The sequence below is a fragment of the Euleptes europaea genome, chromosome 18, assembly GCF_029931775.1.
Source record: "Euleptes europaea isolate rEulEur1 chromosome 18, rEulEur1.hap1, whole genome shotgun sequence".
NCBI classification, from domain to species: domain Eukaryota; kingdom Metazoa; phylum Chordata; class Lepidosauria; order Squamata; family Sphaerodactylidae; genus Euleptes; species Euleptes europaea.
The window spans coordinates 19,971,723-20,093,618 of record NC_079329.1 but is presented as its reverse complement, the minus strand read 5'-3'; the positions used below and the strand labels follow the sequence as shown (position 1 = coordinate 20,093,618).

The 121,896-nt window shown below is 46.4% G+C and overlaps 3 protein-coding genes across 3 annotated transcripts; 2 read left to right on the top strand and 1 right to left on the bottom strand.

Annotated features, from left to right (window-relative positions):
• The first annotated feature begins 1,656 nt into the window (after window positions 1–1,656).
• CHMP2A (charged multivesicular body protein 2A) lies at window positions 1,657–5,303 on the top strand. Its single transcript, XM_056863239.1, has 5 exons — window positions 1,657–1,847; window positions 1,938–2,117; window positions 2,670–2,800; window positions 4,411–4,472; window positions 5,164–5,303. Exons 1-5 carry the CDS (start codon window positions 1,680–1,682, stop codon window positions 5,283–5,285), a joined length of 663 nt encoding a protein of 220 aa, XP_056719217.1. The 5' UTR covers window positions 1,657–1,679; the 3' UTR covers window positions 5,286–5,303.
• A 4,856-nt stretch (window positions 5,304–10,159) lies between these two features.
• LOC130490793 (natterin-3-like) lies at window positions 10,160–36,917 on the bottom strand. Its single transcript, XM_056864600.1, has 6 exons — window positions 36,906–36,917; window positions 35,094–35,169; window positions 31,874–32,909; window positions 26,306–26,524; window positions 11,352–11,457; window positions 10,160–10,174 (listed from the first exon to the last, which is right to left on the bottom strand). Exons 1-6 carry the CDS (start codon window positions 36,915–36,917, stop codon window positions 10,160–10,162), a joined length of 1,464 nt encoding a protein of 487 aa, XP_056720578.1.
• A 6,219-nt stretch (window positions 36,918–43,136) lies between these two features.
• LOC130490792 (uncharacterized) lies at window positions 43,137–68,470 on the top strand. The gene is made up of 8 exons (XM_056864599.1): window positions 43,137–43,367; window positions 47,516–47,740; window positions 49,082–49,208; window positions 58,879–59,025; window positions 59,747–59,911; window positions 61,220–61,381; window positions 67,686–67,850; window positions 68,379–68,470. The coding sequence occupies exons 1-8, from the start codon at window positions 43,209–43,211 to the stop codon at window positions 68,468–68,470; spliced, it is 1,242 nt and encodes a 413-aa protein (XP_056720577.1). The 5' UTR covers window positions 43,137–43,208.
• Window positions 68,471–121,896: the final 53,426 nt, after the last annotated feature.

The window sequence follows — 121,896 nt, the reverse complement described above, 5'->3', positions numbered from 1 at the left end:
CAGGAAGAATGCTTTCGGAGCTGCCTTCACTGCAGGAGGATGCGTGGCTGGTACCTCCCAATATTTTATCATTGCACTCAACCCCTATGACAGCCATTTGGTGGATGACTGTTGAGACTCAGTGATATCAACATTCCAAAAATGCTCCTAAGCTCAACAAGTTGGGGGATCCCTAGGTTAGAATAAAATAGAACCCAATATAGTAAAATGTCTCCTTAGTAACCTTGTATATATTAAAAGAGTGCTTCTTTGATTAATCTTGGTGCTCACGGGGTGGAGTTCGCTTTGGCATGTGAGCTGCATTAAATAACTTCTGCTTTCATGGGGATCACTTTGATACCACCGGCAAACAGTTGATTTAAAGATGCAAATACAGAGAATAATAGGTGATTTAAAGATGCAAATATAGAGAATAATAGAAGGGGTATTTGCTTTCAAACAACAAATGTTCTCCCTGCATTTGCTGGTGGTGGTTTCTAAATGTTTGCTTGTGCAGTACAGCCCTGCAGCTCTATTCTCCCTCCCCCAATCTCTTAGACCCCTCTCTTTGCAGGCATTGTGGTGCCACATAAACTGTGGCTTAATCCTGTCCCTGGTTGATGTTAGTGGCCCGTAATCTATGGCAGAGATGCCGTCTGTTCACAGGCATGCCTCTGCTCTATCCCCAAGGCTGCGGGTCGTTCACAAACCCACCTTTTAAAACGTTTCTGCTTTGCCAGTAATACTGACTGACCTGCTGTGGCCTTGGAGAATTTCCATTCTCTTCTCCCTCCTCCCCATTGCTTTAAAAGGTGCTCTTGTTACATTTGCTTCCATGGCTTTGCTCAGTTCATAAAGGCTGTTTAAAGCGGTCAGAGTGGCATTGAAGGTAGTGAGAGGGGGAAGGTAATAAGTATGGGTTGGATCTACCCAGTGTTTCTGCTGACGAGAGTAAGGGTCCCCTTTGACCTCCCGTAAAGGATGTGTTGGGGATTCTGGGATCTGCATGAACAAAAGTAGTGGGGCAGAGACTGTAGGTAGGGGGGGAGTTGGATGAGCTTGAGGGAAAAGGCTGGCTGAAACCAACCCAACATTTGCAGAATGTTATAGTAAGGAGGTTATTCACCACTGGCAGAACGGTGTGACTCTCGTCTCGACGCTTATACTTGCTTCAGTGTATAAGTCAGTGAGGACCTACTGTGTTAAGCTCTGCTGCAAAGTGACAGCAAAACCAAAAAAGGATCTCTTTGCTGTCTCCAGAAAGATGAGCGGGCCAATTGCTTTTGCGTTTGGCTTGGCAAGGCTTGAATAGTCATTTCAATTCCATCCCTGGTTGTCTTTGCTCATGTCTGCGCCAAGTCAGATTGTATTCATCACTAGGCCTAGATTGCTGCCGCCCTGGTCACTCGCTGTTCTGAGGATCAGTTTAGCGCTTACCCCTAAGGCACTTCCCTGTTATGGGGACAGGTACGGATGTCTATAGAAATTCTGCTCCAAGTTTTACACCGTTATGTTTGGTTTGATTAGTATTTTATCTGTATTGTGTCTTGTTAGCAATTCTTGATATGCAAGTTTTTAGGTTTTGGAAATGTAGCATAGAAATGTAATATATTTTATGGTCTATGACTGCAATAAATTATTATGATTATTATTTCTTTATTTTGTTGACTCAGTTGCAGGTTGACCCATATTCTGCCGCCATGGATCTGCTCTTTGGACGCCGGAAGACCCCGGAAGAGTTGCTCAGGCAAAATCAGCGGGCCTTGAACCGCGCCATGCGAGAGCTGGACCGCGAGCGCCAGAAGCTGGAAGGCCAGGAGAAAAAGATCATTGCTGACATCAAGAAGATGGCGAAGCAGGGGCAGATGGTAAAAAGAAAAGAAGGGCGGATCTGGGTACATGAAGACCACTGGAGGGCATTTGCATTTCCTTCTCTAAATCTGTTTCTTCCACTGCAGGATGCGGTAAAGATCATGGCTAAAGATCTGGTGCGGACGAGGCGTTACGTCAAAAAATTCATCATGATGAGGGCAAACATCCAGGCGGTGTCCCTCAAAATCCAGACCCTCAAGTCAAACAATTCCATGGCTCAGGCAATGAAAGGCGTCACTAAAGCCATGGCCACCATGAACCGACAGGTCAGTTGGCTAAAAGCCTGTTCAGCAAGGGTTGGGATGTGTGCGCTGTAGGGTCGCAAGGAAGACTTCCATCTCTTGGGGCTTAGTTCTGGTTATCCCAAGTTCCCTTTCTTGCAACACGGTGTGCGGGCTGCAGAGTTGGCTTCCTGACAGTTTTCGCAGAAGGGAGCACCTTGCCCTTTAGAGCAAGAGTCAGCAACCTTTTATCATCGGTTGGCCAAACTGCATCCAAATTCATGTCAAAGGTCCAGTGTAATAAAAGCCCATTTCTGCTGAGGGAAGACTTGACCCTTCTCTGTGTCCTGACCCTTAAAATCATGTTCAGCCCTGCTTTACACACTTAGCAGCCTCATATGGAGCCAGATCATTGGTGTCTTTGGCGCTGCAGCTGGCGGCAGCTCTCATAGGCAGAGACTGTGCCCTTCCTAATCATCCTGCAAATTCGTTGGCACACACGAAGCCAGGGTTTGAGCCTGGGACCTGCCACTATGGCCCTGGGCCGTTCTTGAACTCGGGGGGCCTGTGACAGCCTGCCGCTTTGGTCTCTTTCAGCTGAAGCTACCCCAGATCCAGAAGATCATGATGGAGTTCGAGAAGCAGTCGGAAATCATGGACATGAAGGAGGAGATGATGAATGATGCCATTGATGATGCCATGGGGGATGAGGAGGACGAGGAGGAAAGGTGAACGAGGGTGGAGGGGCAGCTACAGTGTAGATTACAGAGATTGGGCAAGGTGTACTCGGCAGTTTTCCCCAGATTGCAGATGGCATGATGCGGAATGATGCGCTATTCCTGAGACCTCTTTCTTATTTTCAGGGAGACGGCCGTTTCTTCACCAGTGTTTCTCTTCCCCTTCTGTGTAACTTGGACACACTGCACTCATGGGTCCAAACAGATTTCAGTCTGTCCATAAAGTGCAAATAGCAAGCGCCCGGAGCCTCAGTGTGCCTTGGTGCATCAAGACAGAGTCCCTTCCTTTTTACCAGTAGAATAACCAAACTGTTCTGGGTGAGGCCAGTGAACTCAAGCCAATGTAGTCATTGGTGGGGGTTCATCTATTTGTCCGGCCCACAGTGGCTACTACGTTTTTATTTTAATGCCATCTGGATTTATACTTATTACAATTGTTGGGTCTTAGTTGATGTTTTATGATTTTATGTTTTTTTAAGGTTGTTACCTGCCCTGAGCCTGGTCGGACTGGGAATGAGGGCGGGTCATAAATATGAATAAATAAATAAAAGCTTCGTTGATAAAAAAAAGTTCAAAAAAGATTAAAATACAAGTTACATAGTCAATAGGCAAGTGGCAATATAAAGCAATAAATCTAGCTGGCTACATGCTACATAATGGAGAGCCAGAGTGGTGTAGTGGTTAAGAGCGGTGGTTTGGAGCGGTGGACTCTAAGCTGGAGAACCAGGTTTGATTCCCCACTCCTCCACATGAGCGGCGGACACTAATCTGGTGAACTGGATTTGTTTCCCCACTGCTACACACATAAAGCTAGCTGGGTGACCTTGGGCTAGTCACTCTTTCAGCCCCACCTACCTCACAGGGTGTCTGTTGTGGGGAGGGGAAGGGAGGGAGATTGTAAGCCGGTTTGATTTTTCCTTAAGTGGTGGAGAAAGTCGGCATATGAAAACCAACTCTTCTTCTTACTAAATAGTTACATGACAGGTGGATCTTAAAAGCTGAAAAGTTGTTGTTCAAAGAGACAGAGTAACATGCTGAAATCAAGGCATAGAGAAAGAGGAAGGCGACTACTGTAAGGCACAGCCAAACTTAAGGAAAACTGAACCCAGGTCAGATGACCTCCAGCTCCCAATCAAAGTGGACTTTTGGGGACAGTCCCTAGATGGTGTTCTCAGAGGAGAAGTGTGATCTCACCTCTCCTATCTTCCCACAGCTGTGTTGGTTCAGCAGCAATGTGCAGGGGGTTGGACTAGATGACCCTGGTAGTTCCTTCCAACTCTATGATTCTATGATTAGAATGGTATGAGCTAGTGACCTCGATAACTTGGGCCATTAACGAAACAGGCTACAGGTGTTGTTTATGAGAATAAAATGAGCTAGGCCTGTGGGAAACCACTGAACGTTGAACTCCAGGTGCACAAAATGAAGAACAGTGAGGTTAGCAAAGAACGAAATGGTTCTTCTGTCTGGACAGAGCAAATGCAGAGAACCGAGAAGCAGGGGTAACCCTACCCAGCTCCCTTCGTTTTCACTTTTCAAAGCGAGTTTCCTCGTGCTGCTGTTAGACATGTCGGGCTCACACTCGCCTTTTCTGTTTGCAGCGATGCTGTGGTCTCTCAGGTGCTGGACGAACTGGGTCTGACGTTGACAGATGAGCTGTCTAGTGAGTATCAGGGAGCTTTAGAAGTGGGGAGATTAATATGGCAGGGCGAGCAGTTGCCTTTCGGGTGACCTTTGAAGCTGCCTTAAGGTCGGATCACTTGTCTGTTTAGCCGAGCGTTGGCTTCTCTGGCTGGTGGCAGCTCTGCAGCGTCTCTAGCAGGGACAAGATTTCCCCTGCTTCGAGAATCTTTAACTGGGAGTGGCAGGGTTGTGACCTGAGATTTTCTGTTTGCTCTGCCACTGATCCACAGCTGCCTATTTTAGGGCCATGGCTCAGTGGTAGAGCATTTTCTTGGCATGCAGAAGGTCCTAGGTTCAATCCCGCGCCTCTCCAGTTAAACAGGGTCATGTAACAGGCTGCCTTCTGCTGAATCAGACCCTTGGTCCATCAAAGTCAGTATTGTCTACTCAGACTGGCAGTGGCTCTCCGGGGTCTTAGGCAGAGGTCTTTCACATCACCTACTTGCCTGGTTCCTTTAACTAGAGATGCCGGGGATTGGACCTGGGACCTTCTGCATGCCAAGCAGATGCTCTATCACTGAGCTACAGCCCCTCCCCACACATGCCTTTGTCTCTCCATCTCTACGCTGGCCAGGTCTCTGCTCTTATGAAGTGTGGCTGATGGGGTTGGAGGAGAAACGAAACATCTCTCTCTTGTTCTCTCTCTTGAACTCGGTTCCTTTCCCTTGCAGACCTGCCTTCAACTGGCGGTTCCTTGAGCGTGGCCGGCGGCAAGAAGGCCGAGGCCTCGGCAGCTCTTGCCGATGCGGACGCCGACCTGGAGGAGCGGTTGAAGAACCTGCGGCGGGACTAGTGGGCACGGAGCTGGGCTCCCCCCTTCCTCCCCAAAGCTGTGGTGTAGCTCTTAAACCCCCCCAAATGTCACACCTGCTTCTACGGCAGGTTGTAGAGCCCCACCGGCTTCTGGGTTGGCCGTGAGCACTGTAGAGGGAGGCAAAGGTGCCAGGACCTCCGTAGCGCTTTTACATCCCCTCTTTCCTTTTTCAAAAGGACTTTTAATGCCCCCTGCTGGACGAGGCTGTGGGGCAACGGGTTTTTCTTTCGTGTAGCTTGCTAAATGTCTCTGTGCCACGTGCCTGAGTGGTTCAGAGGCTCGGAGACGCTCTCTTTTTTGAACCAGAGGGTGTGGGTGACAGAACCCGTTACGATCCCCTGTCCGGTTCTTGGTGTTCTTTTTTTTGGGTGGCGGAGAAGGGGAGCCACAGGCAGCACCTTGGCTGATACCTCCTGCCTCTGGGAAGGTGGCAAGAGGTTTTCCAGCACTTTTCCTGGGCTGAAGCTTTATGTACACTATCCCCCACCCCACCCCCAGGGAGACAGACGGGACTTGCTGTTGGTCTCCCTTGTAATAAAGGTTGTAGATTTGTACTGAAAGTTCCGGGTTCCAGTTTGTCGTCTCCGCCCCCCCCCATCCATTACCCCCCCCACACACACCCGTTGCCCTCCCCACCCATTACCCCCCCCCCCAGAGTTGGGCGATGCAGTCTGCCCTCAGTCTCTGCCTCTCCAGTTGTGTCTTCGATTCAGGATGCGCGCGGTTACGCCAAGCGTGGAGTGCTGGTGATTCCGGCAAGCGAGCTGAACACACGAGGCTGCTGTCTGCTGAGACCAGTGGCTCATCAAGGCCAGTCTTGCCTACTCTGACTGTCAGCGGCACTCCAGGGTCTCAGGCAGAGGGTTTTCCCATCGCTTGCTACCTGATCATTTCAACTGGGGATGCCAGGATCGAACCTGGGACCTTCTGCACGCCAAGCGGATGCTCTACCACTGGGCCACAGCCCTTATTGCTGTCATTCTGCTTGCTGGGCTTATAAAACGTGTGAAGGAGTACATACGGTGATTGCTGTACAAGTGCTAGGTTTGCAGCTAGCCACCCTTCCCCTCTGAGCTGGAAGTCAGTTTCTGCTTAAGCCAGGCTGAAATGCAGTGTTTCAGGCTTATCTCATATGTAAGCCTTTTAGCTGCGGTGTGAGGAGAACATCTAGGACACTAATCTCTCTGCTGCCTGGGCATCACCTGTCATTCTTTGGCTATTGGCAAAGGGTACAGTTGCCAGAAGAGCCAGCATGGTGTAGTTGTTAAGAGCAACACTCTTATCTGGAGAACCAGGTTTGATTCCCCACTCCTCCACATGAAGCCTGGTGGGTGACCTTGGGCTAGTCAAAGTTGTTTCGAAACACTCTCAGCCCCACCTACCTCACAAGGTGCTGTTGTGGGGAGAGGAAGGGAAGGTGATTGTAAGTTGGTTTCAGACTCCTTAAAGCAGGGGTGGGGAACCTTTTTTCCTCCAAGGGCCATTTGGATATTTATAACATCCGCTGGCCATACAAAATTATCAACTTAAAAATTAGCTGACCAAGCCCCAAGCAGGCTGTTCCCCCAGATGACCTACCCGCCCCATGTGCAGGCAGGCAGGCATCCAACTGGTGGCGCACTCATCCACCTGGTGGCACAGGATGGTCTGTTGCACCAGCCGGGCGTAGCGTCCAGCTGCATGCCAGAGTTGCTCCTGCTCCGCATGGTCGGGGCTGGATTCTACAGCCGGCTCCTGCTACCTCCGTCTGCAGGGATGAAATGACACACTGGCTAAAACTCCCCCCCCCGTACATCCTGCCCCCTTCAACCCCCTCATTGTCACCACTTCTGCCCCCAGCCCTCTTGTAGTACAGAGGGAATATGTTTCTCCATGGCCCGGGTGGGAAATGGTCAGCACAGTTTCATGGGCGGTCCTAGCAGCTCCATAGCTAATGACTCTTCAAGGGGGAAAAAAGGTTCCTTTTCTCGGCAAAACAAACTCACATCCGCCTTGAATAGAGGCTATTCCTCTCCACGGAAGGGGGTGGATTGCCTGTCTTAGATCCTTCTGAGCTAGAGATCTGCCAGGACCCACAAAGGGCCAGACCAAATGATTCCACGGGCCTTAAACGCCCCCCGGGCCTGACGTTCCCCACCTTTGCCTTAAAGGTAGAGAAAAGCGGGGTATAAAAACCAACTCTTCGTCTTCTACTGTTCTGCAAGGCATGAGAATTAGGAAGAGGGGAAGGCAGATCTTGACGGTCCTGGAAAGCTTTCTGGAATAGCCTCTGGGGCACAGCCTGCAGCTGGGCCCTGGATCAGACTCACGCCCCTGGACAGCCAGCATGGTGTGGTGGTTAAGAGTGGTGGACACTAATCTGGAGAACCGGGTTTGATTCTTCACTCCTCCACATTAGCGGTGGGCGCTAATCTGGTGAACCGGGTTGATTTCCCTACTCCTGCACATCAAGCCTGCTGGGAGACCTTGGGTCAGTCACAGTTCTCTCAGAACTCTCCGTCTCACCTCACAGGGTGTCTCTTGTGGGGAGGGGAAGGGAAGGTGATAGTAAGCCGGTTTGATTCTCCCTTAAGTGGTAGAGAAAGTCGGCATATAAAAACCAACTCTTCTTCTGTGCACATTCTGTCTGGTGGTGCTGTGGCTGACCTACTAGTACTGGGCTGCATCTAATCAGTTTTACCCCTGGTGAGAAAGGCAGGAAAGCCTTTGGCCACCACTGAAGGCTAACTTGGGGCTCTTGAGACCTGCACAGACTAAAGCCATGTCGAATGGGCACTGGAATCAAGAGTATTGGGTGAAGTTGAGCAAGAAAGCTGGCTGGATCCAGACACAGTCTAGTTTTCTCTCATGCTTGAGAGCTGGCGTGGTGTGGTGGTTAAAAGTATTGGACTGGGACCTGGGACAATTGGGGTTGAATACCTGCTCTGCCGTGGAAACTCACCTGGTGTCCCTGGGCCCCTCACAGTCTCACTCTAACCACCTTCACATGATGGTTGTTGAGAGGATAAGGTAGAGGAAGGGAGAGTGGTGTGATAAGCCGCTTTGGGTTTCAATTAGGGAGAAAAGCAGGATATAAATTAAATTGTCATTTATCCAGATCCTTTGCTAGCCAAATATCAGCATTCTTCCGGGCTGTGGGATGAGAGACACTCTGCAGCTGAATATGAATGCAATTTTAGAAATCTTTTGGCTGCTTTTGAGCAAGAATCTTTCAGTGTTTTGGGTGAGAAACAAGAATCCTCATCCTTTCGTTCTACTGCACGAGGCCCATTGCCAGGTATGCAATCTTGAGATAGTAGTTGTTGGAGAGGTTTTCTCCCCTCTTCTTTTTCATGTGTGTGGGGTGTGTGATGGCGGCGCAAGGTTACATTAGCGAACCAGCTTTTCTTTCTGAGAGCGGGTGTCTAAAAAAAAGAAATCACTCCTAAACCATCTTTGTGATGGTGGTTGGAAAATTAACACTTAAAGGCGCACATTATTTCGAGAAGGGCTCCTTGGCTCACGGCATGCAGTCTGTATTTGCAGTAATTGTCTGCGCTATTGCCTCTTTGAACCCATGGGAGAAGGAATGGATCCCCTCAGGTAAAAGATTTTGGAACTGACAAACCTCAAAATTCTGTTTGTAGTAGATCCAGGTGTGAAAGGACTTGGGCTGCATCCAGACATCGTTGGATATTGTGCTACTTGGATTGTCCTTATGGGAATCCAATTCTGTTTGTAGTAGATCCAGGTGTGAAAGGACTTGGGCTGCATCCAGACATCGTTGGATATTGTGCTACTGGGATTGTCCACATGGGAATCTAGTTGCAGATGGCTACCAGTAGCACAATGCTGCGGTAGTAGCCAGTGATATGCAGCTGCCATCTTGGACAAAGATTTCGGCTGAGCATGTCAGCTTTCCTGGTCTTTACAATGCTTCCGGATTATTGAAAACTCTTAACTATACCAACCTTTCAGAGACTTTTCTTGGCTAAACATAATGCCTCGCCCCTCAACAAATTATTTGGCAGATTCTTAGCCCAATCGAACAGGGAGTCTGCTCATGTGGAAAGGCAAAGACAGAAACACTCATTTTCTATTCAGTTGTGATATGTTCCTCCATAAGATCTTTTATTTCTCCATTGAGTTTCTTTACGTTCACGTGATTATCATCTAATTTATCTACTTTTCTGGTAAAGATAAGGTTGTTACTCTGTCCATAGTTTATTATCTAACAGCTGCCTTGAAGATACGCAGAAAGTTATGACCAAGTTACGCCTAAATGCTCCTATGCGTACAGTCGCTCTTTTTGCACTGGAACTTTACTGGCCTGTTGCTTTTAAGCCCAGTGTTCAGGTTTGCGAGTTGTAATGCGAGTTACCCCTTGTGAGTGCTGGGATTCTGGAAGAGATATGGGGCTGCTGGGAAACCCCCACCCCACCCCAGCGGGACTGGAGCATTAGCCTGGAAATTTTGACAGGGCCGTTCAGGGGGTGGCCCCCAACAGCCAGTTTATTTACGCAACAGTCATAAAGCACTTTGGGAACATTTTAAGGTGCTATAAAATGTTACAGAAGGGAAATGAGTACAGCACAGATGGGATAGGAAGGTCCCGGGGAGTGGGGAGGGTGAAATCGGGCGTGGGGGTGGGATGTTGGAGGCACTGCAATGGGGGGGGGGAGTCAAGGAGCAGCCGCTCAGTAACTGACGCAGGCCCAGCCTGAGTAAAATGCAAGGGCTTTATTGCACTGGGGAGCTCTTGCAACGGGGGCCCTTGGGCGTGTGGCATCCAGCTCTGGGGTATGCCTCCGTTGGTACGGTCACTCTTCGAGGGCCATAAGGTTGTCGTGGGAAGCTTTGGCAGGACGAGACCTTTAGCGACTCGGCGGCTGGAAGAACAAGAACAGAAGTCATCTGAGGATCGGAAGGTGATGGAAACACGGTAGCGTCACCCTTAGAGTTGCCAACTCTGTGTTGAGAAATCCCTGGAGATTTGGGGGTGGAGCCTGGGTAAAGTTTGGGGGAGGGGAGAGACCTCAGTGGGGTACAATGGCATAGAACCCACCCTCCAAAGCAGCCGTTTTCTCCAGGAGTACCAATCACTGTCGTCTGGAGAACAGTAGCAACCCTGGAAGTTGGCAACCCTAAACCTTTTCTGGCTTAATAAGGAGTTAGCCGTGTTTGGCCCATGGCAAAGCTGAAAAACAAAAGCCGTGTAATACCTCTTACTGAGACCAGGCAAAATCAGACACAACACACCACGCAAGCTTTTGAGTTCTCCAAAAATCTATGTCAGATTTAGGGTTGCCAGCTCCAGGTGTGGAATACCTGGAGATTTTGGGGGTGGAGTCTGAGGAGGGCGGGGTTTGGGGAGGGGAGGGACTTCAATGCCATCAAGTCCAATTGCCAAAGCGGCCGTTCTCTCCAGGGGAACTGATTTCTATCGGCTGGAGGTCAGTTGCAATAGCAGGAGATCTCCAGCTAGTACCTGGAGGTTGGCAACCCTAGTCTAAGGGCGCTTTCACACATGCAGAATAATGCACTTTCAATCCACTTTCAAGCTGGATTGTACTGTGTGAAACGGCAAAATCCACTCACAAATGATTGTTAAAGTGCATTGAAAGTGCGTTATTTGTAGGGTTGCCAGGTCCCTTTTCGCAACTGGCGAGAGGTTTTTGGGGCGGAGCCTGAGGAGGGCAGGGTTTGAGGAGGGGGAGGGACTTCAATGCCATAGAGTGCAATGGCCAAAGCGGCCATTTCCTCCAGGTGAACTGATCTCTATCGGCTGGAGATCAGTTATAATAGCAGGAGATCTCCAGCTATTACCTGGTAGTTGGCAACCCTAATTATTCGGCATGTGTGAAAGCGCCCCTTAGCCAAACTCCAGCGGTCATCTTGCTTGAATGACCACCCACTTGCTGACCCTTGTTTGTATTCTGATCGGAGTAACCAGCAATTGTCTACACTGACGCAACCCTGAGGATTGTGACCCAGTGCCCTGCCGACCCAGCCATTCCTTTTATTCTGGTCCTTGCCCTCCCCGAGTTCCCGTAGAGGTCGTCTTACCGTGGCGCTGTTTGCTACCTCTCGGGGGTTGATGCCCAGTGCCCGCAGACATGAGTGATATGCTTCCAATAGCTCCTTGCAGGCCTCTTCCCCGTTCTCTTTAACGCTGCAGAGGTAAATGGAAACAGGGGCAGGATATTACAAAGCCTGGCTTGATCTGGGAGGTTAAGACCTGAAAGAAGTAAGTGCACAAAAAGGGAACCTGCACCCTGTTTAATAGGTATCTTTTCTAAAGATATAAAAAATGCAGATAGAGTCATCTGTCACTATAGTTTTGCTGCAGCCAGAGTAACAATTGCTAAATCTTGGAAAGGAGAAATTAGGCTAAAATTAAAAAACTGGAGAGAAAAACTATGGCATTATATACAGATGGCCAAATTAACCAATAGCCTACAGGGCAAAGATATTGAAGAGTTTAAAAATGTCTGGCAGAAGGCCTTTGTATATTGGAAGAATACAGCAAAGATGGATTTAACTAAGACCGTGAAGGAGCTGTAAAAATGGTTTTTTTCTTTTTTTGTTATTTATAGCAATATAATTGTTAGAAAATATATGATAATTTGAGTGATACTTTTTCTGGAAGTCACACGGGGTGGAGGGTGGGCACTAAATAAGGGGAAGGGAAGTGGGGTCTTTTATTGTTGTAATATATTAAGAAAATTTCCTTAATAAATAATAAATTAAAAAAGAAAAGAAATAGGTGCATGTGATGACAAATAATGGCCAACAACCATAAACCCATTGTTTGTATCTTGCCGAAAAGAACAGTTTAAACATAGGGGTGATATTCCTAGTTGATATGAGTCATATCCATCTTAAATTGGACTGTATTAGAATTACAAGATACAGAGAGCCAGTGTGGTAAAACAGTCAAAGTGTCACAGCCAGCGTGGTGTAGTGGTTAAGAGCAGTGGGCATGCAGCCTTGGGTGACCTTGGGCTAGTCACAGTTCTCTCAGAACTCTCTCAGCCCCACCTACCTCACAAGGTGCCTGTTGTGGGGAGGGGGGAAGGGGAGGTGATTGTAAGCCGCTTCGAGACTCCTTTTGGCAGAGAAAAGCGGGGTATAAAAACCAACTCTTCTTCTTCTACTTACCTAAGCCCAACCATGACTTTTCAACAAGTTTTCCAATATTTAATGGCACCGGTGATGATGCAACCCTGACTGCTCTTATTGCAATGTGACTTCATGTCAAACACAGCAGAGGGTCCCATGCTCAGTGGTGCAGAGTGGTAAGCTGCAGCACTGCAAACCAAGGTCTGCTCACAACTTGAGATCGATCCCAACGGAAGTCGGTTTCAGGTAGCCGGGTCAAGGCTGACTCAACCTTCCATCCTTCTGATGTCGGTACAATGAGTACCTATCTTGCTGGAGGTAAAGTGTAGACAACTGGGGAAGGCAATGGCAAACCACCCCATAAACAAAGCTTGTCTAGAAAATGTCAGGATATGATGTCACCCCATGACCCGGTGCTTGCACAGGGGACTACCTTTTTAAGACACCTAGAATCATAGAATCATAGAGTTGGAAGGGACCACGAGGGTAATCTAGTCCAACCCCCTGCACAATGCAGGAATTTCACAACTGCCTCCCCCCCACACCCCCAGTGACCCCTACTCCATGCCCAGAAGATGGCCAAGACGCCTTCCCTCTCATGAACTGCTTAAGGTCATAGAATCAGCATTGCTGACAGATGGCCATCTAGCCTCTGCTTAAAAACCTCCAGGGAAGGAGCGCTTACCACCTCTTGAGGAAGCCTGTTCCACTGAGGAACCGCTGTAACTGTTAGAAAATTCTTCCTGATGTCTAGACGGAAACTCTTTTGATTTAATTTCAACCCGTTGGTTCTGGCCCGACCTTCTGGGGCAACAGAAAACAACTCGGCACCATCCTCCATATGACAGCCCTTCAAGTACTTGAAGATGGTGATCACATCCCCTCTCAGTCTTCTCCTCTTCAGGCTAAACATACCCAGCTCCTTCAACCTTTCCTCATAGGACTTGGTCCCCACCCTGTTGCCCTCCTCTGGACACGTTCCAGCTTGTTCCACCTGCAACTTTTCATTAGAGGGAATTGAATAAATTAAAGGAACAGCCACTAGATGGTAGCAGAGGACCATAGATAGTAGGAAGCTCCAATCAGGTTGCCTACAAGTCTTGTGAGATAATAATTGCAGGTAGCTAAGCTGATCAGTCTCTGTTAGTCTCTTGCCTTGAAAACCCTATAAAGGGGTTGCCATAAGTCGGCTGCGGCTTGACGGCACTTTACACACACAAGCTGATCAGTAGATGAATTTGAAAAAGAAATGTCGTGTTACACTTTTCATTGTGGCCTATCAAAAGATCACCAAATGGCCCGCAGGCTTTCAAGTTCTGATTGCGTCGCCAACCTCCAGGTGGAGTCTGGTGATCTAGAATTTCAACTGATCTCCAGTTGAAAGAGATCAGTTCCCCTGGAGAAAATGCTTTGGAGGGGGGACTCTATGGCAGCATTCCCTTCTTTCCCCAGGCTCCGCCCCCAAACCTCCAGAAACGTCCCAACCTGGATTTGCCAAACCTAGTTCTCCTGACCTCTCGGATGCACACATTTCAGGAGAACTAGTTCTTTTTTTTTAAATAGATTTTTATTATTTGTTTAATTTAAAAAATCATAATATAAAAAGAAAAACAACAACATAAAAATACAAAATCACAAAAAGAGCACTTTTACAACCAATAAAATTACAATACATAATATAATTTGTAGAATATATAGTGCCCTAATCCACCACCCACCTCAACAGTGTACCCACCACCGTTGGACTTTCAACAGTTTTTAAAAAATCAATTATTATTTCTAATTTATACCAAAAGAACATTAATCTATAATTCATTAAATATACTTATAAAATTGGAGAAGTAGTTCTGAAGAGTGTCTTGCGAGGCCCTTCCCTGTGGTTATCTCGGGGGTGTCTCACCCGCTTCGCTGCTGCCTTTATCTCTGGCCTCCAGGCCTGACTGATACTGGCTGCAGGCTCGGGGCTGGTTGCATTTGTAATCAGTGTGCAGCCTTTGGGGGTGAGCCTGTAAACCCCCCCCCCCAGCGTGATCTAGTGGTTAAGAGCGGTGGACTCTAATCTGGTGAACTGGGTTTGTTTCCCCACTCCTCCACATGAAGCCTGCTGAGTGACCTTGGGCTAGTCACAGCTCTCTTAGAGCTCTCTCAGCCCCACCTACCTCACAGGGTGTCTGTTGTTGAAAGGGGAAGGGGAGGTGATTGTAAACTGGTTCGATTCTTCCTTAAGTGGTAGAGAAAGTCGGCATATAAAAACCAGCTCTTCTTCTTCTTCCCCCAAACAGAGTTGTCTATGCCTAAGAAGCAAATGTATAGCTACTGATGTTTTTCTTTTAGGCCTGCACCTCTTTGCTAGAAAAAGGTTCAGCTTCTGAATATCTACCTGCTGTGTGGTATTTATATGTGTTGTTTTAATGGTAATTGTTTTTATCAAATTGCTTTACTTGCAAGTCAGCCAATCAGCACTCTGCACAGCCAGCTGCTCCTGCTGATGGGAAAAATCGGTTGCTCTTGGCTCTGTTGACGTTGGAAGCAAAATGGGCTCAGCATGAACCTGCCATGGGCTCACTGCTACTGGTCTTTACCTTGATTTTTGAAAAAGCAGTTCCAGGGCAGATCACATCACTTCAGAATTGGTGTTGTGAAATATGTAAGACCTGGAAACTTTCTGGTTCAAATCTCTCTGCCACAAATGCAATGGATGGCCTTAGGCAAGCCTCCCATCTGCAATGTGGAAATAATCAAACTGGCCTACCTTATAGGACTGTTGTTACATATCTTAGTAATCCTCACTTGAATGGAATGTTTGGAAAGTGCTATACAATGTTATGGCTCTAGCGCCACTATGCTTACAACTGAAATCCTGTACATCCCATTTTAGAAAGAAAGCATAGTTTATTGGTCTGGACCTGGAGCACCCTGGGAATTGGCAGCCTGAGCAAGTGGTCAGAGCCAAAAAATGAGATCCTGGTTAGCACCTACATCTTTACTTCACTGTGGATGCAGTTTGCAGTGCAGTGCCAGGAGACAGCACAATCTATGGCCTCTTATGCACAGGTTGTGTCCATTGGATATGCTGCTCTCTGGATGCACAGTATTTGCAGTCGAATTCTCAAATCACTCTGCACAGGGATCTGAAACTGACCAACACTCGCTGTGAAACTGAACAAATAAGCAGCCTCATAGGTCATTTGTGATTATTTCAGCATTCTGGCTAGTCACAAAAAACACAACTGTTGGACCAGGCTGAGGTCTGAAACTGACCAACCCTTGCTGTGAAACTGACCAAATAAGCAGCTGCATAGTATTCCAGCTTCCAGGGGAAGGGTTGGATGAGGGGAAAAGACAAGTGGGAGGACAAAGCAAGAATGGGCGTGGGGTGAAACCCCTGAATTGACAAGTATGCATAGGACCAGCTTTCAATTTGGGATCAAGGCAGACATTAAACTTGGGATAAAACAGCAGCTACAAAATGTGGGGGAAATGCGAGGGGAGAGCGAGTCAACTTCGAAAGGATGGAAGATACATGGATAATGAAAACAAAGCCCTGAAGTACTCAGAGCTTGGCGGCAATGGAAACAACCCATGCATAAAAGGCCTGTATTGTGTGGGAAGATCAAATGTAAATCTCGCTGGGAGCTGGCCGGTCTCCAGAGAAAGTGCAATACCTCAGCACCCTTTGGAGCTAATGGGATTAGCACAGGTGGTTTCACTTTCTCCCTCTCCCATGTGACTGCCCTCCATGCAGCCTGAAGACACTTTCTCTGGTGCCTTGCATGATCCCTTTGACTCAAGAAGCCTCCTTCGAGGTGAGGCCAGCTGCATTCAGAGCTGTCCCCTCTTGATAGTGACTATGAGAAAACCACCAGGTAAAAGTGAGCTCCTTCTTGGAGAGAGCCCTGAGCTTAGGGTTCCCAGGTCCCTCTTTGCCACTGGCAGGAGATTTTCGTGGCAGAGCCTGAGGGGGACAGGGTTTGGGGAGGGGAAGGACTTCAATACCATAGAGTCCAATTGCCAAAGCGGCGATTTCCTCCAGGGGAACTGATCTCTATTGGCTGGAGATCAGTTGCAATAGCAGGAGATCTCCAGCTAGTACCTGGAGGTTGTGTGAAAGGCAATGTAAAACAGAGCGAGAATACATTGCCATCTAGTTTCCTGTTTATTATCTTTAGAAGTTCACTGCAATCAAATTGAATTTGGTTCATGGTGGTCCCTTTAAACTTCTTTGGGTCGGCAAGATGATGAAGATATCCGAAACGCGTTCTTGCCACGGACCCTTGTTTTATCCGTTTTTTCGTGATTCATATGGGATTGAAATTCCTAAGTAATATGTTACCAATATAAAAGCATAAGCCCCAGTTGGCTACTATTGAATTTTCAACTTCCTATTAGTTATTGTTTAATCTGTTTGGTATTTTTCTTGGTTCTGAAGCCCTGCAAGGCACACTGTGTGAATTTGAACACATTACCAGTCAGTGTATTTTGTTTTGGTTTACTTGGTTTTCTAGTCAATTACAAATAGAATTATAATGTTCTATAAGCTTTGTCTTAATTTATTTTTTGATTATATCTGAGCCACGTGCTGCTGCCTTTCACAGTTTCTACTATTTCCAGCATAGGTGTTTATATTTCCTGAGTACATGGAGGTTGGCAAACCCTATTTACAGTGATGACAAAATAGCAACACAGTCTGACATCCTGCCTCCTAATTCTCCTGCATTTGTGGCATGGGCTTCAACCGAGACTGTCTCTCGGGGTGTACGTGGCATGGCCTTCGGCAGCGCAGCCAGAGCGTGCCCTGTTCTGCCATCTTCCATGATGATTCTTCTCATGTTCCCTCTCTCGTTCCAGTCTCTTTCCTGTCTGTGCCTCAGCAGAAAACTTTCCAAGCGGAAAGCAGCGCCTCAGGGTGACAGTCTGGTCCTAGTTTAGTTGGGTATCAAACCCTCGGACATTAACCTTTTCATCCCCATTTCTAAGGAAAGAGGCGCTCGAGCACTGAAGCTAGTTACTGTTTTCAGAGGTCATGAAATGACTGGTTTGTCTGTGATAAAACAAGTCTTTTTAAAAAAAGAATGAAAAGAACATTTTTTTTGGGGGGGTACCATATTAATTTTCTGCGGGAGGGAAGTCAGCATGGTATAGCCTGATCTTGACTGATCTCAGAAGCTAAGCAGGGTCAGTCCTGGTTAGCATTCGGATGGGAGACCACCAAGGAATACCAGTAGGTTTGCCAGGTCCCTCTTCACCATCGGTAGGAGATTTTGGGGGCAGAGCCTGAGGAGGGTGTGGTTTGAGGAGGGGAGGCACTTCAAAGCCATAGAGTCCAATTGCCAAAGTGGCCACTTTCTCCAGGTGAACTGATCTCTATCGGCTGGAGATCAGTTGTAATAGCAGGAGATCTCCAACTAGTACCTGGACATTGGCAACCCTAAATACCAGGGGTGCTGTGCAAAGGAAGGCACTGGCAAACCACCTCTGTTCGTCTCTTGCCTTGAGAACCCACAAGGGGTCGCCATATGTCAGCTGCGACTTGACGGCACTTTACGCCCACACAGACACATTAAGTTTCTGCACAGGATTGTGCCAAGAGGTGCTGAGCCCCACCGACCTTCCCCCCTGCTGTATAGAAGCTAAGGTTCAGTTGAATGCTGCTTAGCACCAAGGGAACACCCTCCTCTCCCCTTGGCCCTCTGCTAAGTGACCAGCTTAGGCAAATTCCCTTCATCAACAGGTACCTCAAGCTACTTACTCAAGCTAGAGCTCGATGGGAGACGAGTAACATATGATGCAAAGCTTCAGCTACCAGGAGTGCCCTGCTGCCTGAAGCTAATACAGCAGTATTAGTTTACAGCTGTGGAGATGGGGCATCGTTTTCATTTGAGGAGGAAGCGGGGAGCTGTTTGCCCATAAAGTATTTTTCTGCAAGTCTACAGGGTCTAGGCCTCTCTGTGCTGTCTGCCCTATAAAATAGCCTTGTTGGTCATCTGCACAGTCAGCCAGGACCACAGCCAGCTACAACCTGGCCCTCAACCACTTATTGCCAATCGGCAATCTCCCCTAGTCATTGGATGGGCTGCTGTGATGTCATGGAATGTTTATTGACATTCCAACTTCTTGGGGGGGCGGGTTAGAGACAAGGCTGTGTTGTGTAGTCTACAGTTAGGAGATAAAGGATAGGGAGGCCCAAGCGGATGAGGGGTGTGGGATGGGGGAGGGAAGAGCAGATTATAATTTATGAAATTGTACTAGTTTGGAGGACTGTGAGGAAGAAGTGAGCTGGAGAAGAAGAGTTGGTCTTTATACCCTGCTTTTCTCTACCGTAAGGAGTCTCAAAGCGGCTTATAGTTGCTATCCCTTCCCCTCCCCACCGCAGGCACCTTGTGTGGTAGGTGGGGCTGAGAGAGTTCTGAGAGCACTGTGACTAGCCCAAGGCCACCCAGCAGGCTTCATGTGGAGGAGCGGGGAATCGAACCCAGTTCTCTAGATGTCCACCACTCTTAACCACTATACCACACCTAGTCAGCTTGAAAATGCTCCGATTTAGCTGACGCCAGGATATTTCCTCAAAGTGGCAGAAACCTAATATCTCCGTGCAACTCTCCCCTTTTTAAATTGCTCTCTGTGTGCTAATAATAATTAGTCAGATCTCTGAAGTGGGAGTTGGGCATTATGCTGACTAGTGGAAGGATCGGTTTTAATGGTGTGAGATGCATATTGTGTGGTTGCAGCAGGGAAGGGGTTATACATGTGGGGGCCAGCCTAGCCCCATTATTGCTGGGTGGCTGCCCACTCTGTCTAGAGCTAACGAAGCTCGTGCTGAGTCAGCACCTATCCTGCTTCCTGCCTACTGGCTTGCTATGCTACTACTTCCTTCTCTTTTCAGTATTGGTTCCCTCTCCGGGTTTGTGTGGAACATGAGGGTGCCTTATAGCAGGGGATGTAATGACAAGAGTCACTGCTGGATCTAGGCAGCTTTTCCTCTCCCTCTTCCTCCATTGTCCTCTTCCTGCAGCCCCGGACCCACATGTAGTGTTGCAGCTCTGGGCTGGAAACATTCCTGGAGATTTGGGGGTGGGGCCCAGGGAATGCGGGGTTTAGGGAGGGGATGAACCTCAGCAGGGCATAATGCCATAGAGTCCACCCTTCAAATCAGCCATTTTCACGTTACTAATTGGCGCATCTACTCATTATTATTCAAGCATGCGTACAGCTTACTCTAGTAACCATTTTCTCCCTGTCGTCTGGAGATCAGCTGTAATTCTGGGAGATCTCCAGGCCCCATCTGGAGGTTGGCAACCCTAAGGGGTCCTACCTTCTTTTCTCTCTCTCTCTCCCCCCCCTCCCCAGGTTTTTGAGAAATTGGAAAAGTGCAGAGATGGTGCAAAGCTTGGGAGATATTTTAGAGCAGTGGGTATATTTAAGAGAGCTCAGAGGAATCCTTCCCTCCCTCCTTGCTAAGCAAACAGGCACTTTAAAATAACGGATGCAGAATAGGACAGGCGTTTTTAGCGGTGGCATTAGTAGATGGACAATCCACCAATGAAACTTCCTCCAAGGAGAAGTGGTGATGGGGGGGTGGACTGACTTTGCTAATCAAACGACATGTCGGCAGACAGTCATCCCACACGGTCTCTCCCGGCATGCTCAGTGCCCATTGCCATGGGAACACAGCAGGAAGAGCCCAAATGTGGGTCAGGGTTGCGCTGCCGGCAGTGGATTAGTCGAGATCCACGTGGCTGAGCAGGTGCCAGCTGTTGGAGACATGTGCCCTACAGAGAGGGGATCTGACCGGCTGCCTCAATGGCCTCCCATCAGCCTCTCCTCAGGCCATGTGACAAGGACTGAAGTTGGTATCCCAGAGCTGAGCATGTGCAAGCATGTTGTAGAAGAGTTGGTTTTTATATGCCGACTTTCTCTACCTTTAAGGAGTCTCAAATGAGCTGACAATCACCTTCTCATCCTCTCCCTACAACAGACGCCTTGAGAGGTAGGTGGGGCCGAGAGAGTTCTGAAAGAACTGTGACTGGCCCAAGGTTACCCAGCTGGCTTCATATGTAGGAGTGGGGAAACCAACCCGGTTCACCAGATTAGAGTCTGCCACTCATGTGGAGGAGAGGGGAATCAAACCCGGTTCTCCAGTTTAGCATCCGCCACTCATGTGGAGGAGCGGGGAATCAAACCCAGTTCACCAGATTAGAGTCCGCTGCTCATGTTGAGGAGTGGGGGATCAAACCCAGTTCTCCAGATTAGGGTCCACCGCTCTTAACCACTTAACCACTACACCACGCGAGCTCTCAATTCTTTCTTTTCTAAGCACAGTACAATTTTAAAAATTTCGTGCATTATAAATACCTTCATTACTTGGTGTGTAGATGCAATCATATATTTATTTTTATTGAGATATTCCCCTTGGGCAGAAAAGGGAGGGGTATAAGACAACTTCCAACGTTGCTCTCCCTGCCTCAGTTTTATCCTCCTAGCAACAACAATGTAAGGCTAAAAGCGTGTGCCAGGCCCAGGGTCACTCAGCAAGCTTCCATGGGGATTTGAACCTGCATATTCCAGATCCTTGTCTCACACTCTAAACATTATGCAGCGCTGGCCTTTTGGATTCTATTAAGAAATAATTCTAGAAAAAGTGTCTATGGGTGGGGAGAAATAGAAGAGAAGGATTAAAAATCAAAATTTTGAGCTGATATCGAATTTTCCCAGCTGCAATGGAGGGACCGAATTTATTTCAAAATACCGCATCTCAAGAGTCAGGCATATTTATATTGCAAGAGAATTAGTTTCTTTATATTTTTCGAAATTAATTCTGAGATCTGAATCTTATTTGAAGCCTCCCGAATTAGAAGCAGGGCTGGAAGTGCGTTCTGCATCCGCTCACAGTTTGGATTTGCTGGTGCCGCTGGGGCGGGGAGTATTTAAAAGAAAAATTCTTCTTTGAGAATGGGACAATCCTGCTTTTCTGCATTTCTTTATCCTCAGGATAGATATCATCACTGTATTTGTGTAACTGATAATGTCAAGAGGCATGTTTAAATGGTACTTAGTTTTACAGAATGCAGCTGCTGAGGTTGTGATGAAAAGACAAAATTGCGTGCATGCGTGTGTGCGCGTGGACTATTAAATGCTTTCTACAGCCTCTTTTTCTTACTGAAAAGTGCTTGCTCCCAGGTATGTTTGGCCTTGTTTTGAGAAAAAATGCTGCTACTTTGCTGCTCTCTTAATGTTTCTATACTTCTGCCCTGCATTCAGTAACATTCCTCAAACAATATTTTAGTAATAGTTACCACAGCCCTATAGGGTTGCCAAGGTCCGGGTTGGGAGATACCTGGAGATTTTGGGGGCGGAGCCTGAGGAGGGCGGGGTTTGGGGAGAGGAGGGACTTCAATGCCATAGAGTCCAATGGCCAAAGCGGCCATTTTCTCCAGGTGAACTGATTTCCATTGGCTGTAGATCAGTTGTAATAGCAGGAGATCTCCAGTAATTATCCCCATGAGACATACGTGCAGGAAGGCTGTGTCTGAGAGGTCTCTTATGAAACCGTTCCCTCCTTTTTTAAAAGTACTTTTGGCAGATTTTTTGCAAGAAGAAGAAGTGGTTGAAGGGATGATTATAACGGCTTACAGAATTAACTATGCTTATGCAACTAAAAATAAAGTACCAAGAGATTGTCTACTTCAACTCTTCTCCAGGAGCCACCGTGATTTAATTCTTAGCCATCACTACACCTCCACTGACAATAGAAGGTACCCCAAATCTGCCTCCTGATGCCACTGCCAAGTGGTTAGGTTGTGGTTGCAACGCATTCCTTTAACTGCTACACCACATTACCTCTTGGTCCAGTTCTGGAGTTGTGGTAGTTGAGGCGCTTAAGGAAGGCCACCAGTTTCACAAGAGCAGCTGTATTTGACAGTTGCATTTGGGTTTTTTGACTGTGATCATGAGACAGAAGCTGATCACCGATATTTCGGCAATGAAAAACTCGAATGCTCACAGGGACAGGTTTGTATTGGGTTATTGCAGAACTGTGTAAAGTGCCGTTGAGTCGCAGCCAACCTATGGTAACCCAGTAGGGTTTTCAAGGCAAGAGACTAACAGAGATGTTTTGCCATTGCCTTCCTCTGCAATGGGCAAAAATGATGGTGATCCAAGGAATTTGGCAGCTATTAATGTCGCTAAGGACTACTTAGCTGAGCACCGAGCAAAAAGATTTTTTTAGAAACACATCGGGTTGGATTCAGCCAGCTTGTTTCACTCTAGCTCTCCCAATTCTCCCCCTAACTCCAGCCACTGTCCCACATGACTTTTGTCCATGTAGGTCCCATGATTAGGGTTGTGGTGGCTGGAGATCTCCTGGGATTGAACACATGAAGCTGCCTTCTACTGAATCCAACCCGTGGTCCATTAAAATCAGTATTGTCTACTCTGACTGGCAGCGGATCTCCAGGGGCTGAGGCAGAGGTCTTTCATATCACCTACTTGCCTAGTCCCTTTAACTCAGTGGTTCCCAACCTTTTTTTGACCAGGGACCACTAGGACTTTTTTTGTTCGGTGCAGGGACCCCAAGGTTCAAAATAAAAATTCTGAGAATTTGAAAATAAACTTTAATCATAACTGTTAGTTAAACATTAAGCTTAGAATAATATTGGAATATATATTTTTCTAATAGAGAACTTTTAATTGAAAATATTACATTATTATGGGTTTATAACTTTGTTTCGCGGACCTTAATTTACTTCTCGCGGACCCCTGGGGGTCCACGGACCCCTGGTTGGGAACCAGTGCTTTAACTGGAGATGCTGGGGATTGAACCTGGGACCTTCTGCATGCCAAGCAGATGCTCTACCACTGAGCTACATTATCTCCAGGTGACTGAGATCAGTTCACCTGGCTGCTTTAGAAGGTGGATTCTGTAGCATTATATCCCACTGAAGCCCCTCCTCTCCCCAAACCCCGCCTTCTCCAGGCCCCACCTCCAAAATCTCAAGGTACTTGCCAACCCAGAGCCGGCAACCCTACCCATGACCCCCAGTATAACCTTTTTGGTGTTCAAAGAGAACTGCTTCCTCCATTGTGTACCGGCAGAAAAGATGGTTGGATCCAGTCCACAGTTCATTTATGCTGGTTTGTATTAATTGTGGCTGATTTATCTGTCTGTGTACACAATTGCCAGCTGGTTGCAGAATGCCATGGCAAGGATGAGGGAAACAGAACTCTACTGGACTGCGTGAGAATGCACGTGCGCGAAAAGCTGATTGCACTGTACGGTATGAAGGAATCCATTGACGCAATCTGCTGAACAGCCATTGAACTAGTGGACGAACGGGGGGAAGGTCTGTCGAAAAACCGGCTACCTGTTTGTGACTGGCAAATGGGGCGTGAGTCAAACAGGCAGGTGGTTTGTGCTTCCCTGGAACAGACGTCTTTTATTTCAAATATCCTGTGAAATTGGGTTGCCAGCTCTGGGTTGGGAAATACCTGGAGATTTTGGGGGTGGAGCTTGGGGAAGGTGAAGTTTGGGGAGGGGAGAGACCTCAACCGGGTATAATTCCATAGAGTCCACCCTGCAAACCAGCCATTTTCTCCAGGGGAACTGATCTTGATCGTCTGGAAATGAACTGTAATAGCGGGAGATCTCCAGGTGTCCCCTGGAGGTTGGCAACCCTACTGTGAAAGGTGATGCTGCGCTCTCTCGTGATGGCTGTTCTCAGAGCCCACACTGGGTGGGAGTCATCATGACTTGGAAGTTCTGTTAGGCCTCATGCCAACCTCCAGGAGGGGGCTGGAGTTCTCCCAGAATTATAGCTGATCTCCAGACTAGAGATCAGTTCCCCTAGAGAAAATCACAGCTTTGGAGGACGGAGTCGATGCCATTGCATTTCTGCTGAGCTCCCTCCCCTCCCCAAACTGCCCTCCTGGACTCTGCACCCAAATCTCCAGGAGTTTTCCAACCGACAGTTGGCAACCCTACCTCCTGCCCCTTATCTGACCATAATGAGAGCCCTGAGGCTTTGTCTCTCAGGTTGGGGCAAGGCTCCGCAAGTATCAATAATGACCCCCCGAGGTCCTGTCCTTTCCCCAGTTATGTAATTAATTGTCCCCGGATGACGAAAAATCCCTGTGGTCTCATTAGCGCAGCCCTGTTCCCCCCCAGGCCTAGCAGATGGCAAATCACAGGGTGTTCCTGTCCGCCTAGATTAACGTTGACGGACAATCCAGAGCTCCCGGGGTTGTGTGGGAGAGAGCGTATTGCAATATTTGTGTCGTTTATTGGAAGGGATTTGCGTTTTCTGGTCCAAACGTAGACTGAGTAAAAACAATGAAACGTTTCGGGCAATCTTACCCCAAGACCTGCTTCAACAAAACCGCTTTAATCGGCTTAGAAGGGTGTGTGCTTAAGGTCTCTGCCAGGTCCTTTTTAGGGAGGGCATTCTACCAGTGGAATGCCATCACTGGAAAAGGTCTGCTCTGTGCCTCTACAGATCCGGCCACCACGGTTGCCAGTCTCCAGGTGGGAGCTGGAGATCTCCCAGGATTACAACTGATCTCCAGATGAAAGGGATCCGTTTCCTCTTTGAAATCTGGTGTTATGGCACTCTGCCTATATGCACCTAGAAATGTAATTATCAGATTGGAAAGCGAAGGCCAGGAGACTCCTGCTTGGACGGGGATTAATCTAACTAACAAGATGCCCAAGGCTTCTCTTATGTCCTGGGTAATTTTGGTGACCATGAAAGGTCTAAGGTTCGTAATCTGAAGAAGTGTGTTTTAAGAGGCAAAACCAGAGAGTTTAGTTACCAAAAGACTTAGACACATCTCTATATGGCTGTCCTTGACCAGGGCCAGGGCTTTTTTGGCTCTGACCCCAGCCTGGTGGAACTCTCTGTTGAATGACACCAGTGACCTACGGGACCTAGCTCAGTTCTGCAGGGCATGTAAGACAGAGGTGTTCCACCGGGCATATAGTTGAGGTAGGGTTGCCAGGTGGCTTGGAATGGCGGGCAATTGCCTGCCGATCCATTGGCCGGCTCACCGCAAGGATTGTGCACGTGTGTGGCTGCGAGCAACCCGATCCCATCATTTCTGGTTTGCTTCCGGAAGCACCACAGTGCAAAAGTACGATTTACCACTCAAACGGGGTGCGGGCAAAATCAGTTTTGCCACACAGATGTGTGAGGGAGGGTTGTGCAGGGTCGAAAGAGTGACACAGCCGTCTCAAGCAGCACCCATTAGTTACCATGATGGATTCAGTCCTATTTTTAAACTAGGGGTGGAGGTACTATTTTCTGTTCTCTGTCTCAGGGCTTTCAATATGTTTCGGGCCAATCCTTCACTTGCATATGAGCTGCAGGAGTACTGAAGGGATCCTCTCAGATTGGATTCCCACCTCAAGTAAGCTGTAATCCCAGGTTGCCCAGCCTACGTCTTTCAAAAACGGCCAGCTTCCGTGCACCAAGATTCCATCAATTGCTTAGATTCCTTCGCGCTCTTCTCCACATCAGCATTTCCCCCCCTCCAGGCATCCGGTGCCATCTTCTACGTGCCACAAGGGATCGTCCGGGGCCGAACCTTCAGCGCGGCACGCCTGACCTGGAATCACTCCACAGTGTGCTTGTGAAAGATGGCAGGGAGTGAGGGGGGGGGATATGCAGCGCGGGGGGGGGGAATCGCTTCCCTACCATGGGCTCCCATGCCCTAAAATGACCTCGCTCGTCGCATGAATGCACTATGTGCCGCAGCACGTTCCTTTCCCCTCTTTGAGTTCTCTGTTTCTGATCCTTACTACTCTCATGCTCATGGGTGTGTGTGTGTCAGTTTTTAAATCACACCTGCCCTGGCACATACCTACTAGTGCGTTCAATGCCCCTTAACCCCACCTCAGCCCGACTTACCATTTCTCTGCAGCGGCTTTTAGCTCGGCGCAGGGGGCTTCCTCCACGGGAGCGCCCGGGGCTTGTCCCTCTGCAGGGGCTTCCTGTTGGCTGGGGCTCTCTGACATGCTGGGTGAGTGGGTGCCTGTGTCTGCACTGATGGAGGGGAGTGACGACTCCGCGGGCTGCAGGCAGCCGGAGCCCTGCCCAGTCAGGCAGGGAGGGGTGGCTGGGTGGATCCTGGGTAGTTGAGATATGCACTTGCGGCAGTGCTGAGGTCAACTGGCAGAAGGCTTAGCTGGGACAGGCAGCCTCCCGTCCCCTGGACCGGGGGACGGTTAACCATCTCGGTCAATTGGGACTCTGACCTGGAAATGGCCACGAGGTAAGGCCAAGGAGGTCAGCCGCGACAGGAGACTGCGAGAAATGTCTGTCTCCTGTCTTCTTTTGTGGCCCGCAATGTAGCCACAGAAAGGGCAAGATTGTCCAAGAAGGCGGACAGCTGCCCAGTTTGGAATCAACCCCAAGTCCCAGGAAGAGGAGGCTGAAATTTGACCGTGGATCAGGAGCAAGAGCCGTCCCCCTGGAAGAGTTGGGCTGGCTTTTTGAAAACTATGGTGGTATGGAATTGTGTGGGGTGAATTTTGGGGGTGTCGGTGGGGTTTGATCTTGGGAAGCCGGCATAGCATGCTTGCATCAGAGATTGTGAGAGGTGCCAAGCATGCTTAGTGTAACTGGAAACCCTGCCTCTTAATTTCAGGTATGGGTGGGCAGGAACGGCACTCTTCACATGTGCAGAAGAATGGTTGGGCTTAAAAGCATAAGCCCCTGCCCTGAAAGATGGGATTAAGCCCTGGCTCAGACGAAGGGTCGGTTTGGTGTACCTTTTAAAATTATTAATTGATTAAAATGTTCACACCCCATCTTTCCTCTTGGCTCAAGGTGATCTTTCCCAATATGCATGTGTGTGTTTGTGCATTCCTTAGCATCGATTCATGGTGTGTTACGATTGTGGGAATCTTTCCTAACTGTGAGGGGTGAGTGAGAGAGAAACGTGAGAATACTTTGAAAGCACGCTGTGGTATTGTTAAAATTCTGACGTGTGAATGTTTCTGTGAGTCAGCCTGGCACGTGAGAAGGGTGGCAGGAAGAGAGACGCTTGTGAAACTTCTAGGTGTGTTTGTAATGGTGGCATGTGTGTTGATGTGCTATTGCATTGCACATTCGACTGGCTAAAGAAAGATGTGGGAAGGTGTTGATCTACCCTATTGCATTTTTAGTGGCACCTGGATAGCATAATTGGGTGCAACCTGGTCTAGACCTAGGGGTACTTAAGCCCCGTAGTTTTCAGTGGGACCAAATTGTGTGTATGGATTGTGGTCAGATTGTGTACAGGACTCTGGCTATCTGTGCATGTAAACAAAGTTAGGCGTGCAATGTGCGTGGATTTGTATGTGACAAGCTAACTTTACTGGGCTGGTGTGCATAAGGTCATTGTCTATTGGCTAGCTTGAGAAGTGGTTTGCTGAGGAAATTTTGGGAGGAGTGCATGTTGTGAGTCCCATGAAGGTGGCGGATCATTTTCACACAACTGTGATTTGTTATTTTATTTAAGATATTTTTAACCTGCCTTTCTCCAGTTATGGATTCAAGATCGCTATTTTGGGATGCAAAGGTGCAATCCATCACATTTTTTAAAAAATCTCGCCCTTCCACCAAGGAGGTCAGAGAGGCACATAGGATTCTCCCTCCTCTATTTTTTTGTCACAACAGACCTGTGAGGTAGGTTAGGCTGAGAGATTGGCCCGTGGGCACCCAGTGAGCTAGACGAGGTTTGTTTCAATCCAAGGAACCGGCATTCAGGATTAAACTCTGATTAAGAAACCCACTTAAAATGAAGGATACCTCAATTTGTGAGACCTAGCATGATGGAGTGTCGGACTGGGATCTGGGAGAACCAGGTTCGAAACTCTGCTCTGTCACTGAAGCTTGCTAGGTAACCTTGGGCCAGTCACATACTCTCAGCCTAGGGTTGCCAACCTCCAGGTAGCAGCTGGAGATCTCCTGCTTTTACAACTGAACTCCAGCTGATAGAGATCAGTTCCCCTGGGGAAAATGGCCGCTTTGGCAATTGAACTCTATGGCATTGAAGCCCTTCCCCTCCCCAAACCCCACCCATCTTAGGCTCTGCCCCAAAAACCTCTCGCCGGTGGTGAAGAGGGACCTGGCAACCCTATCTCAGCCTAACCAGAGTGGATAAAATGGAGGAGAGGTGAATAATGTAAACTGCTTTGGTTCCCCCTTGTGGAGAAACGTGTATAAATTAAGTAAGCATATAAATACTAAATAAAGATGCTCATGCTCATTCATCGAGAGAAGTCAGTTGAAGACTTTGGCCTCAAAACATTGCAGAATGTGAGAAGGGAGGGAATGTACAACTCTGACAATCAACCAGGTTCATGCCTATCAGAAACACTCACCCCATTTGTTGGTTGCTCTAACCTGGATAGCCCCAGGATAGCCAGATCTCATCAGATCTCAGAAGCTAAGCAGGGTCAGCCCTAGCTAGTATCTGGATGATGAAGAAGAGTTTGTTTTTATATGGTGACTTTCTCTACCACTTAAGGGAGAATCATACTGGCTTACAATCACCTTCCCTTCCCCTACCCACAACAGACACCCTGTGAGGTAGGTGAGGCAGAGAGAGCTCTAACAGAGCTGTGATTAGCCCAAGGTCACCCAGATGGTCTTATGTGTGGGGAAACCAACCCAGTTCATCAGATTAGCGTCCGCCGCTCATGTAGAAGAGTAGGGAATCAAACCCGGTTCTCCAGATTAGAGTCCACTGCTCCAAACCACTGCTCTTAACCACTACACCACGCTGGATGGGAGACCTTCAAGGTAATGAGATGGAGGAAGGCAATGACAAACCACCTCTGAACCTCTCTTGCCTCGATAACCCTATGCCATTATTCAGCTGTGACTTGACAGCAAAAAAAAAAAAAATGTTGGTTTTGTCTGACTTACAGAGTGAATGGAAGAAAAAACTAGCCAGGAAAGGGGAAGCAATGAAAATTCATATGAGTAGTCCTCCAGGGTCCTCCAAAGTAGTCCTCCAAAGGTCTTAGACTGGGGGGGGGGAGAATTGCTCTTCTTTCTAGGTCTCCCCTTCACACTACCCAGACCTAGCCAAACAGTATGATATAAATCTCATGACTTGCCCAAATTCTATAGTGAACAGGGCCCCTGGGATTTTGTCCACCCCCTACAGCCTTGGGGTACTTTCGGCTCCTTGCCCCAGCTGAGATGGTCAAGGGAGTTTTTATATGGGATTTCACTGCCCCCTAGTGCTCAGAGGGTTAGAATGCATTGGGAAAATAGATTGCTGCCTTAAACCCTTGCTAGCCTGGATCTCGTCAGATCTCAGAAGCTAAGCAGGGTTGGCCCTGGTTAGTATTTGGATGGGAGACCACCAAGGAATACCAGGGTTGCTGTGCAGAGGAAGGCACTGGCAAACCACCTCTGTTAGTCTCTCTTGCCATGAAAACCCCAAAAGGGGTCGCCATAAGTCAGCTGCGACTTGACAGCACTTTACACACACACTTAAACCCTTTGTAAGGGATTCCCCCCTCCTGCATTTATTATAGTGATTTTGTGATTGCTTTATGGCGCGGTTTTAATTCTAACACTTCCCAAACACTGCTTTATAGAAGGTTATAGGCCAATAACACAGGTTCCTATATGTGTGTGTGTAAAGTGACGTCAAGTCGCAGCCGACTTATGGCGACCCCTTTTTGGGGTTTTCATGGCAAGAGACTAACAGAGGTGGTTTGCCAGTGCTTTCCTCTGCACAGCAACCCTGGTCTTCCTTGGTGGTCTCCCATCCAAATACTAACCAGGGCTGACCCTGCTCAGCTTCTGAGATCTGATGAGATCGGGCTGTACCATGCTGCCTTCCCTCCTCAGGTTCCTATAGGACACATTAAAAAGGTAGTTTAACAGCCGAATATAACACAATTAGCGCTCATGATTAGAATCTGAGGACTTTAATTTTTTAATAGAAATAAATAGAAAACTTTGAGCAGTAAAAGAAAATTATTTCCCCCCCTTTGGAATGAGTGAATGCATTTTATACCCCACCCTCCAAGATATATTTCTATTCTTGAACTGTGTGGATACCCCATTTCTCTTTCGGAAGCATGTTCTGTTGGAAATTGTTCCATCATTAAAACAACAACAACACTTCTTTAAATGTTTCTTAAAGAGGAGAAAGCATACAGGGGCATACTGAAGGGTTACCAACCTCCTGGTGGTAGCTGGAGAGCTCCCACTATTACGACTGATCTCCAGGTGCCAGAAATCAGTTCACTTGGAGAAAATGGCTGCTTTGGAAGGTGGACTCTATGGCATTATAGCCCATTAAAGTCCCTCCCCACCCCAAACCCCGCCCTTCTCAGGCTCCACCCCCAAAATCTCAAGGTATTTCCCAACCTGGAGCTGGCAACCCTGTTTTTAAGACAAGGTTTTGCTGACTCAAAATGTATAACATGAAAAAATATGAGGACTTTTCATTTTTTTAATGGAAAATAGAAATTGGAGCAATAAAAGAAAACCATTCTTTCTGCTTTTAGAAGGAGTGAATGCATTTAATATCCCACCACCCTTGGATACATTTCCATTCTTGTACTGTGTGGATGCTCCACTTCTCTTTTGGAACCATTGTTCCATCATTAAAAACATCAACACTTCTTTAAATATTACTCAAAGAGGAGAAAGCATACAGGAGCATATTCTTGGACATACAACACTATTCTGGTAGAAAAAATCCCAGATAACCACAGGTGCCAGAAAATCACATTTTCTTTATTGTTTTCTAATGCATGTCTAACAAGCAACAGCAGGCTGATTTCACATTGATCTCCTGATGATTTATGAAATACATTAACAACTTAACGAAATCTGGATCCACCCATGGATAAGTGTTTGGAAAGAATGATTCAAACAAGATTCAAACAATTAAATGATTTTTAGCTGACTGTTTTTCTGCTGAGCCAAAGCATTTGGACAGCTGAAACTGGTGAAGAAGACCAAGCTATTAGCAAAAAGCCACCAAAAAATAAGAAGATAGCAGTTACTGGAGCACTCTCAAACATAGCTACTTGGAAGGATGTCCATTTCATGTAAGTGAAGTAAACATGCAGACCTCTCTGGTTGTGATGACATAGAAAAAGCTCTGTGTAGAAACAGGAACATTCCCCTTCCCAATCCATCTGTCTAAAGTAGAAGGATAATGACTATGAACCCTCAGGCTACAAATGAAACCGCTGGGTTAGATCCAGCCAGCTTTTCCATTGCTAAAAAAGGAGGAGGTGATCCACTTTGTTGTTCAAAACTGCTATGCTGGGGATCATGGGACCTGAATGGACAAAAGCCATGTGAGGTAGGGGTTTCAGAAAGGAGGGAAACTGGGTGAAGACTGCTTGAAAAAGCAGGCTGGATCCAACCCACTGTCTCTAAAGTGTCACAACAGCACATTTCTGCCCAGGCTAATGTGGTGAGAGAGTTGGTAGATGCCCCTGACCTACTTACTTACACGGAGTTGCATTTGGGATGGGTTGGCACCGCTTTACGTAGGTATCCACGTGTGCCACAATACTATTTTTACTGACTCCCTGGACTGTGGCGCTTCGTCTCTCCCCATTGCGATATTCACGAGTCGCCGTTGCAGTGAAGGGAATGTTCCCGTTCATTTTTTGGCCTTCCATGGTCACTTCACACGTGTGGTTAGGGGGAACATCGACCTCTACCGTTTCTGAAAATGTGACTGACTCGCTCATTGTAGAACCCGCACTCCAACTGAATGTTTTCTCCATAGTTACGCTCCATCCCACCTCCAGTATCGAAAAGATCCCTGCGCTCATGCTAGTGCTCACACCTATTGAGAGGGAAGTGCTAAAATCCCAGCGGCGTTCATTAGTTACCGTTTTGGATAAGGAGGTGATCTTCTTCACTGTATTACAGTTCTTGTTGGTGATCCTCGTGGAGACTAAGGTAAAGGCCTGATTGTTGTATGACCCCCTTTCCTTCATGTAATGGACATTGTTGATGCGCTGTGAGAGATAATCTTTATAAACCACCAGCGCTTCGTAATGTTTATACCAATATTCCTTACCATTGATCCCTATGAAGAATGCTTTATTATGGGGGTCTACCTTCCCAACGCCGTATTTATTTTTCCCTACATAGGCTCGGTATCCTGGGCAAGAGCTCTTTATAGAATTGGATGGAATACCACCCCAGGAATCCTTTTGCCACTTCAGGGATTCAAAGCTATTTTCATTTACCAAAAGCCAGAAATTAGAATTCTTATGTTCCTTGCCGCCATAAGTATATAAACAGTACGAGCCACGGTTTGGGCTGTAGAAACCGGGTGAGCAGCCTGATTCCTGGCAAATGTATTCCGTCCTCTTGGCATATTTATTCCAGATGGACACAGCACCGTTGGGGACAGACCCTCCGAACCAAACCCATTTCAGAGTGGTACCACTGAAAGCATCGCTGTTCCTGCTAGAATATCGACTGTTTCTATTCATGATCTCGGCTGCCTCGCTGCCATTGCTACAGACTGAAACAACAAAATAAAAGAGAAAAAGAATAGAGAGAAGATTAAAGTGTTGAAAACAGGTGAGGCCCTTGGCCCCTTCTCTCATCTTCATGGTGTAAGAGCACCTTTGCATCTTCAGGACCTCCTGATATACCCCCCACAAAGAACATGGTGTTCTACGAATACCAACTTGTTGGTGGTCCCTGGCCCTAGGAACGTGTGGCTGTCCTCGATAAGGGCCATCTTTTTCAACAAGGGCCCTGATCCTGGCTTGGTGGAACGCCCTTCCTAATGACCTTGAAGAGTTCCGCAGACGTGGGCAGCCACGAGTGCTGGCCTCCCTACCTCCCCCTCTCTCCCCCACGCCTTTGGTTTGATGGTGTGGGTTCTTAAGCTGATTTTGAATTTTCCAGCAACTGTTGATTGAGCCAGTTTTGTACTTAGATTAAATTATTCTTATTGTTTTAATATTCTAATTAAGAGATGATAGATTTTAATCGTTTCATTGTAGTGAACTGTTGTAACCCCCCCTGAGCCCGGCTTTGGTTTGGGACTGAGGACGGGCTAGAAATATTACAACAACAACAACAACAACAATCATCATCTTATGGCATGCCATCTCAGTAATACTGGGATTCCCAATTGTGCAGGAGGACTCTATGATGTGACTTCTTCCATAATGCCAGATGGGGAACCCTTTAAAATGCTGAAGAGGGTGAATAGCATGGGCTGAAATCTGGAAATCAAATGGACACTAAACACAAGATTTAAACAAGAAAACCTAGAATCATAGAATCATAGAGTTGGAAGGGAGCACCAGGGTCATCTAGTCCAACCCCCTGCACAATGCAGGAAATTAACAACTACCTCCCCCCCATCCCCAGTGACCCCAACCCTCCCCCCCGCAATTCAGGATCCCACAATCAAAGCACTCCCGACAGATGGCCATCTAGCCTCTGCTTAAAGACCTCCAAAGAGGGGGACTCCACCACCCTCCGAGGCAGTGCATTCCACCATTGAACAGCCCTCACCGTCAGAAAGTTCTTCCTAATGTTTAGGTGGAATCGCTTATCTATTTGTTTAAATCCATTACTCCGTGTCCTAGTCTCCGGAGCAACAGAGAACAAGCTAGTTCCCTCATCAACATGACATCCCTTCAAATATTTAAACATGGCTATCATGTCTCCACTCAACCTTCTCCAAACTAAACAAACCCAACTCCCTAAGTCTCTCCTCCTAGGGCATGGATTCCAGACCTCTGACCATTCTGAAGAGTTTCTGTTTATTTTTTTAAAAAGTTTCAAACAACTTTGTATGAGCATTTTTATCACTTCTGCTTTAGTTTGGGGGTTGGGTGGGGACCAGACTAGAGGTTCAGGAAACTCCTCACACAAACATCCACACAGAAAGGACAATATTGTGAGCTGCCACCACATTTTGCTAAAAGCTTATTTTTTGAGCTGAATCTATCTAGCTGAAGCTGTGAGCAGTAGTAAGAAAGAAGTTGGATTGCTGAAGTAATTATCTTCATGCATTTAAAAATGTACCTGAGAATGGGACAATGGGTCTGGGTCAAAGACTGAACAATGTGTTTTTTTAATGTTTCTTATTGGTGATGGGAAAATGTCTTAGTAATATATGGATTTGTTAGTTCCTAATCAACTTGCACATTTTTGATTTCTTGTTAATATGACCCGTTAATCCTTTTTCTAGGAAGAGAGTCTGTTAAAACTAGTTGGGAAGATTTGGTCTTATTCAGTGCAATCGTAAGAACAGCTTCTTGCGATTAAGCCACAATGAGTAGACCTGACTTGGACTTGAGGACACCTGATTAGTACTCCTCCCTTTGCAAGGGGAGAGATGTGGAAACTGTGGATCAGTCTATTCTATAGGCTTAAGCCTCAAGTGTAATTGGGGGGGAGGAACTATGACAGAAGAATGGTAATGTTCCTTAACCACCTTAGATGTTTCCTCAATGGGCGTCAATTGGTAGGAAATGGCTCTGGCCAAGCACCTGTCAGGTAAAGAGTGTTGAAGGGGGGGCGGGACAACTGAAGTGATGGTCAGCAAGCAGGATTTACTGTACAGGTGATCAATTGCCAACAGTGGCCTGGGATGAATGAATGTACCCTTGCACATGGTAACTAAGCTAAAGATGACCTGGAGAGGTGGATCATTTCCAGGGAGGTGTTGTCTATTTCCTACCTTGCATTGTTGGAGGACTTTTCTGCACTGTTTTCTTCAAGACCGTGAGGGTGACGTTCATGCTGCTGGCCCATGACTGACCAATGATGAAGAACATAAAGAGCAGGCAGACACACAGATGCATCTATAAATATAAAGTAGGAAGGCATTACTGGGGGAGGAGGTCACATGCTGGAAACAAGATTGCCATGGTTTTAAGTAGGTGAAATATTTTGCTGTTTTTTCCCCCCTCCTGTTCTGTTAGTCAGAACAGGAGTTGCAAATGGGGAAGCAGGTCTCCTGCTACAGTGGAAGACTTCCTGGCCCCTGCTGGGGAAACTGACATCACAGCAATGCTGCGACATCACTTCTGGTGGGAATCCAGAAATGACATCAGCACATTGGTGTGATGCTCTAGGATTCTACTTTAATGTCCCTGTCCCCTAAAACTCCTGCCAGTTGACAGTGCCTGGCTGCCAAACTGGCCAGTTTTTCACTGGCATGCCAGGGTTGCCAACCTCCAGGTAGGACCTGGAAATCTTCCTGAATTACAATTGATCTCTAGATTACATAGATCATTTCCCTTGGAGAAAATAGCTGCTTTGGAGGGCGGACTCTATGGCATTGTGCCTCACCGAGGTCTCTCCCCTCCTAGGTAGGGTTGCCAACCTGCAGGTAGTGAAATAAGGTTATGGAAATCCCTATACAGGAAAATTATTTTTCAGTACACAACCACTAATCACTCTAAATATTCTTTTTCAAACTATATTACACTTTATACATATCAACGTATGATGAATTATTACAGTAAGACATACAATACTGAATGCATAAGATGGACCATAACATATAAGTGTCCATAAACCAAAGCTCATATAACTGATGTTCAAAGTTATATAACAAGCATCCATCCAGAATTGTAATAATGTAATAGTTGGAACACCAGGGAAAAAGGGGGGGGGGAAATTCCACTTATCCGGCAGTATGATCATTCAGTGCCAAAATTGAAAGATGCACTTCTCCCGTGGTCAGCTGATCCTTGCTGGCCAATTCTATGTTGTTCCTTGGATGTATTGCTGCTAAAAAGCTAGCATTGAAAATGCTGCTGGAGAAAACTATGCGCTGTACATGTAATTGTACACGCATGCAATGTATACACACAGGTTGTATACACCTCAAATATGTAGAAAGTAACAAGACCCCGGTTTCATCTTGTTTTGCATTGATATTGTGATAGCTTCTTCAGACATACATTTTGCAGAAGCAGCCAGTATGTAGAGAAATGTTCTTACCTGTTACTTGCTTTGATCTGGTGGCTGTTCAAAAGCCCAGGGAAAAGGGGCTGATTTAAAATCTGGCAAGCCTAGCAATGGGATACATCATTTGAGTCTGACCCTAGCAGGGTCATGTGAGGTCCTTGATCTACCTTGAAACTTTAGGCACACAGCTATATCCCAGCATAACTTGCCTGGTGTAGCTCATTGTGAAAAGCTGCAAGTCATCTATGCAAGCTGAAAAATGGTATGAAAATAGCAAATAAGGAGCAGCTCATAATCTGCTACATAGCAGCTGCTGGTAAAACACCTGTTGGTCACCCAGACGTTATGCATACCTGGTTGCAACTCGGACAAAGGGTTGGACCCTGCACATTCTCATCCTATTCCTATCCCCACTGCAGTTCCTATTCTGGATGGTGTTTGTCCACGTGGGCCCCTTGATCCCCAGCATAATCTTTTTTTTGGTTTGGTGTTCAAAAGGGGCCCTTCTTCTTTCTGTTGCCTGTGAAAAAGCTGATAGGATCCAATCCAGATTATGCACATTTTAACAACTCACCTTAGGATCCATGTCAGCGTCTTGCACGCCAGCCCTGGGTTTTGGTCAAGTCACATCCTTGCCCTAATATTTATAGGGATGGGGAAACGGGAGCTTATCAGAACTATCAGAGAGGGGGTTTGTGTACCCTAGGAGTAGGTGCCTTGTTTGCTTTACAGGAGAGTAGCAAATGTGCCATGAAATGTCTCATTCTGGATACTGCTTTTGCTATCATTAAGGGTCATTTATGCGGAACCCGGCAGGTCAACACTCCAAGCCAAAGTTAATATTTGAACAAAGTTAACATTCTTTAATATTTGAACAAACTATGCAGGTGCCTGATAAGAAGGTGTTTTACGGTATGTTCAGACACATCTTGGCATAACACAAAACTGAAATTGAAACTACAAGCCTGTCCCATTCAGCAAATTTAAGCAAGGCCCACTTTAACCGGACAGAGTGAACCACAGTAAACTGCAGCTCTTAAGGAGGGCTAGGGTTGCCAGATCCCCCCCACTCAATTGGCGGGAGGTTTTAGTGGGCAGGACTGGGGCGGCCGTGTGCATGCACAGCTGCACGCACATGATGAGATCTCTATGATCACTTCCAGATTTACTATGGGAAGTGCTGAACTGCCATGGCCGATTTTGGGGGTCTGAGCGCTAAAGCTGCTGCGGCGATGTGGCCCTTCTGGGAGTAAACCTGGAAGTGATGTCATCACGTGCATGTGACAGCCGCTCCAGACCAGGGAGCAATGGAGTCTCCCCCCCCCCGGGGAATGGCAACCCTAGGTGCCTCAGTAGGGTTGCCAACCTCCAGGGGGTCTAATAAACAGCAGGCAGACTCAAAATCTAAATACAATACTCACAATGCAAAGGAGTGATTATTACAAAAAAACATTAATACATGGTGACCAACTGCCAATGGAAAAACGGGGTGGCTGGAGATTTTGGGGGGTGGAGCCTGAGGAGGGTGGGGTTTAGAGAGGGGAGGGACTTCTATGCCATAGAGTCCAATTGCCAAAGAGGCCATTTTCTCCAGGTGAAGTAGGGTTGCCCGGTCCCTCTTTGCTATCGGCGGGAGATTTTGGGGGCAGAGCTTGAGGAGGGTGGGGTTAGGGAGGGGAGGGACTTAAATGCCATAGAGTCCAATAGAATGTGGGAAAATGCCATGACACAGCAGAAAATCAGCCAATGGCTGCGAGAAGTAGGGTTGCCAGGTCCCTCTTCGTCACCAGCAGGAGGTTTTTGGGGCAGAGCCTGAGGAGGGTGGAGTTTGGGGAGGGGAGGGACTTCAACGCCATAGAGTCCAATTGCCAAAGCGGCCATTTTCTTCAGATGAACTGACCTCTATCGGCTGGAGATCAGCTGTAATAGCAGGAAATCTCCAGCTAGTACCTGGAGGTTGGCAACCCTAGCGACAGGTGGCTGTCTTGTGGTCAAAAGCCAGTATTTGGCTTGTTCCTATCTAATATAGTTGAGCTGTGTCGTCTGTTGATCACTTGGACTGAGGGGACTGGAAAGCATTTTCACAATCTTCCGTGTGCTATGATGAATACTATAAATACAGATAATCATATTTTGCTTCCTGTGGGGAGTAGCCTAGAGGAGGCATCTATAAAACTCAAATGAAGCATCTGGACAATGAAAAGTCTCCCCCATCTTCTTTATGGCTCCTGGAGTCTACCAGCTTGCAGGCCACCTTGGGTGTTCCTTAGACTGATAACTGGACACGAATTGTATTCAGAGCTTATCTTTTCATACACTTTGCAAGAGTTTGGCACTCTTTCCTAGGGTCATTAATACATTAGCATTTATTTGCCGTGTGTGTGTCCCTATAAAAACTTCCCAATGAATACAAAGCCTCTAGAAAAGCCTTTCCTTCCCCTCCCCACAACAGACACTCTGTGAGGTGAGTGAGGCTGAGAGAGCTGTGGCTTGCCCAAGGTCACCCAGTGGCTTCGTGTGTAGGAGTGGGGAAACAAATCCAGTCCACCAGATTAGCGTCCACCGCTCATGTGGAGGAGTGGGGGATCAAACCCGGTTTTCCAGATCAGACTCCACCGCTCCAAACCACCGCTCTTAACCACTACACCATGCTGGTGAGAGGCACCTTAGACTATGCACCCATAGAAAAATCATTGTGTCTCCTTATGTTGCTCATGGGAACGCAGCTGGCTTGGACCCAGCCAACATTTCCACTCACTCTCACCCAACTGTCCACCTTATGTCAGCATTTGTTGGCATATGGCTTTTGTCCATGCAGAACCCATGATCTCCCGCATAGTCCTTTTTTTGGTGCTCAGATGGAATCCCCATCTTCTTTTTTCACCGGAGGGAAGCTGGTTGGATCCATTCCACCGGGTGGGCTCCAGCTAGCTTTTTGCTCAACCTCACCTAATTGTCTTTCTTACCACGTTCCCTGTCCCACATGCTGTTTGTCCATGCAAGTCCTATCATCCCCATCACAGCCTCTTTAAGTTGTTGCAGAGGACCTTTTCTCAACAGGAACAAAGCTGGTTGGATCTTTCCCACTGTTTTCTACTCAATCGATATTTTCAAATCCTTCATACGCTGTTTTATTAAAGGGCGCTGAAGTGTTTTGTTAGGTACAAACAACACAAAAGATGAAAACGGCACTTTTACAACTTGCTCAGGCATTGTTTGTGACTGCTGTGTCACTCGATTTCAAAAGAACCGATGGGCCAGTGCTCTCTGGAGCAAGAATAACACACTGCATCTGAAACAGGAACATACATGAAGCTGCCTTATACTAAATCAGACCCTTGGACCATCAAAGTTAGTATTGTCTACTCAGACTGGCAGCGGCTCCAGGGCCTCAGGCAGAGGTCTTTCGCATCACCTACTGCCAGATCCTTTTAACTGGAGATGCTGGAGATTGAACCCCAGGACCTTCTGCATGCCAGGCAGAAGCTCAACCACTGAGCCGCAGCCCCTTCCACTCAACTAAGTTGAGAACTACCTCCATCTTCCCTCTGCTCTTTGGCTGCCCTCTTTCCCATTGCTTCCCCTGTAGAGGGCAACTACTTCGGAACTGCCCACACTCTGCTTACGTTCTCACATGTAACAAACGGTGTGCTTAACTCCAGAACTTTAACATGCGTGCAGGGCTTGCGTAGTGTGATGGAGTAAAAATATTGGATCCAATCTTAGGCTGAAGGAAGTTCCTTCCGCTTAAGGCAACTTCTCCAGCTTCAATTGCACTTCCAATGGAGGAAAGCTCCTTAGGCTGGAGAGAAGCTTCAAACTTTGCTTACTGGAGTGCTAGGACTGTGGTAGGATTCGCAGCATTGTTTTTCTGGCAACGCAGTTCTGGAGAACAGCTAGGAGGCAAAAACAAAATCAGGCTTTCCCCCCTGGTGAATCAACACAAACGTGTTGTGGGGAGACTTCACAACATGTTTCTCCAGCTCTTTCGAGACCAAAAGCGATCAGATCGGAAGACCTCGGAGAGTGACCTGCCCTGTAGTTAACTAAATCATTGCCATTTTCTTTCCCTTGTGCCAAGGTTTTTAGAGGATGGGATGATTTCTTACTTGACAATTTCCTAAATATGCAAAATCTGCTATAAATATCCCTCTGGAGCATCCGTAACCAAGGGCTGTGTCAGGCTGATAGCTCCTTGGTTGGCTGGGGTCTTGGTTACCTTGGATCTGTTTGTCCGATAGCTCCTTGGATGTGCCATGTGACACATCAGAGCTTTGTTTTTACGTTCTGAGAAATGTTCTGTGGCCAAGCTGGCAGTATCTGAAGGAGAATGTTTGTTTTCCGGATCGTGTTGCTGATGCTGATCTCGATGTCTCGTGCTTTATGTGTGACACAGATTGTTAAATGTGCCACCAACGTTTCCCTCTGGCATCCACATGACTATTATGAACCTGGTGATATCATTGTAGGTGGGATTGCCTCTCAACTCCTTGTGCTTTGGGAATATGAACACTTCACCAGATTTCCCGATAACTGTTTTTTAAAGCACCCTATGTAAGACGTTCCATTTATTTGAATAATGCGTGCTCAAATGGGTATTGATGATCTAGTGGAAGAATCCTAAGCAGGTATACTCAGAAGTGGTAAACGTAAAGGTAGTCCCCTGTGTAAGCACCGGGTCATTCCTGACCCATGAGGTGACGTCACATCCTGACCTTTACTAGGCAGACTATGTTTATGGGGTGGTTTGCAAGTGCCTTCCCCAGTCATCTTCCCTTTACCCCCATCAAGCTGGGTACTCATTTTACCGACCTTGGAAGGCTGTAGCTTTAGTCACCTCTAGTCTCTGTGGTGGATTTCTTTGGAACTTTGCTTCTCAAAAACATGGTTAGTAATGAGGTTGAGATCATCACAGACACCTGCGGTTATGTTTCATTCGAATCGCAATAGACCCACAGACCGCTTGTATGGATTAGGATTTCTGTCTGCTCATATCCATCTGTAAGATTTACACTCTTTCTTGTTTTCTTCCTTGAAATACACCAGCCTCCTTTGTGACCCATTGAGCAAAATACAGCCCCAAAGCTATGCATTACATCAGGCAGATAATAAAAACAGTAAAAGGTAAAGGTAGTTCCCTGTGCAAGCACCGGTTCATTCCTGACCCATGGGGTGACGTCACATCCCAACGTTTACTAGGCAGACTTTGTTTACGGGGTGGTTTGCCAGTGCCTTCCCCAGTCATCTTCCCTTTACCTCCAGCAAACTGGGTACTCATTTTATCGACCTTGGAAGGATGGAAGGCTGAGTCAACCTTGAGGCGGCTACCTGAAACCGACTTCCATCGGGATCGAACTCAGGTTGTGAGCAGAGCTTTGACTGCAGTATTGCAGCTTACCACTCTGTGCCACGGGGCTCTTGATAATAAAAACCATAGTTTTTATTAAACATCTGTTGGGCCTCCATACATACTTGGTGGACTGCAGTTGGCTTGGTCGATCACAAGTTGTGCCAGTCCAACACAGACATTTGCTGCCATGTGGATTCCTGAAAATAAAAGATCCCCATAAAAGATATCCCATAAGAATCCCTTCTCCCTCACTGGGTTTAATCAATCATGTTTGTGCTCAAAATCAGTAGTATAGTAAACTTTATTAGAGGAAATTCCTGCTGGGATGAGATACCCTGGGTTTAGATCCAACCAACTTTTCTACTGGTGAAAAGGGGAGGGGGTCCTTTTTGATCAACAAAATGGACAAAAGCCATGTGGGGTGGAAGGCGGAGAACCGGGTGAGATTGAGCAAAAAGTTGGCTGGATCCAACTTCTGGATTTCAAGTAACAGAGAGGACATTAGTTGTTTCTAAAAAAACAGTTCCCTTTTGGGACCGAAAAGACTGCAACCATATGTTGATAGTAACTCTGACAGCAAATAGCTAGACCATAAAAACTGATCACAGATGAAGGATTGAAAAAGAAAGTAAAACTGCGACAGCGTGTTATTTCGTACACTTACAGCTGCAAGGTTATTGTTTGCCCTTTATTAGTTGGCAGACTGAGAATCCCAGCATTTGAGAATGAACATGGGTTCTTGCGAGTGACTTGTGTTAAGGAAGGTAGATAGCGTTCAAGAACATGCAGTGTAATTTATAAATTATTGGAATTTTAATAAGTTAGATTTATTGTACTGAAAAGGCACTGGAATTCTTTTTGATAATTCATGTGGATATATTAGGTGGGAGCCAATCAGCTTTTCTGATGGTGAAAGAGGACTCGTGGTAATGGGTTTAAATTGCAGGCAGAGAGGTACTGGCTGGATATTAGGAAGATGTTTTTTACAGTAAAAGTTGTTCGACAGTGGAATCAGCTCCTTAGGGAGGTGGTGAGCTCCCCGTCATTGGCAGTCTTTAACCAGAGGCTGGTCAAACATTTACCAGGGATGCTCTAGGCTGACCCTGCATTGAACAGGGGTTGGACTAGATGGCCTGTATGGCCCCTTCCAACTCTATGATTCTATGACCACCCAAAACAGCTTTGCTGGGGAACATGGGACCTACATGGACAAAAGGCATGTGGGGAGGGGTGTTATAGTAAGGAGGGGAATTGGGAGAGATTGAGCTTTATCCAGCCTATTAAGATTTGAAATTGATTCTGTAAATGACAATTGAAATATATTTTAGATGTTGCAGAAATATAGTTTAATTCAAGGCAGAATATTTCTGTGACATAATATGTAACTTCTGTTGCAGTGTGGTGACTAAGCACTATCAGCATGTTTTGGTCTTGGCACTTGCCGTGAATGAGATCAATGACAATCCCAGGCTCTTGCCAAATGTCTCTCTGGGACTGCACGTCTATGATAGCTACTTGGACGCACGGATGACTTATCAGGCCATCCTGAAACTGCTGTCTGCTTGTCACAAAACTGTCCCCAACTACTGGTGCGATGGCCAGAAGTTGATGGCTGTTGTTGGCGGTCTGCATTCAGAAACTTCCATCCAGATAGCAACCATCCTGAGCATCTACATTATTCCACAGGTAGTTCATTGGACATAAAAGTTTCTCATGTCACCCCTTATTCTCTTTTCCATTATTTTTCCAGCAGCGGTCAGGTGTCTCAGAGATGGGGTCACCAATCTCCGGGTGGTGGCTGGAGATCTCCTGCTATTACAACTGATCCCCACTTGACAGAGATCAGTTCACCTGGAGAAAATGGCCGCTTTGGCCATTGGACTCCATGGCATTGAAGTCCCTCTCATCTCCAAACCCCACCCTCCTCAGGCTCCACCCCCAAATCTCCAGGTGTTTCCCAACCCAGAGCTGGCAACCCTATTCAGAGAGTAGAAACCAGGCAAACACACAAGGCCTGACTGATAAGGAGCAAACCCAGGCCAAAGAAGGAATGTCCTTTCTGGGGGTGGGTCAGATGCATTTTCAGAAGGTGCTAACAGTTACTTTCATTTGTATGTCAGGGGAGGACCATTGCTCAGGGATAGCCCACATGCTTTGTAACTACTGGCTTCAGCCCTTGCCATATCGAATCACACATGTCTTAAGCAACAAGGCTGAATCTTGAGAGAACCATTTGCCGACCTGCGTAGAGAATATTGCATTAAGGTCTTATTAAGATGGGTTCTGATTTAATTTAAGGCAGCTTTCTGTGTTCCAGCCAAGTGGAATTGGCCCAGATCTTCACACTGAAGTAAGAATGGCTTTGATTACTGGAAACTGAGGACTTCAGTGGGAGTGGGTGCCTCCCTAATGCTCATGGATCAGTAGGGTTGCCAGGTCCCTCTTCACCACCGCCAGGAGGTTTTTGGGGTGGAGCCTGAGGAGGGCGGGGTTTGGGGAGGGGAGGGACTTCAATGCCATAGAATCCAATTGCCAAAGCGGCTATTTTCTCCAGGTGAACTGATCTCTATTGGCTGGAGATCAGTTGAATTAGCAGGAGATCTCCAGCTAGCACCTGGAGGTTGGCAACCCTATGGATCAGAGTTCTAGCACATACATTGGAACATGGAAAGTGCTACAGGGAAAGGCAGGATCTTCCATAATTAATATGGAAAGTGAACATGTTAAACTTAGGGGGGGAAATCACACATTTCATTGTCAATGTTTACTGCTGCTTTTCTCTGTTAAGGATGCAATCCTAAGAAAGTAAGTCCCATTGAATTTAATGGGACTTACTTCTGAGTATACATGCTTACGATTGCCCTGAAAACGTATGAAGAGATCAAATCCATGATAACTTAACTGCCATGGTGATGCAAAACCTTTGGGATGGTTGAGAAAATATGTAGAGTTTGTACTGTTAGTAGCTTCAATGTATTTGTAAATGGCCTAAATTAGGGGTGTTAAACCTAAGACCCGGGGGCTGGATGCAACCCCTTGAGAGCTCTTATCCGGCCCGTAAACCAGCTGAGGCCCCTCTGCTGATCTGGGCTGTCAAGCCCACAACAGGCTTACCAGCCGAGGCAGCCACCCCCACCTCCAGGGTGTCATTGATCAAAGACTGTTAAATAAAAGAAAAAACTGTAAGAGTATTATTGTGTTAAGCATGTTTGTATTTTAAGTAAAAGAATGAAGTAAAAATTATCATTAATTGGCTTGGCCTGTGTCTTCTGTAAAGTTTGTATCTCTAGTGCCTGGCATTAAATTTTATGGTACACGTGGCCCAGCCCAACTAAGTGACATTTATATCATATCCGGCCCTCATAACAAATGAGTTCGACACCCCTGGCCTAAACCATAAGCCACAACAGGGTGAGGGTGGTATCAGCCGGGTGAAGGCACGGGATGTGTCTGGCTATTGCTTACACATCAGATAGCAAAATACAACCACTAGCTCATTTAGAAATATTTATAAGATGAACCTGCATTTTATTGAAGTAGACTTTAGGGAGCAGTAATTACCAGTCTGGAAATATTCAATTCAGACTCCTAAAAGAAAAAAAATGTGTTTTATTTTAGCTTCTCTATGGATCCTTTGCTGCTGTTCCAAATGGCATGACCCAGTCTGCTCCTTTCTACCAGATGGTTTCCAATGAAGCCCATCAGCATACTGGGATTGTCCATTTGCTTCTGCATTTCAAGTGGACGTGGGTTGGGGTTCTGGCTGTGGATGACGATTATGGGGAGGCGTTCGTGCAGTCTTTGCTGCCAAAGTTTTCCGAGAATGGCATCTGTTTTGCCTTCCTGGAAAGAACGCCCAAAGTGGCTTTTATTCCAGGCGCTTTTGAATTTATAGACCAGCTGAGGAAGGTGTCTTCAGTTTTGATCGGAAGTCAAACCAACGTGACGGTCATCTATGGCGATGTCCAGTCAGCCTTTGGACTACAGCTGATGCTGGCAGAGAATCAGTTCAATACCCGGATCCCCATCGACAAAGTGTGGATTACAACAGACCAGTGGGATTTGTCGTCAAACAACTTTTATAAAATGCTCGACATCCAGCTCTTCCATGGTGCCTTATCCTTCGCGGTTCACACAAACGAAGTGCTCGACTTTCATACGTTTGTTCGGCACAGAAATGTTGACTTGCTTAAGCGAGATGGTTTTATCAGGGAGTTCTGGGAACAGGCTTTTGGATGTCTATTTCCACAGCCTCACATGAACGAGAGGAGCGACAAAATGTGCAGTGGTGAAGAGAAGCTGGAGACCCTTCCAGGGCTGCTTTTTGAAATGAGCATGACGGGCCACAGCTACAGTGTCTACAATGCTGTCTATGCTGTGGCGCACGCTTTGCATGGGGTGTGCTCCCTCAGAGCCAAAGGCAAATCAACAGCGCATGAAGGCGGGATCCCGCTTAAGAATATTCAGCCGTGGCAGGTAAAGCCTCCTCAGAGATGCATCTCTATTAGGCCAGAGTTGTGTATGGAATCAGCATCGGGTTGCCAGGTCCCTCTTTGCCACTGGTGAGAGGTTTTTGGGGTGGAGCCTTACGAAGGCGGTGTTTGGGGAGGGGAGGGACTTCAGTGCCATTGAGTCCAATAGCCAAAGCGGCCTTTTTCTCCAGGGGAACTGATCTCTATCGGCTGGGTATCAGTTGTAATTAGGGTGGCCCTCTTCGCCACCGGTGGGAGATTTTGGGGGCAGAGCCTGAGGAGGGCGGGGTTTGGGGAGGGGAGGGACTTCAATGCCATAGCGGCCATTTTTCTCCAGGTAATCTGATCTCTATCGGCCGGAGATCAGTTGAATTAGCAGGAGGTGTCCTGCTACAACCTGGCAGTTGGCAACCCTAGTTGTAAGAGCAGGAGATCTCCAGCCACCACCTGGAGGTTCAAAGGAACAAAAAGAAACTATGTTGCATCAGCCAAGCTAACAACCACCTGGAGGTTGGAAACCATAAATCAGCAGCACATTCCATAGTTCAACAGTGGCTCCTCAAGTGGAAATTTATTCTGCTTGAGTATTTCCAGTGTTGTTTTCCCTACCTTTCCAGCAATTGAGGTTCTTCAAAGTGGTATCTGTTTGTGGGTTTTCTCTGCAGGGGACTCATGGTAGTGAAGTTCCGGAATGCCTCTTGTTGCTTTGCCTGGGCCAATGGAAGATGATCAGCATTTTATCTTACGGTTATGGCAACACTATCCCACACTAGATTAGCATTTGACTCATTAAAAATATTTTGTACACTGGCTGGTCAAATTTAGGTCAAATGTTCTCTAAGGTGGAACTGCCTCAGAAACCTCTTTTTGATGAGAGGCAGGATATAAATCTTCAAATAGGTTTGATATTTAGATAAATACATATATTTTGTAACTAATATAACCATAGCCCACTTTTCACACTAAAGGGGGCCAAAGCAGCTCACAACATTGTTTTTCTCTCTTCCATTTTATCCTCACCACACCAACTCTGTGAGGTAGCAGTAGAAAAGAGCAAGAGTCCAGTAGCATCTTAAAGACTAACAATTTTTTTGGCAGGGTATGAGCTTTTGTGAACCACAGTTCACTTCTTCAGCTGTGGTAGGTGAGGAGGTTCTTGAGATATGGAAACCACAAATAGAGTTCTCTATTTTGGATGTTATTTACAGTATGAATGTTTCTTTAAAAAATGTGTGTCCCATACCTCAGCCAGGAAACTGATTCTGTCCTTGAGGGAGAGAAAATTATGTTCTTCAAGGCCAGGTGTTTATAAACCTCTCTGTGAAGGGCCTAACACATAAGCTTTTGTTGGTTTTGTCCTAGCTCCACTATTTCCTGAAGAACATCTCCTTTAATAACACCATGGGGGACAGTGTCTTTTTCAGGAATGGAGAATTACAGTTTGGATTCGATATTATAAACTGGGTCACTTTCCCAAACCAGTCCTTCCAGAGAGTGAAAGTGGGAAGGATGGATCCGCTGGCTTCTCCAGGCCAAGAGTTCACTATTGATAAACAGAAGATCACCTGGCATAGCAGGTTCAAGCAGGTGAGATCCTCGGGTCATTTTTGAGCCCTCTGAAAGAAAAGAAAATGGATCCTAATAGCTTTTAAAGAAATTTCATTGGATTGTTCCATTGAGTAGTGGCAGATATCTGTAAAGCAGGGTTTGGTTTTACCAGTGTGAAATCTAATAGCTGTGGCTCGGCGCTGGACGAGACAGTGGTAAAGCATCCGCTTTGCATGCAGAAGGTCGGTAGTTGAATCCCTAACATCTCCAGTCAAAATGGTCAGGTAGCCAGTGAGAAAGACCTCACCCAACAGCCACTTCCAGTCAGAGTAAACAATACCGACCATGATAGACCATTGATCTGTCTCAGTATAAGGCAGTTTCTAGTGTGTTCATAGGCCTGTGTTGTGCATTTTACAGTCGAAATGCTCTCCTCTGTCTCATTGTCCCATAGCAACATGTTGACCACCAGCAAGAGAAATGAAATGTCTGAAAAAATATATATCCCTCAAACACTAGATTTACGCTGCTCAAGATCAATGGATCAAGGAGCTTCTAAGGGATAAAGGAAATGTTTTCCCTACCTTTCCAGCAATTGAGGTTCTTCAAAGTGGTATCTGTTTGTGGGTTTTCTCTGCAGAGGACTTTTGGTGGTGAAGTCCCAGAATGCCTCTTGTTGCTTTGCCTGGGTCAATGGAAGATGATCAGCATTTCATTTTACGGTTATGGGAACACTATCCCACACTGGATTAGCATTCGACTCATTAAAAATATTTTGTACACTGGTCAAATATTGATCAAATATTGGTCTCCTCTGTTTCATTATCCTATAGCAACATGTTGACCACCAGCCAGAGAGATGAAATGTCTGAAAAAAAAATATCCCTCAAACACTAGATTTACACTGCTCAAGATCAATGGATCTAATAGCTGTGGCGCAGTAGTAAAGCATCGGCTTTGCATTCAGAAGGTCTGTAGTTGAATCCCTAACATCTCCAGTTAAAATGGTCAGGCAGCTAGTGAGAAAGACCTCACCGACAACCACTTCCAGTCAGAGTAAACAATACTGACCATGATATACCAATGATCTGACTCAGTATAAGGTAGTTTCTAGTATGTTCATAGGCCTGTGTTGTGCATTTTACAGTCGAAATGCTCTCCTCTGTTCCATTATCCCATAGCAACATGTTGACCACCAGCCAGAGAGATGAAATGTCTGAAAATATATATCCCTCAAACACTAGATTTACGCTAGATTTACACTAGATTTGCTCAAGATCAATGGATCTAATAGCTGATGACCACCAGCCAGTGAGATGAAATGTCTGAAAATATATGTATTTGGATGCAAAACACTCTTGTCATTTTCATTATGGTCAGATGGTGCCCCGTTCTGTGTGTACGAATAGTTGCCATGCTGGTTTTAGCAGAAAAGTGCAGGAAGGGAAGCCGTTTTGCTGTTTTGACTGTGCTCCGTGCTCAGGATGGAAGATTTCTGCTCAGGAAGGTAGGAAACTAATTGCTGGATCCTTTGCACTACAGAGATGTCATGAATGATGGGTTGCAACAATGATATTGAACGTCAAACAGCAATGTAGGATTTCACAGTGATGTAGCAGGATAGCCAGAGGCTAATTATACAAACAACATAATGACCCAATGCATTTACAGAAAGTTATACTAATATTTATTACTTCTGAATACTACCCTTCCTCCAAAGATCTTGGTAGCATACATTCCATTTCCCCCACCCCAGTTTGATCCTCACTACAACCTTGTGAGGCAGCAACATTGGCATTGCTGTTACAAAGGTCCTTTCCCAGGTGAACACATGAAGACCCTGCTGGATCAGACCCATGGTCCATCTAGTCCAGTTTCCCACAGTGGCCAACTTGATGCCCTAGAAGATCACAAACTTCCCCTGTTGTCACCCTCCTAAGCAACTGGTATTTGGAAGATTTCTGCCTCTGAACATGGAGTCCCAGTGGCTGGTAGCTCTGTAGGAAACTGTCCTCCATGGTTTTGCCTCATTCCCTTTGAAACCCATAGTCACCTACAGGATTTCTGCAGAGCATGTGGCACACATTAAAATATATTGGGGAGTCAACAGCCATACCTTATCTTTTCAGACATGAATGATTGTGACGAGTGCCCAGAACATCAGTATCCAAACCAGGACCAAACCCAATGTATCCCCAAAAATCTAAGCTTCCTGTCTTATGAAGAACCACTGGGAACAGTTTTGGTCACTTTGGCCCTTGCCTTTGCTCTGATGACCACGGTGGTACTAGGGATTTTCATAAAGCACCAGGAGACACCTATCGTCAGAGCCAATAATCAGAGTCTCAGCTACACTCTCCTCATCTCTCTCCTGCTCGGCTTCCTCTCCTCCTTGCTCTTCATTGGGCAGCCAGGGAAGGCGGCCTGCATTCTCCGCCAGATGACTTTCAGCCTCGTATTCTCCTTGGCTCTTTCTTGCATCTTGGCAAAAACAATCACTGTCATCCTGGCTTTTGTGGCCACCCAGCCAGGAACCAGGATAAGGAAATGGGTAGGGAGACAAATGGCAAATGGTATTGTTGTCATTGGCTCTTTTATTCAAATTTGCATTTGTGCTGTGTGGCTGGGAATCTTGCCTCCGTTCCCACATCTCGACTTAAGCTCAGTCCCTGGAGAAATGGTAGCCACATGTAACGAAGGGTCTATCCTCATGTTTTGTTCTGCAATGAGTTACATGGGCTTTCTGGCCCTTGTAAGCTTGACTGTGGCTTTCCTAGCCAGGAAGTTGCCCGGCAGCTTCAATGAAGCCAAGCTGATCACTTTCAGCATGGTGGTTTTTTGCAGCGTTTGGGTCTCCTTTGTCCCAACTTACCTGAGCACTAAGGGGAAAAACATGGCGGCTGTGGAGATCTTCTCTATCCTGGCCTCCAGTGGAGGGGTCCTGGTCTGCTTTTTTTCTCCCAAATGCTTCATTATTTTAGTAAGACCTGATCTGAACAATAGGGAGAATCTGATTAAAAAAGGAAATCCCAAAAGAAATGTATAATTTGACCATAATTGTATAATTTGAGAGCCAGCGTGGTGTAGTGGTTGAGAGCTGTAGACTCTAATCTGGAGAACCGGGTTTGATTCCCCACTCCTCCACATGAGCGGTGGACTCTAATCTGGTGAACTGGGTTGGTTTCCCCACTCCTGCACATGAGGCCAGCTGGGTGACTTTGGGCTAGTCACAGTTCATTTTGAACTCTCGCAGCCTCACCTACCTCACAAGGTGTCTGTTGTGGGGAGAGGAAGGGAAGGAGATTGTATGCCACTTTGATTATTCTTAAAAAATAGAGAAAATCGGCATATAAAAACCAACTCTTCTACTTCTTCAGATGGGTAGTTTTTGTTTGTTTGTTTCCTTACTGGAAAAGCATAGTAATTAAAAATACTGTGCTATTATATAGTGTGCTGTAGCATAACCTTATGCCTGTGTTGAAGGACCAAATTGTTCTATACAGCCAGAGTTCTGTACAGTGTGAATTAAGCTTGGCCTGTACTGTAAATGTGGACCTTAGTGAATAAAAGCTGCATTAATTGTAGGAAAGTTGCTAACTACTATCAAAGCACCCTTTGAATTTATTCATTCTTTTTGGACGTACATAAAACTTCTTAGTTGTTTATAAATTAATCCATCTTCAGTGATCTCAATGATCTCCTTGTGCACCACAAAACTTACCTCACAGCAGCTAACCCAAAGACTAAACACTCGCTACCTGTAGAATACCTGGAAACTGAGGGGAAGGTTTATAATTCAATACGAACCTAGATCCCAAAAATCTTAGAAGGCTGTGTGCATCCCCTCAGTAGGAATTAAAAAAAAAAGGCTTGTCACATAAAGATAAAAGAAACATAAAATTGTCTTCTAAGGGCATGGCATTTCTATGTTCATCTTAATTCCTTCTTAGTGTAGTTGGCTGTGGAAGCAGATATGAATATGGGCATGAAAACAAGGACTAAAGTGCCTAACTTGATTTGATTGTATCATTCCTTTAATGGAACTGTTAACTGTACTCAGAAGTAGTTTTCAAACATATCCATGTGTATCTCTATTGACAATGGGCAGGGGGAATCAAGGTTTCGGTTGTGTTTAGATAAACAAGGACTTCTCAGGACCTACTCTGACCCAGTGCTAGAGTTGGATGGAACCTCCTTAAAGGATGACTCTGCCGCACCAGAGAACTGAGGGGTGCTGGTTCCCCCAGAAAGAAGCCCCAAGCCACTAGGAGGAACCTCCTATGGAGGATAGGAACTAAGAGTCCCTGACACTGGCAGTCTTCAAGCAGCGGCTGGACAAACACTTGTCAGGGATGCTGTAGGCTGATCCTGCATTGAGCAGGGGGTTGGACTAGATGGCCTGTATGGCTCCTTCCAACTCTCAGATTCTATAACTGGATCTGCCCACCTCTGAAATTCTCAGAATCACCTCTAGGATCCCATGAACAGAGATAACTAAACAGAGGCCCAGATCTGAAGGCAGAGCATATGTCAGGCGTCCTATCACATGAGTCCACTCTACTCAAGAGGAGACAATTTTGCTCTGAGGCTTTCCAGAATTCAGGTCCTACAGCTGGAACAGTGGGTTGATGAGGAACAATAAGGACATCAGTTGCAGCCAAACCATTGGTGGTACAATGGTTCCCTGAAACTAGTTCTTGTCCCAAGTCTGGGCAGTGCCAGTTATACCTATTTCACCCTAGTTCTGCTTCCCAGCTTTCAGATCCTGTCCCGTCACCAATGCGACTGATCCTTGTGGCCCCACCAGCCAGTAAGTTGCTCCCCGATTGTTGGGGCTCTATGGTATTTCTGGCACAGAAAGGGGATGGAACCCTTCTGTTGGAGGAAAGAACGCTTTCTCCAATGAACTCCTTCTTCCACCAAAAAGAAGTCTTCTTCCAGTGGGAAATTCCTTACTAAGAGCCAAACTAGATGTTGCTTTGTCTCCAGGTTCTCTCTCAGGGTCGTTTTGACATACGCCTGCGCTTGCACGTGCCCTTCAGTTTCCCATGCCCGTTCTCTCCTGTGCTCCTGATGGTCTAGATGTTCCCAGCTGTTTGACTGTACATGTATGTGTTCGGCAAAAGACCATCGACTCTTTATTACAGCCATGTTACGATCTTCGTTTGCTTCTGCTTCGTGGTTTCAAGTCATTTCTTAATGCACGCCACTAGGTAGTGACGATTAGCTTGTTCTCTAAAGCAGAACCCTCCACCCCTCCACACACACACTTCAACAGGTACTGGGGGTGAAGCTTCTGAAGTCTATTATTGCCAGTGCAGTTAAACAAAAAGAGAGAACACCATAGCTGCCCTTCCTCTCTTGCATTAAAAATGCATGTTTTAAAAGTGCATACTGAATCATGCACTTTCAATCCACTTTCAATGCACTTTAACGATCGTTTGTAAGTGGATTTTGTCATTTCGCACAGTAAAATCCAGCTGAAAAGTGCATTGCAAGTGGATTGAAAGTGCATTATTCTCATTAGTTTTTGGTCATATCACTATTAGTTTTTGGTCATATTACTGGTAATGCTAAAATTTTCTCCTGTAAATCAGGTAGCTGCTTTGATTGAACAATCGCATTGAATAGCATGGCAATGTAATCTGATTTGCATTTTATTTTCTGTCCTTTTAAATTGTATTGCTGATATCCCTATTTTCCCCCCTTTTCCTTTTGTATTCCCTTTATACAGAAAAAAATAATAAAAAAAGAAAGTGCATTATTCTGCATGTGTGAAAGCGCCCTGATTCTGCCTATCATTGTATTTCCAGTTATGGCATTCACCATGCTCCCCCTCAAAGGAGGGGTTTGGCAGAGAGCAGGAGGCATTTGAACTTTTCTTCCTTCGCAGTTTTACTGTGCGAATCCCCCTACTTCACAGCTGGTATTGCCCCATTGGAGAATCCCCCAGTGCATAGTCGGGCAAGTGTTCATATGAATATGTATAAAACAGCCTTATCCTGAGTAAGCTGGAATTGTTATTGTCTGCTGTAACTGTCCGTACCGCTTCAGAGTCTCGGGAAAAAACAAAGACTCTTCCCTGCTACCTGATTGGTAGGGTTGCCAGGTCTCTCTTCGCCACCAGCGGGAGATTTTTGGGGCGGAGCCTGAAGAGGGCAGGGTTTGGGGAGGGGAGGGACTTCAATGCCATTGTGTTCAGTTGCCAAAGCGGCCATTTTTCTCCAGGTGATCTGATCTCTATTGGCTGGAGATCAGTTGTATTAGCAGGAGATCTCCTGCTACTACCTGGCAGTTCCAGAAAAAAGGGCTCTGTGCTGTGTAGTACGAAGAAGACAAAAACAGCACAAATTTCCAATGCAATTAAATATATTAAGTGCAAAAGGTGTACAGTGAAAACACATACAACAAACAATACACAAAATACAAAGGATCAAAAAGATAAGGTAAGTACTAAATGTTGCTGCTTATCAATAACTTGACAATTTCTTTTACAGAGTTCAAACTTCCAGGTAAGGTGCAATTGTCCAAAAGTTTTAAGGACATATGAACAACTAGACAGCTGGAAAAGATGAAGATGGAAGTGTCGTCTAGATCGTTATTCATGTTTCGCCAAGGCTTCATCAGCTGATCAATTTCTCAATAAGAATTCTATACAAATATATGACCATAATAGGTGCAATTCCAACTGCCCAAGGGCTTAATGATGAATCAATGTAATGTTACCTGGAGATGCCCATATTAAATGCCAATAACATGGACACCTGAGAGGACATTGAAAACTCTCATGTCTTTCACACAAACATCACAACACACAAGCGAAACTAAAAAGGTATGCAATCCTTCCCTGGAAAAGGTGGAAACGATTTTCCCTCAGCAGTGGGAAAGTGAATTTACTCAGTGGGCCAAACAGAAAATGTTTTGCTCAGAAAACACCACTGTGTGGCCATGGTCAGTCATGGCATGAAACAGTGACCAACAGATGCACCCTTTCAGCCTCAACCCTGGCAAGTATTTGGAAGGGAGTCCTGCACAGAATACCAGGGTTGTGACTCAGAGGCATGCAATGGAAAACCTCCTCTGAACATCTCTTGCCTTGAAAACCTAATGGGGTCATCATAAGTCAGCCGTGACTTGACCTCCGAGGAATACCAGGATCATGACTTGGAGGCAGGCAATGGCAAACCACCTCTGAATATCTCTTGCCTTGAAAACCCTACAGGGTCGCCATAAGTCAGCTGTGACTTGATGGCAAAAAAAACCCAACCTATTTGACAAGAGAGAAAAACAACTACACAAAGATGGCAGAACTGATTTTTAACACAAGGGAGTGTTAAAGAGTGGCCGTGCTCATTTGAGATGGATGTAGTACAGCCAGTTTAGGACTCTACCACCTCATCCCACCTCTTGCTCACCCATTTGGTGGCAACTGAAATTTTTCTGGACTTGCATATGGCGTCCTTCTTGCATCACATATGAAAATCAGGAGTCTAGCAATGCATAAGGAATTTGTTAGGTCCAGGAATTTTTGCAATAAAAACTAGCGCCAAGGGGCCGTGCAGGCTCGCTTGCTTCCAGATGCCTCCCACTGCTAAAAGCCTCGAGCGAACAATGGCATTCAGCTGTCAAGCAATCATGAATCACCTCATGGACATGAGAGTAGGACCTCCTACAGGTCGGAGCCATCAGCTGTCAAGTTAGGAGTCAAGATCTTGGGACTGAGGCTGTTACCGCACTTGTATTCCCAGCAATGTATTAAGAGTTTGAAAATGTTATAAAAAATACTGTTCACACTTTGGCCGCTTTAGCTGTGAAGACGTCTTCCAACCATTTATAAGCCGTGGTATCCAAAAACCCTCTTAAAGCGATGTTTTTTATAACATTTTCAAACTCTTAATACATCACTGGGAATACAAAGTGGGGTAACCCCTTGAGACAAGTTTTGGTGCCCTTTTGAAAAGGTATGCTTTTGAAAAAGGAAACTTTGCAAGAACTGGGGCTGAGTCTCAGTGGTAGAACATCTTGGCATGTAGGAGGACCCAGGTTCAATCCCTGGCATCTCCAGTTAAAGGGACTAGGCAAGCAGGTGATGTGAAAGACCTCAGTCTGAGACCCCGGAAAGCCGCTGCTGGTCTGAGTAGACAATACTGATTTTGATAGACCAAGGGTCTGATTCATTATAAGGCAGCTTCATGTGTACATGTATTCATGTGATCCACAAAGCTGAGGTAGATGCAATGCAAAGTGAGACCAGTTCAAAGTGGAGCATTCAGAGACCAAGAGCTGTACCCAAGTAGCTTGTCAAGATAAAACAGGTCCCTGAAAACGTGGGCAAAACACAGGGAAATGCAGGGGGAGAGCGAGGCAATCTCTGACTGTCGGAAACAGCATGCATAACCCAAACAAAGACCCAAAGTCCTCGAGGAGGGTGACCACGAGTGAAACAGCCATGCATAAAAGGCCCCTGAGTTACCAAGTTAGGCTGTGGTTTAGAAATCTGGATTTGGGGTGTGCCACTGGACAGCGTCCCACAGCCTTCGGTGAGCATATGGAACAATAGCAGTTCTTGTGTGGAAAAACCCGGGTAGGGCAGAGAGAAACAGAATTCCAAATGTCCATTTATCACTTTCACCTGCTGAATGGGGAATCTGGCTGGCTTGGGACATGGTATGTAGGGGCCCAGTTTCTTTTCATTATTATTATTCTGTCCAGTTTCTGAAGAGGTGATATATTAGTTTCTGGTACATCGAGTGACTTGCCTTTTACAAGCAAGAAAGACTTCTCTTTTTACTCCCTTTTTTGTTTTCTGACCTATAAACCAGTGAAGCGGGAAGGCATTGATTTCCCTCACCTTACTCTTGTGGATCGCAAAAACCTCCCGCCAGTGGCAAAGAGGGACCTGGCAACCCTATGCGTAGTGTAGGGTTGCCAACCTCCAGGTACTAGCTTGAGATCTCCTGCTATTATAACTGATCTCCAGCCAAAAGAGATCAGTTCACCTGGAGAAAATGGCCGCTTGGTCAATTGGACTCTAAGAAGGACGTGACATTATATGACTCTCAGCCCTGAATTGTTCCAGGACATGAGAGTGGCTTTGGTGGACCAGACCAGTGGTCCATCTAGTCCTATTTCATCCAATGGCCAACCACTTGCCCCTGGAGGGCCACAAATAGGGTTGCCAGCTCTGGGTTGGGAAATACCTGGAGATTTTTGGGGAGTGGAGCCTGGGGAGGGTGGGGTTTGGGGAGGGGAGGGACCTCAACAGTGTATACTGCCATAGAATCCACCTGCCAAAGCAGCCGTTTTATCCAGTTGAACTGATTCCTGTTACCTGGAGATGGGTTGTAATGGTGGAAGATCTCCAGCCACCACCAGGAGGTTGGCAACCCTAGCCACAAAAGAGGGCATAGAAGCTAAGGCCTTTCCTTGATGTTGCCTTAGAGCATGAGCATTCAGTTTCACTGCATGTGAATGTGGCTAGTAGCCACTGATGGACCTCTCCTCCACAAATCTGTCCAATCCCCTTTTAAAGTAGGGTTGGCAGCTCCAGGTTGGAAAATACCTGGAGATTTTGGAGGTGCAGCCTGAGGAGGGCAGGGTTTGGAGAGGGACTTCAGTGCCATAGAGTCCAGTTGCCAAAGCGGCCATTTTCTCCAGGGGGAACTGATCCCTGTCGCACGGAGATCAGTTGTAATAGTGGGAGATCTTTAGCCATCACCTGGAGGTTGGCAACCCTATTTTAAAGCCATCTAAGATGGGGGGTTTCAGGTAGCCAGCTCAAGCTTGACTCAGCCTTCCATCCTTCCGAGGTCGATGAAATGAGTACCCAGCTTGCTGGAGGTAAAGGGAAGATGACTGGGGAAGGCACTGGCAAACCACTCCGTAAACAAAGTCTGCCTTGGAAACGTCGGGGTGTGACATCACCCCAGGGGTCAGGAATGACCCGGTGCTTGCACAGGGGACCTTTACCTTTTAAGATGGGGGGGGGCATCACTATGTCCACTGGCAGTGAATCCCAGAATTTTGTTCGGTGAAGAAGTTCTTCCTTCTGTCTGTTCTCAGTCCATTGCCTGTTGGCCCATGGCTCATTATGGGAGGTTGTTCTGGGACCTGGCTAGAGAAAGACTTGTAATCGCTTTTATGTGAATTTTGGGATCGCAGTCCATTTCATTATTCCCCCCGTGGTCACCAGTCTGTGGTGACCTGGCAGCATCTGGAGCCCAGGGCAGGGAGCCAGAACAACCTGGCAGGAGAGGAGAGAGAGAAAAGAGATTTCTTTGCTGCTGTTCCTCCAGGAGGTAGCGATGCCCCGTTTGGTTGGCAAGGTAATGAAGGGAGAGGCCAAACGGAGATTATATAGCAAGGGGCAACTGGCATCTTTTCACAGATTTGCCACTCTGCGGAGGAGAGATGCTTACCTTCCAGGCCTTCCTTATATTTGGTTGCTGTCTCCTCCCTTGCCTTGCGGCTGGGAACGGTAACACTGATTTTATCTCTTTATTTAGCTATCCTGTCTTTGGGGCATCCAAGGAATAAGACCAGAAGCGGTGGTTTAAAGGATGGCAAGGGTTGTAGTACTGAAGAAAGTCAGAGCCAGCTTTAAATGATGTTTGGTGGGACAAATTGATATTAGCAGTTTAGAAACTCTTGAGGGGAGGGAGCAGGCAGACGACATTGTATGGATGCTCTCACTACAGTTTGGGAGCTGGGGTGGAGGAGAAGAAGAAGAAGAGTTGTTTTTTAATATGCCGACTTTCTCTACCACTTAAAGAAGAATCAAACCGACTTACAATCACCTTCCCCTCCCCACAACAGACACCCTGTGAGGTAGGGGGGGCTGAGAGAGCTCTAAGAGAGCTGTGACTAGCCCAAGGTCCCCCAGCTGGTTTCATGAGTAGGAGTGGGGAAACAAATCCAGATTAGCCTCCGCCGCTCATCTGGAGGAGTGGGGAATCAAACCCGGTTCTCCAGATCAGACTCCACTGCTCCAAACCACTGCTCCTAACCACTACACCACTCTGGCTCTCAAAGTGGAGCAAATTGTCTCTGTGGAAGCAGTCATAGACGAACAGATAGTCCCCTTTCTCAACCAAATGACTGACTGGCAGAATTCCATCTCCTTTGACCAGCTGCTGGATCTTAGATGAGCTTTTATTGATTTCCTCCTCTCTTTTTAGATACCTCAGCTTGTGTCTTCCCCTTTGTTTTCGATGGGAGACGCTACTCTTCATGCACCATGGACGGAATGATGGATGAGAAGCTGTGGTGTGCCACAACCGGCAATTATGATAAGGACAACAAGTGGAAACACTGTTCTCTTGAAGGTGAGAAAGGCAGAATTGTGCCAGAAAAATCTCTTCTAGACAATGAGTCACCTTGTCATGTAGGGTGAGTTAGCCGATAGATGGAGAGCAATACTGGACCCATTTCATCCACGGCTAGCGTGAGTAGATAGTCACTATCCTTTGCTGATTCTGCAAGCAAGCAGGCTTTCAAAAAAGTTATAAATGCAGTCTTAGGCCATTTATTCTTGGTAATTAGCCACACGTTCCAGGCTGAAGTGGCCTGCATCTTTTTTTGAGTTCTTGAACATGTGAAGCTGCCTTATACTGAACCAGACCCTTGGTCCATCAAAGTCAGTATTGTCTACTCAGCCCGGCAGCAGCCCTCCCGGGTCTCAGGCAGAGGTCTTTCACATCACCTACTCGCCTAGTCCCTTTAACTGGAGATGCTGGGAATTGAACCTGGGACTTTCTGTATGCCAAGCAGATGATCTACCACTGAGCCACAGCCCCTCCCCATTATTCATGATTAATCCTCACTTCAGAAGTCACCTGGAAGCCAGGGCGCACTTGCCTCGCATTTCTAGGGAGCCCTTTTATTGCGACCTTTTAATTTTGTTCCGGCCCTGCCGCGAAGCAGCCAAATCGCCTATCATTTCCCAACCCAGAATTGACAACCCTACCACCTAGTGACCAGTTGCTCACCTATATTTCTCTCCAACATTGTCTCCTCACTGTGGTTCCCCCCGCTCCACGTTTTCAGAATACGGAGGCAATTCCAATGGCAAACCCTGCATTTTCCCCTTTGTGTACAAGAACCGGGTGTTCTTCACATGTACGGATGAGAGCAAAGCAAAGGGAAGATTCTGGTGTTCTACCACAATCAACTTTGACCTGGAGCCTCAGTGGAGCTACTGTGCTGACATCCGTAAGGAAAAAAGTGGGGGCTTGGTGGTGGTGGTTACCTGAAATGTGTTATAAAGACAGGGATGGGAAAAATGTTTCTTCAGGATTAAAAATGTTGCTCGTGCCCCACTTCTCTGAATAGTGGTAAAATCCAGGGGAAAAAAACTACTGGAAGTAGCTCCTGTTGGAAGAAGACAGGGCACCAGGGTTGCCTGCTCTAGGTTGGAAATCACTTGGAGATTTTGGGGGTGGAGCCTGGGGAGAGGGGAGGGACTTCAATGCCATAGAGTCCAATGGCCAAAGCGGCCATTTGCTCCAATTGAACCGATTATCACCTGGAGATCAGTTGTAATAGAGGGAGATCTCCAGCCACTACCTGGAAGTTGGCAACCCTACCAGGCACTGGAAAGGAACTAAAGGTTTCTGTTATTGTGCCAAAAATGGCTACTGACCTCAGCTGCCGGATGTGGTAAATGCCAACAGTGAAGTACCTCTAGTGAGACATCAGTTTGATATATGTCTTGCTTTTAATTACAACGTGAATCAGAGTTTCAGGATAAGAGTGCCAAAATTGTACTAAAAATTAGTATTATGAGTAAAGATACTTGATATTACAACTCTGCAAGCCCATTACTTGTAAATCAGGGAAACGCAACTTTCCAAGGATGTTTTCCACACTTCCGGTTGCAATCTAGAACCTGCCATAGCTTTTGTTTTATTCATTTATATCCCACCTTTCCCCCCAGTGGGGACCCAAAGCAGTCTGCTTAGTTCTCCCTCCTCCTTGTCCATTTTATCCTTCCAACGAGAACCCTGTGAGGGAGATTATGCTGGGAGAGTGTCCCTGTCCCAAGGCCACCTGGTGAGCTTCCATGGAAGAGTGGGGATTCAAACCCGGGTCTCTCAGATTCAAGTCTGACACTCTAACCAACCACTGTTTCCAGGGTTGTAGGAGATGGGACTGAAATCCTGCTCACATGCATGTTCCTTGTCTGACGACTTCAACTTTGATTATGTGTTGATGTTCAGATCAAATAGCATAAAAAGAGCTTTCTTGGTCCATAGTTGCTCTACATTCCAATGGAAACAATTCACTGGTTCAGCTGGTATGCCAAGCCACATTTGGAGTTTGTGACTGGCTAGGCAGGTGTACAGAGTAAATTTAAGCACGGAAGAGGCCAGGCGTGTACATAATTACATTTTGAAGTGACTATGATGCCCTGAAATCCAAGCCCAACTCTCTATCCACTGGGGTACTTTGTTCACCCTACGGATTGTACCAATATTCTCTGAGGAACAGTCTGTCTCTGCCTCTCCATTCTCCGTCCAGGACTAGATGCAAATCCCAAGGGGCCTTGTGTCTTTCCTTTCCGCTACAACGGCACTTCCTACTCCTCATGCACAACAGACGGGATTCCTAACAAGAAGCCGTGGTGTTCTCTCACCAGCAACTATGATGAGGACTTGAAGTGGACATACTGTGAGCCCTCAGGTAGGAAGAATGAGAGGAACAGGAGAAAGCTTGGTGGTGGACAACAGCCGTTCCAGAACCAGCGTAGATTCCTGAGGGACCAAATGTAATGTGGTGGTATTGGTTCCATGTGTTTTAAACAAGTGGTAGGTGCATGATCTGTGGGAAGAGTCCAGTTTTAACAGGAAAGAGGGTGTGTGGGGGGAGAGGCCATGGATTCTCCCTGTACTTACCTCTCCACATCCCCTTTGTTCACGAGTCCTATGTCCAGCTGAGCCATATTTGTGTATTGGAGGTAGACTGAGGAGAAAAGCAAAAAGCGATCAGAGAACATGGCAGAAAGGTTTTGGACTTTCCACCCATGCTTGCTTTTGCTGTTAAAATACCGTTGCTCTCTTTTCCTAGGTGATTGGAGCGATTCAGTGTTTAAATCAGTGGTTCCCAACCTTTTTTTGACCAGGGACCGCTAGGACTTTTTTGTTCGGTGCAGGGACCCCAAGGTTCAAAATAAAAATTCCGAGAATTTGAAAATAAACTTTAATCATAACTGTTAGTTAAACATTAAACTTAGAATAATATTTGAATATATATTTTTATAATAGAGAACTTTTAATTGAAAATATTAATTTATTATGGGTTTATAACTTTGTTTCGCGGACCTTAATTTAGTTCTCGCGGACCCCTGGGGGTCCACGGACCCCCGGTTGGGAACCAGTGGTTTAAATATACAGAACAAGCACTGGCTTACCTAGTCTGGCCGTTAAGACATTTCCAGATAGTTCAAATTTATACAAGGGAGATGCCCGTCAAAAGGAAGAGCCAAGACAGATTGTTATTTTTCCCACTGTTATATATTGTCTGTTATTAGTCTCAGTTCCCCTCACTGCTGTTATCTATTCTTGTTTCTGTTATGATTTATATCTATACACCATTTATACGGGAAAAAAACATAAAAAATGTATTCATTTTAATGGGGAAAATTCAGTGCAGGAAAAGAATAATCTGGTGCAAAAATAAAGATTCACAAGTTCTTTTCACAAAAGAAAGAAGCAAAATCAAAACAGGAATTTACAAAGTGACCATAGAAAGATCGGCCACACTATACACTGGAAATGCAGACCAAGGTCAAGTCACAAGATGTATGAAAAAATTGATATCCAGTCCCCTTTTACGTATTAAATATTTTTATTAGTTATATTTCTAAAAATGTTAGTCTGAAGCATGTTGTAAAAATCCCCATTGTGTTTTGAGAATCTTCCTTCAAGGGGAAGTATTAAAACCAGACAATATATCTTTTCACAAGGAAATGCAAAATTGAAACGGCAATTTTCAAATCAGCTGCAGAAAGAAGGGCCACACGGTGTGTGTGTGTGTAAAGTGCCGGCAAGTCGCAGCCGACTTATGGTGACCCCTTTTGGGGGGTTACCATGTGTGTGTGTGTAAAGTGTGTGTAAAGTGCCGTCAAGTCGCAGCCGACTTATGGTCACCCCTTTTTGGGGTTTTCATGGCAAGAGACTACCAGAGGTGGTTTGCCAGTGCCTTCCTCTGCACAGCAACCCTGGACTTCCTTGGTGGTCTCCCATCCAAATACTAACCAGGGCTGTCCCTGCTTAGCTTTTGAGATCTGGCGAGATCAGGCTAGCCAGGGCCATCCAGGTCAGGGCTGGGGCCACACTAGGCACTGGAAAAATAGACCAAGGTCAAACCACAAAAGAAACAAAAAAATAATATCAAATTCCCTTTTACTTATTAAACATTTCTATGAACTTTATTAAAATAATATTAGCCAGAAGTATATTGTAAAAATCCCCAAAGTTTTTTTAAATCTTCCTCAATAATTATTATTAACATCTCCTTTGATATAAGGGCGAAGCAAAATCGAAACAGGAAGTGTTGAAATAACGACAGAAAGAACGGCCATGCTAGACACTGGAAAAGTAGACCAAGTCACACAAGGTATGAAAAAAAAAACCCAATATCAAATCTCCTTTTATGTATTAAATATTTTTATTAGTGTTATTTCTAAAAAAACAGTGTTAGTCTGTTAGTAAAAATCCCCATTGTGTTTTGAGAATCTTCCTTCAAGAGGCAGTATTAAAACTAGACAATATGTCTTTTTCACACGGCAATGCAAAATTGAAACGGCAATTTTCAACTCAACTACATAAAGAAGGGCCACGCTAGCCACTGGAAAAGTAGACCAAGGTAGCTAAAAAGGCAAATGTGGTCTTGGGCTGCATCAACAGAAGTATAGTGTCTAGATCACGCGAAGTGATGGTATCGCTTTACTCTGCTCTGGTTAGACCTCACCTAGAGTACTGTGTTCAGTTTTGGGCACCACAATTTAAGAAAGATGTAGACAAGCTGGAATGTGTCCAGAGGAGGGCAACAAAGATGGTGAGGGGTCTGGAGACCAAGTCCTATGAGGAAAGGTTGAAGGAGCTGGGTATGTTTAGCCTGAAGAGGAGAAGACTGAGAGGGGATATGATAACCATCTTCAAGTACTTGAGGGGTTGTCATATAGAGGATGGTGCTGAGTTGTTTTCTGTTGCCCAAGAAGGCCGGACCAGAACCAACGGGTTGAAATTAAATCAAAATAGTTTCCATCTAGACATTAGGAAGAATTTTCTAACAGTTAGAGCAGTTCCTCAGTGGAACAGGCTTCCTCAGGAGGTGGTAAGCTCTCCTTCCATGGAGGTTTTTAAGAAGAGGTTAGATGGCCATCTGTCAGCAATGCTGATTCTGTGACCTTAGGCAGATGATGAGAGGGAGGGCAACTTGGGCATCTTCTGGTCAATAGGGGTGTGTGTGTGTGGGGGAGGTAGTTGTGAAATTCCTTCCTTGTTCAGGGGTTTGGACTAGATGACCCTGGTGGTCCCTTCCGACTCTATGATTCTATGATTCAAGCCACAAAAGAAACAAAAAAAATTAATATCAAAACACCTTTTACTTACTCAATATTTCTGCGAACTTTATTAACATAATATAGCCAGAAGTATGTTGTAAAAAACCCCAAAGTGCTTTTGAAAATCTTCCTCAATAATTATTATTAATATCTCCTTTGATATAAGGGAGAAGCAAAATCGAAACGGGAAGTTTTGAAATAACGACAGAAAGAACGGCCACGCTAGACACTGGAAAAGTAGACCAAGTCACACAAGGTATGAAAAAAACAATATCAAATCTCCTTTTATGTATTAAATATTTTTTACTAATTTTGTTTGTTAAAGTAATTTTAGTCAGAAGCATGATATAAAAATCCCCATTGTGTCTTGAAAATCTTCCTCCAAAGGACACTATTAAAATCAGACAATATCTTTTTTCACAAGTGAAAAGAAAAACTGAAACGGGATTTTTCAAACCGACTACAGAAAGAGGGGCCATACCAACCACCGGAAAAGTCGACCAAGGTCAAACCACCAAAGGTTTGGAGAAGTTCATATGAAATACCTGTTTATGTCTTAAATATTTTTCTTAACATCATTTTATTTATTAAAATATTTTTGTCAGAAGCATGTCGTAAAAATCCTCATTGTATTTGAACACCTTCCTCAAGGGACATTATTAGAAATCAGACAATATGTTTTCCTCACAAGGGAGAAGCAGATTGGAAGCATGGATTTTCAAAGTGCTGACAGAACGAGGGTCTACACTAAATGCTGGAAACGTCATCCCATGTCCAGGTATAGCCTGTATGAAAAATGAATATAAAATTCCCTTTTACTTATTAAACATTTCTGTGAACTTTATTAAAATAATATTAGCAGTATGTTGTAAAAAATCCCCAAAGTGTTTTGAAAATCTTCCTCAAGAATCATTAAAATCTGGCCATCCCCTTTTACACTAGGGGGAAGCAAAATCAAACTAGGGATATTCAAATCAACCAGAAGAGCAGCCACACTTAGGGTTTCCAACCTCCAGGTGGTGACTGGAGATGTCCCGCTATTACAGCTGATCTCCAGGTGAAAGAGATCAGTTCACTTGGAGATAATTGGCCGCTTTGGCAATTGGACTCTATGACACTGAAGTCCCTCTTCTCTCCAAACCCCACCTTCTCACGTTCCACCCCCCCCCCAAATCTCCAGGTATTTCCCAACCTGGAGCTGGCAACCCAAGCCACACTAGACACTGAAAAAGTAGACTAAGGTCAAACCACAAAAGGTTTTACTTATTAAATATTTCTGTGAATGTTATTCCCAGTAGTATTGCACATAAGTATGCAAAGTGTTTTTGAAAATCTTCTTCAAGGGCCATTATTAAAATCAGACCATTTCCTTTTACACAAGGGAGAAGCAAAACTGAACTTGAGATTCTTGAATCAACAACAGAAAGAGGGGTCACCCTGGATGCTGGAAAAGTAGACCAAGACCAAACCACAAAAGGTATGAAAAATTTGATATTAAATACCCTTTTATTTATTAAACATTTCAGTTAATTTGATTTATGAAAATATATTTAGTCGGAAGAACATTAAAAAAAAGTTATTTTGGAAAAAGTCTCCTCCAGGGCACATTTGGAGAATCAAACAGTCTCCTTCTTGTACATGACAGGAGGTGTGTCTCCTTGTTTAGGTTTAAAAGAAATAAGCAACCTTCTCAATTTGGTTTCATCCTAGAATCATAGAATCATAGAGTTGGAAGTGGCCACCAGGGTCATCTAGTCCAACTCCCTGCACAATGCAGGAAATTTACAACTACCCCTCCACCCCCAGTGACCCCTAATCCATGCTCAGAAGATGGCAACAAAACCCTCCAGGATCCCTGGCCAATCTGGCCTGGAGGAAAATTGCTTCCTGACCCCAAAGTGGCGATCGGCATTACCCCGGGCATGCAAGAAAGGGCCACGAGAGCCACGCATGGACACAACCCTTCCTGCCCTCCTTCTCAGGACCTGCCTACGTTCACAGAATCCTCATCTGCTTCCTCCCTAGTCTTTGTATAATTACACAAAAATGCTACATGTTACCTTTTTTTCTATGTTTGTTTTATATAACCTTTTTTTAGTTCTGCAGATGAAGCCTCAAGCACTGCTTTATCAAGGAGAAGAAGAGTGCGGGAAGGGGAGGAAACGTTACCTCTTTCTTCCCCTACTGTTGGAAAATGCCACACTTTGGCTGCCTTTCCTTTGACTAGGAAAAGATGTCAGATGCTTTTATTTTCTTTCCTCAGCTGGGATAAAAGCTGCTCAGGGTGGATTTTTCCAGCAGTTAAATAGCAAGAGGTCCTGACCTGGATGGCCCAGGCTAGCCTGATCTCGTCAGATCTCAGAAGCTAAGCAGGGTCAGCCCTGGTTAGTATTTGGATGAGAGACCACCAAGGAAGTCCAGGGTTGCTGTGCAGAGGAAGGCACTGGCAAACCACCTCTGTTAGTCTCTCTTGCCATGAAAACCCCAAAAGGGGTCGCCATAAGTCCGCTGCGACTTGAAGGCACTTTACACACACAAGCCATCCTACCCTTACATGGATAGCCCCAGGCTAGCCTGATCTCATCAGATCTCAGAAGCTAAGCAGGGTCAGCCCTGGTTAGTATTTGGATGAGAGACCACCAAGGAAGTCCAGGGTTGCTGCGCAGAGGAAGGCACTGGCAAACCACCTCTGTTAGTCTCTTGCCATGAAACCCCCCAAAAGGGGTCGCCATAAGTCGGCTGCGACTCAACAGCACTTTACACACACACAAACAGCAAGAGAGGAAAAGGTTTTTAATTTCTCTCCCCACCCCAGCTGTTGTTCTTAGGGTTGCCAACCTCCAGGTACTAGCTGGAGATCTCCTACTATTACAACTGATCTCCAGCTGATAGACAATCAGTTCACCTGGAAAAAATGGCCGCTTTGGCAACTGGACTCTATGGCATTAAAGTCCCTCCCCAAACCCCGCCCTCCTCAGGCTCCGCTCCAAAAACCTCCCGCTGGTTGCGAAGAGGGATCTGGCAACCCTAGCAGTTCTTAATGAAACAATCCCAGGTGCTCCGTTTGCAAAAGTAAGTTACAAACATTTGATCCCTGTGCAGTTCAGAGTGGAACTAGCTCCTGCCACTCCTTGCTTGTTTCTCCCTTCTTTCCAGTGATGTTTCCCTGTCCCCGCTAGCCAGTGAATTGAGGCAGGGGGCAGGGAAACATGTCGTGTGACGATGATATCACATCACGCGATGTGTTGTATTACAGGCTATTTGGACAAAGGATGAAGCTGCTTTCTGTTCCATGTAATGTCCAGAAGGGGAAGATGTAAGCCTCTCTGATAGAGATCCCACTGTGTGTTTCAAAGAAATTCCCAGCTGATTTTTTTTTGCTTCTTTTGCAGCATCTGTTATTTGTTTATGTATTTATAGGGCCCGATGAGAGTATGGACAGTCCACCTTGTGCCTTCCCCTTCATCTACAAGGGCAAGCCTTATTGGAGCTGCACCACAGATGGGTGGGATGATGGGACGTTCTGGTGTGCCACCACTAGAAATTATGATGCTGACAGGAAGTGGAAGTTTTGCCAAGTCTCAGGTAAGGGTGGAGAAAGGGGAGGCTGTGCCTCAGTGGTAGAGTGCCCGCGTTGCAGGCAGAAGGTCTCAGGTTCATTCCCCAGCATCTCCAGTTAAAAAAAAGATCTGTTCATAAGTGATCTGAAAGAACTCTTCTTGAGACCCTGGAGAACAGCTGCCAGTCAGAGTAGGCAATACTGACCCTGATAGATCAAGGGTCTGACTCAGAAGAAGGGGGTTTTGTGTGTGTTCAAAGAGAGGAGATAGAAATGAAGCCCCCGCCCCTCCAGAAGATTCATGCCCTGACATCAGAAAATATATTTTGAGTTAAAATTGGGTTAAAATTACTCCATTGATAAAAGATGGCACAATTACCATCATCTGTCCTTTCTCCTTTGCTGACCTTTATGCCAGGAACTGGCTTCCAGAGCACCTGTGAAATGTTACCTCTTTTAATTCTTTCAAATTGTTTTTCAAAACCCACATTTCCCATGAATCCTTTGGCACAATCCCCTTAATCTCTATCCTCTATTCCTCACCCCCCCCAAAGTACCAATTGGAGAGAAAATGTCTGGGCAGCTCATAACCAGCAAAGTGTCACTTTCCCAAGAAGTTGTGTGGGGTGTTGGTGTCACGCTGTAGAATCCAGGATGATCCCAATACTGGTCTGTGCAGTCCACAAATCCTTGCACCCACACCAGTGTGGTGTAGTGGTTAAGAACGGTGGTTTGGAGCGATGGAGTTTGATCTGGAGAAACAGGTTTGATTCCCCACTCCTCCACATGAGTGGCGGAGGCTAATCTGGTGAACTGGATTTGTTTCCCCACTCCTACACATGAAGCCAGCTGGGTGACCTTGGGCCAGTCACTCTCTCTCAGCCCCACCTACCTCACAGGGTGTCTATTGTGGAGAGGGGAGGGGAAGGTGATTGTAAGCCGGTTTGATTCTCCCTTAAGTGGCAGAGAAAGTCGGCATATAAAAACCAACTCTTCTTCTTCTTCTTTCCAAATTCAGGGCCAGATCCAGATGTAGAAAGTCCATCTTGTACCTTCCCGTTCATCTACAAGGGCAAGTCCTACAGCACTTGTACTGCTGAGGGCATGAGTGATGGGAAACTCTGGTGTGCCACCACCAGAACTTATGATGTGGATAAGAAATGGGTGTATTGTAACGTCACAGGTAAGAGGAGAATGGTGGATGGGTTATGGTGGGTTAGACTAGCAGGTCCATCTGTGAGGAGATCATGTTCCAGGGATGCCATATTTCCAAGCTCTTGCTCATCTAACATTTTGTACCTGTTGTAAACCTTTCTTCAGAATTTTCAGTGTAAGGCTGAGCCAAATCTGAGGATGGGGACATTGCTCCAAAAACCTCATGCCTTGTAAATTGCACCCCTTTTTTCAATAATTATTCAAGAGAGCTTCAAATGGGGGGGGTGAGATTGTTTTAATATACCCCCTTTAATGCTCTGGGATTTTTATGGGCTGGGTTTTTAATGGTTTGTTAATGTTCATGTTTTTATGATCTGGTCTTGTTTTGCGAGCAGGTCTCCGAAGAGGCGGCATGGGGATGTTCTAAATAAATGATCACGTCTGTAATTATTTCTATAAAATGGGTGGGGCTGATGAAAAGGAACAGGGTCCCCAGGGCATGAGGAGCTGCTTGCTATTTAGAATGCTTGTTTCCTACTCCATATTTTAAAAATCCAGGTCCAGATACAAGCAAGGAAGGTCCAGATACAAGCAAGGAAGGTCCTACTTGTGTTTTCCCCTTCATCCACAATGGCCTGAACTACAGCAGCTGCATAGAGGATGGACAGACAGATGGGAAGCTCTGGTGTGCCACCACCAGAAACTACGATGTAGACAAGCAACGGACTTCTTGCACTGTCACAAGTAAGAGCCCAACAGAAGGGAACTCGTGGTTGCCCTCATGAAGCTGCCTCATGCTGAGTCATGTTGTGTGCCATCTCCTTGTATCTTTAGGGAGTATGATGCCACGCCTCCTTTCCCTTGCTCAATGTCTTGCTGCAGACCTCTGACGAACTGATTGTCAAGCTCTTTTCCTCCATAAAATGCTGAAGTGCGCGGCGTGACCGTGCTTTTAGTAGCAGAGTAAAGTCTGAAAGCCATGACTGAATAGTGCCAGAAAATGATGAGAAGGATATGACCCACAGGGACGGATGCCTTGCCGACCTTTGGCTTTGATAATTTCTGGGCTTGTAAGGCACAAGAAGAAGAGTTGGTTTCATGATTTGGTTTCAAACCAACTTTGGGTTGGTTTCATGATTTGTTGTCCTGGGGGATTTGAGTCCCTTAATATGGCAGATGACTTTCTGTATCATCATCATTATAACACTGTAATGATGATACAAATAATCATCTGTCATAATACTGTTTTGAACATTAAGCAATATGTGACACCAGACTTTCCTTGTATGGCTTCAGCACAAAGGGAGATCTCAGTCAAGGCAGGCCAGTGACACGGTTGTGGCAAATTGATGTTCATAGGCCAAGCAAGGATTGGTAAAGAGATTGCATTTGAGCATTTTGGGTGCAGATGGGGGCTCTGCCAGGGCCCGGAATATTCCCTGAAATTCGCCCTGCTCCACAGCGTTTCGCTGTCGTTCTCGGCACAATTTTCCTTTTTGGTTTCATGGCTGCCGGAGCAATGGCAGCTTTTATCTAGGTCCGTGTTGGCGAACCTATGGCAAGAGTGCCAAGTCCGGCACGCCGAGCCCTCTCTGTGGGCACGCGCGGGGGCGGCGGGAGCTTTGAAGGGAACGCGGATCCTTTCAAAGCCCCCCCTTCCCTGGACTCCCCGCCGCCCGGCTTTGAAGGGCTCCGAGCTGCCTGCAGGCAGCATGGAGCCATTCAAAGCCACCCCCCCTTTCCTGGACTCCCCCCTTCCCTGGACTCCCTGCTGGGTCCCCCCTTGCCGAGCTGGGAGGAAACCTCAGTATTCAGGTTAAATTGCCGTGTTGGCACTTTGCGATAAATAAGTGGGTTTTGGGTTGCCGTTTGGGCACTCGGTCTCTAAACGGTTCACCATCACTGATCTAGGTGGTTACAAAGTCAATTCAGAATGAGGGTAGGAAGGATCATATAAAGTTACCTTACTTTGAATCAGACCATTGGTCCATCCAGGTGAGTATTGTCTAAGAGTGGCAATGGCTCTCCAGGGTTCTCAGGTAGAGATTTTTCACATCACCTACCACCTGACTCTCTTTTTTTAGCTGATAGTGCTGGGGGTTGAACCTGGGACTTTCTGCACCACTGAGCCATGGTCCCTCCCATCTTTCCTTCCTGCCCTCATTCTGAATGGATGTTAGGGAGGGAGGAGGACAGCTGCCATGCTTGTACACTTTTGTACTATGGCACGATCAGGAATCTGGGAATTAGTTCTGGGGCGGGGAGCAAGGGATCTATGACAAGGAATTCCAAGAATTCCGCCTGTGATGCCCTGCCAGCATGCCCAGGCCTGGGTGCCGGGCTGCCATGGTATGGGTGGTTCAGGAGTCTCTCTCAGGCCTCAGAATGGGAGGGAAGGAAACTGCGCCACCTTCTTCCTTCTCTTCTTGGCTGATCTCACCCTGTCTCACTCCCAGAGGTGGCTACCAGGGCTGCTTCCGCTCTGACCTGGTCCTCAAGACTCCTTTTTATCCCTCTCTCCCAATAACATCCCCTGTCTTTCCCCAATCCCCATTGTATCCCTCCACCCCGGTACCGGCTTGGGCCCTCTCTGTGCCTGCCACTCAGCCATCTGGCTTCCCCATTGGGTTGGAGGTGTAGGCCCGTAGCCCCACCTCTGGGAATCCTGCCCTAAGTCGCTGCCCTTGCCGTCGAGCCGAGCTTAATGCCAGGCGAGCAGCTCCCTGGTGAGCCATCAGGAACCTTCCCCAACATTGGGGCTGCTTCCCTGCTCTCCAGGGTCTTTCCTTTCCCTGGCTGGCTCCAGGCGCAACGGGATGATATCCACATCTTTCTTCCTCCCCATGGCTGCCGCCGCAGCTCTTGCTGGAGAGGAGGCTCACCTCTCCCTGCCCTCTGGGTAAGTGAGCCTGGCCGACCCCTCTGGAGTTGGGTGGGTGGTCAGCTGTGCCAACTCCAAACGTGGCCCATTCCCCGAACGACTGGAAAGCATCACAGTCCTGCACATTTAAAAGCATTTCAGTGGCATTCTTCCCTCCTTCTCCCTTTTTTTTTGGTTTTCCACCCAGAAACTGGCTGTGTCTTTCCTTTCGTCTATAAGGAGAAAACTTATCAAAGCTGCATCACAGTGGGCCGCAGCGACAGGAAAGCGTGGTGTTCTTCCACCCCTCCAAAGTACAACCTCGGCTTGAAGGGGAGGTTGTGCAACGGTGAGCACGTGGGAAGTGTAAACGGGAAGCAAGAAGCTGGGCATGATCTGCAGGTTGCCAATTTCCAGGTTGTAACAAAAAACAAGATTCTTCCAATGCTGCAAGTGCAGTGCTAAACACAAAGAAGCAGCATGGAGGCTCAAAATACAAATATACTATAATATGATGCAATAAGTTAAACTATACACACGTAATACAACACAAGAAGAAGTCCTACAAATTTCAATCCTAAACATATAACAATGCTGACAACCCAAGAGTCAATCGACCCCAGAGTCAATATATCCATTACAGCGCCACTGATCCAGGATCACTGGATCCTGCAGAGATTTTTCCCTGCTGGTTTTCGACCTTGGATGGTGTTTCTTGCTCAACTGTGTCACGTTTGTGCCTTTCTGGCTGCTACACGCCTGAATCTTGGACTTATGAACTTTTCATTGATTTCCATCTCAGTGGTGCTGTAATGGATATATTGACTCTGGGGTCAATTGACTCTTGGGTTGCCAGCATTGTTATATGTAATGCCTCTGTGACTGACATAATGCCTTTTTTACTAAGCGATAGGGACCCCAAGGCTACATTGTCAGTGGTAAGATTTGTTTCAGTCCTTATATCCCTCCAACACTAGATATATGCTGCTCAAGATCAATTGATCAAGGAGCTTCTAAGGGATAAAAGGAAAGGAAAGCATTGTTATATGTTTAGGATTGTAATTTGTAGGACTTCTTCTTGTGTTGTATTACATGTGCATAGTTTAGCTTATTGCATCTTATTATAGTATATTTGTATTTTGAGCCTCCGTGCTTCTTCTTTGTATTTAACCTCCAGGTGGTGGCTGGAGATCTCCCACTATTACAACTGATCTCCAGGCAACAGAGAATGATTCCCCTGGAGGAAATGGCCACTTTAGCAATTGGACTCTAGGGCATTGAGATCCCTCCCCTCTCCGAACCACCCTCTCCTCAGGCTCCATCCCCCAAATCTCCAGGTATTTCACAACCTGGAGCTGGCGACCCTAATGATATGTGTTTGCTTCGTGCCTTCCAAAGTATCACAGAGAAAAATGTGCATTCCTGCAATGCCCCCTCTCATACCAACAATCACTCATTGAGTTGACTGCCTTTTTCTCGACTGATGGCATGGGGTATCCATGTGTTCTCCATAATAGCCTACGCTGAACGGTCTTCTGAAACAGGGTATGTTAGCAAACTGACCAAATTTGATAGGCAGCTGGGGTGGGGAAGGGATGCTGTTTGTTTGTGTTATAATGTATAACGCTGAAGAACGGATGCATAATGCGGACAATCTGTACGTTCGTACAGGCAAAATTTCGTGCAAGGAAACGAATCAGAGAAACGAATCATTATATGCTTATGGGTTGGCTAGGGTTCCAGTTCACTATATGCATGAAGCTGGGAAAAGGGTGTTTGCGGAGGAATGTCTCTTACGTTTTATTGTTACTGGATTGTTGCCAGGATACACAACTCTGAGTGAAGCAGGGAAGTCCAAGGTGGGCATGCTAAATAAGAAAGTGTGACCGGAGGGCCAGAATTCTTGCCAATCCTGAACAGAGCTGTTTTAGAAGGGGTTTGCTCTGCTTACACTCTTAGGGGCTGGTGGGAGCTCTACATCCAGATTTGCTGACTCTCCCTCACATATTAGAGTGCAGTTGGGCATGCGTATGTTGTGCTTGGCTAGAGTTGCCACCCTCTAGGTGGTGGCTGGAGATCTCTCGCTATTGCAATTGATCTCCAGGCAACAGAGATCAGTTCCCCTGGAGAAAATGGCTGCTTTGACAATTGGACTCTATGGCATTGAAGTCCCTCCCCTCCCCAAACCTCCCCTCCTCAGGCTCCACCCCCAAAACCTCCAGGTATTTCCCAATCCAGAGCTGGCAACCCTACCTCCAGGGTTGGGCCTGGAGATCTCCTGGACTTACAACTAGTCTTTGTGTTACTGAGATCAATTCCCCTGGAGAACATTGCTTCTTTGGAGGGTGGACTCTATGGCATTGTACCTTGCTGGGGACCCTCCACTCCCCAAATCACAAACTCTCCAGGCTCTACCCACCCTCACCAAATCTCCAGGAATTTCCCCACCTGGAATTGGCAAGCCAGGCACAGGCCTGGTTGCAGATCTGTCTCATGACCGAACTGCAAGCTTTCAGCGACTTGATTTTGGGATGGTTCATCAGAAGCTTAGCCCTCTATAGTTCTTGCAAAGGTTGATTTTGGTTCCAGTGAATGACTGCTGAAAGGAAAAGCTGTGTGAAAGCTAATCTGCTTCCTTCCTTGGCTTATTTCCCAACCAGAATCGGACTGTAGCTTCCCCTTCCTCTTCCGTGGCAAGACTTACCACAGCTGCACCACATCTGGGCACCTAGATGGGAAGCTCGGATGCCCCCTCACCAACAACCCTGAAAAAGACAGGATGTGGCTTCTTTGTGCTGACTCGGGTAAGGGACTGTCAAGCAAGGTGGCACTGAGTGAGAGATATGGTGACACTGAGGGCTTTTCCTTCCTTGCAAAACTGGGCTTCTGGGCTCCATGACATTAGATGACACATCTTGTAGCATTACAGAACATAAAACATTTTCCAGGAAGTGGCTTGTGCCAAATCTCAACACCCTCCCCCACTTTTTTGGTCTTTATCACAGGCTGGAGATCTTCCAGTTTTGTCTCTTCTCAGAATACTGCCAATTACCTCCCAGAATCCCAAAGTTCACTTATGCAATCAAAGTCAGTTATATAATTGAAATCCAAAGGTATATTCAGAAGGGGGGGGAATCTACTGCAGAGAATGGAAGGAAAGTCCCTTTGCAAGGAACTTATGAATGAATGGGAGAATCTAGGTGTGGTTGATTATTGATTGATTGATTGATTGCGGCTTATGTCCTGACTCAAGGCAGCCAAAGGAGGCATCGTGCGTGAGCAAAGTGCCGTCAAGTTGCAGTTGACTCATGGTGACCCCCTCAAGGGGCTTTCAAGGCAAGTGAGAAGCAGAGGTGGTTCGCCGTTGCGTCCCCCTGCAGAGCCTCCCTTGGTGGCCTCCCATCCAAGTGCAGACCCTGCTTAGTTTCCGAGACCGGACGAGATCAGGCTATACCATGCTGCGTTCCTTCCTGGTAAGGAGGCATTAGGCTAACATATAAAAACAGTGCTAGAATCCCATAACATACAACCATAGAATACAGAAAACAATAGAGCCATTATAATCACATGATTTACAAACCAACAGGATGGCAGTGATGCACACACGGAATTGGAATGTGCTGTCAAGTTGCGGCTGGCTTTTGGTGGCCACGTTGGGTTTTCAAGGCAAGAGGTGAATGGAGGTGGTTTGCCATGGCCTACCTCTGTGTAGCAACCCTGGACTTCCATGATGGTCTCCCATCCAATTACTAATCAGGGTTGATTCTACTTAGCTTCTGAGAGCTGATGGCAGCAGGCTAGCCTGGGCCACTCAGGTCAACATCCATCCATCCGTACATATACAATGTGTATACCCCCCAAATATTTTGTCTTGGTGTCTCTCACGTTTGGACCCTTTGCAGTGACTCTGAGAAATCTGTTCTACATTCATTTTCATACGACTTTAGCCATGTGGACTCACTGGGCGTCTGTTTTTCTTTCAGATATTGCCCAAAGGGTTGACTAACCACCCTGCTGACTGTCTTGAAATCCGTGGACATCCCTGATTCTAATCAGTTTGAATTATTTGTGGGAGATGGCAGAGCATTCTGGATAAAGCAAACATAAATTAATGGATCCAACCCCTCTGTCTTGTTCTGATTTCTAGGAGTTTCACGGATGGGGGTTGGGGGAAGCTTCTCTGAGTCCACAGTACATGGGGAGTTCTGTGTATGGAGCATCAAGCATTTTTAAACATTTGCTTGCCAGACATGTGGTGGCCCAATTCAGATCAGATTTGTGTTGTATTGTGCTTTTGTTGTGCTTTTAAGCTTTTCCCCTTCCTATTTTCCTGATCAAAAATGACTACTGATAAAGACGCACATTTTCCTAACCAAAAATGCTATTTTCCCCATCATAAAAATGCATGTGCACTTGTAAATTTCCACAGATCTAATATCACAGATAGAGCAGCCCTGCAACGTAAAAGGCCTGGGTGCATGACACATTTTGCTGCCAGTCATCAAGGATGTAGCTGCCAAATTGCATGCATGAACTGGCTCAGAGACCAGCACTAGTGCACAAAAACCGTTCTGCTCAACTTTCCATTGAAAATCTCTGTGCCTGTTTTGAGAACATTTGTCAGGGGCCATTGATGCAGGGCTGTTTCCCCGCGGTCACTCCCTCTGACTGCTCTGGTGCTTCGTGTTGATTATGCATGCCTTTCCTGACTGTCAGAGGTTGCCTGGCTCTCCCTGTGCGTTTCTATGCATTTTCCTTGTGTTTTCTGGATTCTCGCTAAAAAGCATCTGGAAAACACGGGCAAAACACGTGGAAACACATGGGGAGAGCAAGGCGATCTCTAAGGGTCGGGAAAGGCATGCATAATCAACACGAAGCACTGGAGCAGTCGGTGGGGTGACAGCGAGGGAAACAGCCCTGCATAAATGGCCAAGGTTTGCTAACTGGAGTTTTGTTTGATATCTACATTGGTGAAGACCTGAGACCTTAACTCTGGAGCAGGGGTAGGCAATCTTTGGGGCCCAGGTGCTGAGAAATGAATAAATAAAATGAATTGCAATGTCTACTAGGGTTGCCAGTCCTTTGATGGGGATGGAGAATTCTCTGCCTGCACCTCTCGTGTCTCACTACTGGGGTGGGATGAATATTTTAAAATGGAAGTTGGGCTGATGGGGAAACCCCACTCCAGGTTTTTCTGGAAGTGATGTCACACTGCCACCAGTGCCTAGTGGATTCACTTGATAAAAATCTCTCTCTCTCTCTCTCTCTCTCTCTCCCCCTGCCTCTCTCCCTCTCTCTCTCCCTGCCTCTCTCTCTCTCTCCCTGCCTCTCTCTCTCTCTCTCTCTCTCCCTGCCTCTCTCTCTCTCTCTCTCTCTCTCTCCCTGCCTCTCTCTCTCTCTCCCTGCCTCTCTCTCTCTCTCTCTCTCTCCCCCTGCCTCTCTCTCTCTCTCTGCCTGCCTCTCTCTCTCTCTCTCTCTCTCTCTCTCTCTCTCTCTCTCTCTCTCTCTCTCTCTCTCTCTCCATCCATCCATCTATCCATCTATCCATCCATCCACTTAGCATGGTGTATGGTGAGAAGCAGTGGACTCTAAACTGGAGAACCGGGTTTGGTTCCCCATTCCTCCACGTGAAGCCTGCTGGGTGACCTTATTTAATTGTTAGATTTTTAACCCACCTTTTTCCAACCAGGGTCCGGCTCAGGGCGACTTACACCCAAGGCAACAATTCCAATAACATTCTAGTTAAAATATGAACACCAAAACAAGTGATAAATATTATTAAAACCTATAACTCATCATAACAATTCAGCTGACTTAAACACAAAAATCCAATGACGCCTTTCAAATTGGTACTATGGCATCATAGCCAGGTGAAGAGGTGGAATGAAACGGCGTAGAACTGCAAGAAATGGCAGGTGGCACAGAGTCAACCCCCGGATATCCATCTAGCTTGGCTGATTCATTACAGTTTTATCCTACCATTCTTTCAAGGAGCTCAGGATGGTGTACATGGTTGTCCCCCATTTTATCCTCACAACAACCCTGTGAAGTAGGTTAGTTTGAGAGAGAGAGAGAGAGAGAGAGAGAGAGAGTAACTAGTCCAAGGTCACCCAGTGAGCATCATGACTGGGGGATCTGAACCCAGGTCTCCTCAATTCTAATCTGACTCTCTAACCACTATACCACGCTGGGTTTAAAATAATTCCTTTCTTCATTTTTTGTTTGTATTGTGCAGTTTGAGTGTGTGTATAAACAGAAGGAAATGGAGGCTGGAACAGCTCTTTGAGGATTGCCTTGGGGCTTCAGCTCATATTAATATATGTTTTGACATTTGAATGCTTTTAAAACAGTGGTTGGTGTTATGGTTGGATCCTTGAGAGCTCTTACCAGATTTGAATCTTAGAGGATGTAAACATAGATGTTCTGCAAACATAGACAAATCTATCATGTTTTTATCCTCCTGTTCCTCCAAGGGGCTGAGTAGCACACAGCGTTTCTCTCCCCACTTAATTTTCATAACAACCCTGAAAGGATGAATGAGTCTGAGTAAAATGACCGAGTGGAGATTTGAACCAGGGCCTCCCAGTCCTGTGTAACAGTGATAGGGTTGCCAGCCAAGCCCTGGTAGCTGGCAGGAGGCTTGGCCGTAGGGTAGCCAGGTCCCTCTTTGCCACCAGCGGGAGGTTTTTGGGGTGGAGCCTGAGGAGGACAGGGTTTGGGGAGGGCAGGAACTTTAATGCCATAGAGTCCAATTGCCAAAGCGACCATTTTCTCCAGGTGAACTGATCTCTATTGGCTGGAGATCAGTTGTAATAGCGGGAAATCTCCAGTTAGTATCTGGAGGTTGGCAACCCTACTTGGTGGGGATGGATGGGAAAAATGCAAATCAACATTGGTCTGATGGAGTGATGTCACTTCTGGTATGATCATTGAAACAACATCATTGCATTGTGGGGGACACACTAGGATTCCATGAAAACTCTACAGCATCAGCCTGATGCGATGATGTCGCTTCCAGGGTCACACCAGACATGACATTGTGCCATCAGAATGACAACAATTTTCCTGGCATCCCCCCTCCCCCGCCAACCTATCGAGCAGTGGCAGGGGGCAGGGGCTGCCAGTGGAAGACAACTGTGACTAGCCCAAGGTCACCCCGCTGGCTTTGTGTGTAGGGGTGGGGAGACAAATCCAGTTCACCAGATTAGCCTCTGCCACTCATGTGGAGGAGTGGGGGATCAAACCCGGTTTTCCAGATCAGAGTCCACTGCTCCAAACCACCACTCTGCCGCTCTTAACCATTACATCACACTGGTGGAGCCCTCAACCTAAAGGCAAGGGTGAATTCAGTACCTTTGACAGTGGTCTGTCACTGATCCACACTAGATTTGAGAGGATGAGTGGATCACCATTATTGCCGCTACCCCATCTTGATTTGGGAAGGAGGAAATACCAGAGACAGCTGCTGCTCAGCTAAAATATTTGTTTTAGGAAGAGGTCAGATAGATCCCGTTACATTCTCTTCTAACAGCAGGGTTGCATCGGTATCCCAATCTACAGAGTCTCACATGCAGCACCTTCTCCCATGGAACATCAGTGGTGTGGGTTTGGAGAAGGGTGTAAGGAAGTATTTAAAAGGAGCAGGTTGAAAATGATATAACCCAGGAGTTGGATCAAGCCAGCTTTTTCACTAAATGGAGCCAGCGTGGCGTAGATAGCCTGTGTGGTGTAGTGGTTAAGAGCAGTGGTTTGGAGCGGTGGGCTCTGATCTGAAGAGCCAGGTTTGATTCCCCACTCCTCCACATGAGTGGCGGAGGCTAATCTGGTGAACTGGATTTGTTTCCCCACTCCTACACATGAAGCCAGCTAGGTGACTTTAGCTAGTCACACTCTCTCAGCCCCACCAACCTCACAGGGTGTCTGTTGTGGGGAGGGGAAGGGAAAGTGAGTGTAAGCCAGTTTGATTCTTCATTAAGTAGTAGAGCAAGTCGGCTTATAAAAACCAATCTTCTTCTTCTTCTTCCTCCCCCCCCCCCCAATTCCCTTCGCTATTACAAACCCATCCACACAGAGTTTTTGCTCGTGTAGATCCGCAGATCCCCAGCAAAGCCTTCTGGCCTACCTTCCTTTCTTTTGCACCAGTGGAAAAGCAGCAGGGGAAATAAAGGTCAGCTCCATTAGGGCATGTGAGTCAGCCCTGTGATCCACCTGGGGGTCACCCCTAGGGCTACCAGCTTTCAAACTGGTTCCTCTAGCTTTCCTGTTAATAGCAACTTGATTGGCATGCAATGATCAGGAGACGCTGTTTAGCTCCAAGCCCTGAAAAGCTTCAGCTACCCATTTCCGGATTAAAGGAGCAGGACTTCCCCTCCCTGATCATTTGGCAATCACAACCCATGGGTGTGAAGGCCGCTCCATGTAACAGGATCTTGAACAAACACTATCTTTTGTCAGCAGTCTATCCTTTCCTGTTTGCTTTCATGAGCTTGTCTGCCTTCGCATCCTCTTTTCCAGAGATCTACCTGCCAGAGCAAATGTCTAAGCTCCCTAGCTTGGTTGGTCAGATTTGTAGAGATGGCACGTTGCACTGAACCACATCCAGGTGGCTCCCTTGTAAAAGCTGCTTTTGTTCCCTTTGCCAACAGTGATGAAGATGCCCTCAACGCTCCTTCTTAGGCTCATTTCCTTGTGAGAACGTCACTTTTCTCTTCTCGAATGAAATTGCTAGCAATGAGCGAAATGTGGCATCTATGGTGGCATTTTTGGTCTTCCATTTGCCCTCAACTGCTACTGAACACTGGTGGCCAGCTGATAGAGATCAGTTCACAAGGAGACAATGGCCACTTTGCCAATTGAACTTGATGGCATTGAAGTCCCTCCCCTCTCCAAACCCCACCCTTCTCAGGCTCCACCCCAAAATTTCCAGGTATTTCCCAACCTGGAGCTGGCAAGCCTATGGGAGCAGCTGGACAGCCACCATGAATGGCGGGAAGCCTTCTCCAAGGGTCAGCAGTGGATTGAAGGGCTGACAGTATCTGTGACAGCAGCTGCTGGTCACCTGGAAGAGCATGAGGGAGGGACAGGTGCGTGTCGGGAGGCTGCAGGAGGATCTGTCAGTGGTGATTCGGGCCCCTGCACAATGCCCTGGCCTGCCGCTCCCTCCTACTCTACCAGGAGGAATGGCAAGGGGACACCCTAGGTGGCATGGGCGACCTGGTGAGCATTAGGCACCTGCGACTACATGGACCGCCCATGACATCTCCCTAGGGTTGCCAGTTCCCTCTCCACCACCACAGGTGGATTTTGGGGTGAAGCCTGAGGAGGGTGGGGTTTGGAGAGGGAAGGGACTTCAACGCCATAGAGTCCAATCACCAAAGAGGCCATTTTCTCCAGGGGAACTGATCTCTATTGGCTGGAAATCAGTTGTAATAGCAGGAGATCTCCAGCTACTACCTGGAGGTTGGCAACCCTACATCTCCCCTCCCTGTTCTAGAGTTTGTGTGTCTTTTGCTCTGAGTGGACAGGGGGCTGGCTTGGGGTGTTGGTGGCAGGAATGGTCAGGTGCCCAGGGACTTGCCATGGAGAAATGGTATGGGAGAAAAAAAATGACACTCCCCGCACAGCACCCCAGGTCCACTAAACTGGATCCCACCCCCTGCAGCTGAGGCCTGTCTATGGATCTTCCTTCATGTGTAGTTATGCTTGGAGTTTGCCCTGCTGAAGTGAATCTGGGAGTTGTTGACTGCTGTTTGAAAAGGTCAAGGTTAAGCCCATTATTTATTTATTCATTCCTCTCCCAGTGATGGCAGAATCTGACTATTGTTTCTGTAGGAGGAAGATGTGGCCAAGCAGAGTGTATAAAAACAGAAGAGTGGTGTGCTTCACTTCTACCAAGTTCCCTGATTGAAAGAGAGAGGGAGAGAGATGGCTTCTTCCATAGCCCTCCTCGTATATGCTTGTGCTCTCTTGCCACTACTTGCAGCACAAGAAGGTAAGGCCCATTCCATGTCTATCTTCTGGCTCCTTTCAGCGGAGACAGCACATCACACCAGAGAATCCCAATCTAGAGGAATCATTGCCCTAGGATGTTGCGTCAAGAAGAAGGAGAAGAAGAGGAGCAGGAGTAGTAGTTGGTTTTTATATGCCGACTTTCTCTACCACTTAAGGGAGACTCAAACCGGCTTACAATCACCTTCCCTTCCCCTCCCCACAACAGACACCCTGTGAGGTAGGTGCGGCTGAGAGAGCTCTAACAGAGCTGTGACTAGCCCAAGGTCACCCAGCTGGCTTTGTGGATAGGAGTGGGGAAACAAATCCAGTTCACCAGATCAGCCTCCGCCGCTCATGTGGAGGAGTGGGAAATCAAACCCGATTCTCCAGATCAGAGTCCACCGCTCCAAACCACTGCTCTTAACCACTACACCACGTTGTGGTGTAACTATCACAGGGAGCTTTTGAGAAAGTTTCAAGGTCTATAGGAAGGCCTGTCTGTGGCTATTATACAGGAAACCAAAACTGCCATCTCAGAACAAGTGCAGTTTGGCTTACCATGATGTGGGAAATTAATAGCACCTTCTTCTGGCTCAGTGGCAGAGCATCTGCTGTGCATGCAGAAGGTCCTGAGTTCAATCACCAATGTATCTCTGGTGGTATGAAAGACCCCTAACCATTAAGAGATGTATAGAAGTGGGTATTTCAGAAGGTGCCAGAATGGTGTAGTGGTTAAGAGCGGTGGTTTGGAACAGTGGACTCTGATCTGGAGAACCAGGCTGGTTTCCCCACTCCTCCACATGAAGCCAGCTGGGTGACCTTGGGCTAGTCACAGTTCTCTTAGAGCCCTCTGAGCCCCGCCTACCTCACAGGGAGTCTGTTGTGGGGAGGGGAAGGGAAGGTGATTGTAAGCCAGTTTGATTTCTTAAGTGGTAGAGAAAGTCGGCATATAAAAACCAACTCTCCTTTTTTGGGGGGGGGGTAGGGGCAACCAACATCATCTCTTGTTTTACACAGAAGGGAACAAGAGCACTGCCTTCCTTTTCCTCTAGCTACCTGGGACCTCAAAGCAATGGGGGGCCAGCAGCTAGAGCCAGTGGGCCCTCCCTCAGTTTCTTCTTCATGTCACTTCTGTTATAGTCCGTTTCCCCTCTGTTTTCTTTTCAGATAGTTCACCCTGTGTCTTTCCCTTCAAGTACAAGGGGAACTTCTACAAGTCATGCGCTGCAGATGAATCTAACAATGGGCGTCTGTGGTGTGCCACGACTGATAACTATGACAGGGATCACCAATCGAAGTGGTGTACTACTCAAGGTGACAAAATCCCACTTCAATTTCCACTTTATGAGGGAATGGGTTGATTTGCAGAATGTATTTATTCATTTGCATGGTATTCACTCAGTTCCATGGGTTGGGAGGAAACATCAGAGACACTAGAAAAGACAACTTTCTCCCCCAAAACCTGGCCCCAAAAGTTTCTGGAGTAAATTTTGGCATCACTCCACCATATCACGCTTATATAAAGCTGTTCTGTTAGGCTGAAACTGGTGGGAGGGAGCAGGGGGAGAATTTTCACTCCAGGTTGATGAATTTTTTCAGATTTAATGAGTATGACCCTGGACAAAGACATTCCAAAAAGGGTGTTGATACCTCCCTGGATGTAGAGGATCATAGGAATGGAGAATGCATACACAGAATGTAAAACAGCAAGGAGTTTTGGATTTGCTAAAAACGGGGGGTCTTTCCCTTGACAATCCCAAATATATGGAAACAATGAATTAAATGATTCGCCAAAAACGATTGTATGATTAGTTTTTTTAACCTCATGGGACAAATAGGCCAATGAAATAACCTGATTTTAACATTAGGAAAGATTATAAAAAAGCCAAGAACATCCCTTTCCTGAGGGGCATCACAGTTCAATGAGGGGCTTTGCTGTTGATCTATGAAAAAGGGCCCTCGGAGGGAATTTCTGGTGAATCAGATTAGAGTTAGGAACCTTAAAGAAAGGGATGTCTGTTTCAGCCTTCCTTTGCGTTTTCCTTTCAGTAAGATTTGCATTGGAATTTATTGGTCCCTCAAATTAAAGTACCCATTCTAATCCCCATTTTCCCTTCTTGTCTTCAAGCAACTAAATAAACATATTTCCTTCAAAAAAAAAAAAAAAAAAAAAAAAACCACCTGAAACTAATCTGGGTACTGAGATTTTTTTACATCTGTACATGCTCTGATACCTCTCAATAAAGCTATCCTTTAAACAAAACTCTCCCCCACCCCTCTTGTTTTGGAGAACTGCTGCAGTTCCCTTCCCAAGGTTTTGACATAGGACTACACATAAGGTTGCCACCTTTACGATGGGAAATCCCTGGAGAATTGAGGCGGGAGCCTGAAGAGGGAAGGGTTTAAGGAGGGGCGGGACCTCAACAGGGTATAAGTCCATACCGTCCACCCTCCAAAGCAGCCAACTTCTCCGGGGGAGTGGATCCCTGTTATGTGGAGATCAGTTGTAATTCTGGGAGATTTCCAGGCTCAGCCTGGAGGTTGGCAACCCCAGCTACAGGTTGTTTCTGTGATCACCTGCATGTTTTAAAATTTTACTATCTGGGAATAAAATCTTACTATCTGGGAATACTCCGGCTCAAGGACTTAAAGGGGGGGGGGGAACTGATATAAAAGCCTTTACACCCCCTAGATGGAATCAAGGCCTAGATGCAGTGTGTTCTTTTTTCCTGAAAAGGTAGTACAAAAATGAGGGAACCCAATTATGTGTAGTGTGTGCAGTTGGTTTCAGGTAGCCGGTTCATGGTTAACTCATCCTTCCATCCTTCCGAGGTCAGTAAAATGAGTACCCAGCTTGCTTGGGGGCAAAGTGTATGCAACTAGCGAAGGCACTGGCAAACCACCCTGTAAACGTCGTCTGCCTAGTAAATGTCGGGATGTGACGTCACCCCATGGGTCAGGAATGACCCGGTGCTTGTACAGGGGACTACTTTTATCTTTATTCACAACATGCATACGTTCTGCTCTCGTCCTTTGTCTAGAGCATGGAGGTAATTCTGGTGGCAAAAAGTGCACCTTCCCCTTTGTCTACCTCAGAAAGACGTACTACACCTGTACCACTAAATTTTCAAAAAATAAAAGACCCTGGTGCGCCACGACAGGCAACTATGATAAAGACCGGAAATGGAGCTACTGTGCTGACACCAGTAAGTATACTGAGGCGGAATCCAGAACTGTTGCAAGAGATTTGGTTGTAGATTGAGCACAATGAGGGCATTTAAAAACATTTTTAGCTGGAAATGTCCCTTCAGCGAGCTGATGTAGAGAAGCAGCTGGAGCCTTGGGTGAGGTCTGGGGAGACTCAAGTGCTCACCCCCGTTCAGCCATGAAGCTTGCTGGCTGACCACTGACCTGTCAATCTCTCTCACGCAACCTACCTCGTAGGGTTGTTTTAAGGATAAAATGTCAAGGAGGGGCCTGCTGCCCTGAACTTCTCTGGAAGAATAGCAAGGTGATTTTTTTTTAAATGTTTGCTGCATTTTTAATCCTGCTTTTTGACCGAAAATCGACAAACAAAGCAACGTATGAAACATAAAATACAGATGTAAATAAAATACCATGTTTCTGTTCTCTGCACGGTGATTTCCAGGGGATAGTGCTTACCTGGATTGGTTTCCTTTTCAGAGTACCTAAGACTTATGGCATTTTTGTATATTTTTTGTATCTATCTGTAAATATATTTGTAATAGATAGGGTTGCCAAGTGCCTGGTGGTGGTGGGTAAAATCCTGCCAATCCACTGGGCTGCCCACCGACCAGCTGAGGGCCAGTGGCCATTGCGTGCACGCACATGTGTGTCACTTTCGAATTTACCCGTGTGACTTTCGGGTTTTCCCGGGTTTACCCGGAAGCAACGTGGGCGCTCTGGCAACCTTGGCTAAAACTCTATGGAAACCATAGAGTAACATCTCTGCTACTCCCCTGCTGCTCAGGGGGAGAGAGATCCTTCCTGCGCTCCTAGCAGGGCCCGTCTGCTTTTCTCTCTGTCCCTTTCAGGGCCTAAAATTCCGCCGTTCACTCCCTTCCTCCCTCTCTCCTGCTAGATGGGAAGCTCTCCTCCATTTCTAGGGTTGCTAACTTCCAGGTGGTCTAATGGAAAAAGCAGCACGTGGCTCATTTATACAAAATGAAAAAGCAGAATAAGCTATTGGAGTAAAAATTGTATTTTCTTAAGTAATTAATGTATGCAACTCCAAAGGGAAACCAATTATATGAACTGGCGTGTTACTGGACACACCCACCAAAGAACAAAATGGCCTCGCAGGGCTTAAAGCAATGAAAATTAATATGAAATATTTAACTGATAATCACTTCAACCGGGCTTGTAATTCATGAGCTGTCACGCAGGGCTAGGAGCTATAAATAATGGTATTAACTAAGATGCAGGCTCACCAGGCTAACAATGATAATAAAACAAAAGCATAGACATGAAAGAATAACCCCGCATGGACTTTCAATAGACTAAAAAAAGCCTCTTAACAACATGTGCAGCACAAACTGTGCAAACACAAAAAGCACCAAGAACTTGTTTTACAAACAAGTTTTACAAACAGCATTCAGTAGTGAGTTCAATATGTATATCACAGACTGTGCAATCATATTAAACTTTTAAGAGATAAGCAGCATTCTTCAAACAGCAACTGATAGCAAGGTGAGTTCAATATGTATATCACAGACTGTGGAATCATATCAAACTTTTAAGAGATAAGCAGCATCAAACAGCAACTGATAGCAAGTACATGCATGTTTCGGTCAAAGACCTTCATCAGCTTGCCAACAGGACGGGAGGTGCTGTCAGACAGTCATGCAGATAATTCATGAGCATTTCAGCTCCGTAGAAGAGAGACCCGGCAATCCTATCCATTTCTGACACTCAAGGCCCATCATGGAGATATTTGTAGTCATTCAGACATACTCTTCCCTTCGCCATGAAGCCAGACAGACCACACTGATCGGGGGTGAGCTTGCACACGATATCATAGAAGGTGCTCAGGGAAGCAGAAACTTCAGTGAATTCTGATCTAGGCAAGACGAATAGGCTCCTGAGTGCCAACTTTGGGCTGGGAAATTCCTGGGTTGAACCTGTGGAGAGTGGGTTGTCAGGTCCTTCTTTGCCACCGGCAGGAGGTTTTTGGGGCAGAACCTGAGGAAGGTAGGATTTGGGGAAGAGAAGGACTTCAATGCCATAGAGTCCAATAGCCAAAGCGGACATTTTCTCCAGGTGAACTGATCTCTATCGGCTGGAGATCAGTTGTAATAGCAGGAGATCTCCAGCTAATACTTGGAGGTTAGCAACACTAGTGGCCCCGTGGGGCAGAGTGGTAAGCTGCAGTACTGCAGTCCAAGCTCTGCTCATGACCTGAGTTCGATCCCTACGGAAGTTGGTTTCAGGTAGCCGGCTCAAGGTTGACTCAGCCTTCCATCCTTCCGAAGTCGGTAAAATGAGTACCCAGCTTGCTGGGGGTAAAGTGTAGATGACTGCGGAAGGCGATGGCAAACCACCCCATCAATGTAGTCTGCCTAGGAAACGTCAGGATGTGACGTCACCCCATGGGTCAGGAATGACCCAGTGCTCGCACAGGGGACCTTTACCTTTTTTAAAAACACTAGTGGAGAGTGGGCTTTAACTTTTCACCTTTCACGTCGATCCTGGTCAAATCAGACATAGGATGCCCTCTTATGGGGTGCAAGTGCTGGCTCAGGGAAGTGGTAAGAGTTCCCTCTCACCTTTCTCCAGAGGCGGATGTGCTGTGAAACTAATGAAGCTTAAGCTTCAGGGCCCCCAATCCTGGAGGGGCCCCCAAAGCAACTTTTTTTTAAATGAGTGAATTTCTCTACAAAATCGAAGGAGTTTTTTAGTGATAGAATCATAAGCCAATGGGTTGAAGTACTTAATATTGACTTTAGAACATGCTCACATGGCCTCAAAATGTCCCTGTAATTGGTCAAATTTCAAAATTTCCTTGGGGGCTTGCAGTGCTCGAACCCCCAGCTGTAAGGGCTCACTGAGCTCACCAGAATCTATTCATAGCCTACGTTTTGGCAGCTGGATCCTCAGATCCTTTGTTGGTGCACGGCTTAATTATTCTATAGCTCAGCCCTTAGGCTAGAGCCAATCAGAACCATAAAAAGACATCTGAATTCTCAATTCAGGCTGCATTCGTCTCGCTTGTGCATTTTAACACCAAAAGAACAGATTTTCACCTCTTTATCCCTCTGATGACCCCCTCCCTATTATTATCATTTATTAGTTAAATTTGTAGCCCACCCTCATTCCCGGTCAAAGCCAGGCTCAGGGTGGGTGTCATGATCCTAGGCCTCAAGTGCGGCCTACAGGCCCTAGGGAGGCCTACATTAAGGTAGTTACCAGGCCTGCATCTCCCAGGTACCCTCTGGGCCTTGTGATTGGTGGAAGAGGATTCGGAAGAAAGGCTAGAGCCAATCAGGGGTAAGGGAGTGGTGCCTGGGGAGAAGGAATAAAAGGCCTTGCCTGAAAAGGGAGGGTGGTTCACTCCTAGGGAGCAGGGCTGGGGAGAGGCTGCTGCAAACGGAGGGGTCCCTCCTCCAGGAAAGGGTGTTAGCTTGAGGCCTAGTGCCAGGAGAGGGCTAGGGACAGTAAAGATAGATGCGTTCGGGTTTTTATTTGCTTGATCGCCTGCCTTTACTGGTTTTGTCGTCCTATTGTGGCTTGAGTTATCATTATTATTCCTTTTATCCCTTAGAAGCTCCTTGATCAATTGATCTTGAGCAGCATATATCTAGTATTGGAGGGATATAAGGACTGAACAAATCTTGCCACTGACAATGTAGCCTTGGGGTCCCTGTCGCTTAGTAAAAAAGGCATTATGTCAGTCACAGAGGCATTGGATTTGTATATTAAAAGGGGGGAAATATAGTGCGATCGAAGTTCCTCGTAAAAGCGGCATTCCAAAAGGGCATGGGCTAATGTGTCAATAGAGCCAGAAGAGCAAGGGCAGATCCTGTCTGAGTATGGTATATTCAGAATTCTGCCCTGCATTACCATAGAAGGGTTAGCATTCAATCTAGCCAAGCAAAAAGCTCTACAGAGACAAGGAGTTGTCAGATAATATGTATAGGCAGGCAGACCACGTGGAGGGGGTATTCCGAAGAACTGGGAAGGACAGATGCGACAAGCACGAAAAGTAGTGCTGTTATAATCGAGCTCTTTAATGCGCTTTTTAATTTTGGCAAAAGCTTCAGTTTTCCCAAGATCTGATAACATATCCTGCGAGAAGCCCAGCAACGCCAGTTTCTCATCTAAGATTTTTTGCCATGAGGATTTGAAAGGGTCATGCTTCAGAGAAGCTAGGTACCGCTCAGTGCTAAAGCACAGTTTAAGGTGGAATTTAAAGGCGGCCAACCACGCCCTAGCTTCAAGTGACATTTGGCCAAACTCGGAACGAAGAGTAACGCCAGCAACACATCGAGGGGCATTTAGGAGTTTTCGTAAGAACTGAAGCAGTGGACGATCTATAGATTCATTGATGACTGTAATCCAGATGGCAACACCAAAGAGGATAATTGGGGTAATTTTCAGGTTAAAAACCTGAATAGCCCCTGGAATATATTTGCCACCTTTGGTGTGAAAAAAATTGACAATAGCACCAACCCCAGGTTTAATTTTGTTGGACACTGCTTTTTGATGGGCATTCCAATTTAGGTTATGGGAAAACAGAATGCCAAGGTAAACAAACTCCTTGACTTGGTCGACCTCAAAGCCATCTAATACCCAGCGAAAAAGAGGCATTTTTCTCCTCTTAGTGAAGATCATGATCTTAGATTTATGATGGTTTATTTTAAGACCTTCCCTAGAGCAGTACTCAGAAAAAGTTTGCAAAGATCTTTTCAAACCAATTCTTGTGCGGGACAGGAGAACTGCATCGTCAGCATAGAGTAGAATCGGGGTGGAATGGCTTGCAAGCTTTGGGGGGTGGCAAGACTCTGAGAAATTGGTTGCCATATCATTCAGGTATAGATTAAACAAGAGAGGAGCAAGGAGGCAACCTTGTCTAACTCCCTTGGCCAGTTCAAAAGGCTCGGTTAGTTCTCCTTGGTTGCCACAGCGAACCTGAGCTGTGAGGTCAGTATGAAATTGCTGAATAAGCCATAGTAACCTCCTATCCATAGTAGAATGTGATAGTTTCAACCATAGCCTCTCCCTCAGGATGGTATCAAAAGCTCCCTTAAGATCCATAAAACCCGCATAAAGGGTGCCATTTCGGGGGGAGGAATATTTCTCGGCTAGATGGGAGAGCACTAAACAGTGGTCCATGACAGACCAACCCTTTCTGAAGCCAATCTGTTCCCAGCCAAGGATGTCATTACTCTCAACCCAGTCCAACAGCCTCTTTAATAAGTAGGAGGAATACAATTTGCCTAAGCAAGACAAAAGGCTGATTGGACGATAACAGCTTGGGTCAGAGCGCTGACCTTTTTTAAAGATTGAGACGATAATGGTATGTCTCCAAGATTTTGGAATAGCTCCTGATGCATTAATTTGTGTGAATACAGGAGCAAGAATGTTGGCCCACCATTCGCTGTTGACTTTAAAAAGTTCGTAGGGAATTAGATCAGGACCTGGGGCTTTGCCTGAGCGTAGGCGATCAATGAGCGGTTTAATGTCCTTAGGAGATACATCTGGCCAGGAATTCAGCAAAATAGAAGGTGCTACAGGTATAAGATATCATTATTATTAGACTTTTTTAATAAACTGTTTCGTTACTCTGCCCTGGGTCCTCATGCCTCATTTGGTCACCTAGCAAGTATACCCTGTTGGGAGAAGCGGCAGGCAGGGTGCTCTGGGCCTTCTTGAGTTAGGCTCACACCAGAGTGGTGGCAGCTACTGAAGATCCCCATTCCTCTCTCTTACCTGACAGCAGGTAACAACAATCATGATAAACACATATATATCTAGAATTCATAAGTAATCAATAAAATTCATAAAACCATTCAATACAGTTAACAAGATGGTACTCATATAATTACAGGGCTATTGGAGGCCCGGGCCAAGCAGCCAAATCCTCATATCAAAAGCCCCAAGGGAGAGGAGAGGGAGGCCAGTAACGATGACAACCTGTAGTTGCCCTCAATTGTAGGCCTGGTGGAATAGCTCTGTTTTACAGGCCCTGCAGAACTTGTCAAGGTCCCATAGGGCTAGGGTTGCCAGGTCCCTCTTTGCTATCGGTGGGAGGTTTTTGGGGTGGAGCCTGAGGAGGGTGGGGTTTGGGGAGGGGAGGGACTTCCGTGCCATAGAGTCCAATTGCCAAAGCACCCATTTTCTCCAGGTGATCTGATCTCTAACAGCTGGAGATCAGTTGTAATAGCAGGAGATCTCCAGCTACTACCTGTAGGTTTGGTAAACCAAACCATATATGGCCATAAATGTAACTTTGGACACTGTCCACCACTGTATTAGATACTGGTTGTATCTTCATATGCTTTTTGTAGCATAAAGAAGTCTTGTTTGCAGTTTGTTGCTGTTTTCTGTTTGCTAACTACCTGGAGGTTGGCATCCCTACATAGGGCCCTGATGTTACTTGGAAGAACATTCCATCAGGCTGGGGCCAGGGCCTTGTTGGATGTTGCCCTATTGTTGCTGGTTGCGAAAGGGCCCCCATAACAGTTCAAGCTTCAGGGGCCCCAAAATGTAGATCCGCCACTGCCTTTCTCCATCTCTTCCAGGACTAAGTGCTGACCCTATGGGCTCTTGCGTCTTTCCGTTCATCTTCAAAGGGGAGTCTTGGACAACGTGTGTAACAGATGGCTCATTGAAGGGGAAGCCCTGGTGCTCTCTCACCAAAAACTATGATGTGGATCCCAAGAAGGTTCCTTGTGAAGTTTCAGGTAAGAAAAGCGGAAGATAAGATTATTAGTAACTCAGGGAATGCTTAGAATCGTCTACGAGTAGGGGGTCACAAGAAGTATTCAGTGCCTTGGAGTCGAAATTTCTGTTTCTCCCCGAAATGGACTGTTCAGTTACCCTGATCTCTGCAATTGTCTGTCTTTGTGTTCACAATCTTTCTCTTCTATTCTTTTCTCTATTTATTTTAAATAATAACTTTGGAACAGGTTTCCTTGGAAGAATGGACTTCCCACCATTCTATTTGTTTTTAAAATTTGTGGTTTTGATAACCTCCATATCTTTTTGTTTTTCTGTGATTTGTTTTTTTGTAGTCTTTATGGGTTTTATGAACTGTGTGGACTCTGTAAATTTCCTTCCTTCCTTCCTTCCTTCCTTCCTTCCTTCCTTCCTTCCTTCCTTCCTTCCTTCCTTCCAGTTTATAAACATTTTGATAATTATTTACTGTTTGTTTTAAACATTAACCGGCTTTTCTTTTGAAATGGGACCCCAAATCCCAAATAAAACCCAAACATTGCAATAAAATCACATATTACAAGATGAATACAACCAGAAACAGATGAGCAACCACAAACAACATAGTTCTTTACCCTCAAATGCCCTCTACTGAATTGTTGGGTTTTAGAGAGCCTCCTAAAAGCCAGGATGATGGGAGCATGCCTTGGAACCTCTATGTGACAGTGGTAAGATGGGGCCGCTAAGGAATATGTTGAGGGTCTTCTTATGTAACCATAATATAACTTTATTTAAATGAGAGAGAGAGAGAGAGATTGGGGAAGGGAGGGACTTCAATGCCATAGAGTCCAATTGCCAAAGCAGTCATTTTCTCCAGGTGAACTGATCTCTGTGAGCTGGAGATCAGTTGTAATAGCAGGAGATCTCCAGCTGGTACCTGGAGGTTGGCAACACTAGTTGTAATTCTGGGAGAACTCAAGGCCCCAGCTGAAGGTTGCAAACCCTGTGATTTGAGAGAAAGAGAGAGAGGCTTTGGGGCTTTGATTTCATTATGCATGCATTTTCTGACTGTCAGAGGTCGCCTCATGCTCCTTACTCCTTTCCATGCATTTTCCCCATGTTTTCTGGATTCGTGTTTAGCCAGCATCCAGAAAATGAAAGGAAAATGTGCCAAAATGCTAGGGAGAGTGAGGTGACCCCTGCCAGTCGGAAGATGCATGCATAATCAAAGCAAAGCCCCAAAGCAGTCGGTGGGGATGACAGTGAGGAAACAGCCATGCTTAAATGGCCAACGTGTCTATATTTTGGTCAACTTCCATTATGGCTGGCTAGTTTGCACATAAAGTTGCCATCCTCCAGGTGGAGCCTGGAGTTCTCCCAGAATTACAGCTGATCTCCAGATGACAGAGATCAGTTGCCCTGGAGGAAAAGGCAGCTTGGGAGGGCAGTCTATCTGGAATCACATCCCTGCGGAGTTACGTCCCACCATCAAACTCCTCCTTCCCTAGGCACCATCACAAAATCTCCAGGAATTCCCCAAGCCAGAGTTAGCAATCCTGCTCCTGATATTCCTGCAAGCAGAACTCAACAGAACGTGGCCACCTTTCATCCTACTACAGCGAAACCCCTGAATGTTGCCTCTCTTCATGTCATCTTCCCTGTTTTCTTCATCAGACTCCAGCCACTGCACCTTTCCATTCACTTACAAGGGAAAGACTTACTGTTCATGCACCAGTGATGGATCTGCTGATGGACAACAGTGGTGTGCCACAACCTCAAGCTATGACAAAGACGGGAAATGGAAAACATGTGTCCTTCAAGGTAGGGGGGTGCCTGCCAGTGACAAGACTCTGCTTGGGGGAAAACACTTAGGGTTGCCAGTTGGTGGGAGACCGGGGGGCATTGGCATGGGGACCACTGTTGAGTGTGACATCATTTCCATGGCAAACTGGATTTGGTGGACATTCTATGGTTTTAGCGACAGCAGTGTGACATTCTAAAGCTGTGTGACATCACTTCCGGGTTCATTACATCGTTTATGCATGGGTACTTTCACCCACGTTTGCCCCCCTAGTCTGACTTGGTTGTTCTTTGGAGTTATGCATGAGTTCCCCATCCGTTAGAGGTGACCTCGTGCTTAGCCCTTGCAAATCCCAGGCCATCCCATTGCTGTTTTAACCTGAATCTTCGATCTCTCCTGAGATTGGCCTGGGTGAAATCTTCATGCATAAGCCGAAGCGCGGGACACGGAAGCTTGGGTGGGTGACGTTTCTCTCCCAGTAAGCACCACAGCCAATTACAAAGCAGCGTGTCCAGAGGCATGGACTCAAATGCTTCCTCTGAGTTCTTTCTGAGCAGAACAAAGGATTTTTAAAAGGAGGCTTAGGTTTCTTCCCTCTTACTGCCCATTCCTTTTAGAGAGCTCCGTTTTGTTTTGGCATGTAGTGGGGGTCACTGGGGGTGTGGGGGGAGGTAGTTGTGAATTTCCTGCTTTGTGCAGGGGGTTGGACTAGATTACCCTGGTGGTCCCTTCCAACTCTATGATTCTATGAAAATGAAATTCAACATGATACTTGGGTTTCTGGGGTGGGGGGAATTGGATGTTTCTCTCACAGTAAGCACAGTAAGCACCACAGCCAATTACAAAGCAGCATTTTCAAGGGGTGGGGAGTTGCTCCCAGATTTGAGCTTTGCAATTTTTGCATAGCAATTTTGGAATTTGCAAAAGAAAAGTGTGGGTCAAGGGAGCATGGGAACCCCAGGTAAAACTCACACGCATAAATGATCATAAAGTACAGGCTAGGCTTGATAAATAGTGAATATGAGTTAGAGAATGCCGGGGAGATTTGTAGGGGAAAACAAGAAATGGGAGGAGGCAAAGAGCTTTTTGGTTTAGGGGGTGGGATTCAGTGCTGTAGCATGAGTTGGATTTCCAGTCAGTCTCAGTGCTGGAGCTGTTGCTTGGTGGAAGACTGCATGTAGAAGCTTCCCAGTTTATTTCCTGGCATCTCTAGTAAAGGGTTGGATACAAACTAGGGTTGCTACTTACCTGTATCCAGCAGGGGAGCTCCCACTGATCCTTTCTGGTCCCCCACCACTGCTTGAATGAGCAGTGAGAAAAAATGGGAGGGGAAAATGGCAGAGCACACTTGTGTCCCCAAAACAGGAAGGGGCGCTGTAGAAAGCCAACAAATCTGGTTCTGTTCCTAGAGTGCACCGCAGAACGTGGTAATATAACGCCTGGGCTTTTGGGCCAGAAGTGACTGTGTGCATTGTGTGATGCCATTTCGGTCTTCCTGCCCCATCCCCTGGAGGCTGATAATCCTCCCCCTGGTTTCCAGCCAAGTGCTAGCAACCCCTATCCAACCAATAGAAAAGAGCAAGAGTCCAGTCGCACCTTAAAGACTAACACAATTCCTGGCAGGGTATGAGCTTTCGTGAGACACAGCTCACTTTTTCTGATACAGGTATCTGAAGAAGTGAGCTGTGGCTCATGGAGGCTCATACCCTGCCAGAAAATATTTTGGTTAGTCTTTAAGGTGCTACTGGACTCTTGCTCTTTTCTATTGCTAGTGACAGACTAACACGGCTACCCATAATGACCAATCCAGCCAGCTTTTCTGAGGTAAAATAGGGAGGAGGGCCCCCTTTTGACTATTCAATAAAGGCTATGCTGGGGGTCATGGACAAAAAACTATGTACAATGAGGGCAGTAATAAAGAGTGCAATTAGGCAAGACTAAACATAAAAAGCTGGCTGGATCCAGCCCAAAGGATCTCAGGTATGTTTTTTTATAGCGATATGTTAAAAATATGTCAGATTAGTAAAATGTACTAGCCAGGGTAGATACTATTGGCCCAAACTAAAGGAACCAGTAGTATGACTTATATAAGGCAGCTGCACACATGCTTCAAAAAGGGCTTTGCTAGAGAACATTTTAGGGGGAGGTGGGAAAGGACAGGATGTGGCTTACTGAACAGAGAGGGGAAGGTTTTTTCCACAGGTCTCAAAAGCAGAAGACATGACTACATGACTAGGCATCAGTGGGGAAGCACAGGAAATAAGCTTGGGTGGAATGGAAAGTGAGGGAGAAGACATCCTAGGAGGAACAACGAGCACAACGGTTGGATCCAGCCTTTCCCCTCAATCCTACCCAATTACCTTCCTTACGTCAGCTCCCGTCCCACGTGGTGTTTCACCGATGATCCCCAGCACAGCCTTTATGTTGGTCAAAAGGGAGTCCCTGCTCCCCTTTGCACCAGTGGCAAAGCTTGTTGGATCCAGAGGTTGGAACCTGTCAGAGGAGTAGCATGAGGACTTACCATTGGGAGAGTGTTCTGAACAATCTGGAGAAGGAAGCTAAATGATGCCGAAACCCAAGTGCCACCTGCGCTGCCTTTATCCAGTCTTTGAACTAAGTCTGCCAAGTCTGGGTTTGGAAGTTCCTGAAGATTTGGGGGTGGAACAGGGTTTTTCAGCAGGGTTCAAGGAGGGGAGGGACCTCAATGGGGTATAACGCCATAGAGTCCACCCTCCAAAGCAGCCATTTTCTGCAGGGGAACTGATCTCTATAGTGTGGAGATGAACTGTGATCTGTGGAGATCTCTAGGCCCCACCTGGAGGTTAGCAATCCTACTTTCAACCTAGTTTTTTTCCCCTCCCTTCAGTTGGCTGTTTTGGGCAAGTGATGTAATTTCCACCTCTTGCAATTTTTGTCTCCCATCTACAGAATATGGAGGGAACTCTAATACTAAAGGCTGTGTCTTCCCCTTCAAGTACAAGGAAGAGAACTACATTAGCTGCACGACTGCCGATGAGCCTACCGGGAGACCGTGGTGTGCCACTACACCAAGTTATGATGATGATGGGGAATGGACATTCTGCGGTGATGCAGGTAGGAGAATTGGGAGGCCATTTGTTGCTGCTAGCACTGAGGGCCCAAGTGGGCTTGTAGGAAAGAGGCTGGAATCAGAGCAAGGTTGCTTCTATGTGAAGGCAATTCCATGTTGTGGCTTCATTGTTAGGGTTGCCAGGTCTCTCTTCGCCACTGACGGGAGGTTTTCGGGGTGGAGCCTGAGGAGGACGGGGTTTGGGGAGGGGAGGGACTTCAATGCCATAGAGTCCAATTGCCAAAGTGGCCATTTTCTCCAGGTGAACTGATCTCTATTGGCTGGAGATCCGTTGTAATAGCAGGAGATCTCCAGCTGCTACCTGGAGGTTGTGTGTAGGAAAAAGGCATCTCTATGCTAGTACCTGAGGTTTGGAAATCAGCATAGATGTGAAAAGATATAACCAAAGTGCAAAAATTTATATAATGCTACACAATGATACAACACAAAACAACTTATAAAAACAAATATGACATACACAACATAGATATGTGCATCACCAGCAAGCAGTCCAAGACCAACATATGTGGTCCAAAAGTTACACAAACCTTCAAAAGGTAAGTGTTCAGTTATCCCTATAAAGGTAAGTGTACATAGTCAACAATGTTTCCACGAAGTGCTTTGCTAGAGAATATTTTAGGGGTAGGTGGTTTCGTGGAAACCTTCGTGGGACCATTATTGACTATGTATACTTACCTTTATAGGGATTATTGAACACTTACCTTTTGAAGGATTGTGTAACTTTTGGACCACATATGTTGGTCTTGGACTGCTTGCTGGTGATGCACATATCTATGTTGTGTATGTCATATTTGTTTTTATAAGTTGTGTCATTGTGTAGCATTATATAAATTTTTGCACTTTAGTACCTGGAGGTTGGCAAACTTATTCATTGTTGCTGAGAATGCAAAGGCCTCTGCCTCCGCATGGGCAATCCCCACTTCTTTCCCCTTGCGCCTGCCATTTGCCCCACAACTCTGGCAAGCTTTTTGCCATTTTTAAAAAAAACCTTTTAGGAAAGATTTACCAGAAGAGCTTTGAGGAAACTCACTGTGGAGCTGGGGGCGGGGGCGGAAGAGAGATGACTGGTTGACTGGGTCCAAAAGAAGCCCCCAAAATGATTGCTACAGGTTTTGGGGGGTGGGAATGTGGAGGAAAATTGTGTGGGTGCAGCCCAAGTAGAGCACAAGGACTTTGTTGATGCCTTCGTGATTGGAAACCAACATGGCCGAAAGGAGCAATTGAGGGAAAAATCACACACCGTGAAGAGGTGAGGGTGTGAGTTGGATACCCAAGGTTGGGTGGGATGAAAAGAATATATAAATAATTTATTAGACGTGCTGTATAAGCATTAAAATTATTTAAAAACTGTTAAAATAGCACAACGGCATTTCTTAAGGTTGATGTCTGCCACCTATATGGCCTTTCTCAGTGGTCTAGTTAAATCATATAAAAACATGCACACACATTACAAATATATTTACATGTACGGGCAGGCATGCCTGATACAAAGGCCAGGCATGTAATAGGCTGTATATATTACTAATTACTATTACTAATTACTAAGGTTTTTATGCTGGGCTGTATATGTCTCCCGCATAAGTTGTGTGCAGGTATCAACCTATTCAAACACGGTTTGAATATGATTTAACTAGACAACTGAGAAAGGCCATATAGGCCGAAACGCGTTTAGCTTGTGGTGACAGACATCAACCTTAAGAAATGCCACTGTGCTATTTTAACGGTTTTTAAATAATTTTAATGCTTATATAGCGCTTCTAATAAATTATATAGCTCCATTGTTTATATATATTCTTTTCATCCCACCCAGCCTTGGGTATCCAACTTCCGCTTCCCAGGCTGGGTTCTGTTCCCCTCTTTTTTTCTTCTACTGAGGTGAGGGTGTGAGCCAGCCAAGTGGAGGAAGGGTTTGCAGGAGAAGGGTAAAGCTGTGTCTTGATGGCACACGCACATACCTGCCGTTGTGGAAGCAGATTTTTCTTTCTTCATTTAAGGTACTGATATTTGGCCCACTCAACTCAAAACCTGGCTCCCAGCATGCTAAAAATAATAATACCACAAACATTCAAAAAAGCAGGGGGGAAAACCCCAGCTGGTGCAGGAGGACACAGTGGTCCATAGTAATGAAGGCTGCTAAAAGATCCTAGAGGTTGAATGGGGTTGTATGTCCCTTTTCTGCATCTCACTCTTGGTCTCTGTCTTGGGCTGGGTTACCTGGTGTTCCAAAACAAGTCCTTTTACTTGGATTGAAGTGAGTTTGGATAAAAATGTCTGAAGGTATCAAGCTACTACTTGCTTGAGACCCTTGTCTCAAAAGGAGCTCGTGTGGTCTAGTGGTTATAGTATCAAAGTAAGACCAGGGAGACCTGGGTTCAGACCCCCTGTGATGGCTCTTTTCACTTTTCTTTTGAAATGCTTGAGGAGCCCCGTGGCGCAGAGTGGTGAACTGCAGTATTGCATCCAAAGCTTTGCTCACGACCTGAGTTCGATCCCGATGGAAGTCAGTTTCAGGTAGCCAGCTCAAGGTTGACTCAGCCTTCCATCCTTCTGAGATCAGTAAAATGAGGACCCGGCTTGCTGGGGGTAAAGGGATGATGACTGGGGAAGGCACTGGCAAACCACCCCGTAAAAAAGTCTGCCTAGTAAACGTCGGGATGTGACGTCACCCCATGGGTCAGGAATGACCCGGTACTTGCACAGGGGACCTTTACCTTTATTGAAATGCCTACCACCCTCTACAACCATTCTCTCCCTCTCTCTCAGGTTCAGGGTAACAAGTAGGTCAGGCTGTCACACATCACTATTCTTACGTCTTTTCAAATATATAAAATATATTTCACCTCTCAGTTCCTCTCTCTCACTCACAGAGACATCAGTAGATAGGGTAGCCCAGCTCCCTTTAACAAGTTCCTCTCACTCAAACACTGTACAGAGTTGGGAATGGGGACTTGAAGATATGACCACATGAAGCTGCCTTATACTGAATCAGACCCTTGGTCCATCACAGTCAGTATTGTCTACTCCGACCGGCAGCGGCTCTCCAGGCAGGGGTCTTTCACATCACCTACTTACCTAATCCCTTTAACTGGAGATGCTGGGGATTGAACCCGGGACCTTCTGCATGCCAAGCAGATGCTCTACCGCTGAGCCACAGCCCCTCCATTCCATTCATACACACATACCGAGATCTTGACAGGGGGGTTACCGCACTTTGTATTCCCAGTGATGTATTAAGAGTTTGAAAACGTTGAAAAAACATCGCTTTAAAAGGGTTTTTGGATACCACGGCTTATAAATGGTTGGAAGACGTCTTCACAGCTAAAGGGGCCAAACAAAGTGCGAACAGTATTTTTTATAACGTTGTCAAACTCTTAATACATCGGTGGGAATACACAGAAAGTGCGAACAGTATTTTTTATAACATTTTCAAACTCTTAATACATCGCTGGGAATACAAGTGCGCTAACCCCCAGGGTTAAACAACCAAGCAGTTAACTTTTATTTATGGTTTGAACACAGCACTGAAGAAAGACAGGCGGAGGTTACAAAGCTTCTTTCCCATTCCTCTGTTACAAATGGACTTTTTAAAATCCAGCTCTGAGCCTTTCTTTGCCACAGCTTCACATTCATCTCTCTCCAGCTCTCTCCTAACTGCTGCTTTCCAGCTCTCTCTCCCTAACATTCTGCCAGCTCCCATCGGTCGCTCTTAGGAAGAGGCGCAACTTAACCTGTCCGTCACACCCACACCCTGCCATGAAGCTCACCTGGTGACTTTTGGACAGTTACTTTCCTTCTCAGCCTTTGCAGGCTTGTTGTGAGGATAACATGGAATAGGAGAGAACCATGTGTGCCACTCTGAACTCCTCACAGGCCAGCTTCTCCGACCTCCTCTCCCCACCAGTGTCTTTCCCTCACCCTAACCATCTCTGTGTGATAAAAACAGGGGAGGGAAGAACTTTGTTATGTAGCCCTGACCTCCTTGGAGAAACGATGGGGGTAATAAATGGATAACTGGGATATGCACATTTTCTCCAGAGAGATTCTTCTCACGCTTTCTCTCTGTCTTCTTCCCAACCTTTCTAGAACAAGAAACAAATCCTGACGGGACATGCACGTTTCCTTTCAAATACAAAGACGTCTTGTACTCATCCTGTACAAAAGTCGGGTCATTCTGGGGGAAGGCCTGGTGTTCTCTGACCAGCAACTACGATGAGGGCCATCAGTGGAAATACTGTGAAAAATCAGGTGGGAGAAGCTATGGAGATGAAGGGTGGCAAAGTTTATGCGTGTCCTTTGAACAGGCACTGGAAGAGTATAAGAGCGGGAGGTGAATATAGGGTTAGAAAGAGTTTTAATCTCTCCCCCCTCCCACTTATTGGAGAGATGATCCACTTGTGCAGAATTCTGGTTTAGATCCAGCCAGCTTTTCTGAAAAATGGAGGCGGGGGCCACTTTGAATACCCCAAAAAGGCTATGTTGGGGTTTGTGGGACCTGCACGTACGAAAAGGGGCTGCGGTAAGGAGGGGAATTGGATGAGGCAGAATGAAAAAAAAATGGCTGGATCCAACCCCGTTTTTATGTTTATTATTTTTCCCCATTGTTCTTCCTCATTTTCATGTATTTTTTAGAATTTTTAAATTTATTTTAATTTTTCTCCAGATAGGGAAAAAGGGTGTTCACAACAGTCATGAGTGCATATCTCCACTATCTTAATCCGCAAGGTAAGAATTTTGGTATCTCCCCATATTCCTTCTTTTTGTTTGACTTTCTCTATTTAGCACTCAAGGGGCATGGTGTAGTGGTTAAGCATGGTGTAGTGGTTAAGAATGGTGGTTTGGAGCAGTGGACTCTGATCTGGAGAACTGGGTTTGATTCCCCACTTCTCCACATGAGCGACGGATGCTAATGTGGTGAACCGGGTTGGTTTCCCCACTCCTACACATGAAGCCAGCTGGGTGACCTTGGGCTAGTCACAGCTCTCTTAAGAGCTCTCTCAGCCCCACCTACCTCACAGGGTGACTGTTGTGGGGAGGGGAAGGTGATTGTAGGCCGGTTTGATTCTTCCTTAAGTGGTAGAGATGGTCGGCATATAAAAACCAACTCTCCTTTTTCTTCTGCCCCTGCTGGCTCCTCGTAAACCCAGTAGGTCGCAGCACTCACAATATTTAATGGTAATTTGGATACTTAAAGAGAAGTCTTGCCTCCTGCTAAAAGAGTTACCTAATGAAGCAAAAGCAAGAGCGATCATCTTTTGTCGGCGAGCTGTAGGCAAAATTTGATTCATAACAAACATCATACTCTGCCTTTCCTCCGAATGGGGACCCAAAGTGGCTTACTTAGTTCTCCCCAACATTTCCTCCTCACAACAACCCTATGAGAACCTGTGACTGTCCCAAGCACACTCAGCAGGGTTCTGCGGGCCAAGGTGAGATTCAAACCTGGCTGTCCCAGATCCTAGTCTGACACTTTAACCACTGCACCACACTGGCTGAGATAGCTTAGGTAGTTTCTTAGACCCGCTTTGTTTTGTAAAGGAAGGGATGAGTGTCATGCTGCCTGTCTGTGCTGCCTTCTTTACAGCGGGGACCCTCTCATCCATTTTATGCCTCGTTGGACATTACCCTGGAAACGCCAGCATTGTGTGGGGTTTCCCTATGGTTTCCATAGAGTTTTCAGAGGAAATGGCTGGAAAGTTCTGCACGATGCTGGCACTTCCGCGGTAAACCCAGGAGTGACCGTATCACACCAGGAACATGCATGGGCGCAAGAGCACTCTCCCCTTCCTCCTTCTGCCTGCCAGCCATCAGCTGGTCAGCGGGCAGCCTGGTTGATTGGCAGATGATGGCTCGCCACAACCGGGCAATTGGGAATCCTAATGATAATGCTGAAGCTGGTGACCAATTTTGAAACCCCTAACTTTATTTTTGGATGTGTTCTGCCTGCCATAGATGACCATAGCTTCCAATGCAGAAGGGGTGGTGGTGGGTGGGAGGTTCTGGAGTCCATCTAGGACAGAATGTTTGGCACTGCAGCTCCCCCAGTCGTCCTGAAGCAGCCAATTCTGAGGCACCGAGCTTGATGTTCAGAAGAGTTATGCTTGTCCTTCCCCACCCTCTATGGAGTATCTGTGTGTGTGGATCAGCAAAATTGGAGAAATACACCCCCCCCAAGTGTGGTTTTCACACAGGAAAAGGCTTGGGGGGAGAGGCAGAAGTGTTTGGGCTTTCCCTCTTTTTAAGAAGTCATTTCTCTGCAGCTTGACCATCCAGTAAAGGTGGGTTGCTGCAGCTGCAGGAAATGACTTAAAGAGAGAGCCCAAAATAATACCTTAGTATTATTCTTCTGGTATTTAATTATTGCCCTTATAAATATTGCCATGGACAGAGTAACAGAATCATTGATATCCAATAATAGCCACGTCACCTGCACCCACGTACCGCCAGATGCCTCATTGGACATTTCCATATTTTAAAATAAAGGTGTAATTAAACTGGGCCTCGGCTCATTATATATAGGACACTTTATGATCATATGTTCAATGGTTTCAACATTGTCATGTGAGCATCTACATGTTCTACAGTAAGATCCTCACTTCCACTGAGTCTTCCTCCAACAGAGTTCTTTCACCATCAGAATAAGTTTTTCTCCATTAAAGATTTAGCTGAAGAATCCGACATAGTGGAAGGGCATTATAGGATCCAAACTGGCTCTTTCATAGGGCTGCTGTGGAGATAAACGGGGGAGGAAGCCATTTATGACACCTTGAAGGAAATGGAGGAAGTGTGGGGATAAAAAACATAATTAATATATTGAAGTGGCAGACCTCTTTGCATAAAGCTAGATGTCCCTCCCCTGTGAGCCACTCGCTTCATTGATCCATGCTTGTCAGACAGGAGTGACAAATCAATTATTCTTTCTTTTCAGGTTATTGGACCAATTCCCTGGACACTTGTGATTTCAATGAAGCTAATTCACCAATCAGATGTGTCCAGTGTACTTTTATTTCTGTCCTGTCTCCTTCTATGTCACCTATAGGAATAAAACTTTCTCATGTACTGCAAGCTCCTTCTATGTTTTAGCACTTTGAACCATGGGGGAAATCTAGAGCTAGTAATGAACGCAGGTAAAGCACGCGGAAATGCATTGGGAGAGCGAGGCGACCTCTTACGGCCGGCAACTGAGTGCATAATCAAAACAAAGTCCCAAAGTCATTGGAGGGATGACGCTGAAGGAAACAGCCGTGCCTAAAAGGCCCAAGTTTGGGGAAGGCGATGCTGGACAAAGAAGCTCGAATGTGATCCTGTTTTAGCACTTTGAACCATGGGGAAAATCTAGAGCTAGTAATGATACCGCGGTTTAAAGCAGCAACCCAGTGAAGGTGGCAACCCTAACAATAGAACAGTTAGATTCGAGACAGTGGCACCTTAGAGGCCAACACGAGTTTCAGGATAGGAAGAAAAACAAGTATGACCATTAGATCCAACCACATTTCCATTCAGTCTTACCCGGTTACTTTCCTTCTTCCAGATCCTGTCACACGTGTTTTTTTTTGCCAGCGATACCATGATCCCTAGCATCATTTCATTTTGTTTATTTACAGTCATTTGACTAGCAGATAAAAAGCCTTCAAATTAATCAATACAGAACCAAAATTACAATTTTGTTACGTCAACCAGAGATCTCCTCACTCTAGTGACTATATAACAAAACTGCACTGTGCGGGAAATAAGGACATCTTTATCCTCCAGTAAATAATTAACAATAAAATCATTAGAATGTCTAGAAAGTCTGGTCAACAGTGGCAAAATCAGACTATTTCTGACATCCCGATAAAATTTATAGTACAATAAAAGATGGATCATTGTCTCAATGACATCAGAACTATAAAAGCATAACCTGGTCTTCAAAGCTAAATGCTGAAATTTCCCACTAAGCACAGCCGATGGAAAGGCATTAAAACGAGCTGTTGAGAAGGCCCATTGGAATTTAGCAAAAGTAATAGACATTAGATAAGGAGCAGTAGAAAATCCCTCCCAGCTCTTTACTAATTGATATGGTCTTGGAAGAAGGGTCATCTCATTCTGCAACTCGATATCTAGCCTAGCCTTTTTTGTTGGTCAAAGGAAACTCCCTCTCTTTTTCACCACGCCAGTGGAAAAGCTAGTTGGGTCCAACCTGGAGGCTGGAATGAACACATGAAGCTGCCTTATACTGAATCAGCCCCTTGGTCCATCAAAGTCAGTATTGTCTACTCTGACCGGCAGCAGCTCTCCAGGGTCTCAGGCAGAGGTCTTTCACATCACCTTCTTGCCTAGTCCCTTTAACTGGAGATGCTGGGGATTGAACCTGGTATCTTCTGCATGCCAAGCAGATGCTCTACCACTGGGCCAAAGCCTCTCTATGTATCATACATAGCATGAGGACTTACTATTGGGAGAGGGAAGAGGAGATTGTTCTGAACTGGCTGAAGAGGGAAGCTACAGCTAAACCTTTTATAATATTTCATAGCTAGATTATGCCAAAACCAAAGTGCTACCAGCTCTGTAATTATCCAGTCTTTGAACTAAGGTCTGCATGTATTGGGAAAGGTTGCCCCAGGTAAGCAGGGGTTGTGAGATATTGGTGTGATCTATGGAGCATCAAAAGACATTTTATGTCCTGTGCAGCACACTGAGAAACAGACTACATGGACAGAAGACACATTGTGGTCTGCCTTTGTGGCTATTTGCTGTTTAGCCATAAGCGTAAACTATGGGGGGGGGCCTCGGGGGCTTGAGGCCCCCCCCCCAACTTGGCAGGGGAAGGCTGAGCCCCCTCGGGCAACCAGTGCCCATATGTGGGGGCAATTACAATGGCAGTCCTATCCTACGATACACTGTTCCCTGACCTACCAGGGGTAGGGTTGCCAACTGCCAGGTAGTGAAGATAGTGCAGGAATCTCTGGCAATAACAGCTCGCAACACTGACAACGCTAGTGAAATGACAAGGTGTATTAGTGCATTAAAGGATAGCAAGAGGACTAACAAAATATTTACAAATATATATACAAAAGATAATTTCAATAGTCCACGCAGGTACAAAGTTCCAAAAACTGCTGCAATGGCAATGTAGTAAAGGCTTTGATTAAAGTTGAATAGGAAGACGATCGTTTCTTTTTTCTTCTTCAGTTCCGTTCAATGTAATTTTTCAGTGCATGCACGCAAGTACATCCAAATGCGATTCTTTTTCTCCCATTCAGGATGAAAGAGCAACTAGGCAGACTTCAATGAATTAATTCCAATACAGGATTCCTTGTATCAAATACATAGTTGTATTTTTTGGTTTCTACTAGATAAACTGTCCCCAGTGGGATACCCCAAGTCAGTGCAGAGGTGTTTATCTGGGTTGCTCTTGACTGCCAGGTAGTAGCAGGAGATCTCCTGCTAACTCACCTGATCTCCAGCCCATGGAGATCAGACCACCTGGAGAAAAAGGGCCGCTCTGGCCATTGAACTCGATGGCATTGAAGTCCCTCCCCGAAACCCCGCCCTCTTCAGGCCCCGCCCCCAAAACATCTCCCCCCCCCCCGGTTGCGAAGAGGGACCTGGCAACCCTAACCAGGGGACCTCCGCTGCTGCTTCTCGGAGCTTCTTTAAAGCCTTGCTGCCATCTGTTTGCACGCGGATGCACGCCGCCCCCTACCCACGCCGCCCCCTGCCCCCTACCCCCCACGCCCCTACCCCCTACCCCCTACCCCCTGGGGGGGGAGAAAAGCCTCTACCGCTCCCCGCCCGGCTTTCCTTTCCCTTTCTATGACGTCTGCAAGCCTGCGCCTGCGCACAGAGCGCCCCTTGAGAGGTTGGTGCGCGCGCGGCTCTCTCTGGCGGGAGCTGGTCCAATAGGGAGGAGGGGCGGGGGCTGGGAGGAAGGGAGAGCGGGCGGCTGCGCGCGCAACGCCTGGACGGAAGGGCGGCTCGCTCCGGGCGGCTGCGCGACTGGGTGGGAAGGAGCTTTGAGCGTGGAGGGCTTGAAGGGTGGAGTGCGCACGCGCGTGGAGGGAAGGGGCTATACATAGCTATTAGTTGGAGTGGATGTTGCTCAGGCTGCATACCTGTTCTCTCCAGGATCAGAGGAGCATGCCTAATATATTAGGTGCTGTGGAACACAGGCAGGATGGTGCTGCTGCAGTCGTCTTGTTTGTGGGCTTCCTAGAAGCACCTGTTGGACCACTGTGTGAACAGACTGCTGGACTTGATGGACCCTGGTCTGATCCAGCAGGGCCTTTCTGATGTTCTTATGATGCATACCTATTCTCTCCAAGATCAGAGGAGCATGCCAAATATATTGGGTGCGGTGGAACACAGGCAGGATGGTGCTGCTGCAGTCGTCTTGTTTGTGGCTTCCTAGAGGCACCTGTTCGGCCACTGTGTGAACAGACTGCTGGACTTGATGGGCCTGGGTCTGATCCAGCAGGGCCTTTCTGATGTTCCTATGGAGGATGGAGCTACCCATGGCTACTAGTCAAAATGGATACTAGTCATGATGCATACCTATTCTCTCCGGGGTCAGAAGAGCATGCCTATTACATTAGGAGCCATGGAACACAGGCAGGATGGTGCTGCTGCAGTCGTCTTGCTTGTGGGCCTCCTAGAGGCACCTGGTTGGCCACTGTGTGAACAGACTGCTGGACTTGATGGACCCTGGTCTGATCCAGCAGGGCCTTTGTGATGTTCTTATGATGTATACCTAGTCTCTCCAAGATCAGAGGAGCATGCCAAATATATTAGGTGCTGTGGAACACAGGCAGGACGGTGCTGCTGCCGCCGTCTTGTTTGTGGCTTCCTAGAGGCACCTGGTTGGCCACTGTGTGAGCAGACTACTGGACTTGATGGGCCTTGGTCTGATCCAGCAGGGACTTTCTTACATTCTTATGTTGAGCCGGCGGTGTGTGCGCGCCCCGCCCTCCCGCCGCTGCTTTTGCTGGCTCGCGTTGGGTGCCGCGCCTGCCTCCACCCCCGCCTGTTTCCTTTTTTTCATACTCCTCCATACTCCTTAGCTTACAACATAGTGATTCCAACACCAACAAAAATAATAATGGAGACGGGACATCCTTGTCTGGTTCCTCACTTGTTCCTGAAAACCTCTAGGGCGGGAGAGCTCACCACCTCCCGAGGAAGCCTGTTCCACTGAGGAACCGCTCTGTTAGAATAAGAAGAGTTTGGTTTTTATATGCCAACTTTCGCTACCCTTTAAGGAGAAACTTTCCAAGCTAAACAGCTCTAAGGGCAAAAACGCAGGGGAGGTTTTGCCTTGGATTTGCTGCTCTCTAAATGCACATTTCCCCCAGCCAAATTCTCAGAACGCAACAATAAGCCCCCGTGCAGAGTTTGGAGAATTCAGATGGGGGGAAATGTGTATCTAGACGGTGGCAAATCCAAGGCAACACCTCCCCTGCGTTTTTGCCCTACATTAACCGCTCCTCACAGGGCAGTTGCTCCAGTCCCCTGATCATTTTGGTCATAGAATAGAATCATAAGAGTTGGAAAGGACCAACAGGGTCATCTAGTTCAACTCCCTGCACAATGCAGGAAATTCACAACTACCTCCCCCCCACAAACACCCAGAAAGAAGCTGGACAGCAGGCCAGCTCAGCTGCAAACCCCCTTCAGATGAAGAAGAGTTGGTTTTTATATGCTGACTTTCTCTACCACTTAAGGGAGACTCAAACTGGCTTACAATCACCTTCCCCTTCCCACAACTGAGAGCATGACTTGCCCAAGGTCACCCAGCTGGCCTCATGTGGAGAAGTGGGGAAACAAATCTAGTTCACCAGATTAGCCTCCGGCACTCATGTGAAGAAGGGGAATCAAACCTGGTTCCCCAGATCAGACTCCACCGCTCCAAACCACTGCTCTTATCCACTACACCACGCTGGCTCAGTTCGTTGACTTTCCCTCTTCCATCCTTTCTGGCTTCCAGTCCCGCGATCGCTTGCTCTTGGTCCCCGGCCAAAGGCTCCCCCCCTTCCATCCTCACACGTGCAAGGAAAACCCGACGGGGCGGGGAATCAGCCCGGCGTGTCCTGAATCACCGGGTCGTGCGTGAGTAGTCGAGTTTTCCGGGCAGGCGATTGCCCCACCGGACGGTTTAAAAAGCCCCGAGGTGGGATGGAGGCATTCAGAACCCGCTGCGTCCAGAACCCACCATGAATCCCTGCCGTCGAGTCTCCCTGCTTCTCTGCTTCTCCCTGCTGCCAGCGGCCCATTTGCAAAGCCGAGGTGAGTCTGTCTGGAGGTGGCCTTTTTATTCCTCCAAGGAGCTGAGTAGCACATGGCATTTCTCTCCCCACTTAATTTTCGTAAAAACCCTGAAAGGCTGAAAGGGTCCGAGTAGTGCAAAATGACCGAGTGGGGATTTGAACCAGGGCCTCCCAGTCCTGTGTAATAGTGGTAGGGTTGCCAGCCAAGCCCTGGAAGCCAGCAGGAGGCTTGGCGGTAGGGTTGCCAGGTCCCTCTTTGCCACCAGCGGGAGGTTTATGGGGCGGAGCCTGAGGAGGGCAGGGTTTGGGGAGGGGAGGGACTTCAATACCATAGAGTCCAATTGCCAAAGCGGCCATTTTCTCCAGGTGAACTGATCTCTATCAGCTGGAGATCAGTTGTAACAGCAGGAGGTCTCCGGCTAGTACCTGGAGGTCAGTAAACCTACTTGGCGGGGATGGACAGGGAGATGCAAATCACTGTTGGTCTGATAGCGTGAGGTCACTTCTGGTATGATCATTGAACCGACATCATTGCATTGGGGGGACACTCTAGCATTCCATGTTCTGCATGTTTGTTGCTGTTACTGAGGCTGTGTACTTCCCAGATCTACGGTTTATTCAATGGGTAGGATCCAGTCAGCCTTTCTGCGGGGGAAAACAACGATGGCTCTTCTTTGGCCACTCGAAAAAGGCTACGCTGGGGATCATGGGACCTGAATAGACAAAAGCCATGTGGTATGGGGCAGTTGGAAGAAGGGGAGTTAGAAACCTAGAATCAGAGTTGGAAGGGGCCATGCAAGCCATCTAATCCAACCCTAGAGCATCCCTGTCAAGTGTTTGTCCAGCTGCTGCTTAAAGACTGCCAGTGAGGGGGAGCTTACCACCCCCCTAGGTAGCTGATTCCACTGTCGAACAACTCTTACTGTAAAAATTTTCCCCCTAATATCCAGCCGGTACCTTTCCACCTGTAAACCCATTATTGCAAGCCCTAACCTCTGCTGCCAACAGGAAGAGCTCCGTGCCCTCTTCTCAGGTGGGTGAGACTGAGTGAAAAAGCTGGCTGGTTCCAACCCATAGTTTTTATTTTTTAATTTATTTTATTCCATTTCTATCCTGGGCTGAGGGCAGCTAACAATCTGAAAGATTACACAGGCATTGTAGTTAAATCATAAAACATACTTTAAAAACACAAACACAATTTAAAAAAGCTAAAGGCTTGTCTAAGCTTCTTAACAGATAGCGTAGGTGGGGCTGAGAGAGTTGGAAGAGAACTGTGACTAGCCCAAGTTCACCCAGCTGGCATGTGTAGGAGTGGGGAAACCAATCCAGTTCACCAGATTAGCCTCCGCCACTCATGTGCAGAAGTGGGGCATCAAACCTGGTTCTCCAGATCAGAGTCCACCACTCCAAACCGCCACTCTTAACCACTACACCATGCTGGTGGAGCCCTCAACCTAAAGGCAAGGGTGTATTCAGTACCTTTGACAGTGGTCTGTCACTGATCCACACAGGATTTGTGAGGATGAGTGGATCACCAGAATTGCTGCTACCCCATCTTGATTTGGGAGGGAGGAAATAGCAGAAAGAGCTGCTGCTCGGCTGAAATATTTGTTTTAGGAAGGGGTCCGATAGCTCCTGTTACATTCTCTTCTAATAACAGGGTTGGGTTGGTACCCCAATCTACCGAGTCTCACATGCAGCACCTTCTCCCATGGAACATCAGCGGTGTGGATTTGGAGAAGGGTCTAAGTAAAGGAAGTATTAAAAAGGAGCAGGTTGAAAATGATAGAACCCAGGAGTTGGATCCAGCCAGCGTTTTCACTAAATGGAGCCAGCGTGGCATAGAGAGCCAGTGTGGTATGGTGGTTAAGAGGGGTGGTTTGGAGTGCAGGACTTGGATCTGGAGAACCGGGTTTGATATTCCCCACTCCTCCACATGAGCGGCGGAGGCTAATCTGGTGAACTGGATTTGTTTCCCCACTCCTACACATGAAGCCAGCTGGGTGACCTTCGGCTAATCACATTCTGTCAGCCCCACCTACTTCACAGGGTGTCTGTTGTGGGGAGGGGAAGGGAAGGTGATTGTAAGCCGGTTTGATTCTTCCTTAAGTAGTAGAAAAAGTCGGCTTATAAAAACAAACTACTCCTCCTCCTACCATTCCCTTTGTTATTACAAACCCCTGTTATGTGGAGACCAGTTGTAATTCTGGGAGGTTGGCAACCCCATCTACAGGTTGTTTCTGTAATTACCTGCATGTTTTAAAAATCTTACTATCTGGGAAGACTCTAGCTCAAGCACTTAAAGGGAAAAAACTGATATAAAAGCCTTTACACCCCCTAGACGGAATCAAGGCCTAGATGCAGCATGTTCTTTTTTCCTGAAAAGGTAGTACAAAAATAAGGGAACCTAATTATGTGTAGTGTGTGCAGTTGGTTTCAGGTAGCCGGTTCATGGTTAACTCATCCTTCCATCCTTCTGAGGTCAGTAAAATGAGTACCCAGCTTACTTGGGGGCAAAGTGTATACAACTAGGGAAGGTACTGGCAAACCACCCTGTAAACCTAGTCTGCCTAGTAAATGTCGGGATGTGATTTCACCCCATGAGTCAGGAATGACCCGGTGCTTACACAGGGGACTACCTTTATCTTTATTCACAACATGCATAAGTTATGCTCTTGTCCTTTGTCTAGAGGATAGACGTGGCATAAAGTGTACCTTCCCCTTTGTCTTCCACGAAAAGATGTACTACACCTGTACCACTGTATTTTCAATAATAAACAGACCCTGGTGCGCCACGACAAGCGACTATGATAAAGACCGGGAATGGAGATACTGTCCTGACACCGGTAAGTATACTGAGGCTGAATCTAGAACTGTTGCAAGAGATTTGGTTGTGGATTGAGTACAAGGAGGACATTTTAAAACATTTTTAGCTGGAAATGTCCCTTCAGAGAGCTGATGTAGAGAAGCAGCTGGAGCCTTGGGTGAGGTCTGGGGAGACCCAAGTGCTAACCCCCATGAAGCTTGCTGGCTGACCACTGACCTGTCAATCTCTCTCACGCAACCTACCTCGTAGGGTTGTTGTAAGGATAAAATGTCAAGGAGGGGCCTGCTGACCCAAATGCCTCTGGAAGAATAGCAAGGCGATTAATGAAAAATGTGTGCTGCATTTTTGATCCTGCTTTTTGGCCAAAAATCGACAAACAAAGCAATGTATGAAATTTAAAATACAGATGTAAACAAAATATTATGTTTCTGTTCTCTGCACAGTGACTTCCAGGGGATAGTGCTTAACCTGAATTGGTTCCCTTTTAGGGTTGCGAGGTGCCCGCTGGTGGCGGGCAAACCCCTAGCAATTGAATCCTCTGCCCGTCGACAACCTGAGTAGCCAGGTTGCTTGGGGGGTAAAGTGTATACAACTGGGGAAGGCAATGGCAAACCACCCTGTTAACCTAGTCTGCCTAGTAAATGTCGGGATGTGACGTCACCCCATGGGTCAGGAATGACTCGGTGTTTGCACAGGGGACTACCTTTACCTTTATTCACAACATGCATATGTTCTTCTCTTGTCCTTTCTCTAGAGTATGGAGGTGAATATGATGGCATAAAATGCACCTTCCCCTTTGTCTTTCGCGGAAAGATGTATTACACCTGTACCACTGCATTTTCAGTAATAAAGAAACCCTGGTGCGCCACGACAGGCAACTATGATAAAGACCAGCAATGGAAATACTGTCCTGACACCAGTAAGTATACTGAGGCTGAATCTAGAACTGTTGCAAGAGATTTGGTTGTGGATTGAGTACAAGGAGGACATTTAAAACATTTTTAGCTGAATATGTCCCTTCAGAGAGCTGATGTAAAGAAGCAGCTGGAGCCTTGGGTGAGGTCTGGGGAGGCTCAAGTGCTAACCCCCATGAAGCTTGCTGGCTGACCACTGACCTGTCAATCTCTCTCACGCAACCTACCTCGTAGGGTTGTTGTAAGGATAAAATGTCAAGGAGGGGCCTGCTGACCCAAACGCCTCTGGAAGAATAGCAAGGTGATTAATGAAAAATGTTTGCTGCATTTTTGATCCTGCTTTTCGGCCAAAAATCGACAAACAAAGCAACATATGAAATTTAAAATACACATGTAAACAAAATATTATGTTTCTGTTCTCTGCACAGTGACTTCCAGGGGATAGTGCTTAACCTGGATCGGTTCCCTTTTAGGGTTGCCAGGTGCCCGCTGGTGGCGGGCACACCCCCAGCAATTGAATCCTCTGCCCATCGACCACCTGAGGGTCGGCGGGCAAATGTGCACACCGCGCGCGGCACTTGCGGTTTAGAACAACTCCTCTTCTTCCTCCTCTTCTTCTTCCTCTTCTTCTTCCCCATTCCCTTCATTATTACAAACCCCGCCACACATAGTTTTTGTTCATGTAGATCCCCAGATCCCCAGCAAAGCCTTCTGGGCTGCCTTCCTCTCTTTTGCACCAGTGGAAAAGCAGTAGGGGGGAAAGGTCAGCTCCATTAGGGCATGTGAGTCAGCCCTGTGATCCACCTGAGGGTCACCCCTCGGGCTACCAGCTTTCAAACTGCTTCCTCTAGCTTTCCTGTTAATATCAATTTGATTGGCAAGCAATGATCAGGAGACACTGTTTAGCTCCAAGCCCTGAAAAGCTTCACCTACCCATTTCCAGATTAAAGGAGCAGGACTATCCCTCCCTGATCATTTGGCAATCACAGCCCATGGGTGTGAAGGGTGCTCCATGTAACTGGTTCTTGAACAAACACTATTCTTTTGACAGCAGTCTATCCTTTCCTGATTACTTTTGCGAGCTTGTCTGCCTTCGCATCCTCTTTTCCAGAGATCTACCTGCCAGAGCAAATGTCTAAGCTCCCCAGCTTGGTTGGTCAGATTTGTAGAGATGGCAAATTGCACTGAACCACATCCAGGTGGCTCCCTTGTAAAAGTTGCTTTTGTTCACTTTGCCAACAGTGATAAAGATGCCCCCAAAGCTCTTTCTTGGGCTCATTTCCTTGTGAAAACATCACCTTTCTCTTCTTGAATGAAATTGCTAGCAAGGAGTGAAATGTGGCATCTATGGTGGCATTTTTGGAGAAGAAAAAAACCTGTATTCATAAGGTAGGTGAGGCTGAGAGAGCTCTAAGAGAGCTGTGACTACCCCAAGGTCACCCAGATGTCTTCATGTGTAGGAGTGGGGAAACAAACCCAGTTTTCCGGATTACTGCCCGCCGCTCATGCGGAGGAGTGGGGAATCAAACCCGGTTCTCCAGATCAGAGTCCACCACTCCACTACACCACACTGTGGTGTAACTATCACAGGGAGCTTTTGAGAAAAGTTTGATGTCTGTGAAAAAGCCTGTCTTTGGCTATTATGCCAGGAAACGATTAAGTCAAAATCTAGTATGCCATGTCCCCTATCATCAGAATGAGTGCAGTTTGGCTTACCAGGATGTGGGGAATTAATAACACCTTCTTCTGGCTCAGTGGTAGAGCATCTGCTGTGCATGCAGAAGGTTCTGAGTTCAATCTCCAATGTGTATCTGGTGGTGTGAAAGACCCCTGACCATTAAGAGATGTGTAGAAGTGGGTATTTCTGAAGGTGCCAGAATGGTGTAGTGGTTAAGAGTGGTGGTTCGAAGCAGTGGACTCTGATCTGGTGAAACGGTCTGGTTTCCCCACTCCTATATATGAAGCCAGCTGGGTGACCTTGGGCTAGTCACAGTTCTCTTAGAACTCCCTCAGCCCCGCACACCTCAAAGGGTGTCTGTTGTGGGAGGGGAAGGGAAGGCCATTCTAAGCCGGTTTGATTCTTCCTTAGGTGGTAGAGAAAGTCGGCATATAAAAACCAACTCTTCTTCTTTTTTTGGGGTAGGGGCAACCAACATAATCTCTTGCTTTACACAGAAGGGAACAAGAGCACTGCCTTCCTTTTCCTCTAGCTACCTGGGACCTCAAAGCAATGGGGGGCCAGCAGCTAGAGCCAGTGGGCCCTCCCTCAGTTTCTTCTTCATGTCACTTCTCTAATAGCCTGTTTCCCCTCTGTTTTCTTTTCAGATATTTCACACTGTGTCTTTCCCTTCAAGTACAATGGGTACTTGTACAAGTCATGCGCTACATCTTACATGAGTGGGGATCTGTGGTGTGCCACGACTCATAACTATGACAAGGATCACCAATGGAAGTGGTGTACTACTCAAGGTGACAAAATCCCATTTCAATCTCCACTTCACAAGGGAATGGATTGATATGCAGAATGTATTTATTCATTTACATGGTATTCGCTCAGCTCCATGGGCTGGGAGGAAACATCCGAGACACAAGAAAAGACAACTTTCTTCCTCAAAGCCTGGCCCCAAAAGTGTCTGGAGTAAATTTTGGCATCACTCCAGGTTGACAAATTTTTCAGATTTTGTGTGAGCCTGAGAAAAGACATTGTGAAAAGGGCATTAATACCCTGGATGTAGAGGGACATTGGAATGGAGGCTGCATTTGCAAAGAATGTAAAACAGCAAGGAGTTTTAGATTTCCATAAAAACCAGGGGTCTTTCCCTTGACCAGTTCTTTTTAACCTCATGGGACAAATAAGCCAATGAATTCGCCTGATTTTAAGGTTAGGAAAGGTTATTCAAAAAGCCAAGAGCATCCCTTTCCTGAGGGGCATCTCAGTTCAATGAGGAGCTTTGATGTCGATCCATGAAAGAAGACCCCAGGAAGGAAATGCTGGAGAATCAGATTAGAGTTAGGGACCTTAAAGAAAGAGATAACTATTTCAGCCTTCCTTTGTGGTTCCCTTTCAGTAAGATTTGCATTGGAATTTCTTGGGCCCACAAATTAAAGTACCCATTCTAATACTGGACAATTCTACCAAGTATTTTGTCAGATTGCACAGAGAAGCCATTGAAATTCATAAACATCAGTACAACTTTAACAGAAAAGAAGAGAGTTTAAGATTGAATAAGGCTTGGCTTCGTGTCCTGAAAACCTCCAGACTAACAAAGTACAGTCTACAATAGCCATGTGGATTAGCTTTGGATTCCACATGTTAACAGATCACTTCAGGATACAATGGTTCCACATTAACATACCACACCCTCATTAGCACATTATCTTGATACTTACAGGACAATGGTTAGCACATTACCTTCAATACTTTGCAGGACAATGACTCAGCTCAAACCCAACCCCCTTCTGACTATATATTACTCTTCCTACACACTTGACACTGAGAGACACTGTCCTTCAGTGTTACTCCTCTGAAGATGCCTGCCACAGCTGCTGGCGAAACGTCAGGAAAGAAAATACAAGAACCGATACCCATTCTAATGCCCATTATCCCTTCTTCTCTTGAAGCAGCTGAATAAACTTCTTCCCTTAAAAAACAAACACCTTAAACTAATCTTGGTACAGAGATTTTTCTATGTCTGTACATGCACTGATATCTCTTAATAAAGCTGTTCTGTAGACAAAACACTCCCCTCCTCAAGTCAAGTCAAGTTGCCTTTATTGGCATAAGAGGGAAGGGTTTAAGGAGTGGCGGGACCTCAACAGGGTATAATTCCATACCGTCCACCCTCCAAAGCAGCCATTTTCTCCAGGGGAGTGGATCCCTGTTATATGAAGATCAGTTGTAATTCTGGGAGATTTCCAGGCTCAACCTGGAGGTTGGCAACCCCAGCTACAGGTTGTTTCTGTGATCACCTGCATGTTTTAAAATATTACTATCTGGGAAGACTCCGGCTCAAGGACTTAAAGGGGAAAAAACTGATATAAAAGCCTTTACACCCCCTAGACAGAAGCAAGGCCTAGATGCAGTGTGTTCTTTTTTTTCCTGAAAAGGTAGTTCAAAAATGAGGGAACCCAATTATGTGTAGTGTATGCAGTTGGTTTCAGGTAGCCGGTTCATGGTTAACTCAGCCTTCCGTCCTTCCGAGGTCAGTAAAACAAGTAGCCAGCTTGCTTGGGGCTAAAGTGTATACAACTGGGGAAGGCACTGGCAAACTACCCTGTAAACGTAGTCTGCCTAGTAAATGTCAGGATGTGACGTCACCTCATGGGTCAGGAATGACCCGGTGCTTGCACAGGGGACCTTTACCTTTATTCACAACATGCATAAGTTATGCTCTTATCCTTTGTCTAGACCATAAAGGTATTTCTCGTCGCAAAAACTGTACCTTCCCCTTTGTCTTCCGTGGAAAGATGTACTACACCTGTACCACTGCATTTTCAATAATAAAGAAACCCTGGTGCGCCACGACAGGCAACTATGATAAAGACCGGGAATGGAGATACTGTCCTGCTGACACCAGTAAGTATACTGAGGCTGTATCTAGAACTGTTGCAAGACATTTGGTTGTGGATTGAGTACAAGGAGGACATTTTAAAACATTTTTAGCTGGAAATGTCCCTTCAGAGAGCTGATGTAGAGAAGCAGCTGGAGCCTTGGGTGAGGTCTGGGGAGACCCAAGTGCTAACCCCCATGAAGCTTGCTGGCTGACCACTGACCTGTCAATCTCTCTCACGCAACCTACCTCGTAGGGTTGTTGTAAGGATAAAATGTCAAGGAGGGGCCTGCTGACCCAAATGCCTCTGGAAGAATAGCAAGGCGATTAATGAAAAATGTTTGCTGCATTTTTTATCCTGCTTTTCGACCGAAAATTGACAAACAAAGCAACGTATGAAATTTAAAATACAGATGTAAATAAAATATTATGTTTCTGTTCTCTGCACAGTGACTTCCAGGGGATAGTGCTTAACCTGGATCGGTTCCCTTTTAGGGTTGCCAGGTGCCCGCTGGTGGCGGGCAAACCCCCAGCAATTGAATCGTCTGCCAGTCGACCACCTGAGGGTTGGCATGCAAATGTGCACAATGCGCACCGCACTTCCTGTTTAGAACCGGAAGTTCCACATCATGAGGGGCCTTTACCTCTTAGTTTGGGTGGTAAAGGGCCGCTTTATCACTCAAACTAAGAGATAAAGGCCCTTTGCAAGGCGGCACTTCCGGTTCTAAACCGGAAGTGCTGCCGTCACACACTTAAATGCAAAAGTCTCCCGCCAGAGGAGAAGAGGGACCTAGCAGCCCTATTCCCTTTTCAGAGTACCTAAGACTTATGGCATTTTTATATGTTTTTTGTATCTATCTGTAAATATTTTTGTAATAGAGCATATCTACTTGATGTACAAATATACAAGTGGATGCAAAGAGGCACTCCTGGGGGGTAACGTCTCTGCTAGTCCTGCTGCTCAGGGGGAGAGAGATCCTTCCTGCGCTCCTAACAGGGCCTGTCGGCTTTTCTCTCTGTCCCTTTCAGGGCCTAAAACTGTGCTTCCTTTCCACAGACTCCCGTTCACTCCCTTCCTCCCTCTCTCCTGCTAGATGGGAAGCTCTCCTCCATTTTTAAGGTTGCCAACCTCCAGGTGGTGGCTGGAGATCTCCTGCCATTACAACTGGTCTGGAGCTGATAGAGATCAGTTCACCTGGAGTAAATGGCCGCTTTGGCAATTGGACTCTATGGCATTGAAGTCCCTCCCCAAACCCCGTCCTCAGGCTCTGCCCCCAAAACCTCCTGCCAGAGGAGAAGAGGGACCTGGCAGCCCTATCCATTTCTGACACTCAAGGCCCATCAGGGAGATATCTGTAGCCATTCAGACATACTCTTCCCTTCGTCATGAAGCCTTTCAGAGCCACAGTGATCCGGGGTGAGCTTGCACACGATATTATAGAAGGTGCTCAGGGAAGCAGCAACTTCAGTGAATTCTGATCTTGGCATGAGGAAAAGGCTCCTGACTGCCAACTTCGGGCTGGTAAATTCCTGGGGGTTTGTGGGGGGGGGAGGGTTGAGCCTGTGGAGAGTAGAGTTGCCAGGTACCTCTTTGGCACAGGCAGGATGTTTTGGGGGCAGAGCCTGAGGAGGGTGAGGTTTGGGGAAGGGAGGGACTTCAGTGCCATAGAGTCCAATTTCCAAAGCAGCCATTTTCTCCAGGTGAACTGATCTCTATCAGCTGGAGAACTGTTGTAACGGCAGGAGGTCTCCGGCTAGTACCTGGAGGTGAGTAATCCTACTTGGCGGGGATGGATGGGGAGATGCAAATCACTGTTGTCTGATAGTGTGAGGTCACTTCTGGTATGATCATTGAAACGACATCATTGCATTGGGGAGACACTCTAGCATTCCACAAAAATGCTGAGTGTCAGCCTGATGCAATGATGTCCCTTCCAGGGTCACACCAGACATGACATTGTGCCATCAGAATGATAGCAATTTTCCCAGCATTCCCTCTCCCCTGCCACCCTATCAAGCAGTGGTAGGGGTCAGGGATTGCCTCCACCTATAGTGAAAGACTGGACAGCCCTTACCCACTGGTGTTCTGCATGTTTGTTGCTGTTACTGAGGCTGTGTACTTCCCTGATGTAAGGTTTATTCAATGGGTAGGATCCAATCAGCTTTTCTGCGGGAAAAAAAAATGATGGCTCCTCTTTGGCCACTCTTAACTACCACACCATGCTGGTGGAGCCCTCAACCTAAAGGCAAGGGTGAATTCAGTACCTTTGACAGTGGTCTGTCACTGATCCACACAGGATTTGTGAGGATGAGTGGATCACCAGTATTGCTGCTACCCCATCTTGATTTGGGAGGGAGGAAATAGCAGAAAGAGCTGCTCTCGGCTGAAATATTTGTTTTAGGAAGTGGTCCGATAGCTCCTGTTACATTCTCTTCTAATAGCAGGGTTGGATTGGTATCCCAATCTACCGAGTCTCACATGCAGCACCTTCTCCCATGGAACATCAGTGATGTGGATTTGGAGAAGGGTCTAAGTAAAGGAAGTGTTAAAAAGGAGCAGGTTGAAAATGATAGAACCCAGGAGTTGGATCCAGCCAGCGTTTTCACTAAATGGAGCCAGCATGGCATAGAGAGCCAGCGTGGTATAGTGTTTAAGAGGGGTGGTTTGGAGTTCAGGACTCTAATCTGGAGAACCGGGTTTGATTCCCCACTCCTCCACATGAGCGGCAGAGGCTAATCTGGTGAACCAGGTTGGTTTCCCCACTCCTACATATGAAGCCAGCTGGGTGACCTTGGGCTAGTCACTGTTCTCTTAGAACTCCCTCGGCCCCATATACCTCAAAGGGTGTCTGTTGTGGGCAGGGAAGAGAAGGTGATTGTAAGCCAGTTTGATTCTTCCTTAAGTGGTAGAGAAAATCAGCATATAAAAACCAACTCTTCTTTTTTGGGGTAGGGGCAACCAACATCATCTCTTGCTTTACACAGAAGGGAACAAGAGCCCTGCCTTCCTTTTCCTCTAGCTACTTGAGATCTCAAAGCAATGGGGGGCCAGCAGCTAGAGCCAGTGGGCCTCCCTCAGTTTCTTCTTCATGTCACTTCTGTTATAGCCCATTTCCCCTCTGTTTTCTTTTCAGATATTTCACCCTGTGTCTTTCCCTTCAAGTACAATGGGAACTTCTACAAGTCATGCATTGAAGATTACATAGACAGCGGGCGACTGTGGTGTGCCACGACTCATAACTATGACAAGGATCGCCAAAGGAAGTGGTGTACTACTCAAGGTGACAAAATCCCATTTCAATCTCCACTTCACGAGGGAATGGGTTGATATGCAGAATGTATTTATTCATTTACATGGTATTCGCTCAGCTCCATGGGCTGGGAGGAAACATCCAAGACAAGAAAAGACAACTTTCTCCCTCAAAGCCTGGCCCCAAAAGTGTCTGGAGTAAATTTTGGCATCACTCCACCCCATCCCCCATATATAAAGCTGTTCTGTTAGGCTGAAGTGGTGGGGAGGGAGCAGGGAGAGAATTTTCACTCCAGGTTGACGAATTTTTCAGATTTTGTGTGAGCCTGAGAAAAGACATTGTGAAAAGGGCATTAATACCCTGGATGTAGAGGGACATCGGAATGGAGGCTGCATTTGCACAGAATGTAAAACAGCAAGGAGTTTTAGATTTCCATAAAAAACCAGGGGTCTTTCCCTTGACAACCCCAAATATATGGAAACAATTAATTAAATGATTCTTCAAAAACGATTGTATGATTAGTTCTTTTTAACCTCATGGGACAAATAAGCCGATGAATTCACCTGATTTTAAGGTTAGGAAAGGTTATTCAAAAAGCCAAGAGCATCCCTTTCTGAGGGCATCTCAGTTCATTGAGGAGCTTTGATGTCAATCCATGAAAGAGGACCCAGGGGATGAAAATGCTGGAGAATCAGATTAGAGTTAGGGACTATAAAAACAGAGATAACAATTTCAGCCTTCCTTTGTAGTTCCCTTTCAGTAAGATTTGCATTGGAATTTCTTGGGCCCACAAATTAAAGTACCCATTCTGATGCCCATTATCCCTTCTTCTCTTGAAGCAGCCGAATAAACTTCTTCCTTTAAAAAACAAACACCTTAAACTAAAAATATTGTTGAAGGCTTTCACGGTCAGAGTTCATCGGTTCTTGTAGATTATCCGGGTTGTGTGACCGTGGTCTTGGTATTTTCTTTCCTGACATTTTGCCCACAGCTGTGGCAGGCATCTTCAGAGGAGTAACACTGAAGGACAGTGTCTCTCAGTGTCAAGTGTGTAGGAACAGCAATATATAGTCAAAAGGGGGTTGGGTTTGAGCTGAGTCATTGTCCTGCAAAGTATTGAAGGTAATGTACTAATCATTGTCCTGTAAGTATCAAGATAATGTGCTAATGAGGGTGATCAGGAAAGAAAATACCAAGACCACGGTCACACAACCCGGATAATCTACAAGAACCGACCTTAAACTAATCTTGGTACTGAGATTTTTCTTTGTACATGCACTGATATCTCTCAATAAAGCTATCCTTTAGACAAAACATTCCCCCCCCTCTTGTTTTGGAGAACTTCTGCAGTTCCCTTCTGACGGTTTTGACAAACGACTACGCACAAGGTTTCCACCTTTAGGTTGGGAAATCCCTGTGGAATTGAGGCTGGAGCCTGAAGAGGGAAGGGTTTAAGGAGGGGCGGGACCTCAACAGGGTATA

Bases quoted from the DNA above. Each gene is read 5' to 3' on its own strand.
- LOC130490792 (XM_056864599.1), top strand. From the start codon at position 43,209: ATGACTTATCAGGCCATCCTGAAACTGCTGTCTGCTTGTCACAAAACT. The intron at 49,209-58,878 runs GTAGGAAACTAA...CTCTCTTTTTAG, and splicing joins GAAGATTTCTGCTCAGGAAG to ATACCTCAGCTTGTGTCTTC. The intron at 67,851-68,378 runs GTAAGGGTGGAG...CCCCCCCCAAAG, and splicing joins GAAGTTTTGCCAAGTCTCAG to TACCAATTGGAGAGAAAATG.
- LOC130490793 (XM_056864600.1), bottom strand. The intron at 32,910-35,093 runs GTAGGAAATAGA...TTGTTGTTTCAG, and splicing joins AAGTCCTCCAACAATGCAAG to TCTGTAGCAATGGCAGCGAG. The intron at 26,525-31,873 runs GTAAGTAGGTCA...TCAACTACCCAG, and splicing joins CCAAATGCAACTCCGTGTAA to GATCCACCCAGCCACCCCTC.
- CHMP2A (XM_056863239.1), top strand. From the start codon at position 1,680: ATGGATCTGCTCTTTGGACGCCGGAAGACCCCGGAAGAGTTGCTCAGG. The intron at 2,118-2,669 runs GTCAGTTGGCTA...GGTCTCTTTCAG, and splicing joins TGGCCACCATGAACCGACAG to CTGAAGCTACCCCAGATCCA. The intron at 2,801-4,410 runs GTGAACGAGGGT...TTCTGTTTGCAG, and splicing joins GAGGAGGACGAGGAGGAAAG to CGATGCTGTGGTCTCTCAGG.